Source organism: Lissotriton helveticus, chromosome 2_1, assembly GCF_964261635.1.
Source record: "Lissotriton helveticus chromosome 2_1, aLisHel1.1, whole genome shotgun sequence".
Classification (NCBI taxonomy): Eukaryota; Metazoa; Chordata; class Amphibia; order Caudata; family Salamandridae; genus Lissotriton; species Lissotriton helveticus.
In genome coordinates this window covers 202242181-202386359 of record NC_136059.1, presented here as the reverse complement: position 1 = coordinate 202386359, position 144179 = coordinate 202242181, and positions in this window count along the sequence as shown.

Sequence of the window (144179 nt, the reverse complement as noted above, 5' to 3'; positions counted from 1 at the left end):
AGTGCATACCACCACTCCTCACTGATGCTGACACAACATGGCCTTGCCCTGCCCTGGACTTGTGGATTAGAAATCAAAAATAAAATGTCAATAAAATAGTTTTATTGCAATTTTATTTTTCTTCTGCCTGCTGCGTTTCAGCAGTGGGGCGACGGTCCTACGCCACAGCAGAGGAATCGTCCTTGTTTTACAGCCTGCCCCAGCATCAGCCTATTGGCCAACAGACACACTCGGAAGGGAGTGCTGGCATCAGGCAGTGGCAAATGCCTACATTTAAAGGTTAAGCAAGGACAAAGGGACATTGCTGGGCTGTATCGGGGAACATCTTGTCAGTACCCTACTTGGTATCTACAACTTTTAGTTGAATTTATGAAGGCTCTTCATGAGCTTGCTTTATAATGCATGCTGGATTTGTGTGAGAACTTTCTCATGCTCCACTTCCTGTGATATTGCAGAGGTCAGTATACTAGTATCTTGGGCTCACCGTTCAGAGGAGTTAGCCTAATGGCTAGGGCTGTCGACCTCGAATCCGGCAACCGGGTTCGAGTCTCGGCAATGATGCTGAACATCCTGTGATTCTGGGCAAATCACTTAATCTCCCCGTGCCTAACAAACATGAATGTGTCCATGTTCGTGCTATATAAAACTCTGTAAAAAAAAAAAGATTCTCTGAAAGGTTGAGAGGTATGACCCAATGCAGAAATTCACACCCTGCAGGAATTTTGACTTCATAAGGCACAGCTTAATCAACTAACGCATGAAAGTCTATTTCGCTGCTGATGGGGTCCACCTATCGGAGGATGGAAGAAACATAGTCAATGTGGATGTACAGGAAATATTGGAGTTGGCAGGTTGTAGTTGAAAGAAAGCAAAACCAAAGGGGATGATGGACGGAGTGTTGAACATTGCAAACACTCACCCCCAGTCAACTGATCTGGGTTTAATCCATCATCATTCTTTAGCTCACTCTGCCACCCCAGTTCAGACATGGCCTTATGCATATCAGTCTGACCCTGTGCCTCATGGGAACAGTCCAGCCCGAACTGCCAAGCCATGTCTTCCCAGGACCGGAAACAAGCATCCTGGGATCAGTTTCTGGCTAATCAGCCGTCATCAGCCAGGCTAGCTTGAATCCAGTGGCAAAGTGAGCAAGGGACCCACGTCTGGGCATACCCTGCCAACTTAGGGCGAACAAAGCAGAACAGAAGGGGATGATGGACAGAGTGTTGAACATTGCAAACACTCAACCCCAGTCAACTGATCTGTGTTTAATCCATCATCATTCTTTAGCTCACTCCGCCACCCCAGGGGGCACAGGGTCAGACTGATTTGCATATGGCCATGTCTGAACCGGGGTGGCGGAGTGAGCTAAAGAATGATGATGGATTAAACAGAGATCAGTTGACTGGAGGTGAGTGCTTGCAATGTTCACCACTCCATCCGTCATCCCCTTTGGTTTTGCTCTGTAGTTGAAAGAATGCCATAAAATCTCCCTCCTAGGGGTGAGGCCTCACTGCCACCAGTTACCACTCCTTTAGAAAACAACCACAAGAAACAGCCCAAAGGAGGCTTCACGGCAATACCCCGGAATTGCTAATGGCTGGGCCCCTGGATGAAAGTGATGGTGCCCCATTATTTCCTTGGAAATTTGTGAGCTTGAGCAACTGAATGTTGCACTGTATCTCTCCGCCCTGCTGGAGAGATACATTTTCATGGATTGTGGGGTTAAGAGGTGGGGCTGACCCAAAAATAGCTCAGTACTATCCAATTACTACCTGGGGCTGTATTATGTAAAGGGTGTTCCGCTCTGTGCCAATGCTCACCTTTAACTAGGTCGTTTGGTGCAAACAGGTGCAGTGCATAGATAATGCACTGCCCACAGGGCAGCAACAAACTTGCGGCTGCCCTGGAGGCAGAGCATTAGTAAAAGGAGGAGGGGCTGTTAGAAGCAGCTGATCCATCTTTCAAGGTGCAGCCGGCACCCAGCCTGCTTTCCAAAGGGGACATAGATTCTCTTGTAGGCAAGTACAGTGAGCGATTGCATCCACCTGCACGGGGAGTCCATGGTACCTACTCACAGAGGGCAACCTCAGGGTCTACAATGATCATGGTACACAGTCAGTGTGCCTTCTGATGGCCTCTGCGCCCATGCATTTAACACAGAGCGTGCGCAGAGGCAAATTATTGAGCACATCTGCATGGCGCCGCATCGTGGCAACGCTATATGTGCACCAGCGCAATCTGTATTCTAGAATAAGCGACATAAATGTCTGTAACCACTTCTATGTTGTAATAGTTGGCGGTCTAGTGGCCAACGCTCACGCACCCACCACATCCGCAGGCCTGGCGTGGCATGGCCTGTGGGGACTAATAAAAGGAGAGCGACCGCTCAGGGCCCGTCAATTCCGACTAGCACACTAGCGTAGTCCGTGTGTGTTCTTTGCGAGCTCCAGCCCCCACGCTAGCCCCATTCAACCCGGAAGGCCTGTGCATAATTTGGGGCCAGCACACTACACTGGCAATGAGCGGAGGGGGCCCAACCCTCGCACACACCTCGCACTGCCCTGTGGAGCGACTGTCTCCCGTACGCGGCAACGCGACTGTGCGTCGCATGAGGCTGAAGCTGCCGCGTGTCCGCGGTGTGTACGCGTGCCGTCCCCCACCTCAGCGATGGCCGCGATTAATGTGGAACGCTTCCCTGCAGTCCGGAGAATCACCGGCTCATAGGGTTGACGGGCCCAGGCTGGGCTGACTGCACAGGCCACGCCCCCGTTGAACTACAGCGCTCCGATCAGGGCCGGGCGTCTGAACTGCCCGAGGCCTCACCGGCACTGTGTGCTCCTGCCGATTGGAGCTCCTCAACTTCCTGCCTGTTTCCATCAAACATTGGCAAAAACAATTAAGAAAAAGGAAAGGGAATACACAGAGGGGAAAACAAAGCAACCTGCAAACCAAGTAAGGAGAAAGTGGGGAGACCAAGTGCTGGAGTGCCCAGGGAGTGGGAGGACATTACGACACAGCAAGTAACACAGAGAGAGAAGACCAGGTCCAAAGTGGTGTGGTGTCTAGATTGGTGAACATGAATCATACGGAAACATCTCGCTGGGCCAAAAAAGATCCCATCAGACCACCCATGTGGCGGTATATCATCATGTGGGATTTTGGTAGTCGCTCAATGCACCGCTGTTACCGTCAGATGACGGTGCAGGAATGTAAAGCGGCACATTTGGCCCCAGTCGTACTCAGAATATGATCTGGAGAGAGTGCAGTGCTATGGGAAAAGTGCTGTGCTAAAATTGACTACCTAGTCCGAGGTTAGTATAGGTGTCAAGATTAAAAAAACGCCTAGTAGTGAGTGAGTGAGTGAAACTACATAGTGGCGCTGTGCAAAGTGATCGACTAGTTTCAGCTAGAAGGAGTGTTTACTCCAGCTTTCATCAGGACCTGAAAGAAAACAAGCTACTTCAACACAATGTAAGGAGTACACACTCATAGGAGTAAATGAGTTACATTCATATCATGCAATGTACTTGAGAAAATCGTGTATCTCCCAAAAACATGGAACCTCAGTTTCCACTGACGATAGGAAAGAAATCTTCTTCCTGTCGAAAGAACAGAAGATACATTGTATTCATTTACACACAAGAATCCACATAACCCAACATACACCATCAAAACAAAGAACACCTGCAAGAACAATTTGCGTTCTGCAAATCAAATAAGCATATTAGCTACATCACAAAGAGGCATTTCCTCCTAGTGATACTCACCCAGCTTTGTGTGGGTGACGACCTCACCTCGCCCGGCAACCGCTCGGGAAATTGAGGCCCTGCTCTGATGTGTAAAGAAAAGGACTCAGTTAGTGCACAATCCTGCTGTGTCCAGCCTAATCGCTATACACACATAACCCAATGGAAGTGTGATAGTCTCCCATCTAGCCTGCCAAAAAACGCCCCCGCCACTCTACCAACATAGATTGCAAGGGGTAGGTAAATGCCCTGGAAGAAAGAACTAAGGTAATAATATTACCAAAGGCGACCCAGTGACTAATGTTATGTAAAGATCTGGGTACTACGGAATAAGCAGCAAAATGCTGCCGTCCAAAAAACAGACCCGAGTCTGAGATATTTCCCATGAAAGGTACTTCAACTCCCGTGAAGGGTGGCAGCAAAGGAGGCAAACGACCCAAAAGCACCAGTCAGAAAACAGTCAGAAAACACTACCAAAAGTGATGTAAACAAACCCCTACCAAGGGTGGTGTAAAAAACCACTCGCTACCGGCACTAACCATGCAGCTAGGGATTATCATAAAACATTCATTGCAAGCTTACTCAACTCACCTATCCGTCGGTACCCGACGCTCAAAAGTCGAGCGGAAGGGGAGGCACCGACGGGATCACCTGACACGTATAAGTATCGGGACTTCATTAACTTGTCAGCCAATAAGAGCATGCTATGTTGCCATGTGAAAACGAGTCAAAAAATATCTCCGTATGACTCGAGAAGAAGGGTGCTCACCTGCGTTGGTGGAGGCGAGTCACTAGGAACATTGGCAAATCAGGTCAGGCTATACTAGCAATAGTCTCGACGCGCATGCGCAGAAGTGTTCAGGGACACAGTTGAGAAAACACTGTATCTTCGTGCATGCACAGAGCTATGTCGAGACGCCATCAGAATGTCTAATCGTGAATGTGAAACAGGTCTGATGTAAATAGCGCTCCATGTGCCTATACAGCATCTATGCTGAAACTAAAGGCAAGAAAAGTCCGTCTGTCCTTTCTTGGACTATAAATATTTTGTGGTTAGATACCGATGGATCCTCATTATTTGCAAGGAAAAGGGGATGGAATCCTCCAAATATAATTAGGTGATGCCGAGTAGAAGTATTACAAAAGGCAGTGCTTAGAACGATGTGGTGAAAGCTAAAAGCACGGAAATGTAGTGCTTAAAGGTTTATATGATTAAGGCAAGGTGTTCAGCTAGGCTCGATACTTAATCCATCTGAGAAATACTTAGACCAAAAAGACTGTTGGAGTACAATGTGCTAACAAGATGGAGAGCCACGGTACTGGACAGGCTCGAGATGAGCCAAACCAGAAAGGGCGAGGGGGAGGCAGCAGGCGAAGGGAGTCGCACACAATTGAATTGGGTGAGCATTACTGATGTAAACAATGAGTTTACATCGTGGAATTAAAGACCCGCAACAAAAAGTTGCTCTAAATACGAAAAAAAAAAATGTGCAGAGGGTCAAAAAGGGGAAATAATTTAACGACCTGTCAGCTCATGCCCCTAAGAACAAGGTAAGAAACACAGAGAGAGAAGACCAGGTCCAAAGTGGTGTGGTGTCTAGATTGGTGAACATGAATCATACGGAAACATGTGTGAAAGAAAGTCGTACTCAGAATATGATCTGGAGAGAGTGCAGTGCTATGGGAAAAGTGCTGTGCTTCTCTCTCTGTGTTTCTTACCTTGTTCTTAGGGGCATGAGCTGACAGGTCGTTAAATTATTTCCCCTTTTTGACCCTCTGCACATTTGTTTTTTTCATTACGACACAGCACCACGTGGGGCACCCGACGCTATTTTGTCCTTTGAACCGACCAGAACGTTCAGGAACACTCACCGCCAGGCGCCATGGCGGATGACAACACCGCTGCTGTGCCAGCCCATATTCATGCCAGCACGCAGCATCAGGGGTCTTGCCTCCTTTCAGTGAGCTGGAAGATCCCGCGTCAGCCTCCTCCCGGTGGAGAACAAACGCCTCAACAACTATTTCGCCGTGACCAGGGAAACGGACGAGGCGGTAAAGAGATCCTTGCTGCTACACTATGCAAGAGATGAGATTTTCAAACATTTCAAGCATCTGCCCAACACAGGGGCTGCAGACGACTATAATGCAGCAGTGACAGCGCTAAATGGCCATTTTGATCCGCAACTAAACCCAGATTTCGAAGTCTTCAAACTCGGCAAGCCCGCCAGAGGGAAGGAGAATCTATGGACATGTTCTACGCATGTCTCCGAGAGCTTGCCAGCATGTGCACCGATGAAGACCTGGCAAAAGCAATCAGGAGACAACTAATCCAGGGGTGCCACGATAAGACCTTATGAGGACTCATACTGCGCAAACCAAGAATCACACTGGAGGACATACTGATACTAGCCAGATCACATGACCTGTCCGCGGCTAGGGCAAACAAAATGGATCAAGCCCTAACCAAGACCCATGGGAAGCCGGACTCCTTCAACACGGAGCGAGCCGATGCTGTGAGGACCAAGCCCAGAGGAGACACGTTCAGAGGACCAAAGGGAGACGCCTCCAGATCAAGATGCGGATACTGTGGCCATGAGCCACATGCTGCTAAAGACTGTCCCTCCCAAGGGAAGACCTGCACTAATTGCGGAATACCCAATCACTTTGCATCCGTCTGTAGGAGGTACAACAGAAACCGAGAATTCCGAAGGCAGAAGCCCCCAACGAGAGCCTTTCGACAACTATCGGTGACAGACACTGCGCCAACTGACCACGCACAGAGAAGACCCGCGAAACACCTACCAACCGTAGAGAATTCCTCAGAGGATGACGAAGAAGAGGTATACATAGTATCCTTTGCAAGGGAACTCAAACAACGCCGCTGACCAAAGCCCACGTGCATCGTACAGGTCGCGGGAACGGAAGTGAAAGCGGTCATCGACACAGGAGCGACAGTGAATGTCTTGGGCCTACAACAATACCGAAGCCTACGCCCTCGCTCTCCCGTGGTACCTTCCAAAACCAGAATCTACGCATATGGGCAGACACGCCCCTGCCGCTGAAGGGAAAGATTGCGGTAACCATCAAGACAGACGATCTTGAGGTGATGGCAACAATCCACGTCATCGACAGGGAAGCGGATACCCTCCTGAGCAGCCACACTGCCGAAGATCTAAAGCTAATCACCTTCGCCAGACGAATCCGGACGCACCAGGTGGAAGAGCTCCTCGGGCAATTCCCTGAGCAGTTCCAAGGTCTCGGGTGCATCAAGTGTGACCCCATCAAGTTACACATTGACAAGTCAGTCGCCCCAGTCGCCCTGCGACACAGGAGGGTTCCTTTCCACCTGCGACCGCTCGTAGAGAAGGAGCTGGAAGCTTTGGAGGAGCAAGGAGTCATTGAAAAAGTATCGGGGTGACACCATGGGTATCCCCGATGGTCATCGTGGAAAAGCCCAAACCACCAGGATCCATACGCCTGTGTATCGACATGCGGCTGCCCAACAAATCAATCAAAAGGGAACGCCACATAACACCAACAATGGATGACATCATTGCGGATGTGAACGGATCCAAGTGGTTTTCAAAAATTGACTTGAACGCAGGGTATCACCAACTACCCCTGTCAGAAGAGAGTAGATTCATCACCACTTTCAGCACCCACCTAGGGCTCAGGAGGCACAAACGGTTGAACTTTGGGATATCCTCGGCAGCCGAGGTGTTCCCAAAAACAATACGGAAGCTGCTATCAGGTTTGCCAGGAGTATTGAAGGTGAGCGACGATATCCTCATTCACTCCGAAAGAGCCGCCAACCACCACAAACATCTCCGCGACACACTGAAATGCCTCAGCGAACACAGAACCACCCTACATAAGGACAAGTGCCAGTTTTTCTAGCCCTCGCTCATGTTTTTTGGCTACGTGTTCAACCAGGAAGGCATACAGGTAGACCCGAGGAAGTCGCAAGCCATCAAGGATTCCCCCGCACCAACGACACCGACGGAAGTACGGAGCTTCCTGGGAATGGCCACATACTGTGGGCGGTTTATACCAGGCCTGGCCACCCGGAGTGAGCCGCTGTGAGCACTCACGAAAGCCGATGCAACCTCTGGCACTGGGGCCCAAAGGAGGAAGAAGCATTCCAAGGGATAAAAGATGCCCTCCTAGGCGAAACCACGCTAGCATACTTTGATCCCGCAAAGCGAACAGAAGTGCTAGTCGATGCAAGCCCAGTAGGACTCAGTGCAGGGTTGGCTCAAGAGCGTGAACCAGGCCAGTAGGCCGCTCTGGCATTCGCCAGCAAGTCCCTCACCTCCACAGAAGCAAGGTACGCCCAGATTGAACGCGAAGCGCTCGCCATCAAGTGGGCCTGTAGTCATTTCCATCTGTACCTCCATGGGTAACCGTTCACCATGGTCACCGACCATCAGCCTCTGGTTCCCCTCTTCAAAGGGACAGCACCGCATCCACCCACTCGTATCGAACGCTGGGAGGTCCAGTTGAAACCGTATGAAATGGAGGTGGTGTACCGTCCAGGGTCCAAGAACCCTGCCGACTTTCTCTCAAGACACCCAGTTCAGTCGGGGAAACAGGAAGAAGACGAGGACGTCGAAGAATATGCCCACTTGGTAGCTCTGGCATCATGCCCCCAGAGCATGTCCCTAGACGATGTAAAAGAAGCGGCTGCCACCGATGCCGTCTATACCAAGACACTAGGTGCCGTGCAAGAAGGCTCATGGACAGACTACCTTCGCCAGTCCAATTCGTGGACCCCGGAAGATCGGGAAACCCTAGCAAAAATGTGGCGGGTCCGTCATGAACTGAGTGCCACTGGCGATGGCATCCTGCTAAGAGGACCCCGGCTAGTAATCCCGCAGAGCCTCAAACACCGGGCCATCCAACTAGCCCACGGAGGACACCAGGGAATAACCAAGATGAAAGCACGGATGCGAGAGAAGGTCTGGTTCCCAGAACTTGAGGACATGGTAGAGGAATATGTCGGATGATGCTCACTGTGCCAACTGACAAGCGGCCCGGAGAAACCTCTCCCGATTATCACTGAAGAGGCCTGCCCCGTCCAATGGTCCAAAGTAAGCATGGATTTTGGAAGCTTCCCAGGAGGAAGGCACACCCTTGTCATCATAGATGCATACTCCAAATATTCTGTGGTAGAACCCGTCATGTCGACGCCCTTCAACCACGTCGGACCAGTGTTAGAGAAAATCTTCGCCATGTTTGGCTTCCCTCAAGAAGTACGCAGTGACAATGGTCCCCCGTTCCAAGGGCCAAGTTTGCCACATTCCTCCAACAGCGAGGCATATCGCATCGCTGCATCACCCCTCAGTGGCCCCAAGCCAATGGGGATGTCGAACACTTCATGTGAACTCTGAACAAGATGTTTCGCATAGCGGTCGTGGAACAAGTAGACCCGGAACAGAGACTCCACAAGTTCTTGAGAGAATACCGAAGCACACGTCACTGTACGACCCAGCGCAGCCTGTGAGCCCTCATGCTCCATGGCCCCCGCCGTGACCTGCTCCCGACCTGTACGGAATGGTCACCACCTCAACTGGACATCGAGGAGGTACAAGATAGGAGAGTGCGACATAACCAAGATGTAAGTTTCCAACACCACACCACCCCTAGGAGGCTTAGCCATGGAGCGACAGTCATCCTGCGGAGCTGACGCCAGGGAGGAAAGTTCCAAACAAACTACGAGCCTGGCACCTGGACGGTCACCACTAACCATGGCTCCATGGTAACGGCACATAGAGGAGCGGAGGAAGTGTCCAGGAACATCTCGTGGTTCAAGGAAGTCCCATCAGAACAACGCCAGGAGACTGTCAGTAACCACCCAAGTCCCACAACCACTGATGCGCCCACAGAACAGGCGGACGAATCGGCGAGTGGCCAAGTTGGTGAGACCCCGGAAGTAAGCCCCTCACCACAACACGGGGTTTACCCCGATGACTCCGGCCGGAGCGGCATGGGTGGGCGTACCGGCACCCAAAGATACAGCCTGAGGCCGAACCCCTACCAGAGTCAGCGGCTGAGGGACTATGCCTGCTGAAGAGACCCGGGCTCGCCAGCTGAGACTCACGCAAGTACCGCAGTTATATTTTGGACTGAATAACATGTGTGAATCATTGTGACTATGTTAAGAAAAAGTTATAACAACAGTTGGCGGTCTAGTGGCCAACACTCACGCACCCACCACATTCGCAGACCAGGCGTGGCCTGCGGGCACTAATAAAAGGAGGGCGGCTGCTCGGGGCACGACACTTCCAACTACCATACTAGCGTAGTTCGTGTGGGTTCTTTGCACGCTCCAGCTCCCGCGCTAGCACCATCCATCCCCGGGAGGCCTGGGCATAATTTGGGGCCAGCACATAACATATGTAACCAAAGATTCCTAGGGATGCAGAAATTTGCCGAACAAACTTATTGCACCCCCGGTTCACTTTATGCAATATGGCCGCTGGTTGCTACCCATGTGTCTTCAAGCATCTCCCCATGTGTTATGATGTCACCACGGTCCCAGCGTAATGACGTATGCCAAGTATGCCAAGTCATATCAATCCACAAGTGCATGTATACGCATGCCATGATGATGCAGCCGTTTCGCTTTTTTTTTTTTATGTACCGTTTCAAGATGGTGAATGCTGATCTTTTTGAGGTAAATAATAAAATATATAAAATGTAGCCAAGAGCACATTTAAAGAAAGGAGAGGTCTGTTGGCAATTTGCAGCTGGCAGGTCTGCCTAAAAAGTTGGGGGGAAAGACAGATAGGAGCAGGGGAACTACAGAGGAGCAAGGGGGTGTAGGAGAGCAAGTAAATGCTCCTGATGAGTAACATCAGTGAGTAGGGAGGGGTGGAGGTTTATCAGAGCATGGATTATAAAACTAAAGGCTAAGAGGTATGGGGAGGGACGGGGAAGCAGTGGTATGAGGCAGGAACCAGCATATGGGGGATGGAGCAAGAACCACCTACACTACCATGAAGTGCTAAAAGTAGAGCAAAAAAGTAGTCCCCTTAAGAAAAGCAGTGGCAGGATTAAAGTAATCCTATTAAAAAGGTTGTGAAAGAAGCTATGCTCTAGGGGAGGGACAAGCACAGGAAGAGGAAGGTCAGCTATAGAATAAGAAGCAAGTAAATTAGATTGACAAGAAAGCCAATCAATAATAGACAAAGAGCTTGTCCATCGCCCACTGTAGGTTCTGGTTTTGTAAACAGTTAGGGCCCCATTAGGATGACGGGCGGACATTGTCCGCCCGCCACCCTATCGGAGAACGGGACCGCCCGCCATAAGGGCGGGGGTCCTGTGGGGGGAATTAGGATGTGCCCGCCACAGTGGCGGGCACATCCTGTAGTTTTAGCATTGTGGCGGGCGGTGCACTCTGCACCGCCCGCCACAATGCAAAAAATGCTTTTTCGCATTTGCATATGCAAAGCGGCAGGCACCGCGCGGTGCCTGCCGCTTTGCAAATGCAAATGTGGGGGGGTACCAGAGGTACCCCCCATGTGCCCCCCTGACAGTGGCACCAACCTGGGGGCCCTGCAGGGGGCCCCCGCAGCAATTGCCGCATGCCTTTCCGTGGCAGCATTGCCGCCGCGGAAAGGCCCCTAATGTAAGCCATCGTAATATGGCTGGCGGTGTCCATTGGACACCGCCACCATATTAATCTATTACCGCCGCGGTCGCAGGGCTCTGCGACCGCGGCGGTAAAGCGGCGGACGGTCTTTCTGTCCGCCATTGTCCCCTCCGCCATCCTAATCAGGCGGAGGGGAAAACGAGAGTGGTTGTCGGGCGGAGGCAATCCGCCCGATATCCTAATGGAGCCCTTAGTCTTTCAGAGATAAGCAAAAAGGCTTCCACTTGTCATAAACACACATCAGCAGACATTCATACAAGCACCACTTTGCCAGGCCTGGAGAAGGATTTGAAAAGCAAATGTGCTTTATAAGTACACCACTCTAGATTCAATGGTATAGGATTGAACCCAGGCTCTTGAACATTTGGGTTTACAAGTTACACCTTAAAGTGAGAACTTTTTTTGTAGCTAAAAATATCAAAAAAGAATCACGTGTCCTTAAATGATGTCTACGACTTGTCCCATTATACTGGCACATTAGTAACTCAATAAAAATCGTCGCTATACTAAGTAATTATTAAATGAACACTTTTTGTCAAAGATTATTACAAGACCTTTTTTTATTTCAGTTTTACGTTTCCAATGGCACTCAACGTGTTTTAAATAATCACAGAAGCCAAATAAAGCGCTTAGAGACCCCTGGGTGATAAGGCGCTATAGAAATCTAACATACAATACAATAAATCACCTTTGCATTCTTATCCTTCTTCCTTATTATCTTTCATAAATTGGATACGATTGTAAGATTTATAAACCTAATTGTTTGCAGCACTCACTAAGGTAGCTCAGTGAGTTAAGCATGTGCTCTGGCATCTGTATTAAACCTGAATGCAACAGGGGCAACCAAAGTGTGGGTGATTCAGCGTTCATCCTTTAAAGTTCGATAAACTGAACGCCAAAGAATAGGGTAACCTAAGACCTGTCACACAGAGTGTGCAGCATTACAGACTCATGATAGAAAATGCTGTAGAAGTAGTTTTGGCTTTTACATAATGAAAAAGGCATTCTCATGATTCAGTAACACGGGTACAAGTTATATCAGGGACACTAGCAGCAGTGCCAGGTTGGTCAGAACCCAGCTGTGTGGGACATGCCCAATGCAGTGTTGCCCCCAGTCGAGTCTGAACACCGGGATGATGCTTTGGAATCTTTTCTACAGGTCTATGCTTTTCCATCATCATCTAGTTCAGGTGTGGGAGGGGCACCAGCCGGTGATTTAACTTGCTCCCTGCTGTCCATACCTCTTGGATGTCCTTGTTTTTCCTTGCTTATTATGAAACTTGGAGAAGAGGCATAGAAATACCCCTAAGTATTCTAGAATACAATCATATATAATTTAGGTGCTCAAATATTTGGAGAAAATGTTTAAGAACCTTGCCCGATTTACCACCAACGCAGAACGTAAAAGTACCGTCTTGGTGGCGCCCATGATTTAAATGCTTCAACATGCGCACTTGAGACTGACTGACTTTGACACACAGGGAGCTTGAACAGATTTTTTTTCCCTAAACCCTTGTTTGGGCCTCACTTCTGGTTCAGATACGTCAATCGTCACCTTCCACAAAGCCCTATTTATTCATAAGTCATTGGTAGCAAACTTGACAACAAGTGCACAAGCTATCCCACGGACCTTTTACCTGTGAAGGGAAAAGGTCACGTTAGTCAAATTGATCCAGTAAATAACTACATTTACTCCACCTGTCTTCATCCGCCTTCTCCTCTCCCCTGTCACCGACCGGTTCCTGGGTAAAAGAAAAAAGGACAAAACAGGACAGTGGCCCCTCCACCCCTTCCCCTCCCAGGGAAGGGCAATGGGACCCCTTTGGGTCCTTAGCTGTCTTTGTTGTCTTCTTTTTTGTCTGAGCCTTCCAGGGCCCCCCGTATAATGGTACACGGGGACCCCTTTAGGTGTTCAGGTTTGGTCGTCACTATCTTCATCTGATCCGTCCAGTGCAGCGTAGACATGCAGGAGGCTATGGAAGATCTTTGAAGTCCACGTGGTTGGGGCGGCAAACTCCTTGATGAACTTCTCCACTTCTTTGTAGAACCACGGGGTCTCCCAGTTGTAGAGACGGAGCTCTCCCACTCTGCCCATCCAAGGCGCCTCCACGTCGGCAACAGGTAGAAGTGCACCATTAGAAAGCCAGTATGGCTTTTATCTTCGGTCCTCAGGCTGGTCCTTACACAATGGCACACGAAGATTCCTCTCAGGATGGTGGCAATGTCCGGCACTACCTTGTTTCCCTTGTCATGGGTCTTGAACATCACCTCCCTCTTCACTCTGTCGATCTTCGAACTCCAGATGAAGTAGAAGATCATTCTCGTGATGGCCTTGGCCATTCGGGTCTGCAAATGCCACAATTGAGCGATGTACTGGAGCACTGGTAAGGTCTCGTTCCACAGTACCAAAGACTTCCCTTCCGTCATCAGTTTCTGGAGGCTCCAGAGTCCGAGCTTCTGCTCCGTCTTCGCCAGTCTCTCTTCCCATGTCTTCTCTGCAGCCCCTTCTCCACTGAACCATGCTTCAAGAATCTTTAGGAAATCCTTCTTGATGGGGAATGGCAGTAAGTCTCAGGTGGGGGTCCAGTGGCCGAAGAGTAGGGTTTCTGACTCGGCGCTGTTGATCTTCACTCCTCTTGCCTTTCCAAACTCGATACAATTCCTCTCCAGCTCTATCACAGATTGTCAGTTCATACAGAAGACCGAGACATCGTCCATGTAGAGGGAGCACTTCACTTCACCCGTTCCATTGATTCCTGGCGCGCTCACTCCTCATATGTTCCTGTTCTATCTGATGCGTTCGGCGAGGAGCTCTACCATGCAGACGAACAGAAGAGGGGAGAGCGGACAACCTTGCCTAACACCTGACAGGACGGGGAACGGGGCGGTTTTCCAGCCATTAACCAACGCTGTACTAGAGATATCTCTATACATTGTGGTCACCATGTCTCAGAAGAAGTCTCCCAGCCCAAGTGCCCTGAGTGTGCGTTCCATGAACTCATGGGAAACACGGTTGAAAGCCTTTTCCTCATAAAGGCTGACCAAGACCATCAGAATTTTCTGGCTACTCAATCATGTCCCGGACCAGGGCCAGACTGTTCATGATTTGCCGACCAAGTATCCCATAGGACTGGTTAGGGTGAACTATCTTTGCTATCACTTTCTTTAGGCGGTTGGCCATCACCTTTACGAGAATTTTGCTATCCTCGTTAATGAGCGAGATGGGCCTCCAGTTCTTGAGGTCTTCTCTCACTCCCTTCGGCCTATGCAAAAGTGTTATCATATCCTCTTGTAGGGATTGCTTCATACTGCCCTTGCCCATTGTATCCTTGTAGAAGTCTAGCAAGTCACTGCCCAGGTTCGACCTAATGAATTGGTTCATGTGTTAAGTAACTAGTGCTCATATATAGCTCTCCAATACATTTGGGTCGAGTTTGCGCTATATAAAACTGCAAAAGAAAAATAAAACACTCACAATGTCATCTCCGCATATTTATGCTGCCGTGCATATGAAAAGAAGAGCAAAGAATGGAAGTTTTCCTTCTGCAGCTTGTTACCATGAGAGTCATGCAAAATTTTAGACCTATTTCTAGGCTACGCCTCCCCACAAAACTCATTGAAAGTAACCTGAATTCCCAACTTAATAGATTTTTACAAGACTCACAGGCCCTTGACCAAACCCAATATGGGTTTAGAGAGGCACATAGTACAGAAACGGCACTCCTGAAGTTCACAGAGAAGATCAGATCTGTTCTAGATCATGGGGGTAAAGCCGTTCTGATTATGCTGGATTTATCTGCAGCTTTCGATACGGTGCATCAGACGTTGTTGATGGACCGGTTGGACAAGCTAGGGATCAAAAACAACGCATGGAAGCTTATCAAATCATTTCTCACTGATAGAACCCAAACAGTGACACTAGATGGGTTTAAAGCTAAATCTTTTTCCCTGCCGTGTGGTGTGCCACAGGGTTCATCACTAAGCCTAACGTTATTCAATGTTTATGTATCATCTTTAGATCCCCTAATTCAAAGTTTTGGGTTTGCTTTAACATCGTACGCTGATGACACCCAAATCGTCGTGACACTACTACCTGAGAACCTACACGAAACCGCAATAAGACTGCAGGAATGTATGAAAGCAATAGTAGACTGGATGTTCCAGAACTGTTTGAAGCTCAACTACGGTAAAACGGAAGTTGTTCTTTTTGGAAATTACCCTACCTTTTGGACCCCTATCTGCTGGCAAGATGAGATGAGAGCTTTACCTGTGCCTATAAAAAAGGTCAAGAACATTGGAATCTTGATCGATGATAAAATGAGTTTTAGGGACCAAATAAACCAGGTCGCCTCCACCACCTCATACATCCTTAAATCCTGCAAAAAATCCTGCCCCTGCTGCCCAAGGAAGCACAACAAACTGTAGTATCTGCCCTCATTATGTCTAGACTAGACTACTGTAATAGTCTTTACCTTACGGTTCATAAAGGATCAATGAACAAGCTGCAGATGCTGCAAAATGCGGCTGCCAGACTCATAACAGCCACACCAAAATACAAATCCATCAGTAAACGCACTCAATTCAAGTCACTTTGCCTTGTATTTAAAGCTCTTCATGGCTTAGGACCAAACTTTCTTCAAAAACGCTTTACTTGGTATAAGCCTAATAGAGTATTACGGTCAGCTGACCAAAAACTCATAAGCATCCCTCGATTAAAAAAAGCGAACTGGGGCGGGAGGAGTTTCACGATCAATGCGGCAAAATCGTGGAACTCACTACCGCTGAACATTAGAAACATCCCTAACCTGCTGCCCTTCAGAAAGGCATTGAAAACGTTGCTTTTCTCAATTTAATTGGCTATCCCCATGCCCAGCTCACGGTAGGTCTTCTCACAGCGCCAGGACACCTTCGGGTATCAGTCTGCGCTTTATAAATACAAATAACATTAACATTAACATAACAATGGAAGACACGTTGTATTAGCTGTCCCATTTTAAGACATACGCCTTTGTTGCAGACCCTGCATTTGCACCACTCACTAATACATTTATTGCACTGTGACCATTTTAGTGTACATGTGACCTGTATTGTTTGTGAAATTCAGAAAAATTTATTTTTATAAGCCATACAGTGCATGTCACCTGAGAGGGCCAGCCGTGCTATACAAAAACATTTGCTCAAATAGAAGAGTTTTGAAACATTTCCTAATAGTTAAAGATCCTACGGCTACTGACCCAACATCTTCCAGTGTTTGGCCATTCATTGCTTTTAACAGGGTACTCTCAATAGTTAATGCTAGTAGAAATTGCAGAAGGAAGCCTTTTTGACCACCACACTCTACAAAGTCCTGTTCCTACACCTCACACCAGATGTACGGTGTTGGCAGCAGCCTGCACTGTCTACATCCTCTGTTATTGCCATGACAATACTCTGCATCGTGTACACAGGGTGACTCACCAGATGAGCTTGGCGTTGACATGATTGGTTTGGCTGCAGGAACAATGTCTAAAAAGTTGGCAGTTCTTAAAAGTAGTCTCCAACAAGGGCAGGTTAATACTTTTAATAGTTTAAAAAAAAAATCATGAATTAAAAGTGGCCTATTACTGAACAATATTGAAGCCCTTGCTTGCCCGCTTTGAAACCCTGGCATCTTTTGGGCATGCCAGTACATAAACTACTTTAACTCGGGAAACTCCTTTTGGTTTTTCAGTGCTAGGTATGTTCTGTTGCCTAAGGCAGGTGTTAGTGCTTGTCAGATTTTTACTGTTTAACACCTTATTTTCTGTTCCTTGGGAAACCAGTGTTAACTGAGATGCCATCACTGTCATCCATAGGTGGCCGTGTTGTGGCCATGGTTTTTGACAATCGGCCTCCTAAAGATGCCATCCATGCCTGTGTGTCCAGTGGAAATAATGTAATATTTGTCTAAACTGCTGCAAACATTGCAAAATCTATACAAGTGACTGAAATGCATTGAACACTAGGGGCCAGATGTAGGTAATTCCTATTTACCGATTCATAAATACCGAATTTTACCGATTCGGTATTTATGAATCGGTAAATATGAAGGTGGGAGATGTAGGTAAATCTTAAATTTGAATTACCGAATCGGTAACATTCAGTATTTACCGATTCGGTAAATACCGGATCGGTATTGCCCATTGATTCCTATGGGCCTTGAAGCCCATAGGAATCAATGGGCAATACCGATTCGGTATTTACCGAATCGGTAAATACCGAATCCTGCAAGGTTGCAGGGGGTGTCACTTTGACACCCTCTAGCACCCCAAATACAGGCATGTGTGCCATGTGGCACACAGACATGCCCTTAGGGCATGTCTGTGTGCCACATGGCACAGGTGTGCATGCACAGATGTGCATGCACACCTGAATTCGGTATTTTACCACCCAATAGGATTGGGTGGTAAAATACCGACTCTAAAGGGCCTGTGGCACTCTCAGGAGTGTCACCTACATGTGGAATTACCGAATCGGTAAAATTAACGATTCGGTATTTTACAGAATCGGTAAATTTACCGAATCTGTAAATTTACCGATTCTGTAAAATGGTGGCCCCTACATGCCGAATCCTAAATACCGGTCGGTAACGGCCGAAATCGGAGTGATGAGATTACTTTTAAAGAAAGGATCTAGTTTTGCCTTGTCTAATTCATGTCAGGAGGAATTTTCCATCATTAAGGAAAAGCTATCCAAGGCCCTGTTCTTACAGAATTTTTGTACTAATCTCAAATCAATCTTAACTACTGATGCGAGTGTGAAAGGCCTTGGTGCTGTTTTGCAACAGATCGGTCCACACGGAATGAAGACTGTCATGTTTCTTTCTCATAGTTTGTGAGAGCCTGAGACAAGGTATTCCGTCGTGGAGCATGAATCATTAAGCTATTTTCTGGGCTGTGAAAAAACTGAAGAAGTTTTTGTGGGGCATCGATTTCGAAATAAGATCAGACCACACGCCTTTAGTGGAGATCTTTGAAAACAAAGGTTTGGATATGATATCTAGTCGCATAATTAAATGAATAATTGGTCTTCAAGAGTATTCTTTTACCCTCAAGGATATTCCCGGTGCGGATAATATGATCGTTGATGTTTTTTCAAGATTAGTTTCAGGTGTATGTGGTGAAAATGTGGATGGGGAAGCTGATGAGAGTTGCGAGTGTGTGTGTGCAGTTGAGCTTAATAATATTTCTTAAGAGTAATGGTCTAGTGAGGTAGCTCAAGATATTACTCTCAAAGAAGTAATAACTTTAATTCAGCGCATGTAAACAAGTGCAAAAGTTGGCTCTCATTCGACTAAACCTTTTTGGTGTGTAAGGGACGAACTTTCGGTTGATGGAGATATTTTGTTTCGTGGTTCTAAACGTATTCCTCCAGTGAGTCTCAGGAAAGAATTGATAAATTTAGCCCATGTTAGCCATCCTGGGATCACCAAAACTAAAGAGAGGTTAAGCTCATCATACTGGTGGCCAGGTGTGAATAAACTCATAGAGAGGGAAATCCGTGACTTTGTCATGTGTAGTCTAAGTGACAAATCTAAAGTGCCTAGGGTGCAACCAATGATTGTGAGGTGTCTACCTAAATCCCACATGGGATGACATTGCCCTTGACATTTTAGGACCAATTAACATTTCAGGTTCTCATGTCTCTCTGTTAGTCATAATTGACATGTACTCTTGTTAGCTTGAGGTATTTTTTTTGTCTAATATTGATTCAACAAATAATATCAAATGTTTGAAAAAACTGTTTGCAAGAGAGGGTATGCCTAAGTCAATTTTATTGGACAATGGTGTTCAATTTGTTTCTAAGGAAGTGTAAGAATATTTAACATCTTGTCGTATTCTGCACCAAAAATGTTCTCTCTATCATTCCGAAACTAATGGGATGGTAGAGAGGTTTAATAGAGTTCTCAAAGAGACCATTATACTTGTAAATGTAAATGTGTTGTATTTGTAAACCGCACGGCTGCCCAAGCAACGGGGCATCCCGGCGCTGCACTCATACCGCTGTGGAACCCTTCCTGGCTTTTCCATGTGAAATGTCCACTCCTGGGCACCCCCAAGGTGAAGCCAGGCATCCAAGCACTGCTGGGGCCGTTGCAGAGATTAAGCGAGCTATTGCCCAGGGTCACAGAGTGGGACCCAAGGTTAGACTAGGCACTGAGGCGAGAATTATCAGGTCCGGGGAGATTGAGTCCAAGAGCCGCTGAGACGGGAATTGAACCCTGGTCCCAGGCCAGACCTCTGCATCAGGGTCTGCCGCTGTAACCATTGAGCCACGCTTCTCCACAAAATCTCTGTCTCTGTCTCTCAATTGGAGATGTGAAATACTTTAAAAAATCGAAGAGTATAGAAGAACACCTCATTCCACTACAGGGAAAACTAAATTTTTCTTTCCGCAGAAAAATTCCCAACACGTATCTTGAGCCAAGTTGGGTCAATGATTATGGTTTGAGCAAGGGTAAAAAAATGTGTGTAATGAAGATGATCTCAATGAAAGGGAAGATCATAAGGTTCTTCAAAGAAAGTTTAACTTTGATAAGAGAAAATCTGTTAAATTGATAAAAGTCAATGTTGGTGATTTGGTGGCGGTCAAAAAACCTGGGCAGTTTGGAAATGCAAGTCTTAAATATTTTAAACCCATGGTAGTTATTAAGGTTTTCAGGAATACAGTTAAAACTCAAGATCATCGAGTGTGGAACCTCAATAGAGTTGTGGTGCTAAAAAATGGACACATGGACATGGAGGATGAGATATTTGACCTTGCTTGCAAACTTTCCAAAAAATCATCTAAGAAGAATCAAGCTGCTCCTGGTTTTGATCTTAGGCGCTCGTTGAGTATTTCAAATCATCCAAGTTATCTGAAGGAATATGTGTAATATTTTAGTATCATCTTCATGCTTTAATTGTATAGTTTCCTGTTTTTTTTATTATTTTACTTTTTATTTATCTCATTTTGAGGGAAGGGAGACATGTGGTATCTTCCTCTTTATTAATACTGTGGTTATGATATGTGACATAATAGAATGTTTGAGCTTAGGTTACCATGCATGAAATAATAGAATGCATGACGCTGTAGAAGGTTAAGATGTCATAGTGTTATGATCTGAAGTGTAGCAGTTGGAGCTGTTCTTGGAGACAGGTTGGATGGAATCTTCAATGTAGAATCAAGCTACTTTCAAATCTACTTTGATGTGAGCCTGCATCTTAAATTTCACAAGTATCGTTATCTAAACTACAGAAGACCAAAATGACAAAACTCCAACATACACTGTTCCAAAATAAGTCTTTAAAAAGAGTTCAAGGGTTTGCACCAAACTAATCCACAGTTGCGTCACTTTCAGCCCCAAAGTACCTGTAGAGGCGGCAAAAGTTCTAAGCGGCATCTGCAGCATCAGAAAACAAGCAATGCGTCACTCCTGAGACCCTGGGGAGGCGATTTGACAACCCGCTGCATGCAGAGGGTGGGTTGCGTCGAATCCGGTCTGTATGGGGAGCGATGCGAAACCTTGTATGGATTCCGGTTTGCAGGTTCTCCGGTAGGAAGCGTCTCGCACAGGCACAATGTGACAATCTTCTGGGCGACGACGATCTTCTGTGCAGCGGCGATACGCGGCTCACCGTTGATCCTCTTCTGTCATGGCCCCTCGATGCGTTGCTGCTGGACTCTGTGACGATGTTCGCAGTGACGGGGTGCGGTCCGCAGGCAAGCAGTGTGATGGGTCTCACAGCGACGACAGGCACTGCGACGATATTCGCAGCGACAGGAATCTTCCCGCACCGGGGCGATGCGCTCAGCAAGAAAGCGACGCATCGGGTCTTGCAGCGGCAACAGGCGCTGTGATGATCTTCGCAGCGACGGGAATTTTCTCGCACTGTCGAAGATGCGCTCTGCAAGTGAGCGGTGCGTGCAAAATTGTAGATCTTCTTCTTTTCTTCTTGTCCAGCTCCCCAAACAGCAGGAAACAACCACCAGAGGTCCAGATCAAGCACTTTAGGCAGGTCAGAACTCACACAGCAGAGTTCAGGGGGGAAGCTGGGGGTGAAGTCCTTTTGTTCCTGGGACTTCTTAACAGGAGGCCAGCTCTCCTCAGGCCCTTGGAGATCTCTTCAAGCAGGGGACACAGCAACAGCAAAGTCCTTCCCCTCTGCTTGTAATTGTAATTGTAATTTTGATTTGTAGCGCGCGTTATCACCCAAAGGTCTCTAAGCGCTGTCAGAGGGCGAACCTGAACTAGGTGGAGAAGGGGGGGAAGGCTGCTTAAATCGTGCCCCATGCTTCCAGGAAGAGCACGGTCTTAAGCTTCTTCCTAAAGGGAAGGAGATTCACTTCCTTGCGTAGGTTTACCGGGAGGCTATTCCAGACCTGAGGGATAGATGTTGAGAATGCTCGCCCTCCCATGGAGGACAGATTGAAACGGGGGCAGACCAGTAGGGTGGCCTCTGCTGACCGCAGTGCCCTACTGGGAACATAGGTGGCTATGCGGACCTTGATGTATCTTGGAGCTTGGCTGTACAGGGTTTTATGTGTGATGCAGAGACCCTTGAACTTAATTCTCTGCCTGATTGGGAGCCAATGAAGCTCGCGTAGTAGGGGTTTAGCATGTGCTCGTCTTAGTTTTTTAAAAATTAATCTGTCCGCGTCGTTCATGACAACTTGTAATCTGGCCAACAGTTGTTGTGGGAGGCCAGAGTACAGAGAGTTGCAATAATCCAGACACAACAGTAGCATTGTTGAAACCGCCCATCTGAGCGTGGCAAAGGTAAGGAGTGGAGACAGTTTCCGCAGTTGTCTCAGGAGGCCAACACAGGTTCCTATGACTGCCGAGACTTGTTGTGTCATGGATAGCTTGGCATCAATTTTGATTCCGATGCTTTACATGGCCACGGCCGGTTCTGGAAAAGGCCCAAGTTCTTTTGGCCAGAAGAGATCATTCCATGGGCTGGAGACTGAGGTGACCGCCAGTACCTCAGTTTTGTCGGGGTTTATCTTTAGTGAATTAGCCGACATCCAGTTGACAGTAAATATTAGGATGTTTTGCATTCTTAGGTGTGCAGTTGGTGAGCTGTCAATTTGGATAATGTTTTGGGTGTCGGCGTAATTATAAATCCGGCACTCCATCTGATTCAGTGCGGCGATCAGGGCCTGCAAATAGGCATTAAAGAGGAGGGGCGATAATGCTGAGCCCTGGGGCACTCCGCATGAGAGAGTAGCTGGAATGGATACTAAATCAGCTAGCTGGACTCTCTGAGAGCGTTTTTTTAGAAAAGAGGTGAGCCAAGCAAGGGCTGTGCCCTGGATACCTAGACCCGCCATCCGTGACAATAGTTGGTGATGATTGACCGTGTCAAATGCCGCGGATAGGTCCAACAGCACCAGGACACAGGGCATTTTTTTGTCTGCCCTGAGTCTCAGTTCATCCAGCACGGAAAGCATGACCAGTTCCGTGCTGTGATGGGCCCTGAAACCGGCCTTATTAGATTCTAGGAGATGATTGTCTTCAAGATGGCGGGAGAGGGATGGAAGAACATGCTGTTCAAGTACTTTGGGCAAGAAAGGCAACTGCGAGATTGGCCTAAAGTTTTTCAGAATCTTATTGTCAGCGCCCGGTTTCTTTAGGAGCGGATCAACACAGGCCTCCTTAAAATTAGCTGGGATGAGCCCTGTTTCCAGGTAGCGATTAAGGAGGGAGAGCACCTCGTCGATTCCCGGAAGGGCCATCTTGAAAATCTTGCGTGGGCAGGGGTCTGCTGGTGAGCCAGATTATACCCGCCCAGTCAGGATAGCCAGGGACTCCTTAGTGAGTAATGGCAGGGTGGTCAGGGGTTTGGCAATTATAGGGGGTGGCAGGGGAAGGTCGGAGTGCGGTGAATTTCTGTCAGGAGATCCTTTATTTTCTCAGTAAAGAAGGACTGGAATTTATGACAGTCTTCCTGACTAAAGGAGGGTTTTTGCCCCTTATCTTTCCTTAGCTCATTCAGGACCTTGAAGGTTTCTTTCTGGGGATTGACGGCAGCAGCAATCCTAGCCTCATACAATTCAGCTTTCCGTGATATGATGGCCTGCTTGTAGGAGGCGAACATTTATACATAAATTGCCCGAGCGCTAGGTTCATATGCTTTACGCCAGGCTCTCTCACACTGGCGGAGAGATTGTTTTAGTATCCTAAGAGCATCGTTGAACCAAGATTCTCACCATGCGTGCTGGTGCTACTACATCAATGGCCCCCTTAAGCCTTAGCGATAAGATGGAGCTATCAGCCTCTAAGTCGCCCTTGGATGGCATTAATGGATCTGGGTGTCGTAGGATGGCTATCAGTTCGTCCGCGTTAATCTTGTTCCAGCTTCGCAGACCTTTCCACTCTGGCGGAGGGTTTACCGATCATCAGGAAAGGGAGAGTCAGCCCTGGATTAGATGATGGTCTGACCCGGAGCAGGGGGAGATAACAATCGGGCTGGTCAGTGGGAGGGACGACAAGATCAAGTCCAGTGTGTGACCCTTCTTATGCGTAGACCCAACCACCCTTTGGCAGAGTTCTAGAGATGTCAGAGCCTCTTCCAGCTGTTTTGCCTGACTGTCCTTTGGAGTTTTCTCCCAATGGAAATTGAAATCCCCCATTACCACCAGTCCTTGAAAGCGAGAGCGGAGGTCGTGGACTAATTCCAGGAAAGGTTCGGCAGACCTGGTTGGCGTACGTGGTGGGCGGTAGACTAGTAGTATTACAAAACAGTCCGTGGTGGAACAGAACTTAACCCCCAGTACATCAGCACCCTCAATGCTTTCCGAGCAGAGAGTTTCTGTCTTAAATAAGCAGTTGTAAAGGAAGGCAACCCCCCCTTTCGTGCTAACCGGTCTGTTGTGATGGGTAGCCGCGAAATTAGGTGGCAGAGATGCGACCAAATCCGGGGTTGAGGACTCTTCCAGCCAGGTTTCCGTGACCCCCCAGAATGTCGAGGTGATCCTCCTGAAGGAGTGAGAAGACCTCGAGGTTGTGCTTCTGTAATGAGCGGGTTTTGAGCAACGCAAAGCTGCATCCTTGCGGGCTCGCTTGCCTTGGGGGGATGGTGTGTGATTTAGTTTCTTGGAGCTTGGTTGTGACTTTAGCTGCCCTTTTCACCTGAGCTTGGCTGTTAGTGTGTGGTGTGGCTTTAGTACTCCTTGATTTAAGGACAAGAGTTCCTGCCTAGAGTACATGAGGCGGACGGGCTTGCCTTAGGCGCGCCTTTGGCATGCCTGCAACGCGCATGCTGCAACGCGCCCGCTGCGCGCGCTGCACGCTTGCTCCAGCCTAGACTATGATGCCCGTGACTCCTCCCACCCACCACTCAGCCCTGCTGTGCAGCGGCTGCCTATTCCAAGCACTAGACCGAGAACTGCCCGGAAGTGCAGAGGCGGAAGTGAGGGGGCGCTGGGAGAGAGATGCGGGGAGTATCAAGTGCAAAATACAAATAACACAGGTACATTTTTTAAAGTGGAATAAAATGTCAGTAATATCAGCATTTAACAGTTGGCAGCGTTTCCGAAATTCAGGCAAGCGGTGTTACCAAGCAGCCCACCACGAGTCAAGGTGAGGCCCTCTGACACAGCACGCTTGCTCTAGCTTTGATTATGATGCCCGTAACTCCTCCCACCCACCACTCAGCCCTGCTGTGCAGCGACTGCCTATTCCAAGCACTAGACCGAGAACTAACCGGGAGTGCAGAGGCGGAAGTGAGGGGGCGCTGGGAGTGAGATGCGGGGAGTATCAAGTGCAAAATCCAAATAACACAGGTACATTTTTAAAACTGGATTCAAATATCAGCAATATCAGGATTTAACAGTTAGCAGCGTTTTTAGCAGCATTTCCGAAATTCAGGCAAGCGGTGTTACCAAGCAGCCCACCACGAGTCAGGGTGAGGCCCTCTGTCCTTGGCAGAATAGCAACTGCAGGTCAGCCTACAAACACCCAGCAGGGCAGTCCTTCCTCTTCAGTCTTCCAGCTTTTCTCCTTGGCAGCGGTTCCTTCTTGATTCCAGGATGATCTAAAGTTCTGAGGTCTGGGTACTCATTTTTATACCAATATTCTCTTTGTTCTCCGAAGGCAGAGAGGCCTTTGCCTAGTCCAAACCAGTTCTGGTCCGTCCTGGAGCACTCTGGTTACATGACTCCTTCTTTCCGTTCACAGTGCAGGGCAGAGACATCAGACGCACCACAGGAGGTGGAGCCAGCATTGTAGAGGGAAGGCATAGCCCTATTCATGTCCCAGGTGCAACTCCTCCCTCCCAACTCCTCCCACTGACATGTAGATCTCTCTATTCAGCCCTGTGCTGACTCACCCTGTCTCCTGGAATCCACCAGTCCCTGTACTCAAACTCCAGACAAGGAATACGCAACCTAGCAGAGGCAGGCTGGGACAGTTTAGGCAAGAAAATACCTACTTTCTAAAAGTGTGTATTTTCATACACAGAATGTTAAAACCAACTTCACTAAAATATGTATTTTATCATTCTGAGTTCAGGCATACTAAACACGAATTTCTACCATGTTCCCTGGGTCAGTTAGGATTATAAGATGCTATAATCAAACTGCCCATTCTGGCCTATGGGGAACAGGTAGCCTTGCAATAGTGAATAACGAAAATGGCTGAAATTCACTATCAGGACATGCCACACACATCAGGGCAGGCCTTTCCTTTTGCCTACAATGCACCCTGCCCTTGGGCCTACCATAGGGGTGAATAATATGCAGGAAAGTGAAGGTTATGGCAGTTAGCAACTGCACACAGGCACTGCGGTGGCAGCCCTGATACACCATTTTAGGGCTACTCATGTGGATGGCACAATCAGTGCTGTAGGCCCACTAGTAGCATTTGAATCATCAGCCCTGGCACTCTCAGTGCACTTTACTAGGGGCCTACTGGTAAAACAAATATGTCAATCATGGATAACCAATCAAAATAACAATTTATACAGAGAGCATATGCACTTTAGCACTGATCAGCAGTGGTAAAGTGCCCAGAGTCCTATAGCCAACAACCACAGTTCAAGAAAAATAAAGGAGGAAGAAGCAAACAGTTTGGGGATAACCCTGCAAAAAGGGACATTTCCAAAAATGATAATGCCTTTTATTTGTCTGTTTTAAAAACAACACATAAATAAAAGGCATTGTCATTTACAATGCCAATAGCTCAAAGTCTTGTAAAGGCAAGACCCATTGCATTTTGAAGAATCAGCCGCCATTGTCCTGGGATGCTTGGAAAGTGAAAGAGCGCATGGCATACTGAACATTGCAGGAACGCATGTCGTGCCTGCAGTAGGAGAAACTCATTAAAGAAAATAGTGCTTACTGACTAAATAAGACGTACTGTGTAACAACAAAAGTAAAAGGCCCGGTCCTCATGGGAGGTTACAAATTAAGACAAGGCGCTACTAAGGAGGGACTAACAAGCCTATTAACCAATCAGAAGCCAGCATTTACAAAGGACAATGACGCAAGCCAATGAAAAATATTGGTGAATCGTGGGCGGAGCTTCAAGTCCATACTCGAATACAGCATGCCTCGCAGAGCAGCACATGCGCTGCCCAGGCTCGACCTAAAAAAGGCAGTGTGGTAGGAGATTTGCCAACCGGTTATTGAAAATAGACTGAACTGTAATCAATTTAAACTTTTCTGGTTTACTATTCTAGCAAATATGAACAATGGTAATTGGATTCAAGGCTTCTATTGGCCCGGATAGTGTACTTAAGCCCAACAGGATCAATAATTGAAGGTAGGACCGAGCACTATACTGACAGGAGGGTAAAAGTTCACACCTGCAACTGTTAGGCAGAAGAGCGGAAGAGATGCACTCAGGAAAATAATTTGCTGCAGATACCAGAAAGTAAAGCGTTGTTTATTTATTGCATGTCTGACTTAAGACCGACAATTGTGCAAAACTCAACAGGCACTTGTGCATACTCGCAAACAAACAGATTTAATAACCTTAGCTGTAAGACCGCAAATGTAGATTCTTGAGAAAGAGACTAGGCAAGTAAAAGCGACAAGAGCGTACATAAAACACAATGATATTTGAAAACATGAAAACACCACATTATACAGAAGACCTGTCTTTATAACCAGAGACCAGCCCACCATGGGCAGATATCTAATGCACTTGATGGTCCTCACTCCCTTCTCCCGGTTTAGCATCATTGTGAGTGAGCTATGCTGCAACACACAAGCACAAATCCCTGTGGAAGACGTATGCACATGCCTTTCACAGTATGCAGGCACATGTAAGAATGACATTGTGCAATGAGCAAACACCACATGCCTGCAGAAATCATATGTGTTAGTGAGTTTCTGCTTGTGTAAGGACCTCATTGCATGCCTACAAAAAATGATCAGGCCTTACGTAGAACTCTGAAAACAACAAGGGAGACCATGTTTGTTGTATATAAGCTGATATCCAACTGCAAAATCATATGAAAGGTTATAAATGCCTGCAAACCCATGTTGCAGCATTGACGCATGTCTGTGTATGCCACAGTAAATTGAAGATGCCAAGAAAAGGTTCTGCCAAACACTATTACTCCCACAACAGGAGAGGTTGACTTACACGCCTCACCATTAAGAATGCCCTAGCACCAACCTCTTCATTGTGTCTTATAGAGTTGGAAAGGGTACCTCATTTCGCTATAGTGATGGTGTGTGAACCCCTTCTGTTGTTTCACCTACTTAACGCATTTCCCTATCTCTATGCAGGATGCAGCTACCGTGTACACTAGCTGAACACCAAGTTGTGCTCCGACGATCACTTTTGGTTCCCTCTAAAGTCATGGTTGATGTTAGCAGATGATACCCAACCATAATCCCCCAAACAAAATTCAGGGAAAGCATCATAAGGCCCAGAGCAGGGCATGGAGTGCATCTTTGTGGGAACAAGTGGGATACTGAAAAGGGGCATCCCACAGGGCTGTGTATTGTCTCCTACCCTCTTTGTCTGTACATTAATGGGCTGGTTGATACATTGAACGGGGTCACTGACAACAACGCTCCTAAGATCTCTTCAACCTAATTCCCAGCTCTGATGTTTGCAAATGATACCCGTCAAAATCAGGGGGGGGAAAGGATCACTTGTCCTGTGTAACCAGGGTTTTAGTTCTCTTTCGGTTCTGGTTCCGATAAAAAAAACCTCATTCACGTACCCAGGCTCGAATGGGCGGTATATCTGGTTCTCCGCCTGCAGTGTTGTTATCAGCGACGTGCTAGCATCATCATCGGGTTTGTTTATATGCTTCCTCCACCGGGAGGTAAACCACTGGTTAGTACAGTAGTGAGTCAGTTATAAAAAGGGGGATGTGGAATTTAAAAAGGTTCTTTTACAATGTCCGTAAATTTTTTAATCCATATGTTGGAAAAGAAAACTGCTTAAAAATATTGACGCGCGTAGGAAGCTGAGTGATGGGGCTTCCGCACTGAATTATGTCCAAAGTAAGGTCGACATGTTTCAGCCACAGATTGCCCAGAGGGTCAGGTTGGCTTTCTTCAGGACCTAGTGTCTCTATTAAAGGAATAGAGAGTGAAAAAAAGGGGGGGGGGTGTGGACCTTATTGGGTCTTAGTCATAGAATAATTAATTCTAGATAATCAAAGGGCTTCAAGTACCTTTGAGGCGGGAAGATAGAGCCTCTTTGGGCGTGCTGAGGGCGTTTTGACCTTCTGTTGCGGGCGCTTGTTCTGTCTCTGCCGCACGCGTTTCTTCACACACTCTCACATTGAGCAGTTCCAATACTAGATGTCCCCCACATCATAAGTCCTGAAGAGACCCTATATCCCTACTAGGGTCGAAACTCCTTCGACAATTGACAAAAAGCAAACCTATATAAACTGACATTCTATCATCTTTTAGATGTTGCGTAATTAAAAAAGAAAAAAGAAATGGGTCGCTTTTGTAGTTTTAAAAAAAACTTTATTTGAAACCTGCAGACATTGTTTCACACATGTTAATTATATGCCTAGGTTCAAAATTTCACTTGGAACACAATCCACAATTGTAAATATTTGCTGTAGAAAATGTTTCAAAAATTGTTTGTGTTTTTCAATACAATTACCATACAAACCAACCAGTGCCTTTGCGTCCCTTTCTATCTAATATCTCAACACAACCCTGACTATACATGCGAATTGTCGCAATTGTTCTATCCAATTATATTAAGTACTTTCCCCACAGGAACCACTGTCCTTTTTAAATTACTTAATCACCCTGGTTCCGTTGTGAGTAGGGTTCCCTTGTTTTTCCTTTTCGTGTTTGCAGTTCAGGCATGATTCGCTCCCTTTGCGCACCTTTACTATTGCCTGGGCGAGGGAAATTGCCTGGAAATGTCCCACCTGTACGGCAGCAGAAGAAACTGAGGCACACATTTGTATCTTTTGTCCAGTTCATAAAAGAGAAAGACAAACGTGGATAGTACAGGTTTGTAGGAACATAGGGATTCCTAACCATCTCGAGGCGCTTAGAATACTGAAATATGGTTCCCATCATGCAATAGTATTTGCGGTATCCAGATTTCTTTTCTCTATATGGCGTGTTAGGAAAAGGATCCTAGGATAAGGGTTGGAGATCTTATGTGAACTTTGTAAGTAGGAACAGAAAGCCAGGCCTTATGTAGCTAGGGCTCTTGATTTTGATATTAGGTCTTGGGGGCAAGAAAGTAATAAATTACCTTTTATGACTGAGCAGTCTAATTACCAAATTTTTTTAAATTTTAAAAGGATCTTAACTTGCATACAATTGGTTTATGCCTTCTTAATGTTCCGATGAACTCTTAGGGTCTTTAAACGTTGAAATAAGGTTCAGATGAAGAACTGAACACTGTAAAGTAATCAATAATAGGGCAAGGACTGCTGGGAGATGAATGATATTCAGGTTTTATGTTTTACAAATTATACTTTAGCCATTATCATATGGAGCAGTTTTATCTTATCTATCTCATTGAGTAAAACTGAGCTCCCCACACTAGGCAATAGATATTTCGGGTGATATAGCGTATCTGTAATAAGCCAACTTTTAAAGGACTTTTTTGAGGTTTTTGTTCTATGGTCTTTTGTCTCAGTACTGTGGTAGCCTTCTGACAATTGATGTAGTGTGATTGTTTGACATATTTATACTGCAATGAGTTGAGATTTGTATTATAATGTTTTTAGGTTTATTCATTATCTTGTATTATGCATTTTTATAGTACAGTAAACTGAAAGAAAGTTGAAACATGACTTTATGAGCCTGCACTAAGGGTGTGCAGACGTCAAGCGCATTCACTGATGGCAGAGGATCTCTTCCATGTGTTAATCAGGCCACATACTCCACTCCCAATCCATGATCCACTTTGTAAATCAAGGGGGACACTCGGCTCCAACAACTTATTCCTTTTAAAAGTAAAATACTTCAGTCTATACGTTCCAAACACTCTAGTGCATTTATCTGATCTAATTAAATTTCAGTGAATTAGAAATAATACATCGATTGCAATAGTTTCATAAGAAACAACAGTGTTTATTTTTATTAGGGTGTAATATCCACATCAGTGTTAATTGTTATTTCCACCAATGTGCGAAGAGCTAGAGCGCTGACACGTGTTTCGCAACGGCATTTCAAGGCATGAGGATTTGATGTTCAGAAATGTGAAAGCTATGTTTTACTATTCCGGGTCATATCACTTATGTAAAGATTAGTAGACATACTAGCTATGGCACAAATAACTGTTCAGTATTTTAAAGCATTGATGCCTCGAAGATGTAAACTGGTGTTATTATGTTTATTTAGCCACATGTGCAATGCTGCCTGGCTTTGCTTGACTGAACCCTGGATATTCAGTGATTATTTAGGCCTCCCTAATGGTGTCTAGTTGGTAGGTCGCATGTCTGCTCCAACCTAAAATCAAATACTAAGTTAATACTAATACTAAAGAAGTAAAGGGGTCAGTTTAAAAATGGTAAAAAACAACAATCTTGTTAGTGCTGTAGAAAACAGCGAGAAGGAGCACGGAAAACCAGAGGTCCAGAGAACTAGAGACAGAAAGAAATGGCTATTGAGGAAGAGGGAGCTATTACAGGTATGTTTAAACCTCAGCTCATACACATCCCATGACCCAAAAATATGACAATTAAGGTTTTGCATACTATGGTGCACATTTTGTATTTTCGGCTGTTTACTAGTAAATCTAATAACACACACCAAAGTAAAGGACAGCATGAAACTGTTTTCGAGCCTCTTGCAACATTTTGTCCCTACGTTGAAAGAAAATTCATTCAGAAGGTGCCTATCACCTATGGAGTCCCCCAAGGTTCTATCTCGTCATCTTCAACAGGAGCTCCTTGTGGCTCTACTCACCGATAATAGCATCACAATACACCAGCATGCTAAGGATGCACGACTCTCCTTGAACCCTACTGTGCTCCAGACCTCCAACACCGCAAACACTCCCTTCCAGTCGTGGATGTCCAGCACCTGTACAAAGCTCAGTCCCATCAAGACAGACCCCATCCTGTTATTTGCAAAGAAGAACAGGAAGAAATAGTGTAGACCCGGCAGAATGACGTGGACCGTGACATCTTAAAAGCCCCACTTTCACCCAACACAAAGGGGCAGATGCATCAAACGTTTTTTTGTCGCAAACGCTGCGATTCGCAAAATAGCAGCGTTTGCGACAAAAAAAACAGAAAATGCGATGTATCATTGAAATCGCATCGCAAACTTAAGGAATCGCAAATTTTGCGATTCCCTAATTTTGCGTCAGCATTTAAGGAATCGCAAATTGCGATTCCTTAAATGCTATGTATGAAGCATTCAGGTTTTGCGAATTTACACTAAGAAATCGCAAATTACCACCAACTTGTAGTTGGTGGTAATTTGCGATTTCTTTTACAAATGCACTTTTTGGCATTTGTAAAGGTGCCATGTGGCGCTCATACATGCCCTTTGGCATGTATGTGCGCCATATGCGCACACATGTAATTTTCAGGGGTGCAGCAGGGTGTCCTTAAGACACCCTTGCACCCTTGAAATTGTTCTCAATTTGCGATTAGCAAATTGCGAACCGCAAATTGAGAATAACTTCACATTCATCCCTATGGGCCTCCTGGGCCATAGAAATGAATTGGAAATTATTCCTTATTTGCAAATTCGCAATTTGCTATTCGCAAATAAGGAATTTTATGAAATTGCAAAAAAATTGCGATTTTGTAGATACATACCATTTTGCAATTCTCAAATAGCGATTCTCAAAAATCGCTATTTGAGAATCGCAAATAGGTATTTTGATACATTTGCCCCTTAATCACTTGGATTCACCCTCTTCACAAACCTTACCCTCAAGGAGCACATTGCCAATAAAACAAAGATGGCCTGGCAGCAACTCCCTCTGCTAAAGAGAGCGAAACCTTTGCTCTGAGCAAGCTATGTCAGAGCTGCAGATGGTGGCAACACCCTGCTCTGCGGCCTCTCAGACTCCACACCAGCCCCTTAAGGTTATCCTATACTCCCTAGCACATCTCATCCATGGCCTGACAATATATAATCACATCCCCCCATCTTGATGGAACTGTACTGGATCCCTTGCCAGTCTGCACCTTGTATCTTTTACAGAACCATCTCACCAGCATCCCTGCCAATCTGGTTGCCAAGCTCATCATCTCTGGGGGTGTTTGGCACATGTGGAGGCAGGACACCATCAGACTGGAGACTTAATAGTGTGCAGAATTAAAAAGAAGGCAACAGACCTTGTCCACCAATACACCCAACATCAGGAAAAATATTCCGGTGACCATCAGGATCCCCCCCCAAACCTGGTCTAATTTAGAAAAGAGTGGAAAATGTACCTGTTTAAAGAACTTTACAGAAAGTGACTCAAATTACCAAGAAAGGGCCTTCTTCTTTAAGAGTAGGTCTGGCCATCTTAGTTTGGCCCTGGGATTATTACAGGTGAGGCAGTGAAGAGCAGCATGACTGCAGAGGCAGCCACGGGTGAGCGCATTCGGATCTTTACCTTTCCTCTAGCATCTTCCGTCTCCCCAAACTCTAGCACCAAATCAAACTCCTGATCATGTGCACGGTCAGCATCCCAAAGGCCGCCAGACTCCATTATTTTTAAAGGCTGGGAAAGTTGTGATCAATGATGTAGTGTCTTTGATATGCATGCTCAGACCCTCGCAGTTCTGGGTGGACTCTAAACAGGAATTACAGGTCTCTACCCACGCTGCTGCACGGCTCTGCCTGCATTGTTTTTGCCTAATCTTGTACTTTTCCCCTGTGCCTAACCTGCTTTCTTGCCCAGACTTGTTTTTACTACCCTGTGCCTGTACTTGCTTTCTTGGCCAGACTTGTTTTTATTCCCCTGTGCCTGTACTTGCTTTCTTGCCCAGACTTGTTTTTCCATCCTGTGCCCAGTTCTCCTGCGGCCCCACCCATTTTTCCCGCCGCTGCATCCCTGCGGCCCGCCCACCTGCATTTCCATTCGCTGCCCTGCTCCCGCCTCCCAGCTGCTCCTCCCTCCCAGATCTCCTCATATGGAGGACGCGCAGCGGGCGCGCTGCTGCCGCGCCGAAGGCGTGCCTAAGGTATGCCCGTCTGCACCCGTCCACGCCTGGACCGCGCCCAGCGCCAGGACCACTGGACCCCGCGAACGCCACGATGCCTGACACCGCTACGTTGCCAGAACCCTCCACGCACTCAACACCGGACGATCACACACCTGCTTCCTGGCCCCCCCGAAGCACACCCATGGAGCTTTCACCTGCCGGAACTGCAGCTTCACATACCTCCGCCCCACCATGCTGCCGACCAGGAAAAAACCCAACCACCTCAGATGCATCCTTCTCAACACACGCTCCGCCCGCAGCAACTCTGGGACCTACAAAATTCAACCTCCCCAGACTTCGCCTTCCTGACGGAGACCTGGCTGAACCCCACCTCGGCACCCAACATAGCCATAGCCGTCCCGGAAGGCTACAAGATCACCCGCAGGGACCGCACCAACGGAGCAGGAGGAGGAATCGCCATCATCCACAGCAACACTCTCAGAGTCTTGACCAATACCGACGACACCCTCAGCACCGCCGAACACCTGCACTTCCAGATCCACACCAACCCCAATACCACCCTCAGAGGGACCCTCATCTACAGACCCCCCCGAAACCTCAACCACAGTTCAGCGACTCCATCGCTGACTTCATCAGCACACACGCCCTCGCCTCCGCGGACTACATCCTCCTCGGGGACCTGAACTTCCACCTCGAGAACAATAACGACACCAACTCCACCACCCTGATCGACAACCTAGCCAACCTCGGACGCAGACAACTCGTCACAACACCCACCCACTCTGCTGGTCACACGCTTGACCCCATCTTCTCCGCAAGCCCCCACGGCTCCTTCAACCACACCACCAAACTCCACTGGACCGACCATCGCTGCATCCACTTCACCTTCAAGAAACCCACCACGCACCACCGCACCCATGCCTTGCCGCTGCTGGAGCAAAGTCACCGAATATCAGCTAACCCCCACCCTCTCCCAGAGCCCACTCGCCGACCCCACCGACCCCGACACCGCCGCCCACAACCTCAGACAGGGGATCAACGACTGCGCCAACACCCTCGCCTTGATCAAGAAACCCTCCAACAGTCACACAAACAAGAAAGCCAGCTGGTTCACTGAAGACCTCCAGGCCTCCAAGCAAACCTTCCGAAAGCTGGAGTAGTTCTGGCTCTGTGAACGAACACCAGACAGCCACGCAACCCATAAGAACGCCACCCGCAGGCACCATCATCTCGTCAGATCCGCCAAAAGGGCCTCCAAAAGGGCCTCCTTCAAAAACCACCTAGACAACAACACGCACAACAGCAAAGAGCTCTTCAACATCGTGAAGGAACTCTCCAACACCAACGACGTCCCACCCTCGCAAGACCTGTGCGACTCGCTGGCCACCTTCTTCCACCGCAAGATCGCAGACATCCACGACAGCTTCAACGCCATGACCACCCCGACAACCACTGAGACCTCCGCCCACACGACCATCATCCGCACCAACTGCCTGCTCTCCTGGACCAACATCAATGATGATGACACCATCAAGATCATGAATACCATCCACTCTGAATCTCCGTCAGACCCATGCCCACATCACATCTTCAACAAAGCCAGCACATCCATCGCACCCCATCTCCGGAAAGTCATCAACACCTCCATCAAGACATCAACCGTCGCGGAGAGCTGGAAGCACGCCGAGATCAACGCCTTACTCAAGAAACCCAAGGCGGACCCCAAGGACCTCAAGAACTTCCGGCCCATCTCCCTGCTCCCGCAAAGGTCATCGATAATACCATCAACGAACAACTTACCCGCTACCTCGAGGAGAACAACATCCTGGACCCTTCCCAGTCCGGGTTCCGCAGCAACCACAGCACCGAGACTGCCCTCATCGCCGCCACCGATGACATCAAGTCCCAGCTGGACAATGGAGAAACGGCAGCCCTCATCCTCCTGGACCTGTCAGCTGCCTTCGACACAGTCTGCCACCACACACTACGAACACGCCTCCAGAACGCCGGGATCCAAGAGAAGGCCCTGGATTGGACCACCTCCTTCCTCTCTGGCAGAACACAGAGCGTCCGCCTTCCCCCTTTCCGCTCCGAAGCCACCCAGATCATCTGCGGCGTACCCCAGGGCTCATCCCTCAGCCCAACTCTGTTTAACATCTACATGGCACCGCTCGCCCACGTCGCCCATCTGCATAAACTCACCATCATCTCCTATGCCGATGAGACCCAGCTGAACCTCTCCCTCACCAAGGACCCCCACACCGCCAAAACCAACCTTCACGAAGGAATGAAGGCCGTCGCTGAATGGATGAGGAACAGCCGACTAAAGCTGAACTCGGACAAGATGGAGGTCCTCATCCTTGGATCCACCCCTTCGGCCTGGGACTACTCCTGGTGGCCGACCGCCCTGGGAACCGCTCCAACACCCACCGACCACGCACGCAACCTAGGGGTCATCCTCGACTCCACCCTCTCCATGACTAAACAGGTCAACACCATCTCCTTCTCCTTCTTTAACACCCTCCGCATGCTCCGCAGGATCTACAAGTGGATCCCCATTGAAACAAGAAGAATAGTCACCCAGGCCCTCGTCAGCAACAGGTTGGACTACGGAAACGCCCTCTACGCAGGAGCCTCGGCCAAACTCCCGAGACGGCTCCAACGCATCCAGAAAGCCTCTGCATGCCTGATCCTCGACATCCCTCGCCGCAGCCACATCACACCCCTCCTGAGAGACCTGCACTGGCTCCCGGTCAACAAGAGGATAACCTTCAAACTCCTCACCCACGCACACAAGGCACTCCGCAACACCGGACCAACGTACCTCAACAGACGACTCAGGTTCTACACCCCCACCCGCCAGCTCTGATCCTCTGACCTCGCCCTCGCCACAGTCCCCCGCTTCCGAAGAGCGACCTCCGGTGGCAGATCGTTCTCCCACCTTGCCGCCAAGACCTGGAACACCCTCCCCATCCACCTACGGCAGAACCAAGACCTGCTGACCTTCAGAAAACTCCTCAAGACCTGGCTTTTCGAGCAGTAGCAGCATTCCCCACCCAAGCGCCTTGAGACCCTCACGGGTGAGTAGTGCGCTTTACAAATGATATGATTGATTGATTGATTGATTGAGTGTTCTGGAAGGTGTAAAAGTGCAGTAATGAAAATTATGATGCAATGCATACAGACTGTGATCGTCTGTTGAAGAATAAAAAAGTCTGTTATAGAACTCCATGTGTGGCATGTTCATTGGAGAAAACGCTACAAATACCAACAACGAGGTGGTCATCTAAGTGTGCAGCTGAAGCCCTTTCTGCACTGTGTTTGGCAGCATAAAAAGAAAAGATGCTGCAGACTAGTCTGACTGAAGAGGCAGATACAGTGTGGGAGTATCTGGCTTGCGGTGTACACCTTGCTACCAATCAGGCTCCTAGCATCGGGGTCGTCAAGCATTAGACAAGACACCTACCAGTGTCATGTGTTTCCTGCATGGCCCATTGTAGTTTTCCCTATGTTAGCCTATTTGTGCACATTGTAGGATGCACTTTCATTTGCATATTTCTATATAAACACACTGCTGATGTGCTACTCTGTACTTTCACAAGAAATCTTCATATGTTTTCGCTTTCTGTTCTTTTCCTGCGATTTAGTCTGAACACTCTAGATAAAGTCAAACATCAATGCCCCTTGTTAAGCTATCTGTTCAGACACTAGCATCTAAACATAACACGAGAACGCAACTGTTGTTTATGAGCATCCATGTCTTGACACATAACTGAGCACAAGAGTTTAACTGCATGCGTGCGGCGGCTTTTTTCACGCTGTGCGGCTTTTTTTAAAAGCGTTACATGACGAGCTGAGCTCGTCATGAGCATGCGAGCGGCGCAACTCATGACGAGCTCAGCTCGTCATGAGCATGGAAGGGGTTAAGAAAACACATGGAGTAGGAGTTTTGAGACAAGATCACTTCAGCAGTTGAGATGTATAAGGTCCATCTGTGAATGCTAATGTATAGAGTCCTCCACTAATCCCAGAGATTTTTGATGTATAATAATTTATCTTCAGTAGAAAGAGGAGGGTGGGGCTTGGTAAGGCTAATCTATCTTATACCATGACAGGACTTTTTTTTTATAGTATATGGGTTATTAGCCATGTTAACTGTATTTTTTATATGCAATTGTTTTCTAATTGTGGCACAAATACTACATTTTAGGACACGATAGTTTGAATAAATATTCGAAACTTCCTTTGTTTCTTTAGTTTCTTTTATTGTGGACAAGTACAAGTGAGAGAGCAAAAGGGTGTGTCCTGTTACCGCGATCTCTGAGAGGTTCGTGAGTATTGTGTTATGGTGTGTCAAATCACTTGTTTCTCTGGCAAGGTTAGGACGGCAAGTGAGGCACTAAAACTAGTCGGACTTGGGCTCATAGGTACTGATGTGGTATGGTGACTCAGTTCCTTCATGCTGATGTCCTGTGGTCCCAACCATAGTTCTGTCCCAGAGCAGAATCCCTGCAACACCAGCAGCTTCAAGCACACATTGGCATAGCTGGGAAGATGACTATGAGTTAACATCCAGTAACGGTATCCACTGTGATTTGATGGTCACAAGTTTGAATACCTGTAATGCAGGCTGAACCTTCCATTCTTTCAGGCTTGGTAAATCCAGTATCATTACATTTGGCAGTATTAAAAGCTCAGAAATGGAAGATGTGTGAAGCTCTCAATAAAAATCAGTTATCATTTTTGGTAATGAATGATTGTTGTTACTGCACCCCATAAATGTTCTACCTCACAGTACCGTCACAGCAATTCCTAATATGATACATGAAACTAACAGTAAATGATTGGTGTCCAGCACCGCTAATGTACCCATGAATAATTGGCATTCATGATATATCGCCTTATATTGCCACTAAGGGCCTGTTTATGAGTTTCATTTTGGGGCACCAGGTCCGCCCCATTGACACACTCCCAAACCCATGGTCGGGCCGCCCACCAGATTATGAGTGATTCTTGTATCTGGCGGTCTTTATTTTCGACCATCCCACGAAGGTGCCCTGAAAATGGTCACTGCAATGGGAATGCCAAAAACAGTTCCTGCACAACACGAACTGCAAAGTCTATGCCTTGCAGGAACTGAGGTGCATGCCCCCCACGGTGCAAAGGCACAAGGTTTCCTCTCCGCCACAGTTTTCATGGAGGAGGAACCACAATGAAAACAGTGGCGGAGAGGAAAGTTGTAATATGCTTGACAGGACCGCTGCATATTGTGGCCTCCTGACAGCCGCAACACTGCTAGGGCCTGGAGGTTCCCTGGCGGCTGCGTTAGGGCAGTGGCGGTCCCACCGCCCTAAATGTAATAGGGCAGTTAGAAGACTACCATTGCCGCGCCTCCACGAGTCTGGAAGTCCGTGGACAGGCTCTAAGTGTCTTATGTTGTTGCTACACTACATAACATCTCACCCAATCTGCAAATGATCAATCATCACACTATCAGGCAATACCTTGAACATGGCTTCTATTGTGTCCTTTATCTTGGAACCACCAGAGTCCAGTCTGATTCCCCAAACATCATTCTGCCAACAATAGCCCTCATCATTTACCTGCACTTTTTGATTCTCTAGCAACTCACCTCAGGTTCTCTCTGTTTCCATCCTCCTCCACCCTCCCCTATATCTTCCCCATTTTACTGATATTAGCTCTCGAAGAGGTCCTGGTTGTTAGTCGTGCTGCTGCCTTCTTAAGATGCTGTGGGGGTAGGTGGGGAGGGCCAGGTAGATCCCATCACATTTATCCAGCTGTGATAAACTCAATGCTCCTTCTGCAGCTTCACACTTGCACCAGCCACAGGGAACGGAAGTGATATCACCCACAATTTGACTTGGGTGACAGCACAGAATTGACCCTTTATCCCTTCCTTTGCTCAGCCTCCTAATATCTGCTGGTGGGCTGGGGGTAGCGAAGGAGTGGAAACTGCAAAAGTAAAGAACATGTTACTTACCTTCGGTAACGCTTTTTCTGGTGACAGTATCTGCCGAATGTTGGTGACGCAGGGGGATATTCACAAGGTGAGGAATCACAAGGTGAGGAATCCACTGGCAGATGTATCCATCAGAACATAATTTTACACCCTGAGGCCAGGGTCACCGAAGGGCAGGGGCTTGTGTCCTTTCTGACACTTAAATGACGTCCATTAACGTTTGTCCTCTGGGATGAATCACCAAAAGCAAGCTTTAGTCACTGTCTGTTATGATTTGATTAGAGGTCGTCATAAATCATGTAAGGAGATTTGTCACTCGTGGGTCGATGAAGATTCACCTCTGCCTTTCAGAGGGTCTTGTAAACCCCGCTGATAGCATGTGCTGCCTGATCGAACACCTCACGCCTCTTTTCCAGTAGCAACAGAATCGTATCCAAAATGCCAACATTTCCCCAAGTATATGCAGACCAAAAAAACAGAAGAAACGCTCATCCGCCACTATATCGTAAATCAGGCTGCTAAAATCAGCTGTTGTAGTGCATCTGGGGGACATATACAGCGCCGCATGCTGTAAAATTACCTTCCAGACACTTGCAGTGGCCAGGGAAGAGAGGGAGGGGGTGGAAAAGGGTGAGGGACAAACGGCTGAGCTGTAAATTGATCACAAAAACACAGGAAAGATGAGTAAGAGGAGCTCATTTCTTAAATACGGTTGTTTTCAGGCCCTTGGGCTTGAGACCTGGGCTCCACCCTAGCAGCAGTTTCAGCCTGGGTGTTTACAAAGAACATTTCACATTTAATTAGCTGGAAAGGAAGCTCCTACACCCATTGGAATCCTGTCATTAGTTCTAACAGCCGATTATTTCCCTGCATGGACAGGAAGGGATGAGGCCTTTACTTCTGGTCGGGCTCCAGCTTTCCTGAGCTCAGCCCCTCTGACAGAACCTGCACAGGTGAGAGAGGCTCACCTGGCCGGGTGCAGGACTAGATCTTCTCTAGGACAATATTAGGTCACAGCCGTGCAGTGCCACCACAAATAGCCAGAAGAGGGTGCCAGAGTACAACAAAAGGCCTCCAACACCTGCTTTCTGCGAGAGTGAAGGGGGCACCCACACAGCAAAATATAATTTTTTATGGTGGCCCAATGATCCTTTCACCAGCACTGTACAGGTTTATTTCCATCAGGTGATTATTATGAGTGATTCTTGTATCTGGCGGTCTTTATTTTCGACCATCCCACGAAGGTGCCCTGAAAATGGTCACTGCAATGGGAATGCCAAAAACAGTTCCTGCACAACACGGACTGCAAAGTCTATGCCTTGCAGGAACTGAGGTGCATGCCCCCCACGGTGCAAAGGCACAAGGTTTCCTCTCCGCCACAGTTTTCATGGAGGAGGAACCACAATGAAAACAGTGGCGGAGAGGAAAGTTGTAATATGCTTGACAGGACCGCTGCATATTGTGGCCTCCTGACAGCCGCAACACTGCTAGGGCCTGGAGGTTCCCTGGCGGCTGCGTTAGGGCAGTGGCGGTCCCACCGCCCTAAATGTAATAGGAAAGTTAGAAGACTACCATTGCCGCGCCTCCACGAGTCTGGAAGTCCGTGGACAGGCTGACGTAATGAAGCCTTACCAAGGAGATCCCTAATGCTGCAAGGTACACAGTACTCCAAATTCAAACTAGAGAAACCATTCACACATTGAAGGGACTTAGCATGGCCTCTCTGGAATAAAAACAAGATTATAGGCATAAAGTATAATGAGATATAAAAATTTAGCTCTTGGTCACAGTTTTAAATTACCTTCCTGTCAATTACCCACCTCAACGGTGCTCATTTGTTTGACCCCAGAAGAATGAATGACCAAGCCACCCCATCAGGATTTAAAAATTTGACCCACAGTTTGTGGTCAATACGAACCTTTTGAAAGGAAAAAGCTTGAAGTAAGTCTATCAATGCAAGAATTCACTGAAATCACTCTTTTCTCAGTATCCTCCCTTCTCAAGTCTCCAACCTCCTGCCTTATCTGTTCCTGTCCTTCTGAAGTCTTCTTCAGTCACCCCTCCCCCGCCTCTCCCTCCTTAAGTAACCACCCCGCTGCCATTACTGCACAGTGCCCACCTCCCTCCCTAACACCCAAGAGTGAATGTGTGGCTCAAGTTGCTCCAGTTATCGAGCTCCCGGTAAAATAAGTGGGGGGAAGCCGTCCACCTACGTGGTACCCCGACTCGAGCTCCGCTATGGCTTGTAGGCTACCTCAAAAATTGACAAAAATTGGGACCACATTGGCCCACCCGAACTTATCCTTGGCCCATCCAAATCAAAATTCCTGAAACCGGGCCTGTACCACCGCATGAACTTTCCACCCACCCACCCTGTTAATCCACCCAGCTTCAAGTAATTCACAACCTCCTTCCCTGCCCTCCCAGCACCCCACGGCCTCTCACACCCATCCCTCTTCAAGTAACTGCCCGCCACCTCCTGCCCATCTCTGCCGCCTTTCCCTCCACATTGGCAGAATCCTAGGACCCCGTCACGTGAGAGGCCGGCCTCAGGGATTGGTTGATTTGCAGTTGACTTAAATATCCCAGAATTCAAGCCTCCACTAGGTTCTTGTACCCTGTGTGTCCATCACCCTGGATATCTTAGGAAAAAGACAATATCAGCGTTAAACTACATTAAAGTGCAGCAACAGTAGAATACTTACGAGGCTGCCAAGATGGCTCAGTGAGTTAACACACCACAAACTCAATGGGGAGTCTGTCCTTCCAAGACGGTAAATTGACCGTGTCAAATTGGATTCTAAGAACAATCTCTATTTACTGTGCTTAGAAGTGGCAGACGCGTGGCATGCTGCCCTATAGAAAAAGTGAATATTGTTACTACTACTTTTATTCATACTGTTTTTGAAGTATCTGGGTTCCTATGATTTAATCACCCCCCTACAAGGGAATGAAAGAACAACCAGAAGTAACTTAACACATTTCAGACAGTTCAACAATTGCATAAAAGGATCATTTATGCATAGAACATTAAGAGGAAATTCCCATAAGCACTCGGGCTGATTACCTTAACACCGAACTTACAAGCTGGTAAAGGTGAGATTATAACTCTAGGAGTGATCAGACGCCAAAACTTTAAGAAACTCAAGGCTGCTTCAAGGGCAAATGTGGAAAACACAAGCCAGAGAAAAGGCCACGAAGAGACTTCTACCCACACCTCCATGAATAAATCAAAATCAGACAAGCTGCCAATTATAGGCATATGATAACTTTGTGAAACGAGAGCTGCAAAGGACAAAAGGAACAGGCACACATGCACACAAAACGTGATTACACACTACAGCGGACACCAACATCCAGATGGTTCAATGCAGAACCTAAGACAAGCATTTGCAATGCAATAGGTCTCGCATTAGGAAAGTTTGAGCTATCGGTATTGTAAATGAAAAATATTTATTTATGCGTTTAGTTTGAAAATAGCTAAATTAATAGCTTTGTCATTTACAATGCTAATAGTTGTAGAGGGTAGAGGGGAGAGTGGTGAGAGGGGGAAGTGTGGGGAGAGTGGTGAGAGTGGTGAGAGGGGAGAGTGGTGAGAGGGGAGAGTGGGGAGAGTGGTGAGAGGGGGAAGTGTGGGGAGAGTGGTGAGAGTGGTGAGAGGGGAGAGCGGTGAGAGGTGAGAGTGGTGAGAGGGGAGAGTGGTGAGAGTGGTGAGAGGGGAGAGTGGGGAGAGTGGTGAGAGGGGAGAGTGGTGAGAGGGGAGAGTGGTGAGAGGGGAGAGTGGTGAGAGTGGTGAGAGGGGAGAGTGGGGAGAGTGGTGAGAGGGGAGAGTGGTGAGAGGGGAGAGTGGTGAGAGGGGAGAGTGGGGAGAGTGGTGAGAGGGGAGAGTGGGGAGAGTGGTGAGAGGGGAGAGTCGGGAGAGTGGGGAGAGAGGGGACAGAGAGTGGTGAGAGGGGAGAGTGTGGTGTGAGCGGGGAGAGAGAGGAGGGGACAGAGAGTGGTGAGAGGGGAGAGAGAGGTGTGAGAGGGGAGAGAGAGGTGTGAGAGGGGAGAGAGAGGTGTGAGAGGTGTGAGAGGTGTGAGAGGGGAGAGAGGTGTGAGAGGGGAGAGAGAGGTGTGAGAGGGGAGAGAGTGGTGTGAGAGGGGAGAGAGTGGTGTGAGAGGGGAGAGAGTGGTGTGAGAGGGGAGAGAGTGGTGTGAGAGGGGAGAGAGTGGTGTGAGGGGAGAGAGTGGTGTGAGAGGAGAGAGTGGTGAGAGAGGAGAGAGGAGAGAGGTGAGAGGGGAGAGTGGTGTGAGAGGGGCGCCGTCTCCTGAGCCCGCTCTTTAATCCGTGGCCTTAGTGGCTCAGTAAAGTGCCTCGAGGCCACGACAGGGTCATTCCAAGTGTTTACTCAAAGAACACGTTTTTAAAGTGCCTGCGTTTGTGTAGCTCAACTGTTAATCGTGACAGGAGGCGAGGAAGTGTGTACCCAGAGGCCAGCAACATTCTTAAAAGGGCTGGTTTTGTGAACAGTGGAATGTGCGGCCTCGTGAGACACATGAAATGCGGAGCCCGGGCCCTCGAGAGACACACGTGAAATGCGGAGCCCGGGCCCTCGAGAGACACACGTGAAATGCGGAGCCTTGGGACCTCGAGAGACACATGTGGTAAGCGCAGCTTCGGAGTCTCCTCTGCCATCACAAGGCTGCGCTCATCTCAGCTCAAGGGGTTTAGTGCCTGCTGCTGAGGTCTGTTTCCTGCCTGCTGAATGCTATGTCCGCTCAGACTTTCATCATTCTGTGGTCGATAACATGCGCGCTGCTGGGGTCTGTCTCTTTGCTGATGAAGTTTATGCCTGCTAAGCCTTTCATCATTCTGCGGTCGATAAGATGCGCGCTGTTGGGGTCGGTGACGGTAGCCTGTGGCACGCACACACTGTAACCAATGACGTAGGCGGCCCGTACAGCCCCGGAGCACAGCTGGCACGACGGGTCCCGTGCTTGCTGAAGGCGTGCACTCAAGTGTTTTGCTTTTGGAGTTTTGGTATTCTTGACACAACCGATGGATGTTTATTTATTTATTGGCTTCTCTGTGGCGCTCCTGCCTCCCTGTGCCAAAAGAGCCCACGTCAGACAAGATTAAAGGTGTGCCACGGGTAGCGCCTTGGGAGTCTGGAGGGGGGAGGCGCCCTCGCAGAGGTTCCAAAGTATTCACACTGTTCCCCTACAGTGCCCCACCCTGCCAAATTGCCCTCCCGGTGCCAAAAGCCTGAGCTGAGAGCCCACGTCAGACAAGATTAAAGGTGTGCCCGAGGTAGCGCCTCGGGTGTCTGGAGGGGGGAGTCGCCCTCGCAGAGGTTCCAAGGTATTCACACTGCTCCCCCCCCCCACACTGCCCTCCTCCCTGCTGGGGGAGGGGGGTGCCTTTGCCAGGTGGTCTTGCATGTGGTAACTGGACACCCCCACCCCCTGCCCGGATAATCCCCACTCAGCCCCACCGGGGGCTCACGGTGCTGTCTGCTGGGTGGGGGAGGGGACAGGAAGGGGGGAGGGGGGTGTCAGTAACCCAACAATGAACGCCTCCTCTGATCCGAGGATGGGGTGTTTGAGGAAGGCAGGGCAGGAGGGCTATTAAAAGGCCTTTATGGGCTGTTAATGTCTGGGCGGGCAGGATACAGCTGAGCACACCTTTTATCCAATCCCCCCCCAGCCCCTCTGAAACGTGCCGAGCAGCGCGGCACGTGCAGTGCGTGAAACACTGCAGAGTCCTGATGGCAGCTGGACAAGTGGACAAGAGCTGCGAGGTGCTGTGCCGCAAAGGAGAGTACTGCGAGGCGCTGTGCCGAAGAGAGGAAGGCTGCGAGGTGCAGTGCCAGTGCCGAGATGGTGGACTGAGGACACACAGAGCCCCCTCTGTCCTTGTCATACTTCCTGCATCCGGGTTAGAAAAATCATTACAACAAAATCAACTTAAACAACTACAAAAGGGGGAGGGTAGAGGGGAGCAAAATTCCATCACACATAGTGTGTCCCTCATATTTAAAGACATTCAATCAAGGGGAATTTGAGTTAACCATAGCGCCATGGACATGCTGACAAGGAAATCGGCGAACCACACACTAGGGGAAATCTCGTCTTCGCCAATTGTAAAGCAATACACTATATCGGCCGTTGTGACAATGGTCTAAGTCCGTTTCACGCCGCATTCGTACACAGTTATGAGGCATAACCTGAAGCAAGAGTCCCTTTTAGGCCACATCATCACACAATTAGCAGGCATAACCTTAAATTAATAGTTAGCCTCGTCAAATCCAGGCAATAATACACCATGGCTTGTAGCGGTAATTATCGCATTTGCCTTGTAACTTTAAGTGGTAAATCAAGCAATCTCGAATTCAGCCAAATATAGCATACCGTGCAAATTCGTTATCCTCTGTCCACTGTTCCGAAACCTTCCATGGGGCGGGACTTCCGTCTTCGGAAGCCCGCGCACGCGCCCACGGAGAGAAGCAGTGCTGGTGACGCGGGGCTCCCATGCCCGAGGGAGAGCCCCGCGGAGGCTGCAAGAGTTTAGAATGGCGGTAAGTGGGGCCTGGGGGTGGGCGCTTGTATGTATGCGGCGGCGGCGGCCGGGGGGGTGCGCGCTTGTATGTATGCGGCGGTGGCGGTGGCCGGGGGGGGTCTCTGTATGTGTGTGTGCGTGCGTGTGTGTAGGCGCGCTCCTGTGTGTATGCGGCGGGGTGCCGGTGAGTGGGGGGAATTAGGGGGGGTGCGCGCGCGCGTGTGTGTGTGTGTGCCTTCCTGCCTGCGTGTGCATGTGTGTATGTGTGTGCTCAGGGAATCTGTGGCAGGGGACGTGCACGGTGCCGGGCTGGGCGTGCGCGCCCACGAGGTCAAATCTCCGGCAGGAGAAGCGCGTGACAGTCTGCTGTCCACATTCCCCCAAAAGTGACAACATAAGTTGTCTCGCCCTAGACAGCAAAAGCTTTGCTTTTGCTTTTGTCTAGGCGAGACCTAAAAAAAGGCAAACAACAAACTAAGCAGAGCACTGCGCTCCAGGCTTGCACGACTCATCATCAGACCACCTTACCATAATAAATCCATAGGAGGCACTGCCTTCTCAGTACAATCTTCTAAGCTATGGAATTTGCAACCAGTCACTATTAGAAGCAACCAATAGTATATACTCTTCCGAAGACAGTTGGTAACTGCACTGCATTCATCTAGGCAACAGAGACCAGAAAACAGTCACACCCTCAAGTGCTTTCCTCAGCCTATAACCCATGAATTGCAAACAACACAACTACCAAACTGCTTTCATTATACAGGTAAGCAAAAAAGGGCTGATCTTTGGTTCGCTGTGACATTATATAACTATGTACTTGCATAGAAAACTGTTATGGCCCACAAAAATATTAAGGATCTAATTATGACTCTGGCGGTCTGGTAGTGGGCGGCCATGACAGTGCCCTGCTCCCAAACCGTCAAAGTTGCCCGCCATGGGATCCAGGATCCTGTCAGTGGTGGCATTCTTGTGGCAGTCCAGCCACCAAGTTAGTAATCGGGGGGTTGGACCACCTACTCAGTGGAGGTGTGTCCCCCACCAATGCCATGGCAGTCCCTGGACCGCCAGACTCAGAATGAGCCCCAAAGTATTTCTGCTATATATAAAAGATTTCAGAATAATATATATATATATATATATATATATATATATAAATATATATATATATATATATATATATATATTTACACTCGAACATAAATCATTTGTAAAAACCAGTTTCACACTAAAGTGGTACCATTTACTATTCCCACTCCAATCTAAACTGATTTGGGGAAGGCATTGGTCACAAAAGGGGTGACATTTACTATTCCCACTCCAATGCAACCATATTGGGGAAAGGTGTTGGAGACTAAATGGGTGACATTTACTATTCCCACTCACATCTTATCCAATTTAGGAACGGCGTTGGACACTAAAGAGGTGGCATTTACTATTCCGACTCCAATCTAAAGGAATTTGGAGATGGTGTTGGACACTAAATGGGTGACATTTACTATTCTCACTTCAATCCAACCATATTCCATATTGAGGGAATGAGTAGGATACTAAAGGGGTGACATTTACTATTTACTATTCCTTCTCCAAACTAAACCAATCTTAGGATGCTTGGACTCTGAAGGGGTGACATTTACTTTTCGAATATTTGACGTTACAATGCAAACAATTACAACACGGTTTTTACATCGCAACTACCATTACGTTGCATATTTTTACAAAGCATGTCATTACAACGCATTTTTTAAAACTACCATTACAACGCATGATTTTACAATGCATACCATTACAACGCATACCATTACAACACATAATGCTTTTAGGACAACAGTGGGGTAAGTGTTGGATAGTGTAGGGGTAAAAATTACTATTCCCACTCCAGTGGGTGCAACAGTAGGGATTGTGTTGGATAGTGTAGGGGTAAACATTACTATTCCCATGTTCCCCAAAACCCATACCCACCCTAAAACAAAAAAATCTCCACAACTTACCTTATAATGCATTGTAATGGTATGTGTTGTAATGGCATGCATTGTAGTGAAATGCGTTGTAATGGCATGTGGTGTAAAGGCAGTTGCGTTGTAACAGCTGCGTTGTAAAGGTAGTGCGTTGTAATGACTGTGTTGTAACTGTTATTTCCCTTACTATTCCCGCTCCAATATAAACCAAACTCCATTCCAACTATATTGGGGAAGGTTTTGGACACTAAAGGGGTGACATTTAATAATCCCATTCCAATCTAATCTAAGGATTTTTGAAAAAAGTGTTGGATGCTAAAGATGTGAAATTTACAATATACACTTCAATATATAACATTTTAAACAAGGTAATACAAATTAAACAATTTCAAAATAAAATCAATGCTTTATACTCATACACATTTTAGTTTACTATAAAGTTAAATATAATTTAATTTTAAAACTAACCTAAACTACATATATATGCAAATTAGAATATTAAAGTAGAATAAATCATTTTATTACTATTAATAATGACAATATTTTCAAAATTCTTTTTCAACCTTTCCAAAACTATAAACCATAAAATAACAAATGACTATTTCAATGTTAATAATCATAAAATAAAATATTTTTTTATCATTTTATATTTTGATACATTAAAAGATATTTTAGACTAAAAATATAAGTTAGAAAAATATTGATAAATGTCTGCAATGAAAACAAGACAAAAAATACCAAATTATACAATTTTACATAACAATATTTCTAAATATTATTTGTATGAAAAAAATTGCTATATTTTTTAAAGTGTCTTTTTAAAATGTTTTTATATCAATAATATATATATCTTTATAATTTTTGTATCTATATTTAAAAAAAAAATATATAAATTTGCATATTTTCAGAATGATTAACATCATTTTAATTTTTAAAACATTCACTTAAAAAATCTCCCCACACTTATCCACTAGAAACCCAATATACAACTGCTAAAAAAAGTATTTAGCAATTACTTATAAACATTTATACAATTAAATATACACATTTCAACAATTTCATAACTCGACATTTATTTTACTAAAAACACTAATCTAAAAAAATAAACAAATGCAATAAAACACAATACAATACCTTACACACTAATTAATACTTTAATACATTACATACAATATTTTCTACAACAATATTTTTACAATGAGAAATAAAATAATACTAATAACGATATTTTTACCTTTGATATTCCTGTTGAGGATATTTTTGATGTCCTAATGTTCTTGACACCATATTTTTGTAATACAATATTTTTTTCCCGATATTCTGGCCAAACACTTTTCTGCTACATTAGCAATAGACTGGGTTAAAAACATAGGGGCTGATTATGAGTTTGGCAGTCCATCAGACTACCAAACTTGTGGTTGTGTGGGGCGAACTGCCACACTGGTGGTCCGACAGCTGCATTAGGAGTGCGACAGTCCCTCCCCTACAGGACCTCCGTAACCACCGAGGATTCATGATCCCTCAGCGGTGGCACGACCGTCTGGCCTAGCAATATGCTTGAGGTGCCGCTGCGGCACCGCCAAGCATATTCTGAGTTTCCTCACAGCCACAGATTTCATGGCAGTGAGCCCGCCATGAAAACTGTGGCGATGAGGAAACTAAGGGGGCCCTATCGCGCCCCCTATTGCCTCAGGGCCATGGGGTGCATGGCGGGGAAAACTGCACCCCAGTTCCTGCATGGGATGGACTACACCAGCCCATGCCCTGCAGGAATGGGATTTGGTGCTCCCACAGTGCTGCCTTGCGAATGCTCACATATGAGCCTTAGCACTGCAAGGCTGTAGAACCGCCAAAGCACCGCCCGCCACACCAGGAGGAAACGCCTAATCTGTCCGGTTGTGCATGGATGGCTTTGGCAGTGTGGGAGCGGGTGGTGGCATGACAGCCCGCTCCCACACCTCCAAAGTCATATTCAGGCACTTAATGTCCTAACCTACACTGTCCAGTTTGCATGTAGCTCCTTGATGACAGTTCATAGCTCACTCTGTCATATTAGGATTATGATTTATGAACTGCAAGTAACAACAGAAGTAGCCCAATGAGCTATCCATATAAAATATTTCTGTGAGATGGATGCTACACGTTCTTTCTCCATTATTTTATGATAAGGCAAACTTAGGGTGACCAGACATCCCATTTTTCCCCGGACGGTCCCAGTTTTCAGAGCAGTATTCCGGTGTTCCGAAACTTTGCTCCAAATTACATTAAGGTCCAGGTTTTTGTGTTGTTGCCGGGTTAAACAGAGAAAAGTTCTGGGTTTTAAATAGTGTCTCGCACTGAGACACTATTTAAAAACCGGGACATTTCACTTCTTACTTCACACAGGAGCTGAGACGGGTATCTATCGGGCTCTCCATTTTTGCCCTCAGGATGAACAAAAAAATTCTTACCGCTGCAGCAATACCACCAATCACTGCCTTTAAAGAGACCCGTACGTTATAGTTTTTTCCCAGTCTCATCCCTCCGTGTCTGAAGCATTTTCAATGTTATGTACAACGAAGCCAAAGTTGTTGGTTATTCACCTTATGCAGCTAACAATAACTGACAAAGCTAATAGTCCTGGCTTGTTGGAGGTGCAATGTTACATGTTGTATTATTTATCTGAATACAATGATAGAAGCAGCAAATCTTTTGGGCAGGGGACTAAGGTAAGCATAGTTTTTTAGCTTATGTGTTTCATGCCACACTCTTAATTACATCAGCTAGGTCCCTTAGAGAGACCCCCCATTTTTTCATCCCACTTAAAGCCTGGGTACTTTTGTCATGTCAGCTGGTCTTTGTAGAGCGATGTATGGGACGTCAGCGCTACGTTTTTTGGGAGCGCTGGGAGGGAACAGGGTGCATGAGTGTTTGAAAGGAGTTTGGGGATAATCATCGGGTGTCGTGCGCAAGTGACAATGTGGTCAATTTACTGCAGCCTCCAAGCCTGCTCGGTAGTAGTTCTACTACATCTGAAGGCCCTGTGTTGACGTAGAAGCGGTGAGACTTCTGGGGGTGCAGTTGTCTCATGGGACATGTTTGGGTGAGATACACAGGGTGAGAGGCGAGCTCAGCTTCCTGTGACCTACAATACCTCTGTGCTGTAGTACCCTTCTCCTCACTACTCAGATCACCTACCTGGGAGGAAGCTGGACGCTAGACAGTAAGCGTGGGGGTAAAATCTGTTTCGCGGGCGAATTTGTGGATTTTTGACGATTTCGCGATCCGTGAATCGTGCGAAATTGCCCAATAATCCGCAAATTCGCAAGCTACGAATTATTTTGCTTGGTCACGCTTGAAAAATACAATATCGCGCGCGCGGCGTTGACTGAGCCTGCCGAGTTGTTTTTCTCCCGTTTTTGCGTGTGCTGCGCCATTCTCGAGCTTGCTGCGTGATCGCGCGAGAGTTTTTCAAACGCAATTACGTCATCGCAACTTGCCATCTTGCACGGCGAGAGTTTGACAACGTGAGTACGTCATAAATGCCCGTGACTGCGCGTAGCTGACTTCCGGCGGGAGATTTGAACAGCTCGCGTTCGCTAAATTGCAAAAATTGCAATTCTGCACAAGAAATCCACCGCAGGAAGCATAAACCTTGTGAAAATGATGATTTTGATCAGAATAACTCCTCAGGTTGACATTTGGCTGCACGTTTTGGTGCAGGAGTCCATTTTCTGGGGTAGGGTGGGAGGAAGGAAGTGCCCCAGAGTCTCCAACTTCCTGTTCCTGTCCAGCAGGCTCCTCCCAGTGCTTTGTCCATGTCCTGGTCACTTTTCATTTGGCTGTGGAGCTGGAAGGATTACTTTTTTGGCTGCTGCTGGATATTTGTATTTGAGGACTTTTTGGACTTTGGAGTTTGGATCACTTTTGGACTTGAGATTTTACAAGTAAGTTGGTGTTGTTTTTTGAGGCATTGCAGTTGAGGCAACTCCAGTTCTAAAACTTTTTTCACAACTTTAACAAAATATATATTGTGGTGTTAGCTAGCCACAGTATCCAGTAGGCCCAGGGTTAGTCATGGGTGCATGATACAAATGTTTCTCTGATTTTTTTAACTTAATTCTCATTTATGTCATGGAATTTTAGCTCACTGTTATATGTTTTTATTTCTTTATTTTGAGGTGCCTGTGAAGCCTCACTACCCAGTAGGCCCAGGGGTAGTGAGTGGTGCATGGGCCTAGTCTTTCTGTGGGGTGTCTTGAATTTAAACATCATTGAGGGCATGGATGGCATGGGATTGTGGTGATTTGTATGCGTTTTTCGATTTTTGGGGGTGTTGTTGGGGACTGGGCATGTTTGTGGGGGCCATTTTGAGTGCTGGTACAGGCAGGGCCTGGCCATGTGCTGGGGGGCAAGGGGCCATTTTGAAGGCAGGCAGTGTTCTCAGGCCTGCACCCATTTTGCCTAGCTTTCACCCATTATGCCCAGGGGTACTCAGCGGTGCATGGGCCTAGTCTTTCTGTGGGGTGTCTTGAATTTAAACATCATTGAGGGCATGGATGGCATGGGATTGTGGTGATTTTTATGTGTTTTTCGATTTTTGGGGGTGTTGTTGGGGACTGGGCATGTGGGTGGGGGCCATTTTGAGTGCTGGTACAGGCAGGGCCTGGCCATGTGCTGGGTGACAAGGGGCCATTTTGAAGGCAGGCAGTGTTCTCAGGCCTGCACCCATTTTGCCTAGCTTTCACCCATTATGCCCAGGGGTACTCAGCGGTGCATGGGCCTAGTCTTTCTGTGGGGTGTTTTGAATTTAAACATCATTGAGGGCAAGGATGGCATGGGATTGTGGTGATTTTTATGTGTTTTTCGACTTTTTGGGGTGTTTAACTTATGTTCCTCTGTCTTCCATTGCTTTTAGGTGCACAAGAGAACCACCAGTGCAGGAAGAAGTCCTGCAGTGGTGTGTGCAGCACAACGTCACGCGACGTCACGTGTGGCCACAGACAAGACAACTCTGCAACTCGTGCAACTGCACCCTGCTGTTCTGACATCTGAAGAAGATGGGCCCAAAGAAAGGTGGCCGTAGCGCCTCAGCGAAGAAAGTTGCAGGTGCCACTGCCAGTAAGGAGGAGCAGAAGAAGCAAGTGGCACCACCTACCAAGGAGACGGGTGTGCCCACCGACACCTTTTTTAGGAGAAAAAAACTACGCCTGCAGCAGCAGCGGTGTCCGCTGGGGACCAAGCTGGAAGCAGCACCTCCGCCTCATTGGGGTCAGTGCCACAATGCCAAGTTAGGTCCAAGACCATGAGTGCTGCTGCGGCAGCCACTTTGGTTGTTCAATCACCATCAACCAGTGATGTTGGCTCTTCACAAGAAAGTACTATCCAATCAACGCCGGGTGTAACTCAGCTGGCGAGTGTCCAACAATCACAGCCGCAACGACAACCACAAGTGCAACTAGTACAAGCACAAGTACATGGGCAAGGAGAGGCGCAAGTACATGGGCAAGGAGAGGCGCAAGTACATGGGCAAGGAGAGGCGCAAGTACATGGGCAAGGAGAGGCGCAAGTACATGGGCAAGGAGAGGCGCAAGTACATGCGCAAGGAGAGGCGCAAGTAGAGGTCCATGGAGAGGTACCACTAGAGGTTCATGGAGCGGCACAACTGCCTACAACGCGTGTTCCAATGCGAAAAGGGGCTCCCTGAAACTGATATAGGGTAGATAGCAGGGGAAAATAACACTATTACACTAGAACAAGTCCACCCTACCAATATAAGAAGATGGCCCACAAGGAGTCCACAGATTTAAATACGCAACATTGAGCTCACCAACCAGAGACGAGCAGGCCACAGGATAGATAAGACTCCAAATTATAAATGTAAAAAATCTTTATTTTCTTTTTTGTAGGTTCTTACCACACATATCATTGATAAAGGTGATTAATAAAGTGATCCATAAGTTCATCAATTCATTTAAATAATACACAGATCAAAAAATACATTTTACAGAATGCATAAACCATATTTGTCTCTCTTCCTGATGATATCTGCATAACATGGGACCGGTTTCTGAATTCTAGGAAAATAATAATGTCTGGATGTTTTATCGCTCATGTATTAACTGAAGCTAGAATGCAATAGAAATTTCTGTGAAGTATTAGATTCTAAAAACTGTTTTTTGTTTATAACAGACTGGCCACGGGTGTGTTTCAATTGTGCTGTGTTTTCCCCACTCCCTCGGCGTGAGAGCCCTGATGAAGGTGCGGCAGTAGATCGGGCCGAGCACCGAACCGCGTTGGCGTTACTCTTGGGGTTCCTGCCATATCGATCTGGACTCTCCGGCATATTGCTGAGAAGTCTCCGCAGGATCCTACTCATGTGTCACTCTGGGGATTACGTTGAGGAATGTGTATAAAGTGCCTGATAGTGAAGTGGATGCTTGTGTGTGATTGGATGAGGATATGAGGTTGTATGATGAGAGGTTGAAATGGGGTTTTTATGTAAAATGTATTTTTTGATCTGTGTATTATTTAAATGAATTGATGAACTTATGGATCACTTTATTAATCACCTTTATCAATGATATATGTGATAAGAAACTACAAAAAATAAAATAAAAATGTTGTACATTTATAATTTGGAGTCTTATCTATCCTGTGGCCTGCTCGTCTCCGGTTGGTGAGCTCAATGTTGCGTATTTAAATCTGTGGACTCCTTGTGGGCCATCTTCTTATATGGGTAGGGTGGACTTGTTCTAGTGTAATAGCACAACGCTTGTTCCTCCAGAAGTAGGGGCACATCACGAAATCGATATTCAAGTGGAAGAATCATCCGAGGAAGCCACTCCTCCTGAGGATGATCCATTGTCTTCCTGATCCCCAGCAAGAAAAAGGTTAAGGAGGGCTGCTACTACTACAAGTTCTTCTTCAAGCCCCCTTCATTCTGATGACCTTGATCTTGATTGGAACCCACCAATGCAAACTGACAATGAGGCACGCCATGAGCCGACAAAGGTAGCTAAGCCTAAAAGGAAGGTTCCAGCAAGGCTTCGACATATGGTTGCTCACGATGAACAAGAAGTGGTGCCTTCTGCTGCTGATGAAGAGTCTGACGATGACCCAGTCATCACAGATGTCACTCCAGCCACAGCGGGCATGCAGAAGACAAACATTTTAACCCTAGGCTGAATGGCTGCTGAGCGGGATGTGGTCGGCGTGGCACTGGTATCACCACCAACGCAGTTAACTACAACACCAACACGACCTCCAGCTTCCATATTTTCTCATCAGAAGGGCCGGCAGGGACCTCCATCCAGCTCGACCTCCATTACCTCAAGTAGTGGTGCTGTAAGTGAACATCAGAAACAAATTCAGCCACGCCCATCCTCCACTTCATCTGGCATTGAAAGTCAAAGTAGCGCCTCCACCACCAGCAGACATCTCCAGTCCCCAGTTTGGGACTTCTTTACTGTTAGCAAAAAGGCAGAAAAAATGGTTGTTTGTTCGATTTGTAAAGTATCAGTTAGTCGGGGTAAGCTTGGTACCAACTATGGTACCGGAGGCCAGAGAGGTCATCTAAAAAAACACCACCCTATCCAGTGGTATGCGCACCGAAGTAAGATCCAGGAAGTCCAAAGTAGAACTGATCCAAATGTATCCATTGACATTGCATCTGATGATGATGACGAGAGGCTGATCGTGCAGGGGGGAAGTGAAGAAGCGACAGACATTTTTTCTGGTACACCCAGTACCCCTGGCAGCAGCACTGCAGTGGTAGCGCCCACACCCTCTACCCCTGCAACATGTATGAGGCACACTAAGAGTCTGGGACAGTCACCAATGCAAAAAACTAAATCAATGAGACTAACTGGTTTGAAGTCTACATCATCATCATCATCACGTAAAACGGTCCAGCGCACCATTAGCAGCATGTCGGATGCGCCATTTGAACGCAACCACCCAACGGTGCGTCTGTATAACGCAAAGCTGGCTAAAATGCTAGCGCTGGACCTTCTCCCTTTCTCTTTCGTGGAAGGGGTGGGTTTTCGTGAATTGGTGGCAACAGTCTGCCCTAAATGAAAGGTTCCTAGCGGTCCTATTTTGCAAGGGTTGCTGTTCCAGCACTACATCAAGATGTGCTGGGGGTGATTGGCGCAGCTATTCTGAAGAGTGCTGTTCACACTATCCACATGACAACAGACATGTGGACCAGTTGCCACGCACTTGATTACATGTGCATCACTGCACACTGGGTCTCTTTTGCAGGGGTCGAAAAACAGTTAAAACACAAAGATGTTGACACGGAGGAAGTTTTTCAAGCTACTCACAAACATGCAACAGTAGGCATGTTTGCCATGGAGAAATCTCACACTGCACCTAACCTTTTGGAGGAGTTTAACAGGAAGGTCAATGAATGGCTGCATCCAAGAAACCGCACAGTTGGTTATGTTTCCACGGATAATGGCAGTAATATAGTTAAGGCCATGCAGGAAGGTGGCTATTTCAGAGTGCCGTGTTTGGCGCACAGTATTAACATTGTGGTGCAAGCCTTCTTGAAAACAGAAGAGCCAGTCGTCAAAGTACTGACCATCTGCCGAAAAATCTGCGCACATTTCAACCATTCTTTTAAGGCCCGGAAGCAGCTGAGGAGCCTTCAATATGAACGTAAACTGCCAGTCAAAGGACTAACCCAGGAGGTGGCAACACGTTGGAACTCAACCTTTTACATGCTTGAGCGTCTGTCTGAGCAGTGGGAGGTAATACATGAGTTTGTCTTTAAACTGGGTTCTACTCACAAAGACTTGATGCTAGAGTTGGAGGAATGGAAGCTAATTGCAAGCCTGACAGACATGCTTCGTCCTTTTGAGCTCTTCACGCATCTAGTCAGCAGGGAGGACTGTTCTATGAGCAAAGCTATCCCATTGTTGCGCATGCTAGAGCACCAACTGAAGGAGGTGTCTTCAACGTTCCGAGATGATGGTGAAAAGCGAGAAGCATATGGTTTGGCGGAGAAGTTATTATGGTGCCTACTTGACAATGAAAGGCTTAAAAAGATACATACAGAACAACATTACATTTGTGCCACTATTCTTGATCCACGGTACAAAAAGGCACTGCCCACCAATACTTTCATTCCTTTTTCTGAAGCAGATGTTTCAAAGTACAAACATTGGCTAGCTGTTTCAGCCACTCGGTTAGAAAAAGACCGGCAGAACATTCAAGGAGGCAGCACAAGTACAACTGAATCAGCAGGTCATCCGGCGTCAAGTTCCACTTCTCAATCCGTGGCCGAAGGGAGTCACTTTCCCTCACAGCCGTTAACGACACCAGTAACCATATCATCATCCTCACCTGCACCAGGCCGCAAACAAATATTGTCGGAAGGGGATTGGCTAACTCAGCAAGGTCCACTGATGAAAAGGTCGCAGATGGTACGCAAAGTGGATCAACCCTGGAGAACCTTGAGTCGGTGGTGCCGGCCTATCCGGATGACCCAACAGAGGTCTGTCATAATGAGAACCCATTGGGATATTGGTATACGAAAAGCTCAAAATGGCAACTGATCACCAACCTAGCTCTTAATTATTTGTTTCGTCCACTCGCAAGCGTGTCTTCTGAACGTGTTTTCAGTGCTGCTGGTGCCATTGTTACTTCAAAAAGGACCCGCCTTTTGCCCAAAAATGTGGAGAGGTTAACAATAATCAAGATGAATCAGCACTTCATACCACCGATTACAAAATACGTGAATGCACGCAGGAAGAAGAGGACACCGACTTAGGTGACGACGACGGAAGTTCTTCTCGGTCACCAGACCTACTCCAGTCTCAATTCATAGACTTGGAGGACGAGCTCTGCTTCCCTGACACCGAGGACTGAAAATGACTTCCTTTTTTTCAGTACTTATTCACTTTTATTCCTGTGTGTCTTTCTTTGTTTTGCCACTTTTACCACAACAAAACTCTAATCACCTAATCACAAGTCCATCATCAGCACTGTCTTCATCTTATTTTCCTTATTGATTTAAAGGTGCCGCAGTCTGCATTCAGATGTTCACAAGTTCACAACTCAATCATGCTCCTCTATCCTCCTCCTCCAGACTCCCCCTATCCATTTCCCTCAAGGCAGATGGATGGATTATGGAGAAAAATCATGTCTTCGTAGACGAGTCCCCTCAAGTGGGACTGAAATAACTGACTGACTACATGCTTGCTGATTGTTGACAGACCTACTTCTGAAATTTACAGGAGAGGCTGCCCTGTGGGCCCTTACTTTCCGAAGAAGATGCAGACATAAAGTAGAACAGGTAATGAATAATGAGAAGATGGCATGCAGTGGACAGCAATGGCTTTCTGTCTCTTTTGAAACCAATTGCTGTTTGTTTTTTGTGAACAGCGCAATTTGCCATGTTTTCAATATACCAGTATTGCAGGTTTTTGGGTTTATTTGGGGGTGTTCTAGATTTGCGGTGCTGGGTCGGGGCCCGGGGTCTGGGAGCACTGCTGGCACAGTCTAATGTTGATTGCATTTGTTTTTCAGGAAATCCATGGTGGAAAAGGGGAGTTAGAGCCTAGCTGCACAGCGCATTTGGACTGAAATCCAGGTTGGCCCAAAATTTGCTAAGTCTCACTTTTTAAGGTTTTGCTTTTTGGCTGTTTGGGGGTCTTCTACATGTTTCCGCCTGGGTTGACAGGTCTTGGGGCATTGCTGTGAATGTCTAATACCGGATAAAAGTGTTTTGGAGAAAATCGGAGTTGAAAAAGTGTTTGCGTTTTTGCTCACTTGCTTGTCTTTGGGGTGCTGTTTGGGGGGTTCCTGGTGTTTGGGGGTGGGTTTTGGGGTCTGGGAACACTGCTGGTACAGTCTAATTTTGATTGCATTTGTTTTTCAGGAAATCCATGGTGGAAAACGGGAGTTATGGTCTAGCTGCACAGCGCGTTTGGACAGAATTGAAAGAAGGCCGATTCTAAGTATGAGATTTTCCATTTTTGCTTTTTGCCTGTTTGGGGGTGTTCTGCTTTTTTATGGGTGGGTTAGCGAGTCTTGGGGCATTGCTGTGAATGTCTAATACTGGATAAAAGTGTTTTGGGGAAAATCGGAGTTGAAAAAGTTTTTGCGTTTTTGCTCACTTGCTTGTCTTTGGGGTGCTATTTGGGGAGGTTCCTGGTGTTTGGGGGTGGGTTTTGGGGTCTGGGAGCAACGCTGGGTATGGATAATTTTGATTGCAAGAGGTTTGAAGCAAATCCATGGTGGCAAAGGGGAGTTAGAGCCTAGCTGCAGAGCGCGCGCGGAGTGATTTTGGAAATTTGCCTGAAAATGTCCAACTCCCCATTTTTGCATATTTGCTTTTTGCCTGTTTGGGGGTCTTCTACTTGTTTCCGCCTGGGTTGACGGGTCTGGGGGCATTGCTGGGAAGGTCTAATACCGGATAAAAGTGTTTTGGATAAAATACATGGTGAAAACATTTTTCACTTTTTAGCGTTTTTGCTCACTTCCATGTTTTCGGGGGCCTGTTTGGGGGGGTTCCTGGTGTTTGGGGGTGGGTTTTGGGATCTGCGAGCAACGCTGGGTATGGATACTTTTAATTGCAAGACGTTTGAAGCAAATCCATGGTGGCAAAGGGGAGTTAGGGCCTAGCTGCAGAGCGCGCGCGGAGTGATTTTGGAAATTTGCCTGAAAATTTCTGTCCCCTTTTTTGTATATTTGCTTTTTGCCTGTTTGGGGGTGTTCTGCTTTTTTGCGGGTGGGTTGGCGGGTCTTGGGGCATTGCTGTGAATGTCTAATACCGGATAAAAGTATTTTGCAGAAAATCGGAGTTGAAAAAGTTTTTGCGTTTTTGCTCACTTGCTTGTCTTTGGGGTGCTGTTTGGGGGGGATCCTGGTGTTTGGGGGTGGGTTTTGGGGTCTGGGAGCACTGCTGGCACAGTCTAATTTTGATTGCATTTGTTTTTCAGGAAATCCATGGTGGAAAACGGGAGTTATGGCCTAGCTGCACAGCGCGTTTGGACAGAATTGAAAGAAGGCCGATTCTAAGTATGAGATTTTCCATTTTTGCTTTTTGCCTGTTTGGGGGTGTTCTGCTTTTTTGCGGGTGGGTTGGCGGGTCTTGGGGCATTGCTGGGAAGGTGTAATACCGGATAAAAGTGGTTTGGAGAAAATCAAAGCGTTTTGGCACTTTTTTTTAACTCAGGGCTCGTTAGGGTTAGCACTGGCATCAGTATTGCTAGTGTTTGAGAGTGTTCTAGATTTTTGCAACTGGGTTCTGGGGTCTTAGAGCACTCATGGGAATGTGTCATTTTGGTTGCAAGTGGTTTGAAGAAAATCCATGGTGGGAAAGGGGGGATTTGGCCTAGTTAAAGAAAGCGTTTGCCACTATTTTTAACTTAGGGCTCGTTAGGGTTAGCAGTATTGTATTGCATGTGTTTGGGCGGGGGTTCTAGATTTTTACGACTGGGTGGGGTCTTGGAACACTTGTTGGAATGTCTAATTTTGATTGCAAGTGGTTTGAAGATAATCCATGGTGGGAAAGGGGGGTTTTGGGCATACTTTCCCAGTGCGTTTTGGCACGATTTGAAATTAGGCCTCTGCGAGGTAGCAGCAGTATTCTGCACGTTTTTGGGAGGGTAATGTGGGGTGTTCTAGATTTTGGGGATTGCCATCTCTGAAAGTGACAGTATAATTTTTGCACTACACAGCGTGCCTTATATATTTTTTTCTCCGAGGTGTCTTTAACACTTACTGTTGTGTTTTTTCCATCATCACTTACAGGCAGGCTTTTACCCTGTGCCATCGATGTACTACTCAGGCTTACAATTAGTGATCCGCAAATTCGCATCAGGCAGGCAGTGGACAGTCAGTGTGTCTGGTCACCAAGATTGAGCGACGGAGCATCCGATGGAATGAAGGAGTACCGCGAATAAGAGGAATGGCTGGATGCATCAACTTCACAAATTCTACGGGATAACTACAAAAAACAGTAACAGTATCCAAAATTTTCCTTATCTTTTAAATGATATTCTTGTGAACTTGAACTTACTTCTACGAGTGTGACTCTGTGCGTTTGTTTGATCTCTGCTTCAAATTCATCCCTCCAGCTATTTGATACGTCTTTGCTATGTTTAACAGTAATTTAATGTTCTAAGTGTTTATTCTCTGAGGGCAGAGAGGCAAGTGAAATTGCGTAATGACTGCAGCCCTGTACTGCCAACTTGTTCCTTCGTAGTTACTAGTAAGTTGCAGTAAGTAGTAGTACTACTTTTCAGTAAGCTAACCATCCATTTACTAAACAACTTCTGGCATGCAGTAGTGCACTTCCTTTATGTCCCTTTAAAGGTTTATCGATGTCTTCAAATCCAAAGATTTGTTTCTCTTCATTTGTTGTTTGACTGTCCATGCTGTGTTTTTTTTCCTCTCTACCAAACGTTCCCAAAAAACCCCATTCCCATCCAATTTTCAAACCCTAACCCTCTTCCCCCGGGCTGTGTGGTATTTCATTGAGGTGTGACTGACAACAACAATAAATTCCACACACTTGCTGGGGAGGATAAGGTCAAAGCAACCAGAAGTTCATGTGCGCCATCGTGGATTGATAATAAGAACATCCTCCTCCTACATGACGTGAACAATCTAATGCTTAATGCTTACCTTACGTTGGCACTGCTTAGGCTACAATTTAGGGCACTGTTCTGAACCGTACTATCTATTGTACTGTTTCTAATGCTACGGCAGCTACGCTCAGGCCACTCAATGTTTAATTTCCTCTTTTTTTATATGGTGATACTGCAAGTGTGTACCACTACTGATACCAGCACAACAATGATATTGCATTCGTCGAGGATTCAAGTCAACAACCAAGCTTAATCACCATTTGCAATGCAGCCAGCCCTGGGGCTACCCCGATTCTCAAACACGAATCACAGGTAAATAAGCATTTTGGAGAGGTAGAATAATGGGCTAGGACTGGGAGGAGAGCAGAGATTGCCAGTACTACTAGTAAAGTACTAGTAGCGCTACTGAATTCACTAACTCGGTTACTGGCACTTTGGTACATTTCAGGACTAGATGTTTCATTCATGCTGGTAAGTTGGAAGAAACCAAACGTCCAGTAACCACCGCCCACACAAAATAATATGAACGCTTATACTATGTTTTGGTATGAAAAATAATTATTAAGAAATATATTGAGGTAGTCAAAAAATGAAATAAATTAACCCAACTCACCCCCTACCTAACCCCAACCAATGTATAAAAGTCCAAAAGTCCCCTTTCCCAAACACCCAATTCCCACCCCCCCAACAGTCTTTAAAAAAGGGGCAAGGGACAGTCACTTCCTCCGGTGGCGTAGTTTTTCAAGCTGTTGCTTCATGTCCCTCTGCTCTTTGCGGAGGTCAGGGAGCTGGCGCTGATGTTTTTCGGCCAACCGCTCCAGGTAGTCCACTCTTTTGCGTAGTCGGCGCACACGAACGATCCAGGATCTGAGGGGCCTCTGATGTTGTTGCTGCTGTGCGGCGGCGGTGGGAGGCTGTCGGGCCACGGCTCCGTTTGGCTAGAGGCTTTTGGCTGGTGGACCCGGGGGCAGTGGAGGAGGATGTAGATGTTGATGTTGTCTCCTCATGCTCCCGAGCCCACAACCGCCGATACTCAACACAAATAGCCTCCAACTTACTGGCCCTGGCTGGACAGCCATCTCCTTACGGTGAGCTGTTTGGGAGTAGCATCTATGAAGAAAGAAAGAAAAATACTGTAGCCAATAGTCTTTAACATAAAGTCAAAATAATTCAACGGAAGGGTTGACACTCAGTAACACCAGCAAGTAGCAAACACAGTATAACATTTTGGCATGTATCTTTCTGCCGTCTTTGTAAGCCTGTGACACTCTGAGTTTCAGGAATTCCACTAGCAGCACTATAGGTGGACTCACTACTACATACATAGTCAGAGAGTACTAGAAAAAGGCCTTTTTTTTACTTTCTTTCTTTTGTTTTGCAAAAGAAATTACTGGTACGTGAACTTGTGGTAGCCGCCATAATGGCAGCTCACTCAGCTTTAACCCAAGAAATACAGACACAGGCCATGATGATGCAGACTCGCACTACTATAAGCAGTACATGTAGGTGGGGATAGGAATGTCTTACTTTTCTATAGGGGTGGCACTGCCACTGGCCATACTTCATCCACTCAGCGTCTGCTCTACTACATCATACACCTCTGCTATCGACGAGGAGGATAAAGAAGATAACATCCAGGCTTCCAAAGTACGTCTATGATTCTTCTTAATGTCTCAAATGTACCAAAATGTATTTTTGTCAACAACCAACTAACACCCTTTTCATTATATTTTGGAAACCGCCGTCTTCTTTCTTATGTTGAATTGCATTCAACAAAACCATTCTTTACAGTCATAAATAAATATTAAGACTCGCTCGTCCTTCGTTTCACCCTTCTTTAACTTTTCGTTCTTCACATCCCTAAACTACATCTGATCTGATATGACTTGGCTTCACAATAAAAATTTGCCAGCTGAGTTCAAGTGAAATAGAGGGGGCCATTGGTTACCAGAAAAGTACCGCCGCTAATGCTATTACAAGTCAAGGTTGACTGTCTTCTCTGTGATAGCCCAAAAAGTAGCGGCCCCAGCCAGGCCGCCAACAACCTCACGAAGTGGATCAGCAACTGCGCAGACGACCTCGCCCCACTGAGGACCCCGTCCAGCAGACACAGCAGCAAGAAAGCACCCTGGTTCACCGACGAACTCAAGAGCTCGAAGAGGATCTGCCGAGCCCTCGAGAGAGCCTGGCGCAGAGACCCAACACCAGACAACATGACCACCCTCAAGCTCGCCACTCGAAAACACCACCAACTGATCCACACCACCAAGAAAACCGCATTCAAGGAACGACTGGACAACAACGCCCACAACAGTAAGGAACTCTTCAACATCGTCAAAGAGCTCTCCAACCCCAGCGCCTGAAACAACGACATCACCCCATCACAAGACCTCTGCAACTCCCTCGCCTCCTACTTCCACAACAAGATCGCGGACATACACAACAGCTTCAGCACAGAGCCGACGCACCCCACGACGGCACCTGCACCCCCCACCACCACCCTCCGCGCCTGGACCCCGATCAACACCGAGGAAACCCTACGCACGATGAACTCCATCCACTCCGGATCTCCAACCGACCCCTGCCCTCACCACATCTTCAACAAGGCCGACTCCATCATCGCACCCCACCTGTGGGACATCATCAACACCTCCTTTGACACAGCGACCTTCCCGGAGAGCTGGAAGCATGCCGAACTCAGCGCTCTACTGAAGAAACCATCAGCGGACCCCACCGAACTCAAAAACTACCACCCCATCTCGCTCCTCCCGTTTCCGGCCAAAGTCATCGAGAAGACTGTCAACAAGCAGCTGGCCGCCTTCCTCAAGACGAATGGATCCCTCGACCACTCGCAGTCCGGCTTCCGGGCCAACCACAGCACCGAGACCGCCCTCATCGCTGCCACTGATGACATCCGAGCCCTGCTCGACAACGGGGAAACAGCGGCCCTCATCCTCCTGGACCTTTCAGCGGCTTTCGACACTGTCTGCCACCGCACCCTAGAGCAGCGCCTCAGCAACGTCAGAATCCAAGAGAAGGCACTAGATTGGATCATCTCCTTCCTCGCCGGTAGGACCCAGAGAGTCCGCCTCCCCCGTTCAGATCAGAAGCCACCTAAGTCATCTGCGGCGTTCCTCAGGGTTCCTCGCTCAGCCCCACCCTCTTCAATGTCTACATGAGCCCCCTTGCGGCCATCGCACGCCAACACAACCTCAACATCATCACTTACACCGATGACACCCAGCTGATCCTCTCCCTCACCAACGACCCCGCCACCGCCAGAGCCAGCCTACAAGAGGGGATGAAAGACGTAGCCGAGGGGATGAAGAACAGCCGCCTGAAACTGAACTCAGACAAGATGGAAGTCCCCATCCTGGGACCTTCGCCCTCCACCTGGGACGACTCCTGGTGGCCCCCCGCCCTGGGCAGCGCACCCAAACCAACAGACCACGCAAGCAACTGGGCTTCATCCTGGACTCCTCCCTCTCCATGACCAGACAAGTCAACGCCGTCTCCTCGTCATGCTTCAACATCCTGCGCATGCTACGCAAGATCTTCCGGTGGATCCCCACTGAGACCAGGAAGACGGTCACCCAGGCCCTCGTCACCAGCCGACTGGACTACGGCAACTCCCTCTACGCCAGAACCACTGCCAGACTCCAGAAGAGACTCCAGCGAATCCAGAACGCCTCAGCAAGACTCATCCTGGACATCCCCCGACACAGCCACATCTCCGGACACCTGAGAGACCTGCACTGGCTCCCAGTCAACAAGAGAATCACGTTCCGACTCCTCACCCACGCACACAAAGCCCTACACAACCAAGGCCCAAGATACCTCAACAGCCGCCTCAACTTCTACACTCCCACACGCCAGCTCCGATCCACCAACCACGCCCTTGCCGCCGTCCCCTGCATCCGAAGAGCCACCACAGGAGGAAGATCCTTCTCCTACCTCGCAGCCAAGACGTGGAACTCCCTCCCGACCCACCTCCGCCTGACCCAAGACCACCTCGCCTTCAGGAAGCAGCTCAAGACCTGGCTGTTCGAACAGTAGCGGACCCCCCCTCCCCAAGCGCCTTGAGACCCTCCAGGTGAGTAGCGCGCTATATAAATGCTGTGATTGATTGATTGATTGATTAAATTAGTAAATGTTCTTGACAGTACAGTGTACTTATACTAGTGTACTGTGTACTACTGTACAGTAGTACATCATACACTCCTTTACGAGCCTACTCAAAAAAAATTCAATAAGTAAGGAGTATAATAACTTACCACCATCCGCCGCCGCTGAGTCTTCCCCCCAGCTCCTCCTGTTGGTGCCGCCGCATCCAGAGTGGACACCTCCGCACTGCTGGCCCCGGCACTGGTGGTCATGTGTGCCGCATCAGATGTTGTGACGTCTAGGAAAAACATGTCATATTTTCAGATGCCATACACAACCCCCTATTTTGTCTCGTAATGGAAGAAAACGTTTCATAACACATTTTTTATTACTGGGATTGAAAAAAAGTAACGGTTTTGGGGAGGGTGTTAACCTTTTATATGCTTATTCCATTAAATGCTACACTTCTTCTTATGACAACTGATGAATGCTTGCTTAACGTGCACCATTTTTCTCATTACAGAAAGAAGATTCCATTGCCCTTCTGCCAGACGATTCACCAACTACTACTGAGTCACCACCAGCAGTACTTTAAGTACTTTAAAGAAGGTGGGGGCTCACGCACAGTTATTCTAATAATTTCCTGTGTCTGTTAACTATTATTAAGTTTGAGTCATACTAATTTCATTCATGGGAATGTTGTTTAAACTTTAACATCATCTTCATCCATCAGAATACTACGCTATTAAAAATAAAGAAATAATGTTTTCATTTCTCAATTGAAAATAAAACTTTAAAACTAATAAACACTGTGTGGTTTTTGTTCACGAGTGAGTGAGCGGAAATGTTTGAACTACTGCACTTGGCTGTCATGTTTCAGTGACTCAGATAGGCCGGGACTCGGAGGTAGTCTACTTCTGTTCTTCTGGGTCGTAAAATCATTGGTCAGACATTCTAGATAGTCGGTCAGGGGAATGGGGGTTCAACTTCTGTTCGGACTGAGGTATGTCGAAAGTCGAACTGCACCTATCATCAACAATGTCCTATTTATCTTGTCGATACTTCTTTGTGCTCCTCTCAAATCAAAAGGCAACTGCTACCCTTTACTTGGTGTAAACAATGACATTTTGTTGTTGGAAATTGTCAAAGCACTTACATTAAGAAGACTGGAATAGACAGCAAGGGCAACCCAGAGGACTGCACTCAGTGCCTAGAGCTATTGCTCTATCAGAGTTTTGTTTCACACCGCTTGCCGAATGGGCAAGCTTAGCTACCTACACAGACCGACTCATAATTGTAAATAGTAGTAGCACAGAGAGTGATGGTAGAGGCAGGATAAGAATGTAGAAAGTAGTCTACATTAGAAGAAGATCAAAGACTATTTTGTAAAACATAGAATTATTAGGAACCAGTTTGTAATGAATAGGAGCTGTAAAGTCAGGGAAATATAAGTATTAATAGAACAATAAAACAACTTACTGGGGCCAGCAGAAGAGCATGCAAGGGACTGAGCCTCTCCACCTTCTGCCACCGGAGTCTCTGTCGCCGCCGCTGCCTTGCCCCTGGGAGGTCCTGGTGATCATGAAATAATGAAACACAACATGTATGATTGTTTTTTGGGAAATATTTGATTTCTTTGTACTCAATCTAAAATTATGTCGGGAAGCAAATTAACATCAATTGCATCTGATCTGGTCAACTAGGAGGATAGTAGTACAGTATTACAGGATTCGCAGACCATCTAATAGGAAAGTTATGTAATTCACTAACTACATCAACAACAAAAAGGTTCTACTACGACTGGCATCACTCAGCAGCACAAGACGTCGCATGACAGACACAGTCCGTCATCATGATTGCAGACCACTAACAAATGTCCTATAACAAGTAAAAAATAATAAACTCAACGTATCAATCCACCACTATCTCATCAAAGTGGCAGCAGCAGGAGTACAAAGAAGGACTAGACTTGAGTCTACTGTCTCTAGCATTAGGCAGTAATGCTCTCAAATGACTAAAAAGTTGCAAACAAGTAAGCATAGTAGCAACACCAATAACCAGGCGAGCACCTGCAATGACAGAAGCTATTTAAACATTAATTTACCTGCAATGTAATCGAATCAGCAGCATTCGTACTCTTCAGGAGAAAAATAAATTAGCAATATAACAGAGCAGAAGGAAAAAAAGTAGTTATTAAATAGCTACTTACCAGGGCCAGGGATCTCCACACCGAGCAGGTCAACCATGTCATGCTCCCGGTCCAAGATGTCACTCCACCGGTGCGTCACTTGGTGGTAGGTGCACCGGACCCCAGACTCCTTATACATGCGCAGGCACACCTTCTCCCACAGCTGGCGACGCTACCGGAGGCCGTAACCGGAAGCAATCCGGCCACCTGCTGCCACGGTTTTAGGGAGGTGGACTTGCACAAACACCATCCAGACGGCTACCTCCACCGCGGAGAAGATCTCCCTGGCCTGGACTTCCTCGCCCCTCAAACGCCCGCAAGTGAGCCGGGTACGGGGTGCTGGGCCCTTCCCCTTGCCCTTGTCGCCTCCCTTAGCCATGGTCCTGGGCACAAGAAGAAGGAAAGAAGAATAGGTGTGAAAAAAAATAAGAGAGAGAGCGAAAGAAATAAAGTAGGTAATAAAGTAACAAAAAGTTTAAAAAAAACACAAAATATAGATGTAGGAAATTGAAGAGAGAGATAATAAGCAAAAAAAGACAAAAAAAGTTCAGAAAAACATAGGATTACGAAGATGTGAGATGGATAGAAAGGTAGCATGCCCAAAACCATAGCAGTGAATGAAAAACAAGATGGCCGTGCCCGTAGAGGACCGCGTGGGTAAGTTCGCGCGATATTTTCGATATTTTCCCCGCACGCAAAAACACCCATGAACACGTAATCGCGCGCCGCATACGTCGCGAACATGCAACAAGCGCCCGGAAACGGAAACACGTCACGCAAACAAGATGGCCGCGCCCATACATGACCACATGGGCAACCTCGGGGTCGGTGCGCTGCAAGCGGTCCGCGAATAAGCAGAAAACCGCGCGAACACGGAAAAAAAACAGAAATCAGCAAATTCGCACAAATTTGCGGATTGCAAGTTCGATTTTGCACGAATACTGAAAGCACTTAGCAGGTGCAAAAGTTCAAGCTAATTTGTAACCATTCCCTGTAGTGCTTCCTGAGGGGCCCCTCCAGAGTTCAGTTGCCTACTTGCAACTATTCTCTGACCCTTCTCTGACCCTCAAAGCAGGGTCAGAGAATAGTTACAAGTATGGCACAATGCTCCTGTAAAAAAAATAACTGCAACAGGAAGCACTTACAGCTAAGGAAGCAGGTGCCAGACTTGAAGCTCAAATTCAGTGACACATTAACCAGCCCCAAATTAATTCATCTCAGTTGGGCAGGTGTGCTTTCCCCCCATAATCTACAGTGGTGAACCAGAGGGTTGCAGGGATGAACCAGAGGGTGGCAGGGATGAACCAGAGGGTGGCACTGGTGAACCAGAGGGTGCTGTGATGAACCAGAGGGTGGCAGTGAAGAACCAGAGGGTGGCACTGGTGAACCAGAGGGTGGCAGTGGTAAACCAGAGGGTGGCAGTGATGAACCAGAGGGTGGCAGGGATGAACCAGAGGGTGGCAGGGATGAACCAGAGGGTGACAGTGCTGCACCAGAGGGTGGCAGTGGTGAACCAGAGGTGCTGTGGTGAACCAGAGGGTACTGTGATGAACCAGAGGGTGGCAGTGCTAAATCACAGGGTGGTAGTGATGAACCAGAGGGTGGCAGGGATGAATCAGAGGGTGGCAGTGCTGAACCGGAGGGTGGCAGTGAAGAACCAGAGGGTGGCAGGGATGAACCAGAGGGTGGCAGGGATGAACCAGAGGGTGCCAGTGCTGTACCAGAGGGTGGCAGGGGTAAACCAGTGGTGCTGTGATGAACCAGAGGGTGCTGTGATAAACCAGAGGGTGGCAGTGCTGAACCAGAGGGTGGCAGTGAAGAACCAGACGGTGGCAATGATGAACCAGAGGGTGCTGTGATGAACCAGAGGGTGGCAGTGGTGAGTGCTGTACCAGAGGGGGGGTGAACCAGAGGGTGCTGTGATGAACCAGACGGTGGCAGTGGTGAGTGCTGAACCAGAGGGTGGCAGCAGGGGTGAACCAGAGGATGCTGTGATGAACCAGAGGGTGGCAGTAGTGAGTGCTGAACCTGAGGGTGGCAGGGGTGAACCAGAGGGTGGCAGTGATGAACCAGAGGGTGACAGTGGTGAACCAGAGGGTTGCAGTGGTGAACCAGAGGGTTGCAGTGGTGAACCAGAGGGTGCTGTGATGAACCAGAGGGTGGCAGTGATGAACCAGAGGGTGGCAGTGATGAATCAGAGGGTGCTGTGCCCATAGACAACCGCATGGGTAACTTCGCCATGCAAGCGGCCCGCGAACACGCAAAAAGCCCCACGAACACACAAAAATGCCTGCGAACACACAAAAAAACAAAAATTCGCAATTTCGCACGAATTCGCGAATTATGCGGATCGCGAATTCGCTTTCGCACGATTTCGCAAACCGCGATTTCGCTGATTTCGACGGTTCTACCAGACAAGAAGAAATTCTGGCTTGTCATTGGACAGTAACTGACATCTGAAGATAGGCACTCCCCAAAATGCAATCGGGGAAATGTTTTTGAGCACTATGTCATGGGTTTTATCACAGCAAGGATACACAGTTCCTGAAAGTATTTCTAAAGCAGCTCAACAGGATACACCGATGTATGACAGCAGGGTGCACAAAGGAGTCATCACCAATAACACACTGCATCTATTTTTAAGTTAGCCTTGTACCTGAGAAATGCCAGAGTCCTCCCCCCTCACCGCCCCTCATCTCAGAGGCACAGACAACCCTTCTCTCATCCCTCCCCTCCCCTCATCTCTGAGGCACAGACAGGCCTACATACTCAGCCCTTCACACATCATAGTGCCCTTTGTCTCCCTTTCTTTTCCTTCTTCCGCTTCTCAACTTCTGGCCTGGGGCAAGCTTTTTAGCCATTTTTACAAGTTACTAATTTGGAGACCGGTCTTGGCATTGTTAAAGGAAAAACCCAACATCCTATAATGTACATGCAGTTAGCCTAAAAATCCATTTATGCCTGTGTCACACATCTGATTTGTTGTCTGTAATTCTTCGTCTGTGGAGGCGGCTGTCATTGTGGTCCCTTTTTTATGTCCATGACAGCTGTCAAATAGTCCTACTTTTATGTTGACGGATACTGCAAACTATAGTCCTACTTCTATGTCTATGAGCCTTTCCTTTTTTTTTGAGAATCTGGTCACTTTAAGCAAACTGTCTCTAGACAAAACTCTTAACAGCAGGAACTTTAATCACCAAAGTTATATTGACAATGTTATTGTTGCCTGAAATCTTCTGTAGACAGGTGCTTTTGAACCCATAAGAAATTTCTTGCCTGTGTTGTTCTGACCGTTTCCTACCTCCAGATAGAACCCTTTACATGTGAAAGAAGGCTCAGTGCACATAGGACCAACCCAATGAGACTTCAAGAGCCATCATTCTGCGGCCACAGGTAGGTCAGGATGGGAGTGGGCATCGCTGTAGTAGCCTCAGCAATTCAATGGTCATTTGTGCTGTTGGTTGTATGGGGCAGACATCAGCACTCATGTGTAGGGACATGGACTTATTTTTCATCATCAAACTTTTGCCCAGAAAAAAAGAGAAAAGCTGAAAAGGAAGAGGGAGAGGAAGAACAGAACGGGAACAAAGGCAGGGAGCTTTGTTGAAAAGGACCCTTCAAGAATAGGATAAAGAGTATGGTTGCAAAAGGATGTATGACGTTACAACGCATACTTTTACAACGCCTACCATTACCACGCAATTTTTACAACGCAGGATCCATTACAACGAAGTACCATTACAACGCATGTATTTACAACGCAGATACCTTTACAACGCATACCATTACAACGTAAGTATTGGTAAGTTTATAATATTTTTTTAAATGTAAATTAATTAAAATTATTATAATTTAATTTAATTTAATTTAATTTAAATAATTTAATTTAATTTAATTTAATCAATTTAATTTAATGTAATTTAAATTTAATTGTATTTAATTTTTACCTTGTACCCCTTTACCCAAAAACCCAAAACTGACCCTGAACCCTAAAAATACCCCTTTACCCAAAAACCCAAAACTGACCCTGAACCCTAAAAATACCCCTTTACCCAAAAATCAAAAACTGTCCCTGAACCCTAAAAATACCCCTTTACCCAAAAACCCAAAACTGACCCTGAACCCTAAAAATACCCCTTTACCCAAAAACCCAAAACTGACCCTGAACCCTAAAAATACCCCTTTACCCAAAAACCCAAAACTGACCCTGAACCCTAAAAATACCCCTTTACCCAAAAACCCAAAACTGACCCTGAACCCTAAAAATACCCCTTTACCCAAAAACCCAAAACTGACCCTGAACCCTAAAAATACCCCTTTACCCAAAAACCCAAAACTGACCCTGAACCCTAAAAATACCCCTTTACCCAAAAACCCAAAACTGACCCTGAACTCTAAAAATACCCCTTTACCAAAAAACCTAAAACTGACCCTGAACCCTAAAAATACCCCTTTATCCAAAAACCCAAAACTGACCCTGAACCCTAAAAATACCCCTTTACCCAAAAACCCAAACTTATAATATTTTTGATAAAATTACATACTTACCAATACTTACGTTGTAATGGTATGCGTTGTAAAGGTACCTGCGTTGTAAATACATGCGTTGTAATGGTACTTCGTTGTAATGAATCCTGCGTTGTAAAAATTGCGTGGTAATGGTAGGTCGTTGTAAAAGTTGCGTGGTAAAGGTTGTATACCGTTGCAAAAGCAAGAGGCATGTGGTGGAATCAAGACTAGGCAGCATAGGTATTCAGCATTCCCAGCATTTGGCAGTAGTATCCTAAGAAGAACCCTGGGCCGTGCGCCTATTTTTTTTATTTTAGAACTCCAGCACTGAAGATACCCGTAAAGAGGTAGATGATGCCATGCATGCAGAACAATACCAGGACCATGGTGTGGTATGTGTGTTGGAAGTGCAAAGGAGCACCTAGTGGTGTGGCTAGATGTACTGCATGTTTAGCCTCATTGGTACGCATCGGTCGCGGGGACGTTTTAAGGCACGGCAAAGTGGGCTCTGGCCCAGGGCTCCAGCCTTTCAAGGGGGCCCCTGATAGACCCAGATCTGTTCTGTAGAAAGTTTTGCCATGGTGACTTTGAATAATTCTTACACATATTTTATTTAATGCCGTTTTCCTTTAAACCCTTCGCTGTGGGGGTAATTCCCCCACGGTGTGGGGGAGGCAGCGGGTGGTCCGCAGCGCCGCAGTGCTCGTGATGAGCCCAGCTCGTCATGAGTCACAGTGGAGCTGTGCTCATGACGAGCTAGGCTCGTCACAACTCCGCCCACTGATTAATTCTCCTGCAGGGAATCAATCGTGCATGGGCGGACCTCGGCAGTTATGACGAGCTCAGCTCGTCATGGAGCACAGCTCCACTGTGACTCATGACGAGCACTGTACCTCATGATGAGCACCAAAGGAGTTAATTTATTTTTAATGTGGGTGATTTGTGAGAGTATATAACAGACATTTTTCAGAGAAATGTGTTTATGTTTCATGCAACATCCATAAAAAACAGGACCTCACTTATGAGAAATGGGAGGGTGTCACCGAGATAATTTGTAGTAATATTAGTGAGCTGCTGCTGTATTATAATATTGAAAGCATATTTCACTATGCATGAATATTAGATATAAACACTTTTAGCATTTGGATTATTGTGTCTGTGCGCCCGCTGTCAGTGACCTGGCCAAAGAGGGAATGAAAGAGCTGAAACTGGATCATAAATTCTAAGCTGTTCTGAACAAGGGCCCCCTAAACACATTTGGACCGGGCCCCCAAAATCCCTAGCCCCATCGCCGCGGGGCTAATTCACCCGCGGCGCAGGGCGCAGGGCGCAGGGCGCCGCGGTGCCGATGACGAGCTCGGCTCGTCATGCAGCACGGTGGCCGTGTGCTGATGACCAGCTGACCTGGTCATGGCCACGCCCGCTCAATAGAACGCCCAGCACAGCGGGGTAATTATCCCCGCGTGGGCGTTCCGCGGAGGCCATGAGGAGCTCAGCTCGTCACCAGCACACAGCCACCGTGCTGCATGACGAGCTGAGCTCGTCATCAGCATGCAAGGTGTTAAGATGTCCCTGAAGGTGGTGTGGCAGGAACTCGGAGCAGACAAGACGTCTAGTCCAAACCCGCGAGGACACCATGTCATGATGAGTGCTGCCTGCGACACATCCCGACATCCCACCCCCACCATCTCCACTGTCTCCTGCGGGGTGTACAGGAAGTCAATATGAGGCTCAGTCATGCCTTCTCTCACCCAATCACGTTTGACCTTTGGGAAGAATGTTACTATCTTCAGTTGGAAAGAGATCAAATGGATATTTTTGCACCAATAAAGTCTCTCACGTAGCAATCAAAATTCCTAACAGAGGCAGTAAAGCACACATTCACGGCTGCCAACAGGTACCTTTTGTTTGTTCTCCCATTAAAGCGGATTCTGGGGATGTTTCCATTATTAATACTGAACAAAGAACGCATGTACAGCCACGGGGCGTGAGCTCAGCCTGCGATTAATCTAACTCTGAAGCAAAGGTCACCATAACCTATCATGCTCGGGGAGAGGGGGCGGAGGAGGCGGGGCGACATCAGGTGCCCAAAATGATCCTCTTTATCATGAAACATGCAGTTTCTGTTTGCCTTTTTCAAGTGATTAAATGCAAGTGCCATTTTCATCATCAAAAACTTTATTTCGACAGAAATGTCATAAAAGCGTACATCATTAAGACAGTTAAAAAGTAAACACTATACTTCAGTAACATTTAAGAAATAAAGTTTAAAACACATATCCTAGGCGAATGATAGCACAAATAAAGCAGAATACATTATATGTGCCTTTCCCCCCAGGACTTTAAAAATCCGGCATCAGTCCAGCTCGGCAAAATAACATGATTGAGCAAGTTCATACATTATTCACCAATGACCTTCTTATGATCCACATTGCTGCTAAAAATGTAGATACACCAAAGACCATTACAGGGGAGAGGTCCGTTTTTAGTATTCTATATACTTGGGAGCAGTGCCTAATCCCCATATTTTTACATAGCGGAATAATACACCTCCTTCTCGGTTTTGAATATGCGGGACAGAAAAACAGAACATGCACTTCATTTTCCAGGTCTGAGGTGCATCCTGGGCAATTCTTAGGAGAAGAGGGATACCAATTGCACGTAAAGGTTCTGATGGGTAATGAGCCATGCCGCCATTGTAGGTACAGTTTCCTTGCAATAGTGGGGCTAACAACATCTAAGACATGTTCAAATTGATAAAAAATCCTTGGACATTAAGAACATACCAGTAAGTGAACCGGAATGGGAGTTTGACATCAGAGTAATCAGTTTACTTTCACAATATAAATTAACCAGCTGGTTGCGCGAGATTCCACAACACGCATGCTCTGGGTTGGACCACATTGATGCAAGACCTAGTTTCTCCAGTCCCTTTTTCACATACTTAAGCCAGGAAAATTTGGTCACATTCGCAAACCTCAATACATCGACTAACTCTTGCCTATAATTCATGAGCTCCGGAGTAACCCAGAGTCTCCGCCAAAAGGTTAAGGGCTTAAGGCCAAGCTCCTCGGCGATAGGTCTAAGGCCCAAGTCAAGCCTTAAGGGCAATCGTGGTGTACTTGGGGGCAGTGCAGCCAGATGTCTTAAAAACTTGTTCTCCGCAACGGAGATCGCTGAGCAACCCTCATGTCCCCAAAGTTCACCACCATAAATTACTGCCCCCCGGGCCCGGAGTTTATATATCTCCAGAGGAGGGCCAAATGGTTTGGCCGGGGATTTTGTCAGGAGTTTAAGTATACCCCCCGCTATCTGAGTCAGCTTTAGCTGCGATTTTAATTGATGCCTGCCCCGGGTCATGGATTCATTCAACGTAAGCCCCAGATAGACAAAGGTATGAACCCTTTCCAAGCGGACTCTAGCTATTTTGGGGTTAGGGCATGTCGCTACCGGGGGGTTAAGAATCATAAATTTCGTTTTCGAGGTGTTTATTTCCAACCCCCGATCCCCACAGAAGGATACAAACCCATCCAAAACTCGCTGGATGCCCATGGGTGTCTTTGAGAGCAGCAAGGTATCGTTGGCAAAAATAATCGCTGGAATCCAACGTCCTGCGAGTTTTGGAGCATCACTATCTACTACCGCATCCAGGTGTGAGATTACCCCGTTGACATAGAGGCAAAACAGGGTAGGCGCCAAAACACACCCCTGTCTTACCCCCCTGCCAACGGGGAATCTGCCTGACAATGCACCATCTTTTCCATCCCTCACCCGCGCAAAATTCTCGGTGTGGAGTCAGATTATCAAATTTAATAGCTGGGGCGATATACCCAGGTCCCTAAGCACAGTCCACATTTTCCCGCGTGGCACAAGATCAAATGACTGCGCGGAGATCCACAAAAACTGTGTAAAGTGAACCACCCTCTATCTTTACTGTCTTCCAAAAAAGCAGGGTCAGTCGAAAGATCTGATCCTTGGTGGAGACATTCTCTCTAAACCCTGCCTGCAATGGACTTAAGATAGAATGCTCCTTGATCCATACCAACAAGCGATCTAGGATCAGCCTCGAAAATAGCTTTTGGGGTACATCAAATGCAAGTGCCATTTTACATAGTAACATAATGCAAGGTGAGTGTTTCTGAGGTGTCAGCTTGAATCAATGAGGCTAGAACAGCGACGCTGCAGACCCTCTCGAACCCACTTCACACAGGGGAAACAACCCTTACAATGCAGTCTTTACCACGCAGCTGAGTACCACACAGGTAAGTATATATATATATATATATATATATATATATATATTACCTACTGGCGGTCGCCAGTAGGTATATATAGTTAGGATTTTTTTCCTATGGGATTTTTCAAAATTCTATGTTGAATAACTTTGGCGTTGATGGACGGAATTGGCTGAAATGTTCAGGAAAATGGCACATTTTGTTTCTGAGCGTCCCCTGAAAGTTTGGGGGGTTTCGTCAAGCGGGGGCCGAGAAAAAAGGGGGGTCCCAAAACGTGTTTTTAACATTGAGTTTTCCATAGGGCGGTTGGACTCACTTTTAGCTCGAACGGCTGAATGGATTTCCACAAAACTTGGCAAAATTGTAGGGACTGGTAGCCCGATGTGCCTTTGCTATGTCTATATGCTCCAGTGGTTTTTACGAAAATTAACTTTGAAAAATATATATTGGGCTACATTGGGCTATATATATGTTAGAGCCCAAATGTAGCCCAATGTAGCCCAATGTAGCCCAATGTAGCCCAAAGATGGCTACCAGAGACAAAAAATACCAAATGTAGCCCAAATATCAGCCAGATGTAGCCCAACTATAGCCCAGTGACAGAATGTCCCAGAGTGTTCTAAAGAACAACTAGAGCGCTAACAGTCTTTCTTATGACAAAAGTATGGCACACCTGAAGTCATCTTGATTGGAATAAAGTGTTAACACTTAAAACATTTAATTTGCAAAGGAACAAAATGAGGGGGATCATTTTGCCATAGAAATTATGATTAGTGCTGAAGAAAGAAAAATTAGGGCACATTTTGAGTGACTTCTCAAATCCTCTTATATTTCATTAAAAAAATTCTGATATGCAGTCTCCCAAGATGGCCCCCAGAGACAAAAGAGCCCAAATGTAGCCCAAATATCAGCCAGATGCAGCCCAACTATAGCCCAATGACAGAATGTCCCAGAGTGTTCTAAAGAATAACTAGAACGCTAACAGTCTTACTTATGACAAAAGTATGGCACACCTGAAGTCATCTTGACTGGAATAAAGTGGTAACACTTAATACATTTAATTTGAAAAGGAACAATGAGGGGTTTCATTTTGCCATAGAAATGTTATATATATATATATATATATATATATATATATATATATATATTGCAGCTCCAAGTCTTTCTTAATATCGGAAAGAATTTTTGGCACTCATGGGGGAAGTGTTCACGTTAGTTTATTGAAAACACTCAGCAGACAAACGCGTTTCGGTTTTCCTTCGTCAGTGTCTACCATTGACACGGAGGAAGCGGAAATAAAAGCATTTTCATTATTTTTGCATGTCCATAGAAAGAGGACTTTCGTGAATCCCCGTGAAAAAATCATTTGTGCAGTATATCACTTTTTGTTTAACATATTGATAAACATGATGAATGGCTATATTCATGTAATTCATTTAACATTTATATACCATATTTTCAGATAATTATAAATTATAAATTAAATTATTTCCGAAAATTATTTACAATATATGTACAGTTTGTGTTTTGCCATTTCTCATGCTACAGTTGCTATCAAGCCGTGGATCGGCAATGCTCACGGGGTTTGTTTCAGAAAAACATATTCAACAGGTTCATATATCACTATATTTTCGAAGGGTTATGCATTTCCCAAGTGAGAAGCTAGTTCCTCATTCTTATTTAATCCCAGAGGGGCCTTTGTCTGGAGATCTATAATGTAACGGGACTCTAGCCTTCTCAGTCGCCGCAATCTGTCTCCACCTCTTGGGTCTACTGGTACATGATCTAACGCAAAGTACTGTAGAAGTTCTCTATTGCTGTCATGCTTGAGGGCAAAGTGTTTTGCTACGGGATAATTAAAATGAACAGTGAAGAATGTCAAATTACGCATATTAGAGCACCAACGTGCCATTATGAATAAAGATTTTAATTATCCCGTAGCAAAACACTTTGCCCTCAAGCATGACAGCAATAGAGAACTTCTACAGTACTTTGCGTTAGATCATGTACCAGTAGACCCAAGAGGTGGAGACAGATTGCGGCGACTGAGAAGGCTAGAGTCCCGTTACATTATAGATCTCCAGACAAAGGCCCCTCTGGGATTAAATAAGAATGAGGAACTAGCTTCTCACTTGGGAAATGCATAACCCTTCGAAAATATAGTGATATATGAACCTGTTGAATATGTTTTTCTGAAACAAACCCCGTGAGCATTGCCGATCCACGGCTTGATAGCAACTGTAGCATGAGAAATGGCAAAACACAAACTGTACATATATTGTAAATAATTTTCGGAAATAATTTAATTTATAATTTATAATTATCTGAAAATATGGTATATAAATGTTAAATGAATTACATGAATATAGCCATTCATCATGTTTATCAATATGTTAAACAAAAAGTGATATACTGCACAAATGATTTTTTCACGGGGATTCACGAAAGTCCTCTTTCTATGGACATGCAAAAATAATGAAAATGCTTTTATTTCCGCTTCCTCCGTGTCAATGGTAGACACTGACGAAGGAAAACCGAAACGCGTTTGTCTGCTGAGTGTTTTCAATAAACTAACGTGAACACTTCCCCCATGAGTGCCAAAAATTCTTTCCGATATTAAGAAAGACTTGGAGCTGCAGTGTGTAACGTGGTGCGCCACCACGAAGAGGCACCCGTCTGCGAGTGACCCGGATTTGGTGCAACAAGGAGCTACAATATATATATATATATATATATATTCACTGAAAAAAACATAGGTTATAGACCATATATAGTTAGGAATTAGCATTTACAAAACCTTGAAAATTCACTGAAAAAACCATAGGTTATAGAACATATATAGTTAGGAATTAGCATTTACAAAACCTTATTTTACTCACACAAAACCATTGAAATTCGCATATATAGTTAGTTGCACTAACTATATATCGCGCACCCGCAATCCACTGCTGATCATGTCACATATTACATCATTCATGACATGGTCAGTGACATCACTGATGACATCACTGATGACATCTCAAATGACATCACTGATGACATCACCGAGGACATCTCAAATGACATCACTGATGACATCACTGATGACATCACTGATGACATCTCAAATGACATCACTGATGACATCACTGATGACATCTCAGATGACATCACTGATGACATCACTGATGACATCTCATTTGACATTACTGATCACATCACTGATGACATCATTCATGTGATAATACGATGAACCTCTTCAGACTCTAATATAACCTTAGATACACTCAGTGTAAACAGACACTCACAGACTGTCACTCATCCATGGAGTTACTCACACACCTAGTCAGTCATGCAAAGAATCAATCACACCTCCATTTCCTCAACTATATAGTTATACACACCTTACTTATTCAAACATATACTAACACATATTTACTCTCTTATACAATCCCTGATACAAATTTACAATGATCCATACAGCCACTCACACATTCACTGGCTCTTATGCACAGTTATTTATATATGTCAACTCTCACATGTACTGTGTTTTACATATGTACTAACTTTGACATGTAGCACTGAGATATCCATTCACTCACCAATACACTCATGCACACAGTCAACCGCCCATACAGCTGTTTCCACATGCACTTTTGAACCCATACATCTAGTGAATCAACTGCTCACACATCTATGCACAGAGTCATACACCTCCCAGCCACCCACACACACACTCAGTCTCCCATACAAATACTTGGGCAACCAATCAATAACCCATATAGTTACTCATATAGCTACTGATCAACACATGCAGCAGTTTACAGAACAACAGACATAATGATGCACAAATTAAGACAGTTTAGTCACTAACCCATGCACTCAGTGAGACACATTTAATCACTCACTCATACAGTCAGTCATGCACCTACTAAATCCTTCATCCAGACACTTATACATCCACTCATTCTTCAATATGTAAGACATATTTTAACTTTACAGAAACATACAGTCACTGGATGTTGTCATCAGTGATGTCATCAGTGATGTCATTTGAGATGTCATCAGTGATGTCATCAGTGATGTCACTGACCATGTCATGAATGATGTAATATGTGACATGATCAGCAGTGGATTGCGCGTGCGCGATATATAGTTAGTGCAACTAACTATATATGCGAATTTCAATGGTTTTGTATGAGTAAAATAAGGTTTTGTAAATGCTAATTCCTAACTATATATGGTCTATAACCTATGGTTTTTTCAGTGAATATATATATATATATATATATATATATGCCACAACAAAGGTTGCCCCTTTAGGAAGAGCCAACACACAGAAGGTAAATCATCTCCGCATTTATTTGCAGGAACACAGCGCAGTTCAAAAGAGACTCAGTCCAAGAAATAATCTTCGCCTGACGCGTTTCATGCTGCTTGTTGCATTTCATCAGAGGCTCAAAAAACATTGCCTCGAGCAATAATCATTTTAAATACGAACACCTGCCCAAGTGGGCGTCGACTCACCCAGAGCCTGCTGGTATTCGTAGTGCCGCTTTCGACACTCCAATGAGCTGCTCGATTACAATGTCAAATGTTTCAAAGTTATAAACCCATGTGGGTCTGGAAAGCGTCCATAATCACTGTGCTGCCAATAAAGTTTCTGCAAACACGACCTTTCTGTCCTTTTAGTGCTGCTAGCCGGTTGACTGCAGCTAGGTCCACCGAAAAGTGGCCGGGCTCCTCCGCGACCGGGACTGGCCGCAAAACAAATGCCACAACAAAGGTTGCCCCTTTAGGAAGAGCCAACACACAGAAGGTAAATCATCTCCGCATTTATTTGCAGGAACACAGCGCAGTTCAAAAGAGACTCAGTCCAAGAAATAATCTTCGCCTGACGCGTTTCATGCTGCTTGTTGCATTTCATCAGAGGCTCAAAAAACATTGCCTCGAGCAATAATCATTTTAAATACGAACACCTGCCCAAGTGGGCGTCGACTCACCCAGAGCCTGCTGGTATTCGTAGTGCCGCTTTCGACACTCCAATGAGCTGCTCGATTACAATGTCAAATGTTTCAAAGTTATAAACCCATGTGGGTCTGGAAAGCGTCCATAATCACTGTGCTGCCAATAAAGTTTCTGCAAACACGACCTTTCTGTCCTTTTAGTGCTGCTAGCCGGTTGACTGCAGCTAGGTCCACTGAAAAGTGGCCGGGCTCCTCCGCGACCGGGACTGGCCGCAAAACAAATGCCACAACAAAGGTTGCCCCTTTAGGAAGAGCCAACACACAGAAGGTAAATCATCTCCGCATTTATTTGCAGGAACACAGCGCAGTTCAAAAGAGACTCAGTCCAAGAAATAATCTTCGCCTGACGCGTTTCATGCTGCTTGTTGCATTTCATCAGAGGCTCAAAAAACATTGCCTCGAGCAATAATCATTTTAAATACGAACACCTGCCCAAGTGGGCGTCGACTCACCCAGAGCCTGCTGGTATTCGTAGTGCCGCTTTCGACACTCCAATGAGCTGCTCGATTACAATGTCAAATGTTTCAAAGTTATAAACCCATGTGGGTCTGGAAAGCATCCATAATCACTGTGCTGCCAATAAAGTTTCTGCAAACACGACCTTTCTGTCCTTTTAGTGCTGCTAGCCGGTTGACTGCAGCTAGGTCCACCGAAAAGTGGCCGGGCTCCTCCGCGACCGGGACTGGCCGCAAAACAAATGCCACAACAAAGGTTGCCCCTTTAGGAAGAGCCAACACACAGAAGGTAAATCATCTCCGCATTTATTTGCAGGAACACAGCGCAGTTCAAAAGAGACTCAGTCCAAGAAATAATCTTCGCCTGACGCGTTTCATGCTGCTTGTTGCATTTCATCAGAGGCTCATATATATACATATATATATATATACACACACACACAGATACACACACACACATACAAACACGTGGGGATTGGGGAGGACTGCCTCACAAAAATATAAATTAAGTATTTTTAAAATAAAAATGATGTAAACTTACCTTTTATAGACTTACCATGTGTAGTAAAAGTGTACGTGGTAAAAGTATCTGCATGGTAAAGGCTGTGTGTAAAAGGCATGCGTGGTGGTTGTAAAGTCATAGATTTTTACAGCGCAAACTATATACCGCCCCATAATTGTTCACTCTCTGAGCTGCCCCTAAATTGCTGTGACTGGAAACTTTATTTCAGGGTTCCCATTGGAGACCTGCTCTCACTTGTTAATGTGGATTTGTGTTCATTATAATACACTTACATCACACTTACCTTAACATTAACCGAAGCCTTGACCCTAAGCCTAGCCATAAGTTCACCATAAGACTATCCCTAACTCTAAGCATAATACTTACCCAAACCGCCACATCAATTCTCAACGCAAGCCCTAACCATAACCGTGACTTTGACCTTGGCCTTCACCTTAATCATAGCACTAAACCTGACCTTAAACGTATCCATCACACTTAAGCTAACATTTACTCTAATGTTACCCCTAGCCATAATCATAACCCTAAGCGTGACTTCACCATAATGCTATATCTAAATCTAACCATAACCCTCACCGTAACCATCAATTCTCAGCCCAAGCCCTAACCCTAGCACAGTCCAAATCCCAGCTCTTCCTTGCACCTTACCTCTAGTTCACACCTTAAACCCGGGACAACCTAGTTCAGCCTTGATATGGGAAATGTACCTGCTGGGAGACCGCAGGCTTCACGCGTGCTGTGACGGAGCCCCGAGACACAAGCATCGACTGTCTCACCTTCCTGTTTCCTTGCAAAGCACAAACAGCCAGATTCATGAAGCAAAAATCGGCTCGCAAAGGGCCTGATTCTGCGAATCTGGCCCTTTGCGAGCGCTTTTTTTGCATTTGGGATTCATCATACCAAATGCAAAATTCGCAAATTTTGAAATCGCTAAATTGCGAGGAATTGCATTTAAGGAATCTCTATTTGAGATTCCTTAAATGCAATTCATGAACCATTTTAGAATTGCGAATTCGCAATTTTGGGCCGCTATTTACCACGAAGTCTGACTTCGTGGTAAATAGCGAAAACTTAGAAAAATGCACTTTAGTGCATTTTTCTAAGTTGGATGTTACACACACACATGTCCTTTGGACATGTGTGTGCGCAACACCAGTGTAAATCACCATTTCAGTTGTGCTACAGGGTGTCCTCTGGACACCCTGGCACCCTTGAAATCGCTTCCTTATTTGCGATTCGCTAATTGCTAATCGCAAATAAGGAATGACTCCCCATTCATTCCTATGGGCCTTTGGCCTTTGGCCCATAGGAATGAATGAATGGGGAGTCATTCCTTATTTGCGATTAGCAATTAGCGAATCGCAAATAAGGAAGGTGTAGAAATCGCTATACGTTTTGCGATTTCTACATGCATCCCGTTTTGCGAGTCTTTAATAGCGATTCCTTAATAATCGCTATTAAGGACTCGCAAAAGAGGAGGATGATGAATCTGGGGGTTAGACTACTTTTCAGCACTATGTGATGAGCCTGAGAGGTAACAATGCTTTAAACATCAGTACAATGAAGGGGTGTGCTACTGAAAGTTCAAACTGAAGACTTAAAAAGTTCCTTTGCAAGGTGGATGCAGGATGTCAGGTCATGGTAGATTCCTGATGGTTCCCATGGCTGGTCCACTTTCATTAGGTTTCTCAGAGCTCAAGCAGGCCCAGCGGTTGATGTTCCAAATGCAGCTGAGCCCACGCTTGGCTCCTCCAGCTTAGATTATGATTACAGGCGCTCACACTGGGAAGGTTTCCTAGATTGGGTTTACTCTGAGCTGAATGAGGCACCTCTCCAATCCGGGCAGGTCACCTCTTCTTCAAGAGGCGCGCCGCTGAATGCTCCCAGTTCTATGATGGGGCTTCTGCAAAAGATCAATTTAGTGTCATCAGCGGGAAGATTGTCTACCCTGCAGTATTTAGGCAGAAGTAGTGGTCCTTCCTACATTCTTTTTTATAGATTTTGAGTACAAAGCCTACTGGTTCTCCACTGACTCTGCAAAAAGCCACAAGCTACTTTGAGTATCTGCAAGGTCTGGGCCCCAGGACTTCTTTCCTTTGGGTTGCATGGTTCCTGCTCTGCAGGAACATAGAGCTCCCAGGCAGGCACTTCCAGGCTTGAGACCCTTTGACTCTAAACAGCAGGCACTATACCTTGTCAAGGACTTCAAGGCTCTTGCGCGTTGTGCAAGTCTTCAATTGTAGTCTGATGTCACAGGGAATTCATTCATACATTTATACAGCGCACTTTATTAGGTCAAAACTCTAGACACTGGCGATGACTTTAATCCTCACTACATGAATTTGATAAATTTGAAATGATTCAAACTTGAAATGTGTCAACGATTTGTACACTGACTGCAGAAACTTGAGAAGAAGCAATGATTTTTGGCCAAATAGTGCCTAAAACTATTCAAAAATTAATATTAAAATAATCTACTCTCAAAACATGTAGAGAACAATATCCCTGACTCACGATGACTCTGCATGCCGCAAACATCTTTGGGGGTTATTTACTAGAAAATGTACAGGCACTTATGATGCGCTGCTCAATTGTGTGCTTCGACTGCATGCTTTCATAATAATCCAACCAACTCAGTGTTTGGTGTCACTTTCCAATGTATTGTGTTGTTCTGCACTACATGCAAATGTTTACTAAATAACTCTCTTTACCTAGCCAATAGGGGGGCAGCACAGTGAGGTGACGTCAATAAATGGTTCAGCCCGGAGCTCAAGGAGAAAAAACTGGCTGTTTGCCGAGCAGAGCGTGCTTGGAGACGCACCTATTGCACTGCCTCTAAATTACTGTTCTCCTCCATCCAGGCTGAGTACAAGAAAGCCATCCTCGATGCTAAAACCAGCTATTTCTCCAATAAGATCCTCCGGGCTGAGAACCAACCCAGAGAAATCTTCGCTACAGTCTTTGAACTGGCCTCTTCGGACAGGACCACTTCCAAGCCTGTACCTTCCCAACCCCTGTGCGACTCGCTGAATATTTTTTTTATTAATAAAATTGCAGACATTAAGGCCAATATTCCCCCTCCATCCCCAACCTTTTTAAACCCTGACCCACCACTCAACACCCATCACCTTGATCATATAACTCCCCTGTCTAAAGAAATATTTCTTTCCTTGCTCCCCTGTGTCAAGTCTGGATCCCCTTCCGATATCTGCCCGGCTTACATCTTGCGCGATATCTTCCTGACTTGCCCTTCCCCTCCTCTTATTTTTCTCAACGAGACCCTCAAGTCAGGAATTGTCCCTCCTTGTCACAAATCAGCTACCATCATCCCAATCTTAAAAAAAAACAGGCGCAGATTCAACAGCGTTAGTAAACTATCGGCCTATTTCCCTCCTCCCTTATTTGGCCAAGGTTCTTGAACGCCACGCCACTAAAGTCCTCCGTTCTTTCATCGAGGACAGTGGCTATCTCGCTCCGTGCCAAGCAGGGTTCCGCCCTCTCCATTCCACCGAAAAAGTGGTGGTCTCCGTCATGGACACACTTAGAGAGGGGCTAGATACTATCCTCCCACAGGCACTGGTTCTTCTGGACCTGTCGACCGCCTTCGACACGGTGGACCATACCATTCTTCTTTCCCGTGTCGAGGCGGCAGGCATTGGAGGTTCTGCCCTGGCCTGTCTTAGTTCATTCCTGAACAACCGCTCACAGGCAGTCCATTTGGCGGATTTTTCCTCCCCTGCTCGTAAAGTGCAATGTGGCGTCCCCCAGGGATCTTCTCTCTCCCCCTTCTTTTTAATTTGTATATCTTTCCACTTATCTTTGCTCTGCAGAGGATGGAGGTCACGGTGTATAATTACGCCGATGACCTCCAGCTCATTTTTAACCTCTCTGATTCTCCTGACTCTATTCACAATTTCCAGTCGGTGATGGTCTTTATCAGGGATTGGATGAGCTTCAACCATCTTAAGCTTAACCCTGATAAGACCGAGCTCCTTCTCACTGGTGGTAAACTCAATCCTTGGTCTTCTATTTTTTGGCCCCCCCGTTTTTTTTCCTTTTCAGCTCTTAAGCTGATTCTTATGGCTATGGTTCTTTCCCGTTTAGATTACGGTAACGTACTGTACAACGGTGTCCCCGCCTACGCCATCCGGCGGCTCCAACTGGTGCAGAACCAAGCCGCCCGCTTGGTCTACGGCTTACCTAAATCACATCACATCACACCTCTCCTCAGATCCCTTCATTGGCTTCCTATTAGAGAAAGGGCCCTTTTTAAGATGGGATGCATTACGTCTCAGGCCCTCGCGGGAACAGCTCCGACTTTTATTAAGTCCAAAATGTAACCCTACATTCCCAGCAGACAACTGCGCTCCTCCTCTCTGTCTCTCTTGGTGGTGCCCAGGTTCAAGAAGAGCAGAACGGGAGGTTCTAAGTTCTCTGTCCTTGCTCCGCTATTCTGGAACTCTTTACCTCTCCCAATGAGATCGATACCATCCTATCTGGAGTTTCGCAGTACCCTGAAAACTCTTCTGTTCTCACAGGCTTTTACTATCTAAATCACTTCTGCCATTGGACTCAGGTTTCCTCCCCATAGCGCCATGAATCCACCTGGTAAACGAGCGCTCAACAAATACCCTTAAATTCAAAATAAATTCAAATTCATACCACTAATCTCATTAATAGTAATGTGGTGGGGCATGGCTATACTCTTTGTAAATAACATAACAGAACATAACATAACTTAACATGTTTACAGGAAGGTTATGCCCTTACTCTCGATAGCCCCTGCTGGCTGACTGTTATATGCTTCTCGAAAGGACAGAGACATAATCAGTGCTTAATTTGAGCAGGTGATTTCCAGTGCTTGGCACTGGCACTTAATCACCAATACTTGCACTTATAACAATATGCCACGTGGTGGCGCCGTTTGTCATATTTAGATATGAGCACAATGGTAGTTGTTTATTAATTCAATGTGCATTAAAATTACTAACTCCTGCTACCCAGGATATTCTTATAGCTTTTGGGGCCTGGAATAGTCTGAATTGTCACACTTGGTGGAGTGTCATGATTAGTATGTGTGTTGGTTCTGTCAGTGGCAGAGCTGGCAGGGGCAATGGGTGGTGCAACCTGCTGTGGCCTCTGGATGAGGTTCTGGTACTTATTTGTTTTTACAAATTAACCACTAGACATTATACAATGAAGACTGGCCTTGCTTCGGAAACTGAAGAACATTGCCTCCAATTCGTGGTAAGTAGACCTTAACTAGATGCTAAGTATTAAAGTAATCCATCACAGATTTATGTCATCTAAATATTGCATCTAATATGTTTCTAATATTTGTCTTTTGTTCATGTATTGCAAATATTATATTGACCATAATTTTTATATCTACAATTACATTTATTCATATACTCAGCACTAGAATAGGGCCTTAAACCATCAATAAACTATTTTATAGAGTACAGTTATCTTGTGTGGTAATTGTGAGAAGTTGGCCTGGTATATGATGCTCACTAGTTCTAGTGATCACCTTGTACCATGCCAAGCAACCCTTATGATGATTGGTTGTAAGTCAACCTTATAGACCAGCTATCCTAGTAGCGTGGACAAAGCAGTCTTAGGCTAAACTCTGTAAAGGCATGTGAAGCAAGCTGTTTTACCATACACAATCCCCTTGAATGCCAAATGAAAGGACACCACACAGATATATATTGAAAATATATATATATTTATTTACTACAAATATTCCCTATACTCTTTATGAGCACAGAAGCAAATGCGTTAAAACAAAACACAGTTTAAATATACAAAAGTTGCACAATATGGATGAGCCCTAGGGGCCACTTAAACCATATACTAAAATAGTGGTATAAGAACCACCAATTGGAAAGGAAATAGGCCTAGGGCCTGGGGAATCGCTGGAGCTGTTCGGGACTAACAGTGAAGAAGTCGGGAAAGGCCCGCGGGACTCAGGTGCAGCGCTTAAAGCACACGCATGCATCAATGCAATGTGAATGGTGAGTAAAAGTTATAAAGTTACTGTTTAAGGAACCTTCCGACTGATCTAGAAGGACAAAACTTTAGACCTAGACACTAGAGGTGTATACCACTGTAGGAACACCGGCGTTGCTGAGTTACCTCACCCACAGGAAGCGGGTGCACAGGTGCAAAGTAGTCTCGGGTTTTGTCACGCAGGTCGATGGAGCCTGAGGATGAAGATGCTGCAGGCGGGTCGTCGAGGAGAGTTCCGGTGGATCCAAGGGTGGATCTGAAGATGTGAAGACCTGAAAGCAGAGGGGACAATGTTCAAAGTCACTAGCCAGTGACTACCGTGGAACCAGGATGGAACCAGGCGATGTCGGGTGCAAACAGGTGAAGAGGTGTAGCTTGTCTCTGCAGCCACGTAGACACGAAGAGGTCGAGGACGTCCAGGAGTCGGTCACGAGCTGTCCCATAAAGGCTCTAGCTGATGGCGGTATCGGCAACTTGATTGGAGAAGACAGGCCTTGGCTAATGCAAGCCACGCAGGAAGTGAAGGAAGCTTGTTACTTGGACCAGCAAGGTCAGAGCGAGTGTTCCTTTTCAGGGGAGCGAGGGCCAATCTGGAGCAACCATACCAGCAGTGTAGATCGTGGAGTTCGTCGCCAAGATGGCCACCAGCCAACGCGCTAGCGACTGGGATGACGCATCGAGTGGCAAAGAGCAAAAGGGCTCCACGCAGATCGTGGAGATGCTGGGGGGCTGATCTTCAGTGCAAATGCTGCTCGGTGGTGGGGGTTCTCAAACCCCAAAGCACAGCGTCAAGGGTGCCTCGGGTGCTGCGCAGTCAGCTTCTCAGGGGTCTTTCAAGATGGCCGTCCCACATCTCTCGATGCCTCCACGGGTCTCTTCTTTTCAGGGACTGTGGATCGGGCTGTGAGATGTCTGGGAATTCAGGTCTTGTTGGGCTCTGGGCTCGGGCTCCGGCGGGAGGCAGCGGCAAAGCAGATGTCGAGTTGCAAGTTGGTGCCTGTATTCACAGGATGGTCACTTCTTGGCCACAAAGGAGATTCTCTTCAGTCTTCTGTGCAGCAGAATGTCGAAGTCCAGTTTTATTCTTAGTTTCAAGTCGAGTTCAGGATGATCTGAAGTCTTGGGACACAGCTCCTACTCTTATTCCAAATCTAGGGTCCGGATTACCTGCTAGGTTCCTCCTCTGGGTGGGACCAGGAAGGGGGGTGGTTACACCCCCTTTCCTTTGTCCATCTCCGCGCCAGGACTGGGGCTGGGAAGCCCCAGCACCGGTTTGGACTGGCTTATGCACAGGGACACCTTGTGTGCCCCAGGCATGTCTCATTCTATTCAGCCCTGTCCTACCCAATACACAAAATCCTGTCTGGGGTGGTGCTAGCACCTCCCAAGGCAGGAAACCCTTTGTCCAAGCCTCCCTCGCTGGAAGGACTCCCAGCAGCAGGAGGTCAGACTTGTGTCTGTGGTGGCAGCATCCATTTTGTGATGCTGAGGCTCATGTTTAACTTTACCCGGGTTTCAGGTTATGTACATGTCCTGTCCATCTAGAAGGGTGGAATGCTACCCCCGTCACCAGAACTGGCGAGGGGGTAGTATTCCAATTTGTATGACACGTTACTCGACATGTTTTCATAAAGTCAAACCAAAGATAGCATTTAACCGCGAGGTTCGTAATGCACTTAAGAGTATATGGTATGGCAGTATCATAGAACAGCTAAAGGACGTGGTTCCGAAAGCTGCAGACAGGCTCAGCTCATGCTAGAGCACCATCTCACATATTTCCAAGCACTCTGCCTCCAGGATTGATGAGGCCTTCCATAGGAGTGGCTGATAGGAAAATATGTGTCCATTTTAAGTTAGATATAGACATACTTTACCTAAGTAAGGGGTGATTACACCGACTTACCCCAGCTGAGTGATCAGCCAGTTGTGTAAAATATGGAGGCCAGGCCAGGGGTGGCATAATACATGCTGCAGCCCCTGGTAGGCCTTGGAAACACCTATGCCCTGGGTACCTGGGGTACACTGTTACAGGGGCCAATAAGGTGAACCAGTTCCAATTCGTAATGCACCTAGTGTGCATTGGCATTAATTTAGAGAGAGAACAGCAGGCTGTGGGTCTGATTAGCAGGCCCACAGCCACATTAAGTCATAAACCAGTGAAGCAAAAAGCAAAAATTTGGGGTGACCATAGGATAGCAGACCCTACTCTCCTACAGTAATTTTTTAAGGAAAGGTAAACCAGCAATTCACATTAAATAAATATATTCTTGTAATCACTGGCATTACTAATCATTACTTAATGAGCATGATCTCCAGGTAAGTTGTGGGAGATGTGTGAGTCACACATGCCTGCATTTCCTGCTGAAGCCGGTGCGTTGATTCAAACCTGCAATTGCCGAAGGGCCACGAGGCGTCCAACCGGGTCTTATGTACAGACAGACCTGTAAGCATAACTCACTACTTTGAGCTGTCGCTAAATGAATCTGAGGTGCTGGACACCAATTCAGGCACTGGGTGTGGCTTATCTCTGCAGAGGTGAATAATATTCTAGACATCAAGCTGTTCCAAAAAAGAAGGGCAAACCTAAGATCACTAGGGACCTGGGGTGTCAAGTTACTGGACATCAAGCTAGATAGGAACTGAATGAGAGAAACCCACTGTGTGGATCCAACAGCCATGCTTACGGCTGAATCTTTCAAAGATGTCTTCTCTCTCCTGGAGCCTTTTCCTAATCTCAAACTATCTTCAGTGAGGCTTAACTAATCCAAAGCTGTGAACCTCCCTCAGGTATTGCCTGCAACCAACCACCACTTTAGCAAATTTGGGGCCTCTTTTATGAAAAGTGTTGCATTGCTGGTTGAAAACAGCAATCCAAAGCTTTTCATTGTGCCCTACTTGTGACACCTTGGATGCGCTGTATTTATAGTACTATAGAAATAGGGGGGTTTTACCTAGACCTCTATTAAGAATTACACAATGAATGTTGACTTCGGATAAACCAAAATGTATTAGTCTATCCTGACAATGAATTCTGTCAGTTTCTTTCAATTTGATTTTTTGATTTTTTGATTATTTTGTACAGACAAACAAAAGATCGTCATCAACTTCATGTATTGCCATATAGTGACACATTGCACAAATTGAAAAACAAATCATAAATATTTACAGTGGAATAAACAAATTAGTGAACAAATAACAATAACAGTGTGCTCACAATTTTGATAAAACATGGAACTGTTGCTCAGTATTACAGTCTCAATGATAGATATCAAACCATCAATTTTGAATTTTTTAGAGAATGTATCTACCCAGTACAAAATCAATCCGCTTATATACAAGTCAGAGAAATGTAAACTACTCAGTGTACATAAATCGCTGGCATTGAATGTTGTTGAAGAAGAAAAAATGCCGACGCGTTTCGACTCCCGTTGTATAACTCAAAGGACTCTCATCAGGGCAGTGTGAGTCTGGTCCATGGGAACTATTTACAAAACAAAAAGAACAGGGGGGATTCTTAGCTATAGGGTCCTCAATCCATTACTTATTTACAATGATTGCATCATGGTGCAGCGTACCTGGTATTTTCATATCCCAAGGCTGCACTTGTTGTGAACTGTGGTCTCAGCCGTGGGTGCTAGCTGAAATAGAGTGGGTTTTTTTTTAGAAAATTGTGCTGCTGAATGCTACTTGGTGGAGCATTGGGAGGTGGCGAAGGAAGGGCATTTTTTTACCTTTTGCGATTTCACTTGGGCGGCGTTACTGCCTTCGTGCCAAAAAATACTCTCTTCGTGGGGATCACATTTCTGCAAAAATATATGGACGTATATTGTAGATTTTAAACATTTAAATGTCTACTGTAAGTTTATAATCAGTGGCAAACTTACTTTAGGGACGACCCAACCGGGGCGAAATTCGCTGCCGCTGCTTAATGTTAAATGAATTTAGTTCTGTGAAGACATAAAGGCGGTACGAGAGCGTGTGTAAATCACTTCGCTGTTATCTCTTGCACAAAGGTTGCCTGAATCTTTCCTCACTACATTCGAGCCTACCTTCGTTTTGCACTGTTGAAAACGTGTCTCTCTGGCACACAGACGCGGAATCAATCTGCTCGCGGGAGTCACATTCGTCTCTCTGAGTTTGAAACCAGGTCATGTGATGTTCATGTGACCTGTTGGGGCGTGTGGGGCCAGGAGAACTGTATGGTGTCTTATGGGAATGGTAGTTGTGCAAAACCTATGTATTCTATGTGGTTCTCACGCTCTATTTATTTCGCTGAGGCAATTGAGCCCTTTATTTACACTATCGAATTTCATGATCAGATAAGCTTCTTTTGGAAGTAGGGCTGTTTCGACATTAGTGTGGTGTTTTGGGTCAATCCGAAGCAATATAGTCCATCTGAAATCATTTTAACTATGATTATTGTTCACGAAATGTTCCACCATTGGAGCAGACAGTACTTTTTTCTTTATCCGTGAACGGTGTTGCGTGATCCTGACATTGACAGCCTGAGTTGTCTTCCCAATATACACTCTATTGCACGTGCACACCACAGCGTAGACCACGTTCTTAGTTCTACAATTTGTGAAAACATCATGTTTCCATGTCACACCATCATGGGAAAAAACATTTCCTTCCAATGTCGCTGCACAAGAGATACAATTGCCACATTTGCGATGCCCACAAATCGGTTTTAGATTCCACTGTGCTATAAGATCACTTTTCTGCTTTGGAATGAAGCTGTCAGCTTTTATGAGCTGTTGTCCTATGCTTGTGTTTTTCCGCATGGCGAAAATTGGTTTTTGGAGTGGAGGTTCCAACGTTTCAAGTAAATGCCAATTGTTAAGAATGATGCGCTTGAATTGGTTCGTGTGCTGACCGAAGGTCGACACGCAGACCAATTTGTCAAGCTCCTCCTTCTTTTTCACTTGTAATAGAGTCTCCCTAGGGATGAATCTGGCTCTTTTTGTGGAGTGAGAAAGCAATTTTTTTGGATAACCCCTTTTCGCCATTTCTCCGCAGAATGACAAAGCATGCGTCTCAAAATCCGACGTATTTGTGCAATTACGCCTTATCCTTAGCAGTTGCCCGTAGGGCAAATTCTCTTTTAAGCATTGTGGATGTGAGCTTTTATAATGCAGAATAGTGTTTCTGTCTGTATCTTTTTTGTGAATTGTTGTAGAAAGCGTTCCTTCGCCGCTGCCTACTGTGACGTCTAGAAAAGTCATTTTTTGTTGGCTGGAGTTCAGTGTAAATTTTATATCGTTGTGCCGAGAGTTTAACCATGCATGGAACTGGTCTAACTCGGTCTGGCTCCCCTGCCACAGGAGCCAGACGTCGTCGATGTATCGTAACCATTGATTTATGTTGTCAGAAAATGGGTTGTTATTGTATATGAATCGTTGTTCATACTGGTATTTATAGTACGGCACTCAATGTCGCAAAAATTGACCAGATACATCAGGAATCGTAATGCATCTGGTGGTGAAGTAATGACACATCGCTGGAGTGTGTTTCAAAACAATCACAACTCCAGCAATGTGTCATTACACGTGGACAAGTCGCATGTAAAAGGGCCTGCGTCAGTCATTAAGCCTGCTGTGAAGCAGGCGTAAGGATATGACGCAGTGACGCCCTAGAAGTGTCGCAGTGAAATCCCATAGATTTTGCTGCGTCACTTCTATGTGGCTTTCCCGAATAAGGGGCCCCCACCCTGCATACATTATACCTGACACATCTGCCTAGATGTGTCACTTTGTAAATATGGCGCAGTGTGGCGCATCTGTTACAAAAAGTTACGCAATGGCGGCATAAGCCCTTCATAAATAATGGCCTGAGCTTTTAAAGTTGTTCATCGTTTCAAAGTATATTTTTGCACCAGCCAAAACTCACAGCTGAGGGTCAACCATGTCATGGGCCGGACTGTCTTTCCATGTTGGTTCATCTATAAAAGCAACATAAAATAGCTTAAAATATTTGATCAGTTATCTCCTACCTTGACTCCAATGGCCTTTCATTGTAGACATTATTTACAAGGTCTCTAGATGACGGGGGTCATTTAGTGATGGAGAGGCTGGACTCCACACTACTAGCTTGGCGGTGGACCAACCTACACCGCCCTAGCCACAGCATTCTTCAATGCTGGTCTAGCAGTTTATTATCCCTATATGGCTCTTGCAAACACAGTAGGATCCACTTTACAATCAAAATAGTGTCAGCAAATGAGCCTTGACAGGCCAGTCAACATTTTTCTACTGAAGCAAGGGCCTCAAAGCTGGGTCTGTCTTTGGAAAAAACTAAACTAATGTCCCTCATGTGCTGGGACCTTTCTTCCCGCATGTGCAGGACACATGTCTGGGCCCTACAAAGTTTAATAGGCCGATTAATGGCCGTGAGAATTACACTGGAGCAGCAGACCAACATAGGGTGGTTCCTACAAAGCCATTCTTGCTGACATCAGCCCTGCCCACCTTTTTTCCTCATAACAGAGCTAACGTCAGGAAAACCACCATCCCAATTATCTCGTTTGCACTGCAGATGAGCCGGGAGATGTAAGAAGTAGGGCAATGGGACAGCCAATTTTTGGTGGCTGTTTCATTTCCAGCCACCTCTATAGAACAGTAGATCCATCATTGTTCTCCTAGTCTCAACTATAACCTTTTGTAATATGTAAGTAATCAGTCTTTATTATTTTTATACCCAACTTAGTCCAACCCTGAAGTATTTCTTCCCTTGACTATGTTACATTTTGTTTATTGATTTCTGAATCACCATTGACTCTGGCTTGAGGTTGGCCAAGCTACCTAGAGGTGGAGTCAAGGGTACAGCAAAGATTATTTGGCTAATCCCTGTCTGTAGAAGTCTGGATTAGGGAGCGGTGGAGATTCTTCTGGAGCACATTAAGCTTTTAGTTTATTTTCCTTTTCCATATGGGAAGTGTTTTTATTGTGCCTTCAATAGACATAAAAGCTTTAGAAATGAATAATGTACCTACATGAGTTTGTCAATATTAATTTCTAAGTTATTTATCTATTAGTGGAAAATATTAAGCATTGGCAAAACCAATAGGTCTAGCTTTTGGGCTGCCAATGCAGACCTATTGGCTTTGCCAAATATTTTGACAATGCTGTGCAGCATTGGCAAAAAAAAGAGAAAGGTTGGATAACATTTAGACCTGCAATGCATCATCATGCACTAGCATATGTCAATGGATTGCAACCATTATGTTTATTTTTTTATTTACTGTTCCTAGGTTTCAGATGCCTATTTTGGAACAGTAAATCAAATGAAGCAATCATACCTACAGCCTTGATGATGGGCACGTCATCATTTTCAACTCAGTCTTAATTGAGCCTAATATGTGCAATGCAATCAGTCTTTTTCAGTGGAAGCATCCACCGCCTGCCTAATCAAATCCAGTACAGAGTAAAGTCAGCATGCTGGAAGAGCCAATGCCCCACTCTCAGCAGTGCTTCTTAAAGCTCTTTTTCTATTGCTCACATAAGGTCTGGTAAAAATTGTGTTGCCAATCCAGACCAAAAAATTCCCTGAATGTGAGCAGAGGAAGGACACATCATCCAATCCAATAAGCTACATTCCAGAGGAGGAACAAACTCAAGAACAGGAAGGAAAGTAATTTGTATTTGTATTTGTATTTTTTGTCTTATAAAGCGCTAACAATCATCCTAAGTAGGATATCACGGCGCTGCAATAACTATGATGGGCGGTGGGCTGACCTGAGTCCTATGGATTTAGCCTGGTTTGGGGAAAAGGAGGGTTTTCAATTGCTTCCTAAATGGTGGCATTCCGTGAGTCTGAGAGCCACGGGCAACTCATTCCATTTGGTTGCGGCTATGTGGGAGAATGCTCACTCTCCCATCCTGGCTCTCTTCACACGAGTTGTTCTTGCTCTTGCTGTGAATTGACAGCGAAGATTTCTGGTTGGTGCATAAAACTTAATCCTATTTCCTAGGATAAGTGGGCCTGTGTTATGCAGTGCTCTGTGTGTTATACACAGCATTTTGAAGGTTGCTCTCTGCCTCATTGGCAGCCAGTGGAGCTCTCTTAAGCAGCTCTTGGCTGGGTCGAATTTTCTTTTCTTACAGATTGCCATAGCCGCAGCGTTTTGCACTATTTGTAGTTTGGTGAAGAGATAGTCTGCCATGCCTACAAACAGGGAGTTTCCATAGTCCAGCCTACTCATCAATAGTGACTGAACCAGGATCCTTTGACACTCAGTGGGAATCCAGGGGAAGACTCTTCTGAGCATCTTCAGCAAGGCGAAGCCTTTGACGCAAATTGTTGACACGTGGGATTTCATAGACAGAGTGTCATCGATCGTCACTCCCAGGTTCCTTGCTGTCGGTGTTGGAATTGGGAGGGTGCCCAGTGGCACTGGCCACCAACTGTTATCCCACAACTGAATGTGACCACCGAACAGCAATATCTCCGATTTATCTGCGTTCAGTTTTAAGCAATGGCTATGCATCCAATCAGACAGTTTGGTGAGACAGTTTAGTAGTCTGTCCTTAGGGTCATCATCATCGTCCAGGATTACAGTTAGCTGGGTGTCGTCTGCGTAGGAACAGATTTCGACACCCCACTTTCTTCCTATCGCTGCCAGGGAGGACACAAACACGTTAAACAACGTTGGGCTCAATGAGGCCCCCTGTTTGACCCCATATTTGATGTTCCGGTGAGGGGATGAAAAGTTACCCATGCGCACTGATTGCGTTCTGTCTGACAGAAATTATTGTAACCACCCCAGGGCTCTGTCTCGGATACCTTTTGCTGCAAGAGTTTTTAGTAGCAGGTTGTGTGGTACGGTATCAAACGCCACCGAGAGATCTAATAATATTAGGGCGACTGTTTTCCCCCGGTCTACCTGCGTTCTGATGTTATTCAGCACTGACAGGAGTGTTGTCTCTGTGCTGTTGTTGACCCTGAAACCCGTTTGTGAGACATCTAATAGGTTGTTTGTTTCCAGAAAAGTGGACAATTGCTTGTTAACCAGTTTTTCTAGAACTTTTGATAGATAGGGCAGTTGAGATATGGGTCGATAGTTAGCAGGATTGTTGATGTCTAAGCCTGCTTTTTTTAGTAGTGGGGTAACTATGGCGTTCTTCCAATTAGTTGGGAATTCAGCAGATTCTAGCTAGTGATTCAATGCTTGTGTTACTGCTGGACATATTATTGGGGCTAGTTGCGCAAAGATATGATGTGGACATGGGTCCAGCGGGGAGCCTGATTTTATTTCTAACATAACTTTACCCACTTCTTCTTCTGAATACGGACCAAAGCTGGAGCAACTGATCTGAGGGATGGATGACTCATGGGCCTCTAAGCATTCCGAGTTGATGTTGGAAAATGAAGAGTAGATTTTATCTATTTTCTCACAGAAAAAATCGTTAATTTTATTGCAGCCTACTTGTGAGGGAATCAGCTTTGATGAAAGACTCGTAGGACTGCACAGTTCTTTGACTATTTTAATAAGTTCCTTGGATGAGTTTTTATTTTCTGTTATTCTGCGAGAGAAATATTCCTTTTTCGCTTTCCTAATGGCTTTTTTATATAGTATAAGTTCTTTCTTATATGACAATCTGGTGTCTTGAGTTTTTGTAAGTTTCCATTTGTGTTCAAGTGATGTACATTTCCTTCTTAGGGATTTTAGTTCTGGCCCATACCAATTTTCCGACATGGTACGTCTGGATTTATTATTGGGGCATATCACTGAACAGTGTTCCAGTGCGTTCATGATGTGGTTCTGGAGATGGTCTACTTCGTCATTGATAGAATTTTTTGTTATATTAGAATATGTAAACTGTTGCTGAAAAACTTCCACTGAGAAATGTTTCCAGCTCCTGGTTTTTGCCACTGTCGGGGCTAAAGGTCTGGTGTTTTTGACAGGTAGGTTAATATTGAACTCAATCAAAGAGTGATCTGTCCATGTCATAGGTTTTATCCCTTTGATGAGAATGGAACCTATATTGGAGAAAATCAGGTCTAATATGTGTCATGCCATGTGTGTTGGTTTTTCAATTCTCTGGGACAGTTGTAGGATTTCCATGTTCTCCTCTAAATGTTTAGCTAGGGGATTGTTACTATTGTCATAGTGAATGTTAAAATCCCCTAAAAGCAGGATATTTTTATTGTTAAGACAGACCGGCATCATTTGCGCAAGAAGTTGGGTGCTAAAGTCAGACATGCATCCTGGTGGATTATAGATGATCACACCGCCAAGAAGAATGTTGGTATTTATGGACACTGAGAACGCTATTGCTTCATGGCTGTTAGTCTGTGTGATAGCCTCTTGTCTCCAAATGAGGGAATCTTTGAATAGCAATGCCACCCCCCTCCCCTTTTTTCCCCCTATTCAGATTGAGGATTTTAAATGTGCTCGGAGGGCCATTGCGATATCCGGGGTATTGTGATTATCGAGCCAAGTCTCAGTAATGAAGGCCAGATCGGGTTTATCAGTGCTCAAAATATCCCAGATTTCTGTTGCGTGTTTTGGCAGGGATCTTGCATTGAGGTAGATACATCTCAGTGTAAGGTCTAGGGTGCTTATATTGGCGGGGCAGAACCAGGGATCACTCTCCCATTTGCAGTTATGACAGCAGACTGGGCCCATGGTGTTCAAGGGTTCTAAGATTGCGCATGGCGCGAAATTTCTTGCGCCTAAGATGTTAAGATTCGTAAGCTCACTGCATGAGTATGTAATGGCACTCATTGCTGTTCTCGGTATGTGGCTAGTCGGTAGTGCAGGGGTTGTGGCCCCTGGTCCCGGCCTGTCGCGGACGGGCGCAGACGGGCTTACCTTTGATGCGCCTTCGGCGCCCCGCCGGCGCCCCCGCTGCGCCCATCCGCTGCGCCTCCTAAAAGAGGGTGTCATTTTATCCTGGCGAGGGCGGGAGGGCGGGAGGGGCCTAGCACTAGTCTGCTAGCCCTGGGCCTTCTCCTCACCCAAGATGGCCCCAAGCAGCACCTACTCGGCTACGATGGGGGCGGTCTGGGGAAGTGATCTGGGCCAAGTGGGCCGATTGACTCAGCACAAGTTGTTGGGAAGGGAGAGCGACCCGCTATGACACAGCGGTGTCAATTGATTTACAAGAAAGACATCAAATGGTAAGCAGTGAGCTGGTCCAATGCCCATTGTAGCTATTTCTATTGGCCACAATAGATCTTCGACAACAGATAGCCAAAATCTGTCGGTAGGCGAGACCTAAAAAGCTTGAAGTACTTCACGAAAAAGGGTGAAAGGAAAGACAATAGGCATGGCCCCATTTAATAAATTCAGCAGCTCTGTTTTGAAAAATTATAGGTTTTGCAATGTCAGAGAAGAAATCTGCTCTATCTTATTCACATCACTTATCAGGCGAGGCGGCATCAGCACAGGTGACGCGTGTTGCCTTTATCAGAGCAGAGTAAAACATATCAGGATTCGCACATCTCTGAAATGTGCCCACTCGGTTCTCCTGACAAGTACATTAATTGACTTTATTGGAATTTAAAAGGCCTTGCAAGTGAGGCCTATCTTCATTTTTATGATGCATAGCTCTGTTGTAATTTCCACATTAAAGTACCTGTCTGGGAGCAATTGAAAAGGGATCAACATGTTTGTATAAAGTTATTTACTAAATGATGGTATCAGGCAAAGGATTTCTTTACAGCCCGTTGCACAACATAGGTTACAATTTACTATAGAAAAACAAAAAAGTGATCTGTGGGATGCTTAAATTAATGTCCTCTACTGGGACTCTGGCTGCATTCCAGTCCATTGTTCACTCCAACACAGGTGAGCCATGTGCAAACCAGGCTTGGTAATACCCCAGTAGGAACAGTCCAAGAGTTGAGCTAAGCCCCTTTTATCACCTTGAGCTGTGATTTGCTATCTCAGGTGATTCTTTTGCAAAAGTGGAACGCCCAAAGTTTTTCTTAGGAACATTTCATCAGAGGTGAATGCTGGGATTACGTAATACCAAAGCTGCCCATTTGTGATTCCACCTCACAGCCCTTTCTTCCATCATCTACCCTCCTGTCTCCTTATCTCACTTTTTGGCCCATGTTTACTATTATTTTGCGTCAGGGTTGTGTCACTTTTGTGGTGCAACCCCACGCAAAATTATTTTTGCCACTTTGTGTTGTTTAGTAAATACAAAGTAACCCAACCTTGGGTAACTTTCCATTTAATAGGTTTTACGTGGGTGGAGCACAGGTATTCTGTTGCATCCACCTGTGAATTGTGACGCAAATCGAGATTTACTAGACTTGCAAATCTGGATTTAAGTCAAACGAGTGTATCCACTAAACAGAAGCCTAGAAGAGAAATACCTTTATTTCTTCTTGTAACTTTCTCTTTCTTGCATTCTGCAGCACACATGGAAATAGGACTATGCCTCTTTTAATTGTTTGTGTAAGGAAAGCTGTCACTTCCTGCACAAAAACAATCTTGCTGATAATGCAGAAACCCTTGCACCATGGTGTAAGGATGTCTTGCCAGCACAAGGAGAGAGCAGAAATGCTCCCTGTCTCTGTAAATATGGAGCTTTCTCCTCTCTCCCTTCTACGCAAAGCAACACAGCAAGTACCCTTACTGTGCTGCATTGTGTGAAATAATAATAACTATGCCCCTTAGTATTTTCTCATCTCTGCTTTCTCCTTTTGTCATTGTTTTCCTATCTTTCCCTTTCTCATTCTTTCTCTCTTTTCTGCCTTTCTCTTTCAAACTCTGTTGATGAAAAATAAGTCCCGGTCTCCAAGGATGAGGGCCAATGCCCACCACTTGCAACATCTGGCACAAATTAAGCACTATCATCCAAATCTCCCTCAAAACATGTTGCTCCATTGGGCTTCTTTGTGATAGCTTCAGCAAGTCACACGTTTAGCCTAGCAACACTTGTGTGAGCTTCGGATACACAGTCACAGCTTTTACATGAGAGCAAGGGGTGGACAACATAAAGTGGGGAGTCATCCGGGTAAGAGAGAAAATAGCAACATTAAAGGTACGGAAACAAAGATCTAAAATAGGTTTAAAAATATGTGTTAATTGAAAACAACTGAGGTCTCAGTTATAGTGTGTTGTCAGGTGCTGGGTTGATCATTGGACAGGGTGTGCATTGGCAGAGGAGGGCTGGGTATCAGTTGTGATCTTGTTTGTGATGGAATAAGTATTAGCCAAGTATGTAGAAAACGTAAAAGAAGCAACGTAGGGTTTGTTTTGGAAACCCCTCATGCTTAGTGCTTATTTATACTGGGCTGTGTCACAGCGCCAATGTCACATAGCCCAACACACACACTGCTAAAGCTTAAGGAATGCATATACAAGCAATAAAGGCCATAATCCAATGTGTGAGACCACACCAGCTTGGGTTGGAGATAACTTTGAAGTAGGTTTAATATTCGTAGTCACAGTAATGTGTTATCTTACGTGCGATCCAAGGCCAGCCAGCGTTGTTAATACCTATGCTGGCTACATGCCTGATTAGCCAGCCAGGCCCAGGACTATATGGCATCTGGTGCTACACCCCCAACCCCCAACCCCAAAGTCTAGGAATGAGATTGTACGTGCAGGCTGGAAGATTACAGAGAAGACCCCAAGTTGATTGGGGTCACACAACTGCCTGTGGGACGCGGTACAGGGCACCGTTGCTATCATCAGATGGCCTGCCATAAGGATACCCGGTGTACTGGCAGGAAGTGTCCCCTTTGGGCTCCTTCCTGTAGTTGATCTCGGTACCAAATCTTTTGGCTTGCAAGTGGAACAATGGCACAAAGAAAGCTTTGCAATATTTAAAATAATTTGTGTATTTGTAAAGCGCGCGTTCACCCAAGGGTATCCTGGCGCTGAATAACAGATGTTTATTGTTACCCAACTCAATGGTACTCATTTAATCGACCCCAGAAGGATAAAGGACTGAGTGGACCCAGTGAAATTTGAACCTGTGATCATGAGGTCCAACACAGGCCTCTACAGTGGACGCATTAATCCACGGAGCCACCAGACCCGGCAGTATATTCAGAACTTTGGCCATCCCAGACAGGAGGCGTAGAGGGTAGGTGTTGGGGACAGTTGTTCACCTTGCAATCTGCCAAAGAGGAGGATGCTGGCCAGTACTTAAAGCCCCCCTCTTTCCCACAACAACCCTGAAGTGGCCTCACTCAAGGGGGTTGGTCTGCTGCGGCAGGACTACAGACTCCTTAAACCCTAATGGGTTGTGTAGGGGAGGGGCGTGTGACTGGGCAGGGGTATGTGGTGCTATGCCCCTGCCCGCTAGGCCTCTATGGCCCATATGTGGGTGACCTGGGCATTGACATTCTTCTACTGTGACTGTTGAAAAACCATATTCCATGCCCGACCCGGTGATGGGGTATGAAAGTGACGCAAACAGTGTTGAGTTCAGAGTCCCATCTGTGTGCAAATTACTTCTGGATCTGGTATTTCTACCCGTGGAAATCCCTTTAAAATGTGCTGAAAGTGAGATAGTGTGCATGTTTACCGTTTATTTTATTTAAAAAAATATTTTGGCAACTAAACAGGGACAATGTGATGCAAAAGGTATGCAGTTCCTCAGGGGAGAAAACAATAGGAAACAAGCAGGAGGGAACAGAGGCACAGAAAACAGGCATAGGTGCGTCTACGGAGGGGAGTGATTTGAAGCAGGGAACAGAGGCACAGAAAAACCGGATCACAAGCAGGAGAGAACAGAGGCACAGAAAAACCGGATCACAAGCAGGAGGGAACAGAGGCACAGAAAACGGGAATAGGTGCGTCTACGGACGGGAGTGAATTGAAGCAGGGAACAGAGGCACATAAAAACCGGATCACAAGCAGGAGGGAACAGAGGCACAGAAAACGGGCATAGGTGCGTCTACGGAGGGGAGTGAATTGAAGCAGGGAACAGAGGCACATAAAAACCGGATCACAAGCAGGAGGGAACAGAGGCACAGAAAACGGGCATAGGTGCGTCTACGGAGGGGAGTGAATTGAAGCAGGGAACAGAGGCACATAAAAAAAGGGTCACAAGCAGGAGGGAACAGAGGCACAGAAAACGGGCATAGGTGCGTCTACGGAGGGGAGTGAATTGAAGCAGGGAACAGAGGCACATAAAAACCGGATCACAAGCAGGAGGGAACAGAGGCACAGAAAACGGGCATAGGTGCGTCTACGGAGGGGAGTGAATTGAAACAGGGAACAGAGTCACAGAATGACAAAGACATGAAGGCTAGGACTCAAACAAATGGCACTACTCTTGCTCCACAATGGCAAATACTCTACTATGTATTAACTGCAGTTTTCGATTTATTTTAATAAGGTAACCAAGAACTGTTTATTAAGAGGGTGCTGTTTACAAGCTTCTGAAGCCCTTCCTTGGGTCACATTAAATAGACTTTTCGAGAAGAAAAATATGTAACTCGCATAATATCGGGACACACAGAATATAATACACAGGTGACCTATGAAGTTAATAACACCCCCACTCCCTCACACACACATTGGGTCAGGCTATATAGGCAATAGCCATTGTATGCACTTGAGGCTGCGGGTGCCAGGCAACCCAAATGTTTTACATTACTTCCGCTTTGTAACGGGCAGCGCCAGCTAGCCATATATAAAGGCTATGGTTAACCAAGTATCCCTTATGGTACTCAGTGTAAGCCTACAATGCCCTTTGATCTGCGTGCTGATGGAACAGAACAACGTTCAAAATCAATTTTCAATAGCACACGTTGCAGACTTTGGAAATCCCTGCGGTACCGTCGACACGCGCCCTGTGGCACTGTGGTCTCGCTCAACAGTTAAGTTGACGTCAGCTAACAATATGTAGAGCGTCGCTTGGCTAGTACCATAGATTTGCACGCAGAGTGCAGCGCGCCGCTGTCGCCTGCTTCTGCTTTGCCGTACGAATGATGCTTACTCTCTGTGCCGCCCGCGCCGGTCACCTCCTCAGCTCCCTGCGTCTTTCTCCCGCCAGCGGTCACCAACGCCAGCAGCGCCCCTAGCACCAAGAGTCCGAGCAGGAGCGACACAACTACGAGCGCCGCCCCCTCCATGTTCTTTCTGTGCGTGAAGCCAGGCTCTTCCGCCACGTTACTGCACGTGGAGCGAGGGGCGCGCACCCGCTTGGATGTTGCTGTGGGCGCGCACGCCTTCTGGGTTTCTTTCCTAGACGCTAGACCGCGCCTAGAGTTTTTGCAGTGGGAGTTAATTCCGGGGCAGCACCAGGTGCAAAAGTGCGAAAAGGGAGGGAGAGAGACACTTGGGAGGAGGGAGAGCAATCACGCCCCGGTGACTCAAACAAAACCACGGTGGAGACCAGCTGGGGGCACCAGGACACCACAATGTTTGTCCGAGGCGAGGCAGAAATGCCCCGGAGAAACGGAGCCTCATTTTGGGATTCAGGGGCGTGTTTTCGTTCTCTCCTCTTCCCATTGGCTGGAATGTTAAATTCCAGCCAATGGGAAGAGGAGAGAAAGTAAACTAAAAGAAACGAAAAAACACACCCCTCTGTCCCAAAAAGACGGGGCATAAATGGAGTGACGCCCCTCTTCTCCAATGGCTGCCCAGCATTTACGAGGCCAGCCAATGGAGAAGAGGGGCGGGTTTAAGGCCCCAATACTGTTGACATAAAATCTGAGCTGCGCGAACACTGCTGCACAGTGTAACGCTAGGCCGAGACCTAAAAAGGTCAGATTAGGAACTGAGAAACCAGATCGGATAAGATTCCCGGATCTGATTTCTCAGTTTCCAATCCGACCTTTTCCTGTTTTTTGTTCTCCCCCCTTAGGAAATGCATACCTCTTGCATTACATTGTCTCTCAGGTAGCCTCTATGCTGGACCAAAAAGCGTTCCTAGTCCCTCCATGTGTTTAATTAAACAGGTACAACATGGATACGACTACAAGAAACTGCCCAGATTTCTGCATCTTCTACCAGTAAACTCAGTCGTTCTTCCACGTCTGCCAACACAACTGCCACACCCACTCCTGTGGTGAGTGCACAGGTTGGAGAGAAGCACCTCACGGCGCTAGGGCCTGGTGACATTCTCACTGTCACAGAACCTCCTTTCCATGAGTCTGGAAGTTCCAGCCTGGGCCTTCGTGCAAAAGGAAAAAGAGATGGAGCCCTCCACTGCAGACACAGAAGACGAAAAAAGCAAGCAGCTGCCGGGTCTGGCCTAGCAAAGCAGCGCAAAAGTGTCCACTGCAGGCTTCATTTCAAGCCCTAAATTGTATTTATTTGTTTTTAAAAAAACACACTAGCATTGCTGTTTGAGCAACTGATGGAGTTAAAATTCTGAAAAGACGTCAGTTCAACTTCTTCACCCCTTTCTTTCCTGCCTTTTTCTGTCTCCATTTCTCTCATTTTCAGTAAATAACGTCATGTGGGGTTAGCTAAGCAAATGTGTCATAATGTCTCAGGTCACTGTTGTATAAACTGTGACTGGCTAACCTTGTAACAGAAATGCTAATGTTTTGCATACAAATAAATAAAAACTCTTTGAAATAAAAAAAAGAACGTTACCCCCTCCCAGCAGTGGCCCATGCACACAGCCTGCCGCTTGCCATCCTGCAGATGGCGTTGAAGCACCGCAGCTAGGAAGGCGGCATCTTGAGAATAAAAAAACCTGCAGACAGGTGCAGTGTGAAATGGCTGCAGGTGAATGAGTTTGTGTGCAGCTTCATCACACGTCTTATAGAGGAAAAGAAAGGAGTGTGGGATGGCTGCATTACCAAAATATAGCATATCAAGGACTTAGAATCAGCTGATGGGCTGCATTTGGTTTAGTCTCACCTATGACCTTTTACTTCATTTCCAACCTGACTGAACCCTCAAGTTGACCCCCACCCCACCCGCTAGAAGCCTTGTTTCCTTCAGTAACCTACACAGTCATTCTGTCATTCTTCACTGACCATATGTAAGAATGTGCATCCTTTTATGCGATTGCCTCCTATTTTGTCTTAAGTGGATATTCTTATATACTTGGGCTCTGTGCATAGGGCGACTGCCTATTGCCTCCTAATGCATGTCTTCTGCCCTTTAAACATGGTGATGGATGGCTACTTCCAACTAGCTGGCATAGCTGATTTATAAAGCCACAGCAGATTTGAGCTGAAAGTGCTCCTGTGGCATTAAAGTCATGTATAGCTGCAATGTAGGTTTATGCCACCCAGATGAGAGACTTCAGCCCTCAACTGCTGCAAATAAATAGATGCTGCAGCTAGTACATGTCGAAGTAAGTCTAGTTTAAATAATAGCTAAGTCACCCATAAGTAGTTCCACCGAGTCGAAATGTTTCAGTGCATAATGTGGGAAAATTATACTGACAAATACAAAATGGGCGTGTCTATGCGGATGCAGAATTCAAAAGTGCTCTGTACTTCATTAAGCTGAAACAGAATTTACATTTTGTCCAAGACTGCTTTAAATTGAATAGTAATGTTTTCCCAAGTTGGCATAACAAAGGACTAGGGACATCTTTGCGCAAGGGGGTGCTTATGAAAAATATAATTGTTGAATATATATTTTTGGTAAATATGCCCCAAAGATACTTTTTTTTTTTAAGTTGACCACTGCTGCCTGAAGCTGTCACAGGTCCCAAAAGGGTTTTGCCCGGGGGTCTCTTCACTTCAGTGACATTATTGACAGTTCCCAGGCCCAGCAGGAATGTGTGAAGGGTTCTCATCAAAAACAGAAAGGACCTTGAGAAGCAATTTGCTTGCTGGTAGATCTCTATCTGGACGGTAGTAGGTACTGGAACTGCTCCTCATAGTTACCGTGGGATGTGGGGAGGAGTTAGTGAGCAGACACGCGCAGTGGGCATCACACAGAGCAAGCAAGCACTCTGCAGGGCTCTATCATGATGCTTGCTTTTGATAGTGGCCTGCCTGTTGCCAGGCTGCAGCTTCATTAGTAGCCTGTACATGTATTAGTGTCTTGTGTGTAAACCTGTCATGGGTGGGTCCTGGTCCCTCACCAACCACTGATGAGGCACTAGCGTTTTCTTGTGGCCCCCACACCACAAAAGAAGCAGGAACAATGGGTGGGGAAGAAGACCAGATAAAGGGGGAGACTTATGCCCTATGCCTATGAGTGGACAGAGTCTGACCCTGCCATCCCAGCCTTTGTGACTCAGAGCAGTCTGCTGGCAACTACTTTCGTTTCAGGTGCAATAATTCCATCAGCAGCTTTGCTCGGTGCGCATCTGCTTCTGCCTGCTAGAGCCGAGGCTCGCTTCTTCTGGGGTGGGAGGGGCAGCTGGAGGCTCGTCCGAGATGGCCAATAGGCAGGACCTCCGGAGTCTGCCGAAGGGCAGGGGATACCTGATCCCGTGGGGATACCACATATTACACAACACCGTGGCCATGTTGGTGATACACACAGACTAATATAGAGGTTTATCTTCCCAGAGCTTTACATAGTGTTTTTCTTTTCACACTTTCTTTAAAAATGTATAACCCCTGATTTTAATCTTGTCCTTCTTCATTAAATATTTCTACTTTATACTCCATTGGTTTGGAAATTACACTATTTGCATATGCCAAGTCATGAGGTACACCAATTGCTCCCTCCATTTTATTTTAAGCTTACTCCCCTGTAATGCTCTTTGGGGCTTTTCCTGTAGTGGGGCAATGTGAGCCCCCCTCCTCTTTAGATATTGATATATTTTGTAAGGCACTCATAAATATTAATGGATCGGGTACTCAATTCAAAATTAGGGGAATGACATTAGCCTGTGCACTGTAGCCTACAATCACTGTTTCATAGTGTCCATTGCACTAATCCACATGTTGTTTGACATCTTGACAATCTATCGCAGGAGGGGAGGGTGGCAGAGGCATGGGTCCTCCTGGCAATCCCTAAAAGTTGCCGGGTCAACACATGTCCTCCGCTGTCATCGGAGTCACATGCAGTAACGCCTATTACAAAGGATTGCCCAGCATTCACGGCTTGACTGTTCTTTCTGCCAAGAGATGCTGCCATCCAAGCCACTGGCACTGCATCCCTATCCCGTTAAACTTGCTGCCTCAAGGGCTTCCTTCTCAATCAGGGCATTTTTGTCCTCCTCATCCTCCTTTTGGTCCTAACCCACATTTCATCAGATCAGAATGTTGCTCAAATGTGAATTTAGCTTGTAAAGACAAGAGGCATTTGGCAAAATAGGAACAGTTGTTTTAAACAAACACTTCAGCCGGGAGAACAGTTACAAAGTCGGATCTAAGGACTGTCTCAAAATACAATCGGTTTGATCGCAATGGCCTGATAACAAATGCAGGTGGGTCTGGAACTTGCATAGACACAATGAGGGCCAGTGGGTAACGGGTCCGAATGTCCGGCATGGGGAGTGAGTGATCACTGCATGTGCTGTGGATGCTGTATCCTGATTGGCTGAGGGTTCCTAACTTCATGTGGCATCTAACTTTATGGTATTTTGGGAATGTGCGCCCCTCCCGCCATGTCTGCTTTATTGGGGCCAATCTTCCTGGACCACTGTGATGTTGCAGCCTATCTGAGGGATTAATATGGGTTTTTCTTGTTCAAGCATTTATTCTGCAGGTTACATGCCATCCCACCTGTGATCTGTCAATCAGTTGTCTCAGTCCTAGGTTGCACAGCCTGCTTGACCACGTATTTCTGACTCGGGTTGATAAAGATGTCATATCAGGTAATTTCGACTACAGTGATTCCATTTCGTTTTTATATATACAACCCAGACCACATCCTGTAACTTATTCAGCACATCCATGGTGTCCCTTATATAAGAGGGTAACTTAATGGCCAGTAGTTTTAAAAACAGATCCACAAATTCTGAAATATGCTCAGTTACACTCCCTATACTGGAGACAAGTGGTATACCTGGTGGATTGTGCAGAGACTTATGTAATTTGGGCAACAGATATATAAATGAAAAGGTGGGATTCGTAACATTTAAATTTTTATATTCCTGCTCATCCAATAAACCTTGTTCCTTCCAGGTAAAATTACAATTACTGGGCACAAACAGGATAGGAATTGAGCGTAATCAATTAGAAGAGGAAGTTGGAACATGGAAATGGGTGTTGGGAGTAAATTTAGAGAAAGGAGATTTGAGCATGAGATGAGCGCTTGGGAAGGTTGCGCAAGTTAACCAATAATATTACTTGATTACAAACAGGAAATGAATCACGTAGAAAGAGGATTTTGTTATATGCGTAAGGGATCACTGACATAATATCGACAGTCAAAACATCGACTTACCAAAATATCGAGGTAAAAATATAGAATGCCAAAATATCGACTTCCTATCTACAAACAGGTAAGTACAAAAATATCGACTCCAAAATATCGATAGGAAAAAATATAGACAGTCAAAATTTCGATTTTTTAAAATATCTTAAAAGTAATTTTAAAGTACTATAATAATAAATATAATTAATTAAAACATACTTAAAATACTTAAATAAACTTAAAATTAATAAATAATTATTGTAACTTAAAAAAACATATATATATTTTTAAATATATATATATATATATCTATATATACATATTATTAACAAAACATATACAATATTTTTTCCGTTGGATAGCGAGAGGTTTAAATTTACTATTCCCACTCCAGTGAGAGCAAAAGTTGGGAAAGCGTTGGATAGCGTAGGGATAAAAATTACTATTCCCACTCCAAAGAGTGCAACAGTAGGGAAAACGTTGGATAGCGTAGGGGTAAAAATTACTATTCCCACTCCAAAGAGTGCAACAGTAGGGAAAGCGTTGGATAGCGTAGGGGTAAAAATTACTATTCCAACTCCAGCGAGTGCAACAGTAGGGTAGGCGCTGGATAGCGTAGGGGTAAAAATTACTATTCCCACTCCAGCGAGTGCAAGAGTAGGGAATGCATTGGATAGCGTAGGGATAAAATTTACTATTCCAACTCCAGCGAGTGCAACAGTAGAGAAAGTGTTGGATAGCATAGGGGTAAAAATTACTATTCCCACTCCAGCAAGTGCATCAGTAGGGTAAGCGTTGGATAGCGTAGGGGTAAAAATGACTATTCCCACTCCGGAGAGTGCAACAGTAGGGAAAGCGTTGGATAGCGTAGGGGTAAAAATTACTATTTCCACTCCAGCAAGCGCAGCAGTAGGGAAGGCTTTGGATAGCATAGGGGTAAAAATTACTATTCCCACTCCAATAACTGCAACAGTAGGGAAAGCGTTGGATAGCGTAGGGGTAAAAATTACTATTCCCACTCCAAAGAGTGCAACAGTAGGGAAAGTGTTGGATAGCGTAGGGGTAAAAATTACTATTCCAACTCCAGCGAGTGCAACAGTAGGGAAAGCGTTGGATAGCGTAGGGATAAAAATTACTATTCCCACTCCAGCGAGTGCAACAGTAGGGAAAGCATTGGATAGCGTAGGGGTAAAATTTACTATTCCAACTCCAGCGAGTGCAACAGTAGGGAAAGCGTTGGATAGCATAGGGGTAAAAATTACTATTCCCACTCCAGCAAGTGCATCAGTAGGGTAAGCGTTGGATAGCGTAGGGGTAAAAATTACTATTCCCACTCCAGAGAGTGCAACAGTAGGGAAAGCGTTGGATAGCGTAGGGGTAAAAATTACTATTCCCACTCCAGCGAGTGCAACAGTAGGGAAAGCATTGGATAGCGTAGGGGTAAGAATTACTATTCCCACCCCAGCGAGTGCAACAGTAGGGAAGGCTTTGTAAAGCATAGGGGTAAAAATTACTATTCCCACTCCAATAACTGCAATAGTAGGGAAAGCGTTGGATAGCGTAGGGGTAAAAATTACTATTCCCACTTCAAAGAGTGCAACAGTAGGGAAAGCGTTGGATAGCGTAGGGGTAAAATTTACTATTCCAACTCCAGAGAGTGCAACAGTAGGGAAAGCGTTGGATAGCGTAGGGGTAAAATTTACTATTCCAACTCCAGCGAGTGCAACAGTAGGGAAAGCGTTGGATAGCATAGGGGTAAAAATTACTATTCCCACTCCAGCAAGTGCATCAGTAGGGTAAGCGTTGGATAGCGTAGGGGTAAAAATTACTATTCCCACTCCAGAGAGTGCAACAGTAGGGAAAGCGTTGGATAGCGTAGGGGTAAAAATTACTATTCCCACTCCAGAGAGTGCAATAGTAGGGAAAGCGTTGGATAGCGTAGGGGTAAAAATTACTATTCCCACTCCAGAGAGTGCAACAGTAGGGAAAGCGTTGGATAGCGTAGGGGTAAAAATTACTATTCCCACTCCAGAGAGTGCAATAGTAGGGAAAGCGTTGGATGGCCTAGGGGTAAAAATTACTATTCCCACTCCAGAGAGTGCAATAGTAGGGAAAGCGTTGGATAGCGTAGGGGTAAAAATTACTATTCCCACTCCAGAGAGTGCAACAGTAGGGAAAGCGTTGGATAGCGTAGGGGTAAAAATTACTATTCCCACTCCAGCGAGTGCAACAGTAGGGAAGGCTTTGGATAGCATAGGGGTAAAAATTCCTATTCCCACTCCAATAACTGCAACAGTAGGGAAAGCGTTGGATAGCGTAGGGGTACAAATTACTATTCCCACTCCAAATAGTGCAACAGTAGGGAAAGCGTTGGATAGCGTAGGGGTAAAAATTACTATTCCAACTCCAGCGAGTGCAACAGTAGGGGTAATTTCTAATATGCCCACTGTAGTGAAAATAAATTAATATAAATCACATAATTATAAATTAATCAATTATTACATTTTAATTACCAATTAAGAATTAATTAATTACCAATTAAAAATTAATCACCAATTTATTTAAATAAAATACCAATTAATTATCATGTTTAATTAATTATAATAAATTACTTCCCACCCTATTCCCCTATAAACCAACAACCCGGGACTAAAAATAAAATAATATTATTCACATAATTATCAATTAATCAAATAATAAAAATTAATTATCAATTAAAAATTTAATTATTTATGAATTAAAAATTATTTGACAATTTATTCTAAATAAATACCAATCAATTAATTAATTAACATATGTAATTAATTAAAATTAAATTACTTCCCACCCTATTCCCCCTATAAACCCACAACCCGCTACTGAAAAAAATATTATTCACATAATTGTCAATTAAACAATTAATTGAAATTAATTATCAATTAACAGTCAATTAATTATCAATTAAAAATGAATTACCAATTAATTCAAAATAATTACCAATTAATTAATTAACATATTTAATTAATTATAATTAAATTACTTCCCACCCTATTCCCCTATAAACCCACAACCCACTACAGAAAATAAATTAATAAAATTAAAATATGTATCAATAATCAATTACATTTAATTACCAATTATATTTTAATTAATTAACAATTAATAATTAATTAACAATTAATTCTAAATAAATAACAATAAATAAATTAACATATTTAATTAATTATAATTAAATTACTTCCCACCCTATTCCCCTATAAACCCACAACCTGCTACAGAATTATATTACACAAAAAAATTAATATTAACTTAACTAAAATTCGATATTTTTGTTGTCTATATTATGTCTAGTCGATATTATGTCCATTCTATATTTTTGATTCGATATTATGTCCATTCCATTCGATATTAAAATTTTCTAGTCGATATTTTGGTAGTCTATATTATGTCTAGTCGATATTATGTCTGTTCTATATTTTGACTGGTTACCATGCGTAAGCTAACCAATAAAATAGCTTGGTTGTAAACAGGAAATTAATTGGGTGAAACTATGTGCAAAGAATGGTGGTGGACCACAGAGGAAACCATATGAATAGTTTATATAGAGGCTTGAAAAGAAATTAATTTGATTGGTTGTGAGGACGAATATAGCTGGAATTTGATTAGTTAAGAACGGTAGCAGACCACAGAGGGAACCATATGAATAGTTAATATGGAGGCTTGAAAAGAAATGAATTTGATTGGTTGTGAGGACGAACATGGCTTGAATTGATTGGTTAAGAATAGTAGTGGACGACAGAGGAAACCATATGATTAGTTAATATGGAGGCTTGAAAAGAAATTAATTTGATTGGTTGTGAGGATGAATATGGCTGGAATTAGATTGGTAGAGACTTCCTTTAAAATAAAGTTATAGTGGGAGCTTCTGAGATGGCGGGATTTATTGGACTGGCTGCTCACAGGAATGACTCAGAGAAGTAGAGAAGGTAAGAAAAATATGTGCTGAGGGCCTGATTTTGGATAATGGAGTAAGGAAACAGAGACATATAGATTTGGAGTGAGGTTTAACTGATTATGGCTTAATCTATAGTGGGGATATGAGTTGATGGTGGATATCAATTGTGTTTGTACTGATAGAGCGCGCGAGGTCACCCAGCCAATAATTTCGCCGTTTCCGGCTTCAGGGCCCATATACTTTCAATTTACCATATACATTGATCGGGCGACTTCACGGGCTCTACCAATTTGTGTGTGTTTCCCTACTGTTATTACTCAGCGTACCCGACTTACCATCCACCGACACGGGTACCTATGACCTCAACGGATCAGGGAGCTAGCTGTAAAAGGAAAGGCAGCAAAATACCAACCCAAAATGACATTCAATACTGTTTGTAAATGACCACGGACAACTGGAAGTTTTAAAAGCTTTATCTAAAGTTCGTTTTCGTTGAGCATTAAGTTTACAAGAATAAGGCAATCAATAACCAAGATAATGAAAAGTACATAACTATAGAGAATTAAAGTCAGGGTAATCATGGAAATTTCTAATATGAGATGCAACAGGAAACGCTATGCATTCAGGGTAAAAGTGCTTTAGACAAGTTAAGTAAGGCCGTTCTAGACCATGTCAGAAAATGACAAACTGCAATGCAAAATATGATTTCTAAAAGGTAGGGTAACATAGGAACAAGTTAAGAAAATATGCAATTGACTTTACGTTTCAATAGTTGCGGCAAAAGCATGGAAAAATCAACATGTGCAAAGGTGTGTCTTTATTAAAGCAAAAGACAGAAAATTAGGAAGGTGCAAGTTCAAAGAATTTAGAGCAATATTTACCTAGACTGGTGTGAAAAGCAAACCCTGGCCACGGGTCAGTTAAGGACAGGAAACCCTCAAGGAGGATACCCCTCAAAGGACAGCAGGTGCAGAATGGACACCCCGGACAGGACAGGATACCCTCAGATTAGGAATCAGGACAGGACCCTCAGGACAGGACAGCAAACCCTCAGGACAGGACCGCTCAGGACAGGACCACACCCGCAGTTTGGAAGCAACGCCTGCGCTCCACCCTCTCTGCAGTTATCGATCAAGACCCCGATTGGATCAGCGAACTCCCAGCAAAGTGCTTCGCCAGCACTTTAAGGTTCAGTAGAACCTTAGTCTATGGTCAATTTCGGACAGAGTGCTCCGCAGCGCTCTGTATCTTCAGTCACCTATTGAGTGCGATGGGTCAGTGACAGGTCAGCTAAACCAGACAAGTCGGACAATTTCCCTAGGTGAACCCAGGGTAGATATACAGTTTGGGGACGGTGTACCACCCCCCAATGTTGCAAAGTGTCAGAATCCCTCAATTTGGATTGGTCCTAAGGTAGGCTTTGGGTAACACACCAATCATAACACACTATTTGGATGCCTAATTTACATCTCTGGGTACCGCCTAGCAAGATTGGGGTTCCCATGAGAAACTGCAGGAAAATACAATAGTAATTTTACATTGTTGCGGAATAGGGACACATGACTCCGTTCTGCTGGGTTTGCAGGTCAGTTCTCAGGAGCATCTTGCCCATCCCTGCCAGCTGGCCAAGTTCCATCAGCCAAGGTTGTCAGTTCCCCAGACAGTGGAGCATGCGCAGAAAGGCCCTCCAAGATGGCATTCAGTTCAGTCAGACCCCCATTCCCCGCGGTACATGAAAAGTAAGCGAGAACAAATAATACATAAAAATAACATTATGAAAACACATCACAGGGTTTGTACTTTCAACTTATCACTTGTAAAATATACTTATGCAGTCTAATGTTAGCTACATATAACAGGCACAAGAGCAGTGGCATGAGCAGTACCACGTTACAGGCAAAACTATGTATTACGCATGCGCATAAATTTCCCTCCAACTCTGCAGACACGTCAGGACACGTGAGTGTGGCTGACGCATGCGCAGTAACTAAATACAAGCGGCAACCATGTTAAATGACTCGAGTAAATTATTTTAGTAAAACACATATGCAAGCGTCAGGAAACCTCGTTTAAACATAAAGGAAACGTTAGTAAAACGTACACATTATTATCTTGTTACACATAGACGAGGTTCATGAATACGGCAAGTCGCAAAATATGCGAAGCTTTGCTTCATCAATCCCCTCTTTCATGATATTTACTATCATCACAAAATAAATGGAACCAGATGCCAACTTCTCACACCTTATACATCTCTATCTCTTCCAACAATTTGCTCAACTTTTCTTTCTCATCTTTAGTAGGGTGAGAATTCTTCACCCTTTTGTATATCTGATTATTCATTTCCTCTAATTCAAGCTCATCCACACTTCGTTTCACTCCTCTGGCATTCACTTGATGCTTTCCGGTGTGTTTGCGACATTTGCAACAGGCAAATATGAAAAATAGGATAAGACCTATAATTCCAATTGGCATCAGTATCTTAAACAATAAGCTTTTACCTATGCTAGCAAACCAATGACCTACATTTGAGAGACCATCTACCAGTCTCTTCCAGGCACTGTCAACCTCGAGTGGTTTGAGTTCCTTTGCCAAATTAGTAATGTTTTTCACGTATCTTTTGAGCTGCACACTTTTGTCCGGAATATAAGTGCAACAATGTTGCGCCTTCAACATCCGGCAGACTCCGCCCTCTTTCGCTAATAAGGTATCAAGAGCAAGTCGATTCTGCAAAACCATTGATCTGATCGCAACCATTTCGGTATTGACCAGCAGAAATCCATGAGCTGTGTCAGTAGACAACGCATCCACTATAGTGGACAATTTACAAATTCTGTGAGTGTTCAGAACCACTCCCACTCCAGGTATCAGTGCACTGAAAATACTACCCATTATTTCACCTATGCTTTCTCTTTTACTACGCACTAAGCCAGTGGTATTTTCACTGCTTCCAGCAACTCCATTCACATGGTATATTTTCGGGAAGACAATGCCAAAATAGCAACTTCCATACCAGTGATCCGGCAATTTGAAATAAGCCTTGTCCCCACAAATATAATAAATTCCAGGAAACACAGGCTCTGACCCATTTTTGAAACCCCAACCTCCAATTACCTTGTAATTATGTTCGCATTCACTGGAACCAATGAAAATTTTATTATAATAGCTAGTCTTCTCGCGGTGAAGACATAGCTTGCCTTTCTTTTCAAAATCCAGCAACAGAGCAGGACCCGCCCTACCAGTTGAGGTGCCTTCCATGTTCTCTGCCCACCTTGGTCTTTTCTGACTTTCGTCATTTGCTTTCTTTTGTATTTTAATTCTCCTTTTCTCTGCCATGTTCAGGAACATCTTTTCCTGCTCACGCAAAGAACAAGTCAAGTTATCTCTGTGTGCGTCACCTATGTCAATATCACCAATAGTCAGAAAGTAGTCCCCCATATATCGTATTACGTCGCTTTTGGTATGTACAGGATTCAAGTTCCCATGTATAGGAAGCTCAGAAAAGATCACGTCATTATTAGAGTAATAGTACTGTAACGGTCCTCTTTTGTAAAATAAACTAGCTAAAATGCTACAGGAGATTCCATATGTCAGCGGCAAGTGATGGTATGTCACGCCTTCAGCTACAGAGGTAGGTAGCTTCATGCAGACATAGCAACCTTCAATTTCCATAGTCTCTACATAGTGTATTAACAAGTTTGCGAAAACATTTAAGCGCGTCTTATTTTTAATTCCATGATAATGTAGTTCTCCCTCATCTGATGCTTCTAAGTCTTGTTTTGTTTGTCTCAGTGCTCTCTCATGTCTGGCTACACTCTGTGTTGTCAGCTCCTCACTGTCAGTATTTACAATTTCAGTAGGGACAATATTAGTATTTTTGCTTACAGCAAAGGGAATGAACACTGTTAGTCCTATCCAGAGTAATATCAGTATAACTATACTACATACACATACCTTGCAGCATGTTTTGCAACGACTGCAACTAGGTCTACCATTCACGTTTGAATCAGACATTTTGGCTCAGAAGAAGTTTCTCGACCCCTCTTTGTGTCTTTACACCAGTAGCTTACTTTGTGCAAATTCACGGTGGCTCGTCTTCTTCTTCGGCAGAGTACTCAGGGACGGGTTCCCCGTCGCTCTCGTCAGTTAGATCAAGATCTTCAAATTCTTCCAACACAAGTGTCCATTCAGGTGACTTGTACTTTTTGTTTTGTCTCTTTATTCGATCACTCCTTCTTTTGGAAGTGTCTTCTGGTTGTCCTGCTATGCGAGCACTTCTCCTTTCTTCTGCACGTTTTTCTTCTACCGTTTTTATTCTCAGTCTCAATTTCTTTATGTATCCAGGCTCAATGTGCTTTCTTTTCTTGAGTCTTTTAGTTGGTACTTGGACTTCGTTTTCTTCTCTTGCCCTTTTGTTTTCATTAGTTTGTGGCGATTCTGTTTCAGTTTCTTCCCCTTCTATCTGACTATTTCCAGGGCTAGCATCTATTTCTTCTGCCTGGTTACTAATCTGGCCTTGTTCAGGAGAATTTTGTTTTTGCTTTTCAAATGTCTCTGTTTCTGTTTCCTGAACACGTTCTTCTAATCCTATCTGATCCTGTTCAAGCACTTCGATCTCTGGACTTTCTTCTGCTCGAACTATTACGCTATGTCTAGTCTGTCCCTTTCCGATATCAGGAGTCAGTGGAGGAGTATCAAACACTTGCTCTGTATCCTTCACCTGTTCAGTATCGGGCACTGGCTCTGTAGCATTCACTTGTTCTGTATCAATCACTTGCTCTGTCCCTGTCTGACCTTTTCCTTCCTCAGTTTTGATGTGAATCTCAAGATTCTGAGGTTCTTCGCCTGTGCCTTGCTTTTCCTCTCTAGTCCACTCTCTACCTTCCCAAAGTCGCTCACTTGTTCGAATGGGGTCTTCAGTGAGATCAATCAATGGAATCCACTCCTCTGGCCATATGCTCGGCAGCTCGTCTTCAGCTACTTCTGGCTCAGCTTCTTGGACCCCTTCAGCAGGCTGGGCTCCTGGTAGTTCGTTATCAACTATTCTTAGGCCAACATCTGCTGATTCTGCAGCTCGACTGGTACTGGGCTGTACGTCGTCAGCTACTTCTGGTCTGGCTCCTGTAGAGTCCTCTGCTGGACGCCCTTCTTCTTCAGGCTCCTCGTCTGGTAATACCTTCTGGGTGTGGCTGGCGTGTACCCAGCGTGGAACCCCTGCACACTTTACTGCTGTGGTAGTTACCAGGATCACCTGACGTTTCTCTCCCCACCTTGGCTCCAGGCAGCTCTTCCGAGTATGTTTCTTTATCTTCACCCAGTCCCCCGGGACCAGTTTGTGGAGGGGAGTCGTTGGATTGAGGATGGCGTCTTCTCCGATCTGGCGAGAGATAGAACGCACTTGGTCACCCAATCTCTTGCAGTATTCAAGCACCAAATCATCAGTAATACTCAACAGTTTGCTTCCTGGCACCCATGCTTGTCTCATCACTCTTCCCATAATGATTTCATGGGGACTTAGGCCTGTCTTGCGGTCAGGAACACTTCTGAGTCCCATCAGGACCAGGGGCAGGGCCTTCACCCAGGTCAATTTAGATGCATCACACAGTTTTGCTAGTCTGTTTTTAATAGTTCCATTTATTTGTTCCACTACTCCAGAAGCCTCTGGACGGTAGGCACAGTGAAGCTTTTGTGAAATTCCAAAGGCCTTACAGAGTTCGTCGATCACTTCATTATGAAAATGTGAGCCTTGGTCTGATTCAATAGTGACTGGAACCCCGAACCTAGGTATCAGTTCTTTCAATAAACACTTAGCTACTGTTTTTGCGTCATTTTGGGGAGTAGGGAAAGCTTCCACCCACTTTGAAAATAAACAGACCATGACAACATATCGCTTCCCTTCACAACGGGGCATGGTGATGAAATCAACTTGTATTCTCACAAAGGGACCCCCGGACTTCCCAATTTTTCCCAGTTCCACCACAGTTTTCTTCCCTGGGTTCATCTTTTGACATGACAGGCACCTCTGGCATAGGGACTCTGCTACTTTCCTGAACTTTTTACTGTACCAAGTCTGTTGGAACACTAGAATCATGGCGTCCCTACCAATGTGTGATCCTTCATGTATCAATCTCGCCATTGTGCTAAGTAAGTGTCTAGGTAACACAGGCATACCAGTTGGGCCCAAGATGACACCATCCACACGTCTTGGTCTACACCCATCTTCCTTCCACTTCTCTCTCTCTTGCCAAGGTGCCACCTGCTGCCACTCTTTCACTTCATCCCATGTAGGCACTTCTTCAAACACCTGAAGTTGGCAGCTGGTTCCTGGCCCCCCTCATTTTGGATTTACGATATACCGATCTCTGGCGCACCATTGGGCCACTCGATCAGCAAAATCATTTCCCAGTGATACAGTGTCCATGCTCTTCTTATGAGCAACACACTTCACCACTGCCAGTTCCTTTGGTAACTGGATTGCCTCTAAAAGGTCTTGAACAACTTTTCCATTTCGAATTGGGGTACCTGATGAAGTCAGGAACTCCCTCTGTAGCCACAACTGGCCAAAGTCATGCACAACCCCATAACAGTACTGGCTGTCAGTATACACTGTTATGCGTAGGTTCTTCCCAATTTGGCAAGCTTTTATCATAGCAATCAATTCAGCTACTTGTGCAGACTTTATGTGATATAAATAACCTGCTTCTTCAATTTTGGTTAAGGAGACTACCGCATAGGCAGCACTCAGACCTCCTTGTTCATGTCTTAGACAGGAACCATCCACAAATAATTCCTTGTCATGCACAGGCAATGGTGTTTCTTTAATGTCTGGACGCGGCTTGGTATTGAATTCTGTTAAATCAATGCAATCATGCTCATCATCCACCCCACCTTCCATATCCATTGGGTCGGGGAGTAAGGTGGCAGGGTTCAAAATACTGCACCTAACAATGTTTACATTTGCAGCACCCACAAGAATCCTCTCGTATTTAGTCAGCCGACTAGGGGTAAGATACTGAGTTTTTGTTCTGGTCAGTAAAATTACCACTCCATGTGGGACATACACAGTTACCGGATGTCCCATGACAATGGACTCACTTTGCTCTAAACTTGCGCAGGTAGCAGCTACTGCTTTCAGACAACCTGGTAATCCAGCAGCCACTGGATCCAGGGTGGCAGAGAAATATGCCACAGGCCTTCTCGTTGTGCCATGATCTTGTGTCAGGACTGACAACGCACAATTATCACGAGTGTCACAGAATAGGGCAAATTCTTTGGAATAGTCTGGCATTCCCAATGCAGGGGCTGTACACAGACAATCTCGCAGTTTGGTGAAGGCTGTTAAGCTTTCATCATCCCATTCTACAACATCTGGTGTTCCTCTCTTGGTCATTTTTATCAAGGGCCTAGCTAGGACTGCAAATCCCAGAATCCACTGCCTGCAGTATCCTATCACACCCAGGAACATTCTGATCTCTTTCTGAGTACGGGGTAACTGCATCTTTTGTATTATTCTCACTCTTTCTGACGTCACTTTCCTGACCCCTTTCTCTATCTGGTGCCCCAGATATTTCACTGATTTTGCACAGAACTGTAATTTGTCAGGGGCCACTTTATGTCCTTTCTCACTCAGATGATTCAGGAGGGCAATGGTGTCAATCACACAATCCCTATGACTTTTAGACGCCACCAAGAGGTCGTCTATGTATTGCACCAGGACAGAGTTCCCAGGTAAGACCAAAGTTTCCAAACATTTTTTCAAGATCTGATTAAAGATAGAGGGGCTCTCTGTGTACCCTTGAGGGACCCTGTTCCAGACATACACGTGACCATTGAAGGCAAATGAGAAAAGACATTTGCTATCTGGATGCAAGGGAATGGAAAAGAATGCATGACATAGGTCTATCACAGTGAACCACTCAGCATCCCAGGGAATCTGATACAGAATCACTGCTGGGTTCGGGACAATAGGGCAGCAGGGGACCACTATCTTGTTGACTTTTCGTAGGTCCTGCACTACTCTGTACTTGCCACTAGGCTTCTTGATGCCCATAATCGGTGAGTTACATGGGCTACTCATTACTTCCTGTATGATGTTTCCTTCTAGCAATTTCTGTATTTCCAGAGTGACACCTGCTCTCACTTCTGCATTCATTCTGTAGGGTTTAGTATTGGGGTATACTGCATTGTCCTTGATTGCTATCTGTATGGGGTCCACGTTTTTCATTAACCCTACATCTTTCCCAGTAAAGTCCCATACCTCTGGCTTCACTGCTTCTTGGAGTTCTTGGGGCAAATCCTGCATGGTCATTCGTTTAATTTCTGAGTCAGGTCTGATTAACATTAATTTATAAATGCCGTCTTCATCTGGGGTCTGAATTTCAACACCCTTTGGTGTGCAAAAGATGGTACAGTTCATTTTGCACAGCAAATCACGTCCCAGTAAGTTCACTGGACTGGTGTCGCAAACGACAAATCTATGCATTTCCTTAAAGTTTCCAATTGAGATCTCCATGGGCTTGGTAACAGGAGTACTAATCAATTGATTAGATACACCCACTACTTGGATGGCTTCTCCCGAGAGGGGTAGGTTTGGAACGTCCACTGTTCTCACAGTAGAACGGGTAGCGCCAGTGTCCAACAGAAAAGTGACATCATTTCCGTCAACCTTTCCTTCAATGTATGGTCCGGACTGGTCTACCGGCAAGGAGGCGCCAAGTACGCACTCCTCGTCCTCCCCTCTCAGGCCCCGTCAGTACTGGTCATCACAAACGAAGGTATCATTCAACAGATACTGCGAAGTTGCTGCATTTCTGTTCTCATTGCTTTCCCAGACTTCTATCTCATCACCCTCTGTCGCTTTTCCCCTATGTACTTGCTTTGGAGCCCGGGGCACCTGAACCGTTTTTACCTGTGGTTGAGTCTTTCTTGGTCTTTCTTTCTGCATCTGTGGAGTTAAATCAGGTGTTTTGGGGTTATCGTCAGGCAAATAAGGACACTCGTTACGCCAGTGTCCAATTTCTCCGCACTGGTGACAGGGAAATTTCTTCATAGCCTCTTCCCTGCTCATTTTGGGCCGGGGCTTGCCTCCTCCCCCACCCCCAGGACTTTGGTTCTGAGTGTTTTTGACCATATTACTCAACTGTTTTTCCTGTTGTTCTGCGAGCTTCACCTGAGTCCACATGACCTTTTCCTTGCCTTTTTCTTTTCTGCCATCTCGTCCTCGCAGTACTTTGCGTACCGCAGGACTTCGTCTATCTTTTTGGAGTGCTAACAAATTTTGTTATCCTTTATCCACTGACAAATTTCAGGCCTTAAACCGTTTACAAACCTGTAAATGAAGTGCGTCATATCCTTCATCTCGATGTTATCTATACCACTGTATGTTTTAAACACCTGCAACAGCCTTTCATAATAGGAGTGCACTGTCTCGTCTCTCTCCTGCGGGGTTCTATCTATCCTGGTCCAATCAGTTTCCTTTGCTGGCACCTTATTTTTCAAATGCAGCATTACTTGTTCGTATTTTTTCATCACTTCAATCGACGGCTCCCCTGTGCTAGAGTCCCTCGGGTACTCCTCACTAGGCCAGCCTATGGCAATTTTACACTCGGTCCATAGATCTACCGGGACCACAATGTCGAAAAATCCATCCAGGTCTTTCCACAGGCATTTTTGCACTTTTACGAACCATTCCACTTGCCGGTACCAGTCAACTGGCTTCTCGCGTAATTTCGGGAAATCGTTAGTAAAAGACACAATATCCTGTCTGGACCATGGAACGTGCACATACCTCCCACCTGGCACTTCACGCATGGGGCATAATGTTTCGGGCTTGTCTACTTCTCTCAAAGGGAACTCAGGGGTGGCTTGTCTGGATCGAGCCTCATCTTTCTTTCGTGCCCACCTGCTTCTCCATTTTTCCACATCTCCCCATTTCTGCAAAACTGCAATCAACTCTTTAATCTGCAACTTTTTCCCTGACACATTCAAGTTCTCTATATCTTTGTCTGAGAATTCAGCTCTGTAAGGTTTTTGCAAGGGCCTGGATCTTGAAATATCTACCCCCATACTAGCTGCAGTGTCTGTCAACTTTTCGTGGAGCACCCTAGTACTTCTGGTAAGGCTTTTACACATAAACAGCAACTCTTCTTCAGAATAGGTGTTTAATCTGTCTAATCCCACATTTCCTGCCATCAATTCCTCTATTTCTACCCTCAGCTTGTAGAGGTCTAAAGGTTTCGTTTGCGGAGTCTGTTTTTCTAATTCACGACTCCAATTCTCAATTTCTTCCGGAGTTACCAAAGAAACACTCCTAGTACCTGACGTTGATTCTAATTTAATTTCTTTCGCATTAAAAGGATTATGCCTCTTCTGCACTCCCTTCCCGGTCTGTTTGTTTGGCAGGTCCAAAAACGCAACTTCGGACTCGCACTCACTGGACTGATCGTCTATCAGTAGGGGCTCCTGCCTCGGCGGGGCCATGATAGGGTTCATAACTGGAGGGTTTGGACTTCCTTGATTATTCCCATACAACGGAACCACTGGTCCGATTGTTACCGGAATAGTCAAAGCCTCAGGACTGGTATTTAACTGGGAGATTTTCTGAATTATTTCTGTCCTCTGTCTAGCTAGGGCCTCTTGCTCCCTTTCATCTAGTACTCTTCCTAATGTCCGGTCAGGTATCATCTGTGGGGTCAGGTGAGGGGTAAGACTCGGGGCAGTAGGATGCGTTTCACTTGGTCCCCCACCATAATTTGGTTTTGGGAACAAAGTTCCTGTGCCAAATGACCTGCGCTCCTCCCCATATGGAGGCTGCAAAAAGGGCATTCCTGAACTTAATGGCTTTTCTTCGTTTTCATAAAGAGGTCCGGGGAAGAAGGCTCTTTCACGGGAATATTTTTACTCCGGGCTCACGGGCATACTAGGATATATATTTCGTACCTCCGCGGGTCCTTGATTCTCAAAATAGGGCCCTCCCCAAAATAGACCTCCCCCCCTATTTAGGGATCTGTCCTCCTCCTTAATAGATGGACGCTGGGGATTCCCTCCTGTACTGGAAAGTCAGGCTCCCTCATCATAAGGGGGCGGACTTCTCGTAAAGATGTCATCTAACAATTCATCGTCCGACTCTCCAAGCGCTCCCCAATGCTTACTCTTTTCTGTCCTTTTCTCTCCCGCAGAAGGGGTACCTGCTGGCATCATGGGAAACAGACCCTCAACAATCATGCTCTGCCTCCACTGTTTCATCCTTTTATCTCTGGTCTCTTGTTTCAGCCTTGGGTACCACTTGGTCAGACCTTTGTCCAACCGGGGTTTCTCTCTTTCAAAAGCCTCAATCTCCCATTCCTCTAATGCCTCATACTGCGTTAGTCTCGGTCGGGGATGCAATTCATTCATTCGGGTTCTCAAATTAAATAAAATCCTGCCATTGAAAGTACCGTCTAACGGAAAAGCCAATATTCCGTCATCTTTTGTGTACTTTACCCAATTTTCCAACCACACACAGGTATTATACCCTCGATCAAACATCATGAAAGAGGCGGGAGTATTCGGTGGCGGGACAATAACACCCTCTCTGGACTTAATGGGTTTGTCCGTTTTGAAATAATTCTTTACCCTATTTACAAGGGACATCTTCCTCTTAGCTCCGTACATAATATCGTATCTATTGGCTTTCCACTGATCCCTTTCAAACCCTTGGTTCCTTGGATCTGGTCTAGTCTCTGGACAATACGAGTGCCACATACGATTTCTACGCTTAACTCTGTTTACAAAGTCACCTCCAATCAGAATGCGCCTTGCAGTTCCATGCGACCAATGAGGTGCACGCGTTCAAAGAATCTCGGCCAATGGGTGCGCGGCCCCTTCGTGAGACTGTCCTCACGCTCCGGCGCTTCACCCCTCCTTTACAATTCCAGCCCCGCTACCCGGCCGCTGCTTCTACCAATCCCGGCGCGGCACGGAGTGACGTCAGAGGCGCTTCGCGACTGACTCCCTCCCTTCACAAGGTAACGGAAACTTTCTTTCTTTTTAAAGTGCTAGTGCTTGGTTATTTAACAACGAATACACATTCGCCACAGTGCTCAAGTGTCTAGACAGGACAGCTTTGTTTTACTGCAAGTAAACTACTTCCATTTACTTTTCACTCGCTGCGGGTAGATCTCTTCCGCCTACCCTTCACTCTAGCATCGGTGAACCTGTTATTCCCCTAAACTCATCCACTCTTCCGGGATATATCCGAGTCTAAGGTTTCCCAGCGGACCCCTCTGCTTTCACCCAAGCTTCGAGGAACCTGCTACTCTTCCGATGTGACCCTTACTAGGTTACGCCACTATGGGAATTTTGCCAATGAACCTCGTTACTGACATTTATTCACACATGTATTCAGAAAAACCCTAGTTAGTGCTTCCCGGTTATCCTAACCTGCACCTAACTTTCCTTAAGCCTGTGACCTCAAGACAATGGATTCTATTCACCACTTGCCTTTTCAATTCCCCGGGGAGTTCGGACAACACTGACTGACACGGTTTACAAACGCATGGATTAATACATATAACAATATAAGAACAAGAATAACAATGATAAAACAATTCATGAATTTCAGCAGCGTATTCACAAGAGAGTGATCGGGTCCCTCGGAACAGCCGCTCTTATAGCAGGATTAATATACTAGCAGCTACCGACTTAGCTAGCCTAACTTGATCCTGCCTAACCTTCAACTAGTCCCTAACCATCCTCTGCTAGCCAGAAAAACTGATAGAGCGCGCGAGGTCACCCAGCCAATAATTTCGCCGTTTCCGGCTTCAGGGCCCATATACTTTCAATTTACCATATACATTGATCGGGCGACTTCACGGGCTCTACCAATTTGTGTGTGTTTCCCTACTGTTATTACTCAGCGTACCCGACTTACCATCCACCGACACGGGTACCTATGACCTCAACGGATCAGGGAGCTAGCTGTAAAAGGAAAGGCAGCAAAATACCAACCCAAAATGACATTCAATACTGTTTGTAAATGACCACGGACAACTGGAAGTTTTAAAAGCTTTATCTAAAGTTCGTTTTCGTTGAGCATTAAGTTTACAAGAATAAGGCAATCAATAACCAAGATAATGAAAAGTACATAACTATAGAGAAATAAAGTCAGGGTAATCATGGAAATTTCTAATATGAGATGCAACAGGAAACGCTATGCATTCAGGGTAAAAGTGCTTTAGACAAGTTAAGTAAGGCCGTTCTAGACCATATCAGAAAATGACAAACTGCAATGCAAAATATGATTTCTAAAAGGTAGGGTAACATAGGAACAAGTTAAGAAAATATGCAATTGACTTTACGTTTCAATAGTTGCGGCAAAAGCATGGAAAAATCAACATGTGCAAAGGTGTGTCTTTATTAAAGCAAAAGACAGAAAATTAGGAAGGTGCAAGTTCAAAGAATTTAGAGCAATATTTACCTAGACTGGTGTGAAAACCAAACCCTGGCCACGGGTCAGTTAAGGACAGGAAACCCTCAAGGAGGATACCCCTCAAAGGACAGCAGGTGCAGAATGGACACCCCGGACAGGACAGGATACCCTCAGATTAGGAATCAGGACAGGACCCTCAGGACAGGACAGCAAACCCTCAGGACAGGACCGCTCAGGACAGGACCACACCCGCAGTTTGGAAGCAACGCCTGCGCTCCACCCTCTCTGCAGTTATCGATCAAGACCCCGATTGGATCAGCGAACTCCCAGCAAAGTGCTTCGCCAGCACTTTAAGGTTCAGTAGAACCTTAGTCTATGGTCAATTTCGGACAGAGTGCTCCGCAGCGCTCTGTATCTTCAGTCACCTATTGAGTGCGATGGGTCAGTGACAGGTCAGCTAAACCAGACAAGTCGGACAATTTCCCTAGGTGAACCCAGGGTAGATATACAGTTTGGGGACGGTGTACCACCCCCCAATGTTGCAAAGTGTCAGAATCCCTCAATTTGGATTGGTCCTAAGGTAGGCTTTGGGTAACACACCAATCATAACACACTATTTGGATGCCTAATTTACATCTCTGGGTACCGCCTAGCAAGATTGGGGTTCCCATGAGAAACTGCAGGAAAATACAATAGTAATTTTACATTGTTGCGGAATAGGGACACATGACTCCGTTCTGCTGGGTTTGCAGGTCAGTTCTCAGGAGCATCTTGCCCATCCCTGCCAGCTGGCCAAGTTCCATCAGCCAAGGTTGTCAGTTCCCCAGACAGTGGAGCATGCGCAGAAAGGCCCTCCAAGATGGCATTCAGTTCAGTCAGACCCCCATTCCCCGCGGTACATGAAAAGTAAGCGAGAACAAATTAATACATAAAAATAACATTATGAAAACACATCACAGGGTTTGTACTTTCAACTTATCACTTGTAAAATATACTTATGCAGTCTAATGTTAGCTACATATAACAGGCACAAGAGCAGTGGCATGAGCAGTACCACGTTACTGGCAAGGCTATGTATTACGCATGCGCATACATTTCCCTCCAACTCTGCAGACACGTCAGGACACGTGAGTGTGGCTGACGCATGCGCAGTAACTAAATACAAGCGGCAACCATGTTAAATGACTCGAGTAAATTATTTTAGTAAAACACATATGCAAGCGTCAGGAAACCTCGTTTAAACATAAAGGAAACGTTAGTAAAACGTACACATTATTATCTTGTTACACATAGACGAGGTTCATGAATACGGCAAGTCGCAAAATATGCGAAGCTTTGCTTCATCAGTACTTTAGAATTCTGACTTTAGACCACTATATTGGGTATATGTATGTAAGGTGGGGCAGAGGTATCTCCCTGATTAAGACAATAATGTAATAATTATGCCTATTGTCAGCAGATTGTCATGACAGGATGGCATTGGTGTAAATATATTTTTACGCAGAAGGCAGCACTTGTTATTGTGAAAGAGAGGCCTAGAGAATATGGAATAAGGAAGATCTTGAGGACTGAGCAAAAACTGTTGTTGTGAAACAAGGTACGGTATATCTATATATATAAACTAAAATAGATAACAGTTAGAGGAGGAGTTTAAATATATACAGTGTTAATTGTAGGGGTAGCACCCTGATTGGGAAATAAGCATTCTCTATGCTTTTTGTTAGTTGATCTGCACTAGAGTATAATATGAATGTAAATATATTTGTATACAGAACACAGTATTCATGAATGAGAGTGTGAAATTCAGGACGTTGATTATGGATTGATCGTGAAGAATGTATAAGAAATTGGTTACATGAAATAAAGGTATGATGTTTTTCTAAAGAATAGCAATAGCTGAAGGGATACATTTTAAAAATCAACGTGGTAATTGCAGATGTTGTTTGAACTTTCACAGAGGTATTTCATGGGAGTGCTTAAAAAGATGCAGGTTTGACTTGTGATATGAATAAAGGTCCAACAAGAATTGAACAAGGTACTTTTTTCAAAGATTATTTAAGGGTAATAGGAAGGTGCATGAATAGGCTTTAAATGACAAAAAATTACACAGCAGGCCTCTGGGTAAATTAAATTTTTTTTTTGAGAATTTCTGACTCTTCCTTAATGAGCTGTGAATAATAGTAATAAGGGCTTATAATAATGCAAAGTAAGAGAACAGGGATGTCCCTGGTATTTAAGAGAGAAACGATGAGGCAATAGAGTTTTTTCTTAGGTAAATAACCTGGGTATTTGAATGTCATCATCATATGAATGTGCAAGAATGTAAAAATGAGGTTAACAATGTCAATGAATATGTAGAGTCTTTTGATAATTTTAAAGATTTACTAATGGAGTGTATTATTAATGACAATTGGACTAATCGAAGTCCCGTCCTGGGTGTATGTTTGTTAGAATGGAGATAGGCAGGCATCTAAAAGTTTATGTAGTATTGTGGATTTAAATTGGTTTTGTGAGTAGTGCTTTTGTATCAGTATAATGTACAACATAATAATTAAATACATTGTATGGAATTGATTGGTGTATATATTCTTTTTTTTCAGCCCTGATGAAGTCCGGGTTAGGATGAAACGCGTAGGCTGAAAAGATTTGATGAAATTGTCTGAAAAGATTTGATGAAATTGAATGAATGACATTATATGATGTTCTTTCTTTAATAAATTTGGAACATAAATTCTTTGGCACTGAAAAAATGGCCTGTGGACTAGACTTTCTTTGAGAAATTCAATAATTGATTGATAACATCGAAAGAAGGGGAAATGCTTCTTTCCTATTGGTATTGTTTCATTGAGGATTGTGGCCTGTGAGCGGTGAGCCACGGGGAGTAGAGCGTTGCTATTTGAATTGAGATATTATCCAAGAACAACGGCTTATGCGCACATGTGTCAAGCCCTCACCGCCCTGGGTTCTGTGAATACGTTCAGAAAACATTTGCATCCTTATGTATATCATCATCAATCACTATTGGGGATTCCTGTGCCTTTCATTTTTTAGGAGTGTGCTTTTACGTTAATTTGTGCTAGGTTGGAAGGTTTTCAATCGGGGTGCCTACTTTTTAAAAACAATGGGTGTTTATTCATGGGTCGTCTTAATCCTTGCTTACGGGTCATTGGTTTTCCCCCTCACCATGACAGAAAAGGATATATTTTGTTAAGTGGTGGTTTTTGTGAGCCTGTGGATGGCCTTGTTTCTTGTAAATAATGTTTTCATGGGTGTCTCTAGACTTCTACTATCCTATCTTTCCTAGTGTGTGTTGTGCATGCCTTTTGACCTACATGTGCACAGGGTGATATGTAAGGAGCGGGTGTGCTGTAATTAGGTGTTGTTGGTGATGGCAACATGCTCTGGGGTCACGTGTATACCCCTCCAGTCCCATGCACGTAATGTGCAGTGGGACCCTCCCTAACGGCGCCAGGTGTCTTGACTTCAGCCTTTTTCTAGAGGGTTCATTTGTGGGCTTCTTTTTACTGGTCTTTTGGACGTTTCCTTAGATTTTTCATGTGATTCGCCTATTTCTATTGTGTACTGGAGGGGGTCGGAGAGCTGTCTCACAGACCCCATGTGTTTCTGTTATGATTGTGTCCTCAATTGGGCTTAATTGCTCTCTCAGATGCTGTGTAAGAGACCTTGTGTGTCAGCTGATTGCTAGGCAAGATACAGCTGTGATCCTATTTCTGAGTACCTCGCACAGGGCTGTGATGGATTTTTGTGTACTCTCTCCTTCCCTGCACCCCTCCCTTTGACTATGTCTCATCAAGGATATGTGGGCCTGCTATACCGGCTGTGGCCAGAGACCTCTAAACGGCGCCACGCTACTTTCATTGTTTTGGGGGGGCATGACCTGATGAGCAGGCTCTGGATGTTTAAAAACTTTGTGGGAAAGGAGGAGGCAGAATATTACTAAATGGAGCACCGGTGCAAGGCCAAAACGTTCGTCCAATACGGGTAATGGACTGGGATGACCGATTGTTCTGGTGAACTTCCCTACTGACTCAGCGCTATACAGTGCTCTGTGATCAGTTGGAGTTTATGAGTGTGGTATGGGCATTATGGGGTCTTCATCATCCCAAGCATGCCGGAAACCTGGCTCCTGAAACTAAAACATTGCTTTGTTTTGTAACTGAAAAGGGGCTTCCATTGGCCTGTAGGCTGCTGGCTTTTGGGGCGCTGTTATTGGGCTACGCGCCATTCAGTAATTTGTGCTCCGGCTGAGAGCCCAAGAGTAGGTTCCCTTCGACTTGGTCACTGGATCCGTTCCGATTGGAATTGTGATAGGACCTGGGTGCCTGCTTTTTGCACTGGATGTGGAGCCGCCATGCCCCCTCATCAGACTGCCGCCCTCCCCGGGCGTGACCAGACAACCCCGCCCTGGGGGATCAGCAGAAGAGTTTGGCCTAGGCTCCTGCAGGCACACCAATGGAGGACTCAAATGCTTGGTATTGAGGACAGGAGATTTTGCAGGGACTGGCCTAGATTTATCGATCTCTGTTCCTGATATGCTTTTAAGCGCCATTGGTTGGCCATGTGTCCCTTTCAGTGGCAATAATAACATTCTCTGAGGTTCTGCTGCTGCCAGCCTCCCTGACCTCTGACTTTAAAACTGGTTGAAACCCTCTGGGGTTCTGCGAGGGAGCCCGCTTCAAGAATGGTGCCGTTTGCAAGTTTGCGGGCAACGCAGCCCCTTTATGGGTAGTCAAGTCAAGTCAAACACACTTTATTCGGTTACTTACAAGAGAACCATAAAAGCACATTACAGTATCTGCATAATTAAAATGTCCTTAATTAATAAAATGCAATCATAACATAATTAAGCAATAAGAAGGGACCGGGCACATAATCATACTTATCATAAAATCACATCATAATCCATTTTCTACATTTAAACAAATGTTTTAGGAAAACTGTCACGGAGGCTATGACAAATTCGGTTTCTAAGGATTGTAGGACCACAAATGCTGGACGACATTGTCTCAGACCAAATCCTCTTAATACAGGAACTATCCACCTTCTTCTCCCAGCAGAATAAAATTTACAGAAGAATAATACATGAATGGTCGACTGTTCAGATAAATCATCACACGGACATTTGTTTAACACTCTCGACCAATCGTTTAAATCTGGGAAACTTAACGATCTGTGTAAAATACCCAGGCGAAAACGCATTAATAAAAATCTATCATAGTCGCCTGTAGTCAATCGAATGTTTGGCTGAATATTTAAGGTTGTCAGGGTGAAATGGTGGGCTAGAACCATTCATTTTTTCATTTCGGTTGTCATTCTAATTTCACCCAATAAACACAGGCAGCGGGTTTTAAGAACTTTCCTGGATATCTTACACATAGTAATAGTATCATTATAATATTTCTGGTGGCCTAGGTTGAATAAGAAAGTCTTAACATATTCTAGCCAACTGATATGCTTTACCCCATCCAGCCCCAGGCTATCAGCCTATATCTGGCGATTGAACACCATTCGGTCAGAAGTCCAGATCCTGTGCCACAGGAGGGCTGGCTGAATTTTTTATAATGTCTTCTATGTATGGCATGCCTAATTCCATATGGCATATGTAAGTGGAGGTACTGTTTGGAACTGTCAGCAGAAACCTAAAGAACATATTTTCAGCAGTCTGTATAGAGCTCATGTCTGCATACCCCCAAATGCCCGCTCCATAGAAGGCGACTGCTACGCATTTTGCCTTGTATATATGTGCAGTTCTATCGGCGGCCGTCTACCCAATTTTCTGCTAAAGTTTGATAATGCAGTCAAAGCCTTTATGAACAGTAACCTCCTGCCCTTAACTGCCTGAGTCCAGGACCCTGGAATAAAATTCCTAAATAAGAAAAGGTTTTTGTGCATTTTATCCACTTCTGGTCAATAAAAGGTGTTCTAGTCTTGTTGCAACCTGCCCACCATTCATTTCTAATGTCTTAGAGGGATTGATAGTAAGACCCAAATCTAACAAAAAATTTGAAAAACTAGGGCCAACCCTTTGAAGTCCCAGCGGCGTGTGGGCCATAAGCACCACATCATCCGCCTAGAGAAGTGCTGGGATAGGTTGTTTCCCAACTGCCGGTAAGTTATTGCACTCTTGCACCAATGTGTTACCTAGATCCTTTGTGTACTGCGTAAAAAGGAAAGGTGCAAGAACGCAGCCTTGTCTTACTCCTCTCCTCACTCTAAACTGATCGGTGCACTCACCCCAACCCCATAGCTGACCCTTGCCATTGGCCCTGAATAAAGCTGCCTCAAAAAGGAAATTAAAACATCCACCCCCATCCCCTCTAAAATCCTCCACGGATTATCATGAAAGACACAAGCGAATGCCGCTGTTAAATCGACAAATGCCAGAAATAATCTCCCCTTTTTTGCCTTAGTGTATTTACTTAACAGGACAGTAAGATTGAGGCCCTGTTCTACCGTGCCCAGGCCCTTACGGAAACCATATTCTAAATTGCTTATAATCGACTGATCCTCCGCCGTTTTCAGGGACAATAACATTCTCTGAGGTTCTGCTGCTGCCAACCTCCCTGATCTCTGACGTTAAAATTGGTTGAAACCCTCTGGGGTTCTGCAATGGAGCCTGTTTCAAGACTTGTGCCATTTGCAAGTTTGCGGGCAACACAGCCCCTTTATGGGTATTCTTTTTCAATTTGTGTTGGACCAACTTGGTGGTGTCTCTCTGGGCTTGATCCGGTTTCTAACCTTTCCCAGTGGGCTGCTGTGTGGGCGGCCCGGCACTAATCTGCGTCATTTCCTTACGTGTGGAGGTGCCATTGTGGTGGTAGGGGTTGAGCTAGGTGACCTTGGAGGTATGTGTGCTCCGGCTGTTACCGGCATTGCCCCAGTGCACCTTGGCCCAGCTACCCACCCAGTCTCGGGGGACCAAGTACGCATGCACATTTTGCAGTTCCAACTCTATTCCTCCTTGTACGCCCTGCTTGCTATCAAGGTTCTTGTTCTTTTGGCTGCTTCAACTTAGAGGTTGTGTGTGCGACATGCTTACTGCAGAGCTAACCTGCAGAGTTCACAGAAATTCCCTAGATATTCCAGGGCTGTCAACGAAGTCAGTCTGATTGACTGGGACTGCCCTTGCCCATGTACATGCAATGTGGGAGTGTTCCATTGGTCTGAGTTCTAGGGAAGAAGCTCCAGGGGAGGAGCAGGCTATAGTTCCGTTGTCAGCAAACTGGATAGACATTTTCAGCTTTATCATTAGGTCTCGCCCTTATATATTAGCTGGGGATGAGGGAAAATATAGTACTTGCTCCCTCATCCTATTCACCCCCCCCCATCTAAAGCTCAAGGGATTCTGTGATGTACCCGAGATTGATAAGGGGACTGTCCCTTCCCATGGCCATGACCTCGTCACCCTGTGTCCACCAGAAATTTGTATGGTGTCTTGTTCACAGGCACCGTAACCACAGGTTATTGCAGAAAGGTTTTTAGTGTCAGCGAGGCTATGGGCGCACTGCCAATTATAAAAGCACAGGAGAAAAGTAAGGTGGTGCAACTGGGTGAGTGGAAAAACCTGATAACCACTCATAGGTTAAACCAGCAAGCTGGTGTAACACAAGGATTCAGGGAAAGGCAAACTCTATGCACACACATCTGATATCATATTAAACTTGAATAGTATTGACTTGCAATAAGAAATAAAAGTATAGCAGCAGAAAAGCAGTGATTTCCAGAAAATAAAATGTAGTCTTCAATTCTTTAATTTTCATGTGTTCTACAGCCAGCCGACACGTGTTTCATCGCTTGCGCGAATCTTCAGGGCTCCAAAATGACTGCGTATAAATTGAAGGTCGCTCTGCCGGTGATACTTCCGTCCCGGTGGGGCCCTTGACCAGTTCAAGTAAGAAAGTAGAGACGGACACTGTCGTTAATTTGTAATTTGACAGGAATCCCTTTCAGTGAAACTGTAGTGAAGCCGATAACCCCATCTACCAGCAAGGTTAATAAACCCAAAGTGGAGGGGAGAGTCAAGAGAGCGGATAACTCTCAATCCCTCTTTTATCTCTCGTGCCTGAAATAACGTGAAGTGCGCGCTGTTCTTCGAGCTCCCGGTACACCGTGTTCCTGGTTGTGGCAACCACGTGTCGGCTGGCTGCTGTAGAACACATGAAAATTAAAGAATTAAAGACTACATTTTATCTACCGTAACCACAGGGTCTTCCTCCAATCAGCCAGGGGTGGTCAGTAGGATGTGTTAGGTCAGTTTCTAGCATAAGTTCCCTATTTCCTCCTTTATCTGCTGACCAAACCCTGTAGTCACGGTCTCACTGCAGATTCCGGGAGACTGGGACCCTCTTCCTCACTCTTGCTAGTCATATCACTGTCCAGGCCCGCCATGAATCTCCCTGTCCCCTGACTGTGCTCACCTGGATGGGTGTCACGCCCAGTGGTCCAAGCGGTGAAGTCTCACCCCTGTATCACACCTAGGGGACAAGCGTACCATCTGTGTCAAGCCCAGTGCTCCAAGCGACTAGCAAACTTCACCTTTCCTAGTGTGCTGACTATTGAAGAAAGGTGACCTCCTTGGGATCACCTCTGAGGCATTTCATTTTGGACACATAAAATAGGCAATATGTCTGATATCTGTCAGTGGCAGGGCGCTAAGGTTACATTTTTGCACTTCTTTCTAAATTGCCATACGCTAAATGCTGGGACTAAGGATCAGATGTAGTCTCTTACTCACTTGAAGGTGCCTTCAGGATGGACCTCTATCCCGCGGATTCAGCAAAAAGTTCAATCAATTGTGACGTCTGCTCACCTTCCTTGTTGCACGAATATGAATCCGTTGGTGCCAAAATGTTCATCGAAGGCGAATTTACCTTGAAAATACAAAGAGGCATTTGGCAAAACAGGAACAGTTGGTTTAATCAAACACTTCGGCTGGGAGCCCAGTTACAGAGTCCGGGTCTGCAGACTGTCTCAAAGTACAATCAATTTGAGATCTATTAACTATACTTCTTTGAGCATCACAAAACGAGTCATAGGTCCTTTTTAGGAGGAGGAATGTGGGCCTAGCCATGGAGTCATAAATTATTCCCACCCTATAACAAATGCATGGGGGTCTCGACCATGCGTGTACACAATGAGGGCCAGTAGGTAACATGTCCAGATGTCCGGCATGGGGAGCGCATGATCACTGCGTGTGCTGTGTGTGTTGTGTCCTAATTAGCTGAGTGTTCCTAACTTCATGTGGCAACTAACTTTATGGTGTTTTGGGAACATGTGCCCCTCCAGCCATGTTTGGTATATTGGGGACAATCTCCCTGGATAATTGTGGTGTCGCTGACTATCTGTGGGATTAATCTGTGTTTTTCCTGTTCTCACATTTGTTCTCCTGGTTATGTGCCACCCTACCTTGGATCCTTCAATGAGTTGCCTCAGACCTAGTTTACAGGGCTTCCCTGGCCATGTATTTTTGACTCCTGGTTGATGGAGAGGTCATATCATGTGATTTATCGCAACAGAGTTTCAAATTTGTGTTTGTACATACATGTATCATTGCGTACTTCAACATCAACTTTTTGAATGTTAACAAAACTGTGGCAAATTCAGAGTTTTGGCCAAATTCCAAACTTCCTTCAGGTACGTAAAGAACAGTGTTTGATATTGCTAGATGATTTTAAAATTTCACCATCAACATATACTTCACTCCTTTCACTCTCAGCTTCGTTTATATTGCTTTTACACTGTGATTCTTTAATAGGTTAAGAGCTTGACTGTGCTGCCCTAAACCTTGAAAGGGCCATGTCCACTTGCCCTCTGCACTATTGAGTCTCTATCCTGATAAATCAAGAGTTTTGTGACTACCGATCTCTGCAAGGTTCATGGATGTGTTTCTATTGTGAGTACCCTGTGTATGTGTGTGTTCAGCAGAGAAACTTCTGTAAGTACAATTAACTGCTCTAGCCCACCACCTTCATAGGCCGGCCCATGATTCATACAATATTCCCCCTCAAGTGCCTCTCTGCATCTTTTAAATCTGAGGAATCTCACACAAGCTGTAAGGTCACTACTTGTTTCTGGAGGTCACCAATGGCTGACTGTATGTGTTCAGGCACCCTTCTGCTTTTTAGACTATATCCGCAAGAGTCCTCTAGTAATCTCTTAGGAGGCTATGGTCAGGAGCCACACAGTCTATGTATGTTCCAGTGCTTCACTGATAGCCTTCAAGGCATCTAACAGTGAATCCAGATTGTCTGCTGTGGCCCCAGAAGGTCCTCTATGTATGGCTCATATTAGAAGCTTGTATCCACCAACACACATTACGTTGTCACTGGTACTGTACACACTTCAGGTTTTCCCATGGTGAAAATTGTCCTGTGGACCAGAGCGGTCCTTCATGGTCCTTCGACTTCACCCAAGCCCCTTAATGTGTCAGCCAGATAACTAAGCTTAATCTATATGCTGCAGTCAGGCATCCTACCAATGTGAGGTGATGCAATAACCCACCTTTTCCCCCTTCTCCAAGTTAGTGGTTCCTTCCTTCTCCCACACTGCTGGCAATTAATGTGCCCAGTAAAACTGAGACTCAAGCGCCTCATTCAGTGTCTCTGATGGTCATCATCTCACATATTTGGCTATGCACATTCCATGGGGTGAGCTCGCTCCTTGATGTAGAAGACCAATACTTAAAGAAACAGAGAAAGCTTTCTACCTAGTCAAACAAAAACAGCTTTTTACTCACCTTTAGATTGCAAAAATGTGAACCCATCCCCTGGTGTGCATGAGGACTCTTATGAAAATTTTGAGTACTGGGAGTATGTGCGAAGAGGACTTGTGTAAAAGTCTGGAGGACTGGGACAAGGTCCAAAAGCCGCAACCATGCCAACTTCATCTCAGAGAATTGTCCTACTGGGAAGCTTAGGCCGAATGTTCAAGGGTACTGCAGAACCACAAAAATGATCCAGCCTCTTGGAGCCCTGTTCGTCTTCAGGTTCTGGCCTTCCCTCCTCTATCTTTTAGAACTCCAGGAAAGTTCAAGAGCTGAAAATAAAACCAGCATTAACTAATATATTCTGTTGTCTTATATTCTATTTTTGTTTTGTTCTTGATTTGTTGATCTGCCAGCAAATGTTTCACCCAATGAATATAAATATATAACCTGGAGCTTTCCCAGGACTTTTGCAGTTGTCCTTTGGTTTTAACCTTGTCCTCACCATTGCAGCACAGTCCCTAGTCCTCCACAGGAGATAGTAAAAGATGTTGTCTCTGGTTAAAGTCTTCACCCACACAAGTGTGGTAAGATCATCCAAGTAAAAAGTGAACGAACAATGGATAAGCCAAATAGACATTTGTTCTCCAACCAACCCCCCTCTCAAATCAAAGTTGGTTCCCACTATTTGGAGGTAGCCAAACCAGTCAATGTGGCTTTCTTCAGGTGTGCCACATTTCATGGCAACTAGGCTCCTGGAGAACAGTACTCTTCTGTTTTGGGGTCCGGATGTCATATGGCCAATCCGATGCTCTTGTGGGTCTCGAATTCTCTGACAGAACAGTACATGCGGTACAGATGATGAATATGTACCCATCTATTGGAGTAAGTTGTACATCCTGCCAATGCCTTTGGGCACAGTCATTGTTCAAGTGTTGAAATCTCAGGCAAGAAGTAGACCCACTGGAATTGTCTTAGTCAGTTGAATACAAAGGATCTTACCTGCTCCTCTTACCTGCTCCATTCAGTGGATGTGATTTCAAATGCACACATACGATAATGAACCTGGATTTTCAATGGTTTCTATGGTGATATATCTATTTCTTGAATTAAATTGGTGCAGTTTTACAACACTTTCACAGAGGTAATTATTGTAGAATGCACATAAGCTGGTCAGTGCTCTCACTGAAACATTGTAAGTAGTAGCGTGGGCCTGGACCATGGCTAGTCCGTATTCGGCATAGTTATGCACTCATTAGCTGGGGTGCAGGTCCTGCTGAGTGAGTCACAATGTGCCTAAGAGTGTCAGACACTCACCTTAAAACATTGTCAGGAAACCAGCCAGTGTCCAAGCCAAAGGAGGAACCACACAGTCCAAGATGCATTGCAATGGTTTCTGCCCCATATTCTGCCTCAGTCTGGACCCTAGTGCCATGAGATGCGGCCTGCGCTTACCTAATCGCACCATTCTTGCACAGCAGTAACATTGTTGTAAGTAGATTAGGTAGGCAGCAGGATACGTCTTCAGGTTATTAAGATATATTTATTAAGATAGTATAAGATAAGACAGCAGAGCAGTAAACCTCACAGCTGACCAGACCATCAACTGCCAAGGCTGGAATCTCCACATACCAGATAGAACACTCTTAGGTAACATGGGAGCTTGGTAAGATAGAAACACTAAGAAAGGACCACAGACACCAAGTAGTCATATTGAAGTAAGTATAAATATACAACAAACATACTACCAAATTCCTTAGTGTAAGCACTTTCAGAATCATAAGAGGTGTGGTGTGTGGAGAGTGTTGACACTCAATGGGAAGAGGTTTGGTGTCTCTGATGGGTGGTCTACGGGGAAATGTGACATAGGTAAAAAAAGACTACATTTTCCAGGCAGCCACAGGACTCTTACAAGACTTGCAATGGTGACAGCCATCTTGAACCTTTAGGGGCAGATTCACAAAGCCCTTGAGACACTTTTATGCCGCTGTTGCATCACCTTTGTGATGCAGAGGCATCGTAAACAATGGGCCAAGTTGTGACACATTTACAATGTGAGGCATCTAGGGTGATGAAGCCCTGCGCTACATTATACCTGTGTCAGGTATAATGTATGCAGGGTGGGCGTTCCGAAGCAAGAAAGCCTCGTAAAAGTGACGCAGTGAAATATGCAAGATTTCACTGCGTCCCTTCTACGACGCTACTGCATCAAAACCCTACGCCTGCTTAGAGCAGGCGTAAGGAATGACGCAGCATAATAGGAAATGGCATTCCTGAGCATTGCTGGAGTTGCGTTGTGCTTGCGACATGACTCTAGTAATCCGTTGCCTTTACACCAACAGATGCATCATGCATCTGTCAATCCTTGCCCAACGGTGCACGGCATTGTAAATGCTATGCATCCGTAGTGGCGCAAGGGTTTTTTTGTGTGACACAAATGAACTAACACATCTCTGCTAATCTGCAGAGATGTGTCAGTTCTTGTAAATCTGCCCCTTAGAGTATAAGTTCCTCATGGTCTTAGGGTTGTTGCTAAGCTGTTGAGATACCAAATTGCTACATCAGGGACCTGGTTGTTAAAGTGTCAGAAACTTTGCAGATTGTAATTATCTTCAGAAGTCAATGAACGATTAAACTGGATATAGACAATTATTCTTAGAAAAATCCTGTGGGCCTCATTTACATGAAAGTGCCACAGTGCGGTACAGCAAGCCCTGTGGCTGTGCCACGCTGCAGCTCTTTCTCAAACTACAGGGATGCAACATATTTACAATAAGGTTGCATTCCTGTACTCTCCCTCGTGCTGGAGCAGCTGCCATGCGCCGGCGCAGGCACCCTTGCACCGTGGTGCAAGGATGCCTGCGTCACGGGTTAATTGTTTGTGTTCAGGAAGGGTTTCCTTCCTGCACATAAGCATTCTGAAATGGCGTTTTTCAACTTCTTTGTGTGCTGCATTACTACACACAGAACTCACAAAATGTCATTTTGTTTAAGGATTGTTTGTGCAGGAAGGGACACCTTCCTGTACATAAATACTCACCAGAGGTGAGTTCCTCGTTCTATGTGTGCTGCAAAATGCAGCACACATAGAAAGAGGAAAAATCGGGGAGAAATGAATATATTTCTCCTCGTCGCGCCTCCCTACGCCTGTCCTGGGAGGCGTAGCATTCAGACTTCAGATAGATTGAAATCTGGAAATGTGTCAGGTTCCATTGGTGTTGCACGGGAACACCCACAGCAACATCCATGGAACACCCCTTTCACGCAAAGTTCTGCGTGTAAAGGGGATATATTTAGAAGGACAGGAAAAGCCATGTAGGGGGGCTTTTCCTGTCCTCGTAAATATGGGGCAATAAAATGTGCCGCCGGTGCGTTACAAAAAGTGGTGCACCGGTGGCATAAGGGTCTTGTAAATAGGCCCCTTAGTATTTAAGGATATAATCTTACTTTTGAACTCTATTTTAAGGAGCCATCCAATGAGGATTTTGAGCTCTTATATTTGTACAAATACAAAACGTATCCTCATCTTTGCACAAACTTTGATGAAGTTGTTTAAGGAAACACATATGGTATTAAGTTAACAACTTATTTAGGGATATGATTGCTTATTGTGGATTAACTCTATAGTACTAACACATATTACTAATGTATACTTATATTGCAGTTTACGAACTGCCACATTAAAGTTAATACAAACCTCAGAACATACTTCTATCATACTGAAGGTATTAGGCTCTAGCAAGAAATGCTTAGTAGTTCAGCATTTCTTTGGCATATGTTACAAACCAGTTTTCACCATCCTGTTGTTATCTGCAGCCACAATTGTCATAGGAGGACATATTGATATGCTGTCTGTTGTGGGCACAGCCAGTAGGGATGTATATGCGGCCATCCGGATAGTTACAGTATACATATTTATGCCAGGCCACGAAACTAAATGTGGTCCAATAACACATGTTATTTGTATCAAGTGTACTAATAAACATACATTCATTCATTTATTACCACAGTGCAAAGGTAAACACCAAATGTTGTAGTGCACCATCGTGCATGGTAAGTAACTTGAGAAATAGTGTCTTTCCCCTCATCATCCACCTGAACCTCTCCAATTTCCAACGCGGACGACTGGTGAAGGGGGCGCCAAATTTGGTTTCACCAGGTTTCGATCTGTCTAGAGGCTCCCTCTATGTGGGGTGCTGAGAGTGGGGTGAAACGACTGGGCTGCATTGACAAAATATCCCCATAGACAGGGTGTCATCAGCCAGTGGCCCTACGCTTGAAAGGGTGCTACATATCACATTATATTCAGCTTCGCGAAAAAAGCAAAATATAGAAAATTAATATCATGACAGGAATGAGAAAAATGCATTTGAATGTAGCCTGTGGCCTCAGTGAATAAGGTTTGGGAGCCTGGAGTAAGAACACTGGAACCCCTGCTGCTAACTTCATTGAACTGCTGTATATCTCGGGAAAAGACAATCAAGAAAACATGACAGCACTCACCCTTGCTAGACTCATAAAACACAACTTTCCCTGAACCAGTCAAGCTCTTCAATTGCCCGGGTTGGCAGATTTGCTGCCCTGGCTTGAACCTTACATTGACTATCTGCTTCTTTTGGCATGTCCATTAGAATATCATGTCCATGTCTATGAGAATATCCCAAAGTGTTTTTATAAAAATATAGGGACAGAGTTCCAAGAGCAAGGTAATAAAATACATGTTTATTCCTGAGTTCAATGCAAATCCACACGTATACATACATATGACAGTGAATAAAGCAGTATGGTACCACAATATTGTTATGAGAATATAATCTGTCAGAAAAATATTGAATTAAATACAATTTACAAGACGGTTCTCTAGTTGAAACCCACACAGTTCTTACAATTGGGTGTGTGAACTCTGAAGCACAACATTGTTTTGACATTGGCGGTTTAGTGCTTTGTGAAGAATGAAGGTCGGTGTTTTTGCATTATTAGAAATCGCACAATTTCTGCCAAGGATATTGCAGGAGTCGATACAGGATGGATCATATGGCAGAGGATCGTATACAAAAATGCTGTCTGGCATAAATATTGTGTTGTAAAAATGTTATCACTATGGTCATAAAGGGTTGGCCTTTATTTTTGGGAGGGAGGGGGGGGTTTCTCCTCATATCACCAGTGTTTGCAAAGCCAAGCCTGGTACCCGACCTGTTCCACCTCAGGCTATTTTCAATGAAACATCAAGCTCTGCGATCCAGTCCATCTAGTGACCTAGTTGCTGGTTTCACGCAGATGTAATCATGTGACGTCTCCATTAAGTTCTTACTGTTCCGTACCAACTCAAATATTCGTCCCAGATCATACTACAAGGGCCACCCTCAACACCAGTGTCCATTTTGCAAATAGTTTTAACCGCCTGGAGCCCGTCAAAACCCTGAGGTGGGAGGGGGTCTGTATATTTCTTGCAGATCTCTCTCCTGGCAAGGAGCATCATATAAAAAAGAAGATCCCTCCTATTTGCTGGTAGGGGCTGATCCTCCAGCCCCATCAGTATCAACGTTAAACTCATTGTTATATTGATCTGAAAAATATCATTGACTACTTTCTCGACAGTATGCCAATACTCCTGTAATTTTGGGCACTAAAAAAACATATGTAGATCGTCGGCGCTTATCATACCGCATCTATAACATCTTGGAGTTGGAGCTAATACAAACTTTGCAAGTTTATGAGGGGACCAGCACAACCTGTTAATTGTGAAGAAATGGTTCCTTTTCAGGTTAGCTGGTTTAACCACCTTGTAAAGGAGTTATAATGAAAGTTGCTAAGTTTTCTGCAGTTCCGTCATCTGAATTGACCCTT